This window comes from Monodelphis domestica, chromosome 2 (assembly GCF_027887165.1).
Source record: "Monodelphis domestica isolate mMonDom1 chromosome 2, mMonDom1.pri, whole genome shotgun sequence".
Lineage (NCBI taxonomy): Eukaryota > Metazoa > Chordata > Mammalia > Didelphimorphia > Didelphidae > Monodelphis > Monodelphis domestica.
The window spans coordinates 320,682,289-320,813,751 of record NC_077228.1 but is presented as its reverse complement, the minus strand read 5'-3'; the positions used below and the strand labels follow the sequence as shown (position 1 = coordinate 320,813,751).

Genomic DNA, 131,463 nt, shown 5'->3' with positions numbered 1-131,463 from the left:
CCATTCTTGAGGGCAATCTGGAACTACACCCAATTCTATAATACCTTTCAATTCTATAATAGCATTACTAGGCCTGTATCCCAAAGAGGTAAAAAATAAAAGGGCGGGGGTTGAGGGGGAAGAGAACTATTGATACAAAAATCTTTATAGCAGCTCTTTTTTGTGGTGGCAAAGAATTGGAAACTGAGGGCATATCCAACAATTGGAGAATGGTTGAACAAACTGGTGTATGATGGTGACAGAATACTATTGTGCTCTAAGGAATGATGAACAGGATGATTTCAGAAAGAGCTGAGAAGGCCTTGGGCTGATGCAGAGTGAAATAACCAGAACCAGGGAAACATTGTACACAGTAACAGTAATACTGTGGAATGATCAATGGTGATTTGGATTCTTTCAGCAATACAAAGATCCAGGGTAATTCTGAGGGACTTATGACAAAGAATGCTATCCACCTCTAGTAAAAGAACTGTTGGAGTCAGAATGCAGATAAAAGTATATTTTTTTCAATTGTTTATTTAGGTTTATGTTTTGAGGTTTTGTCTTATAAGATTACTCAAAAAGATGAATATGGAAAAATTAAATTAAAAAACACAGAATGATATACATTTTGCGGTCTTGGTCAATAAATATTTTGTTATAAAAATTTAATTTTCAAAAAAAGATACATAGTTGTCAGGAATAATGTAGAAATCCCTTTAGATAGTGATTAGATTGGATAGCTTCCTGTCTAAATAAAAATATTTCTTTAAAGTCAGTCAGAAGGCTTGGTGAACCGACATGGTGAACTGCTAAATGAGAGCAGTTCTGGTTATAATGACCCAAAGGTAACAAAAAGATAATGAAATGAAGAAGTCTTTTGGGCATCTGGAAATAGAGCCTTAGGAGACATCTGTATTGATGGCTCACAAGATGAATCAAAGCACTTAAAAATAGCAATAAAAGAGAACCAAGAGAAGAAGAACCAAGTCCAGGAGAAGGAATGGTCAGTTGTGAAAGGTAAAATAGGTTGAATACTGATTAAAAAAAAAACATTTAATGCCAAAACATATACTGGGACAAACATCATTTTATTTTAGGGTTTCTTCAGTTTAATGGGAGAGACAACATGGGAAAACGACAAATACTTGATAGATGTAGAGTAAATGGAAGTAACCTCGGAAATAAAGTACTAGCATGGGGGGGATGGGAGGGACGAGACAAGGGGAGAGCATAAAGGTCCTTTTTCAGAAGATGGAATTTGAGCAGTCTCCAGGAAAACTAAAGCATAGCAGATATGGTCTCACCTTCCTCTCCCCAAGACATAAAAGGAACAGGTAGGGGCAGTTCGGTGATGCATTGGATAGAGCATCGGGCCTGGTGTCAGCAACATTTGAAGTCAGCCTCAGACATTTACTAGCCGTATAATCCCGAGGTAAATCACTTAATCCTGTTTGCCTCAGTTCTTCATCTGTAAAATGGGAACACACCTCAAACCACTCCAGAATCTTTGCTAAGAAATTCCACCGGGTCACACAGCGTCGACCACTGCTGAATGACTGAACACCAACAGCAGAAATAAAGAGGTGCTTTTTATACATGGTTAGGAAGCTCTAAGCAGGAGGCAGGTCGGGTTAAATTCCCTCATCCATGGGGTACATACAGGTGCAGTGAGGGGACAAAAAGGCCCAGGCCCGCGTGCGCAGTCAAGCTCCAAACCCTTAACAACAGCGCGAATTAGCCGAGACACACAGAATGGAATCAACTTTAGGACGTGGTTCTAGAAACTGAAGGGGAAAAGACAGAATGAACCCGAGGCCAGAGGAAGCAAGCAAAATAGCAGAGAACCCCAAAAGCTAGGGAAGCTGGGGGACGAAAATGGAGGGGGGGAGGGGAAAGAAGTCCATGCACGCATGCGCATATGCTCCTCGAAGGGCTCAATTCCCCCAGGCGCTCTCGCACCCCAGGACCCGACAGAGGGAAGGCCCTCCACACTAGGCAGACTGTATGCCTTTCTGCAAACTTCTCCCTGTCCTCAGAGGGCCCCTGAGAATGCTCCTTACTTGTCATCGCCGGGGCCCACAAGGCGCTGGAATAGGGTCCCAGAACGAACAGTCGTACCAGCCCAGCCACGTCCGAGGCCATAACGAGGGTCGCGAGGTTACCTCCCGACCTCCGGCAGTCAATACCTCCGACCAGAGGTCGGTGGGCCGTTCCCCCTCCGCCGAGGAGGCGGCCCCACGCAGCGCGTGGGCGGAGCCGGAAAAGGCGTTCCTAAGCACTGGGAGAGCCGCCCCTCCCTCCCACGCCATTGACCACGCCTCCATTGATCCGTAACCACACAGGGTGTCTTCCCTTGACCCAAACTCCTCCTTTTCTTCCTTGTGTATCATCTCTCAGGGAAAATCATGAAAGGCTCTGGAAAGCCCCTTTTCGCTACAGGAAAGCTTTTTTCGCGCCTCCCTCCCAGCACCTTTCAACAAATTTCCAACAAATACCCCAAAACTGCCAGTGTACCTGGAGTTTGGAACTGAACTAAAATTTGTTTGATTATGCTGAGTGGAAGCATTGGGGCTCATCTAGAGGCTGCTCCTTCCCGGGGTCATTTGTAAGTCTCCCCCACTGATTTTAAGTACGCAAATATTTAAACAGATCCCTACTTCATCCATGTGTATATTCCCTGGAGGGCTGCAAATTGCAACCCGTCCTTGCCTGCTCATCCTGTTTAACTCATGTCAATACGCCAAAGGGGGACCCCGCAACATGCTAGGGGTACTGGGTACTCTTCATTGATTTTTATATGAACCAATTCAATATATTTCTTTTCTTTTTTTTTTAAACCCTTCCCTTCCGTCTTGGAATCAATACTGTGTATTGGCTCCAAGGCAGAAGAGTGGTAAGGGCTAGGCAATGGGGGTCAAGTGACTTGCCCAGGGTCACACAGCTGGGAAGTGTCTGAGGGCCAGATTCAAACCTAGCACCTCCTATCTCTAGGCCTGGCTCTCAATCCACTGAGCCATCCAGCAGCCCCTCAATCTATATTTCTTAAATTACTGTAATACACAAACTATGGTGCTATGCTTAGAAGATAAGAAGTTAAAAATTAAAACTAATTTTGAGCTTGTACAATCAAATGCCTCTAAATTTGGTGTTTAATATATACCAGGTATTGTGCTAGCTATTGGGTATAAAAATAAAAAAAAGTAAAATAGTCTTAACTCATAGGGAGGTAAAGGTTACATGTTCTTATTGTTAAATAAACACTATATATGTTTATATATGTACATATATATATAATGTATGTGGGTATATAGAAGTGTTTATCAAATGCCCACTATGTATTACATACTGTGTGAGGTACTGGAGAAAAAAAAAAAGAAGCCCTTAGCCTCAAAAAGATTACATTCTAAGCAGGGAGACAGCAGGTTCATGTCTGGATGTATACAAGCCAGATAAAAGGAAAATTTGGAGAGGAAGCTACTAGCAGCTAGAGGGAAGACACAGAGTATATCACAGAGGAACCATGGATTAGAATTGGGAGCAATCGACAACATGGAACTGATGGAGCCAGAAGAATGCTCAGGGCTGGCAGGAATTTGTTTTCTCTTTTATGGGGTTTTTGAGATTATCTTAAAATATGTAGATCATCTGAAAGTTATTACTAAAACTTTAAAGTTAGTATGCCCACAGCATCCCAAAGTTACCAGCACCTTTTGATGTTCTGCTATTCTGAAATATATCTGAAATCTGAGGTCTTGAATTTATCTAGGATTGACATATTCTTGTGGGGGTTGCTGAAGGAAGCCTAGTACCTCTGCTGTGAGGGTTTGCTGAGCTCTTTTCAAGACTGCTCATTCACCTTTGATATCCACTTTTCACCCAATTTCACCTATGGCTCCAAGAAGCTGTAGCATGGACAGCAGCCACACTCTAGTAACAACATCTAAGCAGATGATTTGAACAAGGTTGAGGATAACCAATGGATCACAAATTTGTCAGTGAGTTGAGGGGATGTCTATTCCAGTTTTATGAAGTGGAGTGGGCAGATGAAAACAATTTGTTCCAACAGCCATGAAAGTGGCTAAAGCAGTCACTATAGAGCACTTAAAACTTGGTCAGACATCAAAGATGCCAAGGTCACCCACTTCATCCTGGGCCATCACCAGTTTTCTTGACTTTAGTCTTGCCACTGGACTTCCATGACTCTAGAAGAAAAAGTAAGGTTGACATATTTGTACAACTCTGCCTCATTTAAATCCTGTTTATGCACAAGTTAAAATGATATCTATGATGTCACTGGTCCTCTAAAAATGAAGGACAAACAACAACATAACACAGGACTAAGAACCAAGCACCTAAATTGCGTCGGCTGATTCAGCATATATTACCATGATTTTAATTTTGGTTAACATATGATACAATGTGTAAATTATGCTTGATGCTTTGTATGTGATTTTGAAATCTTACTTTCTGCTATTGTCCCTTTTTACTGGCTACTTATAAACTTACTATGTTGACTAGAAGGGTGTGGAAGAGGCAGGGGCCAAGAACAAATACATTTTTAAATTTTTTCATTTAAAAAAAATATTGAGTTCCAAATTCTCTCCTTCCTTCTCTTGCTCCCACCCTCCCTGAGATGGTAAGTAATCTGATAGTTCTTTTTTTAAATAATATTTTATTTTTCCCCTATTACATGGAAAAATAATTTCTAAGTCGTTAATTTTTTTTTTCATTTCCAAATTCTCTTCCTCCTTCCTAATTCCTTCCTCCTTAACCCTACCCCCTCCCTAAGATGGTAAGCAATCTGATACAGATTTTACATGTGCAATCATGTAAAACATTTTCCCATATTAGTCATTTTGGAGGAGGAGGAAGAAGAGGAGAAGAAAGGAAGGAAAATATAGTATGTTTTAGTCTGCATTCATACACCATTAGTTCCTTCTCTGAAGGATGATGGCATTTTTTTATCTTGAGTCTCTGGGATTATGTTGGAGCACAGTATTGCTGAGAATAACCAAGTCATTCATAGCTGTTCCTTAAAAAAATACAACTTACCATGTACAATGCTTTTCTGGTGTCACACACTTCACTTTGCATCAGATCATGTAAATTTTTCCAGATTTTTCCAAAATCGTCCTTCTTAACATTTCTTATAGAATAATAGTGTTCCGTTACAATCATATGCCACAACTTTTTCAGGCATTCCCCAATTGATGGACATCCCATCAATTTCTAATTCTTTGATATGACAAAAAGAGCTACTCTAAACATTTTTGTACAAATACATCCTTTCTCCCTTTTTAAAAAAAATCTCTTTTGGATACAGATCTAATAGTGATTAAAAATACCACCACCACCTTACCTTTTATCTTCGAATCAATACTAAGTAAGGGTCCCCAGACAGAACAGTGGTAAGGGCTAGGTAATTGGGGCTATCTGACTTGCCTAGGGTGATACAGTTAGGAAGTGTATGAGGTCAGATTTGAACCCAAGACCTCCTATTCACAGGCCTGGCTCTTTGCCTACTAAACCTCCTAGCTGCCCCTCCCGTAGTGGTATTGCTGGATCAAAAGGTAAGCACAGTTTTAGAGCTCTGTTCCATTGTTCCAAATTGTTCTCCAGAATGACTGGATTAGACCACAATTCCACCAACAATGCATTTGTGTTCCAGTTTTCCCACATCCCCTCCAACATTTGTCATGTTCTTTTTCAGTCATATTAGCCAATCTGATAGGTGTTGTGGGGTTTTCCTTAATGGACTTCCCTGACCAGCAGGGTCCCACAAGGGAAGGGGCTCACCTTTGTGATGGGACCCGAGGAGAGGTAGGAACCGAGAACCAGGGTGGAAAATGAAAGACACAGACAAGTCAGTGGTTGGATAGGGCAGGCAACCCCTATGATACTCCCTTTGGTAGGAGAATATGAGAACAAAGGAACACGAGGCGGAGGAGGAGATTAAGGTAGGGAATGCAGGCCGAGATGGTTACAGCCTGGGGAAGGAGAAGGTCAAGAGGAGAGAGACAGTCATTGAGGAGCCCAGTGGAGCTCCATGGAAGGGAGAAAGGCCAAGAGGAAGTTCATGGGTTTGCCTCTGAATTTATTCCTGTCCTGCTTGGCGGTACTCCCAAGCACGTAGTAACCACAGCACAAAGTGTAGACAATTAAGATTGGGTGGCAAGGTAGACCTTTGGGCGTGTACATTGCAAACTGCGCTTTCCCGGGTAATTGAGTCCGAGCATGTTAATGAGTTTGTCTTAGCCAAGGGCCGCCTGGCCAGTTCAAGGTTACATTCACAAACCTCATTGGTATAACCTTATGCTTGGAGACACAGTCGCCATACAGTCATTTATATTTCATAGATGTGAATATGCTTGGGATGTTACAGGTGTGAGGTGGTACCTCGGAGTTGTTTTAATGTGCATTTCTCTAAGAGTGATTTAGTGTATTTTTTAATAGTCTCAATTATTTTCCCATTTTTTTCCTTCTAATACTTTTATTTGATTTTAAAAAATCCTTTTTTAATTCTTCCAGGTGCTCTTTTGGGGCTTGGCGTCAATTCACATTTTACTTTGAGGCCTCACATATGGCTCTTTTGACACTGTTTGCATTAGGTTTGCACCTTATGCCTTCCTGTTACCATAGTGACGTTTCATATTTAGTTTCTTTTTTTGATTTATGTTCACTTTTCCCGCTTTATTTTGTCATGTTTCACTGTATATATTTGAGCAATTGGAATGGTCTAAACAATAATGAATAGGCAACTGTCCAATTAGTATCTTAATGTCTTCGAAGAAATTGTGTATTAGAAATATTTCTTGTAGGTCAAGACGGTAGACTAAGGCAGAAAATTGCCCTCTCTCCCAAATTTCCCTCCAAACTCTCCCAAATTTAAAGCCTCTTACCAAATTTTGGAGTAATGAAGCAGTTTTCTTTAGGGAGGGCAAGGGAGGTAAAAAGAACCATAGCTTTAATAGGAGGCTTCAGTGCAATTAAAAAAATACTGTAATCAATTTTAGGATTGTACACTTTTGAATAGGGGCCACTCATTTTGGTTGTAGAAGCCACGTTTACTACAACAATAAGAAAAACAATTACTTTTCAGAAAATATTTTGATGGCTGCGATTAAAGGCTGCTACCAGATATATTCTTTGCATTTCTTCCTGTGGGACCTTCATTTTTTTTTTAATTCTTACCTTCTGTCATTGGTTCCAAGACAGAAGAGTGGGAAGGGCTAGGCAATGGGGTTTAAGTAACTTGTCCAGGGTCATACAGCTGGGGAGTGTCTGAGGTCACATTTGAACCCAAGACCTCCCATCTCTGGGTCTGGCTCTCAATCCACTGAGATACCTAGCTGCCCACCCCCCACACCCCTTGGGATCTTCATGATTCACCTGATTACAATGGAAACCTGGGATCCAATTCAACCCTTCCGAGATGACATTCCAGCATGCGTGATCTCATCCACTAGGAGAATATTGGTGGCAATTACAGTGCTGGAGTGAAGGCGCTGATGAAGCAGTTTTCCAGTCCAGGAAAGTCTGGAGGATCAGTGGGAAAGGCCTGTTGCACTGAAGTGGGGGGAGAGCTTGGTCTGGAGCAGGAATGATGAGTAAGAGCAGGCTTACTGCAAGGCCCTGCCCAAAGGAAAGCTCAGCAGGGAGGCTTCAACCAGCTGGGACAACAGGCCACCAGCACCGTCTCTTGCTGTGCAAGCCATCAGTGAGGCTTCTTCCCAGTGTAAGCCAGCAGCTAGGCCCCCAGACCCATGCAAACCAGTAACAAAGCCCTGGGCCCAAGAACAAGAAGCTTGGGATAGTGTCTTCTCCAACCCAGGAGCACAGCTCCTGCTCTCAAATTAAACAATTGGGTACCTACATGATATATTAATTGTAGATCAAAGTGATCTGAAGGAGGAACACATTAATAGTTGGAGTGATGGAGGAACAAAGAAAGACTTCCTAAATCAGGGAGAATTTGAAATGCCTTGAAGGTAGGCTGGATAAATAAATGTAAGGGGAAGACTATTCCAGGTATGAAGGACAGCATGTGCAAAGTCAGGGACTCTGGTTCATTGGGCTTCAAACTCTTTCTGGATAATTGGAGTATTTTTTCTTTGACCTTCAAGCTCTGGTTTCATAACATTTCTAGGACTTTTCCACCTGGGTCCCCCCCCCCCCCTCCCCAGTAATGGATTCTTTCTATTTTTAGTTGTTTGCTTTTTCTAATATATTTAAGCACATTTCTTTTATGGTTTCTTGAAATATAGCATAGGTTTTCCCCCCCCCTGTTCATTTCATTTCAGGGATCCAATGATTCTTAAATTCTCTATACTTGACCTGTCTTCCAAGTGAGTTGTTTCTTATATTCCTTAAATTTTCTTTCATAATTTGAATCTTTTGATTTTGTTCTAACATTTCTTAAAGTCACTGAGTTCTGTTTGCTCCATTCTAATTTCTAGTGCATCTAGTTGACTAAGCTTTTCACCATTTGTTCCAAGTCAGCTTGGGACTCTCTTCTTCATTGGTAAAAATCAATGCATATCCCTGCATGAAAGGTAGAATTGGCAGGGACTGGCAAGAATGATCTTGGTTCTTATGGCTTCCACTCCCATTGGAATGAGAAGAGGTTTGATTCTACTGTAATAGACATTGAACCTTGGTGAATTATGGTGTTGGGAATTTTATAGAAGTTGCACCAGGAAACAAGCCAGAGAAAAGACTTGAGTTTTGAGCCCCTCCTCTATACTACTTCCGGTTCCATTCAACTGTCTGGGAAATGGTCTTCTCACAGATGATAAGTAGTAGATTTTTCCCCTTAATGACTAAATCCCATAACCAGTCCTTTAACTAAAGAGAATTTTATTTTTTGGGGGAGAAGGGATAAGAAGAGGTTGGGGAAAGGGAAGAGGGAATTTAGGGTCTCCCAAATTTCTAGGTTATCTTGTTGATTGAAGATTTGAAATATAGTCAGTTCAAGACACAAATTTATCTTCCCTCTAAGGGTAGATATTCACAGCACTGCTGACAAGTCTCTTTTGGGCTAAACGAAATTTCTCTGCAGCTCACAGTCTATGTAGAAGGCAAAATGGCGAGAGAAAGGACGAAGAGGGTTGTCTTCCACCTTCTGGTCAAACAGTCAGAGAGGGAATCTCAGACTCTGGCAGCTGAAGCTTAAGTGCTTTCCCCCCAAGGTTCCATTGGAACTGTCTCCCTATCTCAGTTGATTGGCACTGAGTGGTATGGGAAATCTCTAAGACTGTGGAAGCTTCCTTCAAGATGGAAATCATTAGGCTCATTCAGTCCTTGTCACCCTGAGGCTCTGCCTCTACACAACTCCATAGGTCTGTTTCTTTGATCTCTCAGGTTATGTTTCTAGGGAGATGTTTCCCCCCTCCCCCCATTCATGTTTATCACCTCTACAGCCTCATAGTCTCCACATCAGAGGCTGGGGCTAAAAGGAGGTGGTGACATCTACTTGGCTGTGGTGATCTCAACTTAACTGAACCTTTGTGTCACTTTTACCTCCAAGATGTCTTAAGGCCTATAGTCCCAATATCTGAGATTAGCCCCATGATTTGAGCTATACTTTCCTGGCTTGAAAAGAGAAAGAGTAGGTGTTGGGAAAAGGAGTATCTGTTTTGATCACATTTCTTCTTTTGACTATTTATCTTTTGGGTTGTGGCTCTTTTAGACATTTGTGCCAAGGGGGCAGTCAGGTGGCTCAGTGGATTGAGAGCCAGTTTTCTGAGAAGTTTGCATAGAATAATGAATTTCTTCCATAGTATTTTATGTTCTATGGCTTATTGAACACTAGGATACCTTGTTTTTTTGGTTCTAGATCTTGCTTATCTCTTCCAATGATCTATTTTTCTTTTTTTATCCAGGACCACAGAGTTATCACTTTAACACATATTTTGAGATCTGACAGCTCAGTTCATTTTTTCATTACTTTTCTTCATTTTTGTTCTTCCACATAGGTGTGTCCCCTTAGTATTTTGATTAGTATAGCATTAATCTACAGATGAATTTGGTATGCAGCTTCACAAAATTATAAGAAGCATCTATGATGCTATATTCCAGGATGCTTTCTGAAACATCAAGAAACATTAGCTTTTAAAAAGTCTGTTTTAAAACATTATGATGAACACAAATTACTACTTTCTTACCAGTGGTACACTTTACCTTGATGTACTAGAATTGCAGTTAGGGATGAGATGCTAAATGTGTCTGTGGCACTATTCTGAAACACTTATCTATAGAACAGAATAACACGAAAATAAAGAAGCCCCAGCTGTTATCTCAAGAGTCAAGAAAATATATATTTCTTTAGCAGTTTTTTCACAATTTGTACTAATTACATGACCACTCTAGGGCTCTTTAAATATATGCCTACATATATTTTCCCCCATAACTTGAGAAGGTGTGTCTGACTAAGTACCTCTCTGCAAACTACAAACACCACTAAATGCTGTCACTAATGCAAAGATCTGAACTCCTTTCACAAAGCTCCAGAGGATTCGGATGGCCCCTGGTCAAGAATTCATATCCTTTTAGATATCATGGACCTTTTGGCAGTCTGTGAAGTCTATGCATCACTCCTCAGAATATTTTTAAATGCACAAAATAGGACCACACATGCAATGTTTAAAATTACAAGGCTGGTTATATAAGGTTAATAACTTTATTACATAAAAAGTAGTAATAGTAAAGAGAAGAAAAAGTAGTTGAGGTAGAGAGGTACTTAACCAACCTTTCTGATCTATAGCTGTATTATGGACCTCTAGCTAGATTCCACCAAAGGTCCACTCTGCTCCTCCCATGCATAACAAAGATCCCAATTTGCTCCTGGTCAGAACTTAGCTTTTTTTTTTCCTCCACCCACTAACTCTCACATGTCATATCTCAGAAATCAATAGTTTCTTAATTTGCCTGGGCCACCCAAGGGGGCAGTGACTGTGGAATCATTGTTTCTCACTTTGTGAGTTCTTTAACTTCCTTTTTCTGAGGCTCATCTATACCTGAATTTACTCAGTTGTATTTGACCTCCAGGTCATTGAGAGATGTAAAAAAACAATGGTTTCACTTCCAACACAGAGGAAACAAATTATATTGGAGCACACTTACGAAAAGGATGAAAATGTGAGTTCGCAGAACTTGGGTTAAGAACCTGTAATCCAAGATAAATGTCAGACTCTTCTTCATTTGGCATTTAAATCCCTTCTCAGTCTGGCTTCCATCTATCATTCCAGATTGATTGCACATTATTCTCCACCACAGTTTCTGTGTTCTATACCAAGTCTCCCGCTTGCTGCCCTCTTATACAACATGCTATCTCCCATTATTTTTGTCTTTGCAGTCTTCATGAGTGGAATGCTCTCCCTTCTCACCTCTGCCTTTAGAAACTGCTAGCAATGCACAGCTCAAGTGCTATTTCCTCCCATGGTTAGTGCCTCACTCCACATTACTTCCCATCTTGCATATGTTTTCTTCCAATATAATATAAAGTCCTGGAGGACAGAAACTTTTTTTTTCCTAAGCACATTTTAGATGCAAAATGCCATGCCTATTTTGTTACCTTACAGCAGAAAGTTTTAATATCAGTAGAGCCTTCAATGATGCACTTTTTTAGGAGAATCAGATCATAGGATTGTTGGCTTTGTGGGATCCCAGATTGACCCATGCTTTGAACTGGGTATGAGGCTATGACTAGCAGACAGAGTACTTCAGGGATTCAAACTATATATAAATTATATGAAGGGAGCAAAAAAGTTCTTATTCCAGAGGATAATTGTTAACTTTGCAACTGGAAAACAGAGAAACTGTTTATAGTCTGAAATAGAACAGTACCAGCTAGACATCTCCAGGCTGCCTGGACTTGATTTTGATATTGGAATATCTTTAAAGGAATGTATACATCATGTGCGAGGAATTTTCAGCAAAAGTTGTCTTAGGAAACACATCCTGATTTTTGTAGGATTTTACCAGAAATTTTTGAACTCTTTGGATTATCTTGTAGTTTCATTTTCAACCTCTGCTAAAGCAATCACAGCTCTGTACCTATTATGTGCAACCTCCAGATTGTCAGGTTACTGTTTCTGATAATGAATATGCTTTAGCTTTGTTGTTTAAAGAATTTGTGGATAAATGTTATAATGGTACAATTTCTCCTCAAGCAAGTGGGTTAGGCTGAAATGATGTGACAAACCATTAAGGATGCCTCAAAGTGGATTGATGGAAAAGAAAAAAAAAGTTATTTGCCAGGTTTTGCACACTGCTCAACAGTGGGCATTAGTTGGACTGAATCAATAATGGGGACAATGTTTGAAGCTTTGCTCAACCAACTAGATGAAATTTACCATGTCAAAAATTATTTTTTAATGACATATTACCATGACATTCATTATTTTGTATACTTCATCCCTCCCTCTCCAACTTATTCTTCTCTCTACTCAACTTCTGTTGAAGGCACCACCACACTTCCCCAAGTTTGCAGCCTTGGATTCACCTTCAACTCAAATTTTCTCATTCAATGTATGCATTAAGTTGTCCAAATCTTGGTAAGAGAAGGATTTTGTAAAACTGGGTTTGTGAAGAATAGTTTTCACTGCAAGAATAGTTATTTATATAGTGTTTTAAAGTTTGCAAAGAACTTTACATGTTATCTCATTTGACATTAACAACTCAGTGATGTAAATGCTATTATTATCCCTGTTTTAGAGATAAGGAAATTAAGGCTGAATGAGGTTAAGTGATTTGCCTAGGCTCATACAGCTTGAAGGTCTTGAGTCAGGTTTTGATTATAGGCCTTGGACTGCAAGTTCAGGGCTCTTGTTACTGTACCATAAACCTTGTCTTGTTTATAGTTTCATCTCTTTAAAAAAAGATTTTAGAAGGCTCATAGTCTAATCAAGTTAGGTTTTACTTCAGATCACACAGAATGAATCTATTAGAAAACTTTCTCCTAAAGTTTTTACTTTCTCTGGGCTCTCTACAAAACACTTCCAACTCAGGTAAGGAAGAATAGGCTGAAGTTAATTCTTTCCCTGTGTTTCAGCCACAAATCTGAAACTTGAAAGGAAACCCCAAATATACCACTTGTCACTTGCCCTTCCCTGTGTCTGCCTCTATCAAAGGAAGGAAGGAAATAAGCACTTATATTAGCAAAAAGACAGTTCTTGCCCCCAAGGAATTTACATTTTAATAGGGGAATACAACACTTAGGAGCTGAAAAGTAAGGAAGAAGGTACTCAGTGAGATAGAGAATGGTTTTGAAGTCCAGAAGCCAGGAGTAGGTCCAGGAGGGGAATGAAGGAAATGGAAGTTCACAAATAATAAAAAGGAAGATTTACAGAAGGGTGCTTCAAGTTCAGGTAGTCTGAGAGATTGTGGATGTTCAAGAGAGAGGAGGCCCCTATACCTGAGGGAAGCTCTAGGACGAAATGGCTTTGGGAGTAAGGAAACTGGGCCAGGAAGGCAAAATACACATTTCCTTACTTATATGCCTCTTTGCTTTAAATCAGTGTTTACTCTATTCAGATGTCGAATTAATCTCTATTCCTTTCTTTCCTTTGGAGGGAAGTTTGAGTGAAAAAAAGTAAAGGAAAAGATTTGAAATTACCCAAAAAGTTATGTTAGTATTTAATCAATTCCCAAAGACTTCATAGTGGAGATCATAAGATTATCAAATAATATATTTTAGCAATCAAGGAATATTTATTAAATGATTACTCAGCAAAATACTGTGACAGGTACTATGGGAATACCCCCCCCCCCCATGATCCTTACTTTCCAATAAGATCTCTCCTGCTAAGAGCATTAAGATCCTTTCTAGAGCTATAACAAGGGTGGAGAGAGAGGATCTTTTCTCCAAGATGAATTGAGAGAGCACCAACTTTTGAGCATGACAGCATCAGCATTAAAGGATGCTTCCTACATCAGCAAGAATAATTCAATAGGAAGCTAGCAGATGGTAGGGTAAGGTGAGTATCTCCCCACTCCCTTGCTCTGGGGTCATATAGTGGTCTTCAGCCCCGATCTCCTACATGATGTGGTGTTTTGCCACTGTTTCCTCAACTAAAAGTGTTAACACTTTGTCCCAGACAGGGTGGTACTTACCCAGGGTGCAAATTCCCAATTACAGCTCTGCCTATATGACTTGGCAAAATTAGAAAAATGTCAGAACCTAACTCTATAATCACTTTCTGAAACAGAAAACCACCAACCATGAAGATACTTTGTTGACCTTTAGATTTTGCCTCTAGAAGACTAATATTTTGGGGGGCAATACAGTACTGATATAATCATAGACTTAGAACTAGAATGGCTCTAAGACACCATGTAACCCTCTTGTTTTATGGATAATTTCTCTGGGCCTTAGTTTCCTTAATCATATCATCCAAGGCCACAGAGGTATTAAGAAATTGAGGCAGGATTTGAACTCAGGACCTAGGATGATAAAGTCTACAAACCATGATGTTTTATAAAAGCCTTTCTACATCATACTTCATTTATCTCTAAATGTCTCTTAAGAGAAATATGGTCACATTAAAAGTAAAATCTCTCTCTTTCCTGTTATACAAAGCCATTAAAAACACATAATATAAAACACTTTTAAAATATTTTATGGTCATAGTGAAGAGTCTCTTCATTCTAAATCTGGGGGTAGTTTCACGGATTCCTAGGCTTAACAAAGGTTAATATGTTACATTTCAGGTCCTGAAGACCAAATATATTTTAAAACAATTAAAATTACAAGGTACTAAAATGCCACTTTTAAAAAGAAAGATTATTTTATAAATAGCCCATAAATTTAAAGAAAATTGAAAAAGAATAGAAAAATGCCCAACATCTAACTGTGAACTATTTTTGGACAATATAGAAAAAATCATGAGTCCTCTCAACTGCTAAAAGGACAATTACAAGAAAAATTACACAATATTTGGAACATGTTCAAATTTAGCAGAACTCTTACCCCATATTCAGGAATGAGGCAATGTAAAAATGAAAAAGCAATTTTTGTTGTAAAAATAATCACTCTTTATCATCTTAACCATTGAGATGATTGATGAATTTTTCAAATATATCTATAAAAAAGCAAAATTCTATTTGGTAGGATCATTTAAGTAACTTTCAATGAATCTATGCACATGTAACTTTTCAAATCAAGGGGAAAAATTTTACATATTTTATCTGTTATAAAATCATGCTAAACTGGAGAACTATTTGACATTGTGTTTAAGTGGCATACAAACATATCTGCTCCCTGCATTATGAAATTAGAATGAGATTTGTTGTTTTAACTGCTCCTACTAGAGTTTTACATTAATTTTATTAATGTCAGATGCAATAACATAATGCTAAAAATAAGCATGCATTAGTTGTACAACAAATTATCTTTTAAAAATTGTTTGCCACAATTAGTGAACTTACTATCCACTTTAGTGCATTATCATTTGAATAAGTAAAAGGGGAAATGAAAAATACTGAACCTTATTATGCTACTCAGCACCAGTAAAAAGTTAAAAGACTTTTAAACATTTTCATATTATCAAAAACATTGGTATCTGTATCACCAAACGTGAAGTTAATAATTTTGTTCCATTTCAAGATGAGTCATTTTATTTACAATATTCTGTATTTCAATAAAATCTTTTTAACAATATTTAAAAATCATCTAACTTCATAAAAGTATTGCAGAAATTTTAACATGTAGTAATTATATGTACATATAAGGAAGTCCGTGAAAAAAGTAAATTTAAAGAAATGTATTCAGGGAATACGAGAAATATTACCAAAGTTAGCAAAATTCTAACTAACTCAAGGCAGCGGTCATTCAAACATTCAAAAATCCTTATATGCTGCTAGATTCTGAACATTAAAAGTTCCAGTAATAAAAGTAAATATGTAAAACAATATGCTTTTGAGATCAAATGTAGAAAATACATTTCTACAGACATGGCATATGTTTAAGAATAATGACAACAATAATTTTTTTAGAAAACCTGTAGGACACTATTGGATGTATGAGCAAACAGCATGGGATGCTCATAAACTAATGGTGAATTTCAGACTATAGACAGTTTTCAAATATATGATATTTTAGCAGCCATAATTGTATTTCCAGTTAAAACATTCTAAAACTATAAGTAAAATTCAACATAATTACCTGCATAATACCTCAATATTAGAATTAAAAACCAAAGCAATTATGGTAATAATAACTTCTAATATAACATAGGATATGCTGGAACTTTTGCAGATGAGAAGTCAATAATAAACAACCAAATATACACACTGTGCTTAAATCTTCACTATGAATAATTAAGTACCAAAAATATGAGAAAAAAGTAATAGAAAAGTAAAAAGAATAAAATTAAAAAAATATTGCACAGCCACATTACCTAAAAAGTAAAATTGGTATTTAAAAAGCTCAACGCATGGATGATATAAATTATCTTCCATATAAAAAGTATAAATATTTCTTGAAACTCAGTGGCAGCTACAGTTTAATACCACACATTATTTGATTCATTGGTGAATGAGGTAATTGCCAAGACTCTAACAATGCTTTTTGGCTACTGGAAATATTTTAGAGCAGCCACCAGAAAGAATTTTTCTAAAAATATTTCTGAATCAAGAACAGCAATATGTGCAGCTCTCCCAATAAGTGAATCGGCTGTATTGGGTAATGCATTGATGACATTGTATCGAACCAAGTTACAGTTCTTGCTTTGCAGAACTGGGAGAAGGAGGTTCTGGATCATTTCAGCATAAATTGGTCCTATAAACAAAAAGAAAAAGGAGAGTAAATTGAAATTATATAAAATTTGGAAAACATGTATAATATAAAAAATTTTTATTTTGCAAAAATAGTATTGGCTGTATTAACATTTACAGTGGCTAATTGTATTTCGTTTTAATATAAAAATTCTAGTGTTTTGTTAAGATTTTATTAAGAAAATATGTTCATTGTCTTTTCTTAGCTGTATTACATGTGCAAAGCAAAACTGTCATTTAATCTTAACAGATTATTTAGTTTTTTAACATAAAGCCTAAATCAAGTGCTATTTTTCAGTTAACATGCTTTTCTAATATAATTTGATTATATTAGTTGTATAACTTAAGCTAATTAAATTTTTTAAAATTTATTTTTATTATAAGAAAAATACAAATTAATAGGAATATTACAATATAGAAACAAAAGAGAAGGCTGTGATGGAACTGTAGACTTACATTGGGTATAAAGTACAATTTTAAAAATTTTATGTTAAATCTATCATGAGTTACAACTTTTCTGCATGTTTGCTTTTTCATCTGAACTTAGGTCACACTGAGATGATAAATCATTGTGAATAATCAGGAGATCCTTAAAAATATTTTGGTAGCTTTAATTTTCAGTTTGTTTTCAAGGAGACTAAGTGGTGTCCACTAGTAGCCAGAAGAGCAATATAAGTTTATCTTTCCCCAAATACATAACACCTTACAGAAGTCTTTGTTATAAAGGCTTATTAAGTGTTTTTCTCTCCTTTTATTCCAAAGCTGCTTATATTTAGACCTCTGCAATTTTAGTTAATGAGTGTTATTAAGCAGTAAATATAGCTACTATTTATAAATGTGAACTGCCTTACCTAGGGAGAAGACATTTGCTATTTCAACATTGGTTTATTACTTGTACTGCTAATAAAAAAGAGCTAACAGTTTTCTCCCTACTAGTAAAGCTAAACTTAACAGATAAATAGGTAAATAGGAGACAGAAACCATTTGTTTATGACCCTTATGTTAAGTAAGAAGACAGTATTAAAGTGCAGAGGTGGTAGTAGAAATGTAATGTTGGGAGCAGATGCAAAGGAAGAAAGTAGTGTGGGGGTAAGGAGGGGAGAAAGAGAATGTGTATTGATAAGGGTTTGTACTGTGTTAATGCATCATGCTAGATTCTTGAAGCAGTGCAAATTGGAAGCCAACACATCCTTTTTACGCTCTTATTTTTGTTATTTTTTTCTAGTTCTACATAATAATTTTGGGGCAATTCGACTGGTATGACACTGAATAAATTAATTTAGGTAGAATTATCATTTTTATTATATTTGCTCATTCTCCCCATAAGAAATTAATATTTTTCTAATTGTTTAGATCTGACTTTATTTGTGTGAAAAGTGTTTGGTAATTGAGTTCATTTATTTCCTGGATTTATTTTGGCAGGTAGATTCTCAAGTATTTTATATTATCTGCTATTAATTTAAATGGAATTTCTCTTTCTATCTCTTGGTGCTGGGCTTTGTTGGTACTATATAGAAATGCTGGTGATTTATGTGGTTTTATATCCTGCAACTTTGCTAATATTGTTCACTATTTCAACTATTTTTAAAGTTGATTCACTAGGATTCTCTGAGTATATTATCACAGTCCTCTCCTTGCCATAAGACCCTTATTTAACACAGTTGCTTTAGCATTGCCTTATGTATTATTGTTGGCTTATGCAAAATACCATATAGAAAAAATGCCAAATATAGTTTTTCATATGGGAAGAGTCTAATTACTTGTCTCCTGATCTCATCCCCCAGTAATACTGAAATAATGGTCTTTCATTGACAAACTGGAAAAAACACTATATTGTCAAGTCAGGAGATCAGAGTTTTAATTTTGGGTCTGTTATTAACTAATTAAGTATTCAAATTATTTAATTTTTCTGTACCTCAATTTTCTAATATGCAAAATTAAAGGACTGAATCATATCTTTTGAGGTGATCTCTTTTAGATGGTAATTTTATGACTGTATATAGTAAATTAAGGGGAAGATTCAATGAGAAAAAAAGGCATTAAAAAAAGGTTAGGAAAAAGCAATTAAGAAAAAAAGATACTTGTAAAGTTACAATTATGTAAAACATTACCCTTATTTGCTCCATAATGCAATTTCCCCAATTACCTGACTGCTTGTCCTTTAAAGCTGTTTTGCACATTTCAATACGGGCAGAATGATAAGGAACATAACGATCCTGCAGGGATCCTACCAATACTACATTTTTGAAGTAATGAAGACCTGTGAAGATGAAGAATGGAGAAAGACATCAATCATTAAAAATGTACATGATTTCATAACATACAACTTTTAGAAAATAATAAATTTTGCAGACTTTTCTAATAAAAATGTTGTTCATACACATTTATTTTTTAAAAACCTTTACCTTCCACCTTAGAATCAATACTTTATATTGGATCCAAGGCAGAAGAGTGGCAAGGGCTAGGCAATGGAGGTTAAGTGACTTGTCCAGAGTAGGACACAGGTAGGAAAAGTCTGAGGTCACATTCGAAACCAAGATCACCCATCACCAAGCCTGGTTCTCAATCCAGTGAGTCACCTAGCTGCTACCTCACATATTTATTTTTTAAACAAAAGAAATTAAAATTTGAACCTGATAACTTGAATTACAAAGATTCAGTAAAATCTTTTTGCTGTAATGAATTCAACTACTACTTCATGTTCAGTTAACCTCCTTTTATTTACCCAGTGTTTAGACTTTGGAATATGAATACTAAGTATTTAATAGATGTTAAATACTTGTTGTTTCAGTTAATTTGACTCCACTTGGGGTTTTCTTGGCAAAGATATTGGAGTGGTTCACCATTTCCTTCTTTAGCTCATTTGATAGATGAAGAGCTGAAGCAAACAGGGTTAAGTGACTTGCCTATGGTCAAACACCAGCAAATGTCTGAGGTCAGTTTTGAACTCAGGAAGGTGAGTCTTCCTTGCTCCAGGCCTAATACTCTAAGCACTCTGCCACCTCGTTGCCCATTCAATAGATAGATATTCAAAATCAATAGCCAGGTGGGTAGCAGAAACAGTGATGTCAGCTAAATCACATCATGATCATAACTACCCTTACCCATGTATTTCTGTTTGGGCTCTAAGACAGACTGTTACAAAAATATTTGGGGCATATATTTGAAATATGCATTAAATAAAACATTTATATTGTGTTAAAGGAAGGAATTAAGTGAAGTTAGTAGGGTTGTGAAGAAAAGGAAATTATAGGAATTTAGGGTCAGGATTACTATCATGACTGTTAAATTTGTTGAAGAATTAATTGCTTTGACTGTTCCATCATGGTATGGTCTTATTTCATGCTAATACCCTATAATGGAGCAAAGTATTAAACTGCATGGTGACTGAATTATATGTAATTTACTTACACTTAAGTTGGAAACTATTCCCTATCCCCTCCAATTCTCCCAGTTCATATATTCAAATTCAAATATTCAAAACCCATATGTTCAGGCAAAGTGAGATTTTCTGAGTATTTTCCACATTGTTTAAGAAGGAAATAATCTCTAAAGGGTACTAAACTATTAACTAAAGATTAAAGCATAGTTGATAAGAAATAGAGAAAAATGATAAAAAATATTACATTTTTTTGTGTTAGTTATCCTTAAATACTCAATATATTTTGCTTACAGCCAGTGCCAGATCATGTTTCAAAACATGGGAACATGGGTATAGATCTGGAATAAACTCTCACAGGCCAGAATACAAATTTCTCATTTCTGCCTCTTGCTCAATAATTATGTGATCATCATTATTATTATTGCTACTGGAAAGGGCCAGGCAATATACTGATCTATATATTTAGCTCCACCTAATCTCTGTAATTGCTTATATCAAAGATGCTTTGGTCACCACTCCCTAGTGTTATGGATCTCCCCAGTAAAATGTAAGTTCCTTAAAGACAGGCTATATGAAGTTTGCTTTATCTAGATTTATCATCTAATCCAAAAATGCCACCTTCAAGTAACTTTCTTTCCTTTGCCCAGGAGTACAATGTTTGGCTCACAGACTTCTTATTCCAACTTCTACCTTCATATGCCTTCTACATACATGTAGATATCTCTATAAACATTCTAACTTCCAAATTCCTTGGACTCTTTGATTCTCGTGATTTGTTGTGCCACTCACCTCAGCTACACCTAGAATGGTAAAACTCTTGATCTCACCATCACCTACAAGTGTTCTACTTCCACTTATTCCAACTAACTCACCATCATCAAGGGGATCTCTAGTTCCTCCATCCCTAGTATTCTTCCAGGCTATCATCCGCACTCTAATTACTGCTTTCCTACGGTTTCAATCTTAATGTTATAAACCGACCAATGAATTCTACACTGTTTTCTAATTTTAGATCCTTGCCTACTTGCTGTTAATCTCACATCATTTTTGCCAAATTTCAACTTTAGATCATTTTCATCATCATGCTCTTCCTCCAATCCTACTGAAGTGCTAATGCACTGAGCTGGATGAAATTCTGCAACCAAGCTGACTGTATTGATTTGGAGCAATCCTTTTTCTTCACCTTGACTTTTTATCTTAATGGCTATAGAAGCTATTTCATACTCATTTCTCTTTGAAATTTCCACCACACCCCTCCCCATATCTTTGCAATTGAGGACCTAGCCTCATTGTTTGCTGAGACAGAACCTTTTGTTTCAAGCTCCCTCTTTACCCTTTTTCCTTGGACATAACTCCTTAATTCTCTCCTTTATCTTAGTTTATAATGAACATATACTTTCCCCTTGTAAAATCCTTACCTTCCTTCTTAGAATCACTATTGATTCTAAGGCAGTAAGGGCCAGGCAATGAGGATTAAGTGACTTTTCCAGGGTCACACAGCTAGGAAGTGTCTTGAGACCAGATTTGAGCATACATAGGCTTTTCTGTCTCTCAATCCACTGAGACACCTCACTGGCCCTGAACATATACTTTTGATCCCATCTTCTCTAATCTCCAGTAGATTGGCCTCACTATCATCACCACCACTTTCCATCTTCGGTTTCTACCTATTAGTTCCTTCCCTTCTACCTTTATTATCTTCTCAAATTTAACCTGTTACTATCCCTAAAGCTGCTATCCTATAGTTTTCTTCTCTTTTACAGCTAAAGTCCTAGAAAAGGGGGCAGCTGGGTGGCTCAGTGGATTGAGAGCCAGGTCCAGACATGGGAGGTCCTGGGTTCAAATCTGGATTCAGACACCTGCTAGCTGTGTGACCCTGGGCAAATCATTTATCCCCTCTCCCCCATCATCTAGCCCTTATGGCTCTTCTGCCTTAGAACTTGATTCTAAGACAGAAGGCAATGATAAATTACCAATGATTTCTCTTTTTTAATTAATTAATTTAGTCAATTTAGAACATTATTCCTTGGTTACAAGAATCATATTCCTTTCCTCCCTTCCCTCTCCCCACCCTTTCCCATAGCTAACACGCAATTCCACTGGGTATTGCAAGTGTCCTTGATCAAAACCTATTTCCATGTTGTAACCAATGATCTCTTAAACTGAAAAATCTGATAACTTTTCTCAGTTTTTATCTTTCCTCATTTGTCTGCAGTACCTGGTATGTTAAATTATCTTCTCCTTTTGGATCCTCTTGCCTTCTCTAGGTTTTCGTGACCTTGCTTCATTGGTTCTCCTGTCCAAGCTCTCATTCTCTGGTTCATCACAATATCATGCTTCTAGCTGTGGGTTGTGCCCTAAGGCTATGTCTTGGGTCTTCTTCTTTCTCAATAGTCTCTTAGTTAGGGACCTCATTAGTCTCAACTGGCTTATCATCATCTCAATGTTTTGATGACACCAAGATCTATCCATTCTTAGTCTTTTCTTAACTGTTGCACATCACCAGCTGCTGTTCAGGACATTTTAAACTGCTTGCCCCATGTAGATCTCAAATTCAACATGTCAAAAGAATTCATTATCTTTCCTTCAACATTCATGCCTTTCTCCAATTTTCCTACTATTTCTTTCTAAAGTCCTATCATCCTTCCAATCAACCTGTTTGCAAATTTAGTGTTATCCTCAACTCTTCACTCTCAACCTATATATCCAAGTAGCTGCTAAATCTTTTCATTTCTATCTCCATATCTCTTGCATTCATCACATTCTTTCTTCTTGAATGAACACCACACTAATTCAGGCCCTCACTACTTCTTGACTGAACTATTGCAATACCAACCATCTTGGATTTGTATAAACTTATATAATGTAGGAATGTAAGTTAGGGATAAGACTGGTTTCTAGCATTAGGAGTAAGAAGGGAAATTTGAGATAAGTCCCAGGAAAGGATTCTAGGTAAGAAAGGAATTGTGGGAGTCAAACTGAAAAGAACTGAACTTTACTTCCATTACAGCATGTACATGCTAGTTTCTTCCTGGTTCAAGTCTCTCTCCTGTTCAATCCATCCATCACACTCATCTGATATAAGATGAACTACTTAAAGTATAGATCTTATCATGTTACTCTCTTAACTCAATAGGTTCTAGTGGTTCCTTACTGTCTTTAGTATCAAATAAAAACCCCTTTGTTTGACTTTTAAAACTATTTACTATTTTTCTGTAATTATTCCCCTTCCTTCACTTTCCTGTCTAGGCTTTTTGTTCTTGCTATTCCTCACATACAATATTCAATCTCCTGTCCCATGAATTTGAATTGGCTGTCCACCATGCTTGGATACATTCCTTCCTCACCTCTGCCTCAGGCTCTTATTCTCTTATTTCTTTAAAAATTAAGCTTGAGTACAGCCTTCTACATGACTTTCCCCCTGATCCTCTCAGTTGTTAGTATATCTCTCTACTATTGGATTTTGTGTGTGTGTGTGTGTGTGTGTGCGCGCGCGCGTGCATGCTATCTCCACTGAAATAAAAACTCCTAGAGGGCAGTGGCTTTTTCATTTTTGTTTTTGTACCTTCAGTGCCCAGTACAGTACCTGCATAAAAGTAGATATTCAATGAATATTTGTTGGTTGATTGGAAGAGTTCCTTTCCCTGCCATTCTGGAGTGAGTCTATAGATTCAAAACCTTGTGATATTCTGACCTTGGGGACCTGATCACAAAGTATTTAGTGACCCATATCCCTGGCTCCCTTCATTCTTAATTCCCCAGTGTTTAGCAGTAATAAGCCATGGAAACTGATACAGGTGCTCTACATCAATGCTATGTATGCTCTATCATCTTAGAACCGTAAAGGACAAGGGGGTGGTTTCATCTGTAGTTTTGCTCTCCTTTCTAAGACTGATAAACTTAGAACTCTAGTTATCCTAATCTCTTTAATTAAATCACTAGAGACAAAAACCCTTTACTTCTTATACCTTCACAGAAGATTCCTTCTTGGGTATATACTGAATTATATGGCTTCAAAGATCCCTTTAAAGTACCATAAGATGCTATGAAGAAACCTCAGATGATTTCTGGTCCAAATCATACCTAAACAGGAATTCTCTTTACAAAATGTGTGACAAGTAGTAACAGAATCTACTTTTGTTTAACTTTTATTATTAATAGTAAACAGGAAGACTTTCCATCTTCACCTTAATTTAACAGACTGAAAGGTGTGGAGAACATAAGATTCTCTTGTGTTTATGTTCACTAATGTTGAAAAAAAAAAGCATTTGATTATAATTCAAAATGTATCTTTACAGGCTCTTCACCAACAAGATGTCTCCCCAAATAAATGATAAGATTATATAAGAATCTCTGAGCTAAAACCATCTCTGAGCTAAAACCATAGAGATGTATGCCACTGTCATAGAAGACGTCCTATGCAGAGTCTAAAATGCAGAGATTTCCTATGAATGGCATATTCTACAGAAGAATGCTGTTTTCCAAATGACTTTATACTAATTGTATTGAGCACCAAAAGTCCAGGACAAGGTTTCCTCAATGAAAATAGCTAAAAATTATCACCTAATAGTATACACAGAAAAATAAGCACAACCCAGATGAATGATGCCTATTTGTTAGAATACAAGTAATAGTCCACTGAGTTAACATAATTGATTATATTAAAGACAGGTACTTAATAGAGTCCATAATATGTATTATGGATTGGCATTAAATAGATAATGAAATGGGCTCAGAAATGAATGGGAAGAAAAAAAGAGCTGAGTTGTATTTGAGAAATTACATAGTATTTTCAATCATCTTAAACTGTACCTTGACAGAAATTCCATGATTTTTTAATCACAATATCCTTCTCATGATACTCTGTAGATGTAAATCATGGAAGTTTGGTTATAAGCAAAAGAATCAGAACTGCAGGTGGCTTAAAAGACAATGGAAAGAAAGGCGCATGGTAGTGTATGTAGACTGCAGTTTATTACCAAATTGTGTGTAATAAATGGCATAAGAGATATTACTAAGAAAATGATTGATTGAAAAAGGAAGCTGGTCAGGTCAAGAGAAAGTTAACAAATATTTACCTTGAATTCCCAACTAATGTCTGAGGGTGTTAAAAATGCCTCAGGTAAATCTCTTATGGAGAATTAATGGCAAGATTTCTAGAAAAGGACAAAGAAGTGAATATAGAGGGAGTATCTACATTAGTGAGATTATAGGACCATTTAAGTACTTAAGGTATACATATACATATATGCCCACATACTCATATTTATCTGTACATAAAATATGTATGGATATTCTGGGATTTCATATAATATCTATGGACATATTTAAAAATTACACTTTTCAATATTTAAATACAATGCTAAAAGACAACCATAATTACCTCTTTTAAAAATGATTTTACTGATATATGGCTGAAAATAAATTTGAAACTCAGGTCTTCCTGACTTGTACAGCACTTTATTAACTGTGGAATGTAGATGCTTCACTTTACATTGCCTAAATTGCCCTTTATATTCCTTTCTGTTGCCCTTCCAGATACCAATCCTTTATAACAACAAAAAATTAATTTTTAAGACAAAAATAATCAGCAAAATCAATCAATACATTAAAAAAAATCTGACAACATATACAACATTTCATACCTGTGAATCCATTCTCCTTCTTGCCTCCCCACCTCTGCAAAAGAAGTGGGGAAGGCATCTTAGATATCCTATTTGGAGGGTATATCTATGTAATTTTGAAACATTTATTTTTAATTGTTTTGTGATTATTCTCTCCCTTTAAATTGTTGTAGTCATTGTGTTTATTGTTTTCTTGGCTCTTTGCTTCACTTTGCATTGCTTCATGTTAAGTCTTTTCATGCTGTTCTGCATTCATCATATTTTTCATTTCTTACAGCACAGTAGTAGTTCATTACATTCATATGTCAGTGCTTTTTAGCCATTTCCCCAACTGACAATTACTCTGTTGTCAGGTCCTTGTGATCATAAAAAGCGCTGCTGTATTTTGGTAGATATGAGGCCTTCCTTTTAATTAAGGGAGGATATATCTAACACTGAAATATCTAGAAGGTCGAAGGCTTTGGATAGCTTTGCCATTTTATTTGCATAATCCCAAACCATTTCCCACACAATGGTTATACTAATTCTTATCCCCTGTAAAATGAATCAGTGCTCTTATCTTTCTACAGCCTATTCAACACATATTGTTCCTATCTTTTGTCTTTGTCAATTTGCTTGTATGTACTAAAACCTTAAGTTGTTTCAATTTTAAGTTCTCTAATTAATGATTTAGAACAATCTGATAAAATAGTTAATAATTTACAGTTCTTTCCAGAACTATATAACTACATAGGATGTGGGCATTTATCTATTAGGTAATAGTCAACCTTAGTTCTTAAAAACTTTTCTTTGAATTGTTGAACCCTAATCTTTGTAGCTAGGTTCCTCAGGGGATAAAGCAGAGGCCTGCAATCAAAAAACCTAATCTGGTCTTAGAAACTTATTAGCTGTCTGACCCATGGCAAATCACTTAAACTCTGTTTGCCAATAGAGAAGGAATTGGCAACCTACTTTAGTATCTCTGCCAAGAAAACCCCACAGACAGAACTGTTGTGCTTATGGTCTGGTTGACAAAGAGTCAGACATGACTGATGGACAATAACAATCTTTGTTATGGCTATGTTAACCTTCATCTTTAATGTTTATTCTTGAACAACAACAAAATGTTTTCCTAGTCCATGGCTCTGGGTTTCTTCCTCAGTTTTAAAATAAGTTGAACATGGTGTCAACTGGAGTGCTCATACTGAAGATGGTTAAGTCATTATGCTTATGTGAATAGCATTCCAAAGAAAATAAAAGTTAACTTTTTAATATTATAAAACATTTTAGTTTCTATTAGACTGACAAAAATAACTTCAGTTCTTCTAATTTTTCTATATTCTTTCAAAACCATAAGTATATAACAATATAAGATGTTTGTAAATCAAAAGTGACATCTTTTCCTGAAAAGCTTTGTGGTATGTAACTTATGGCTACATTTGGTAATAAATAAATAAAATTATTTTGTGCTATAGCAGCACAATAGAATTCCTTAATCATTATACTTAGTCAGATCTCTGCAGCTGGAAAACAGATTCTCAGTTGTTTGTTTTAGGAATTCTTAAAATAGTGACCACCTATTTGTGAAACTCTTAACAATTAGATTCTTAGCTAGTAGTTCATTTTGCTTTAGTATTAGACTTTTACCTGAAATAATAGTTATTTCCCTTAGAGCACAACTAGCTTTCATTACAAGTCAATAGAGAACAGAATCTGTTCACTGGAAATTTACATGCTTTAAGTGTAGCCAACATAATTCTGCTCTCAGCCAGAATAATAACCATTGAGGCTTAAATATCTCAAATACTGGTAGCAATTGATTTTTAAAATTAAAAGACCAAGAAGATAGGATCTTGAAAGCACTTCAGTATCATGATGGACTATTTCAGACAGACCATCATTTCCCCATAGGACCTTAGGTGGTCTGTTTGAATCTTTCATTATTCATTATACATATATATTAAAAACCTGTAATGTGAAGGAATTGTGCTAGATGCAATGAGTGATACAAGGAAGAGAAAGATCAACTTATTATTTAATACCACACTATACATTCCTTGACAACAATCACTTACTGAATAACTATTATGTAGAAAGCATTATGGATGGTTCTGAGGGGAAATAAAAAAGTCATTATGTTATTTCTAACATCATGGAGTTAATAATATGACGAAGATAAGACACACACATATATATATCTATATTTAGTAATTTAAAATGTAGTTACTATAGAGAATACTCATAAAAAATACATTTCAAAGAAAATAATGGAAAGTGCAGTTAAGAGGCATAAAAATACTAGAAGAATTTTTGAAGACAGAAAATTTACTTCTGTTTAAGGAGCTGGTTTCTCTCATGCATCCTCTACTATTCTTGTTTTTATCTTCCTGTCCTGTTCTTTTTCCTGGTTTATGATACTGGAATTCTTAATAAGTATATTTTATGAAAGGGAGTTTCATTGAATTACAGAACTTTTATTAGAGTTGGTAAAGAAACTAGAGATCATATAGTCTAATTATCTAATTTTACAGATAAGAAGCAGGCCCCAAAACATTAAATGACTTATCCAAAGTCATAAAACTGGTTTATTTTTTCCTATCCAACTTCCTAGTCTTAAAATAAAAACAAAACACCAATTTTGTTTTTTGGTATTAACTAAAGTACCATCTTTTATAATAACAAAAATTGATCAAAATCTTCTGATATACTATGACAATCTGAATTATTTCTTATCCAATCTAGCATCTGAAAAAATTTTTTTTTACCAATTATATATAATAACAAATTTCCACATAAGTTTCCCTAAACTATACGACCGAATTTGTTTCCCTTCCTCCTTTCCCTTCCCCCCACCCAGAGCTGCCAAGCAATCGGATCTGGGTTATATATGTCATATCATTGCATTTCTTTAACAAGATGAAAGCATATCAGTCATCTGAAAACAATATTCTGCTTTGGCCTGATTTTGCCCTCAAGAGCAAGTAGGTGGATCAGTGCACTGAGAGGCCTAGAGACAGGAGGTCCTGAGTTCAAATTGGCCTCAGACACTACCTAATTGTGCAAGTCATTTACGTCCAATTGCCTAGGCCTTACCCATTCTTCTGCCTTGGAACTAATACCTAGTATCAATTTCAAGGCAGAAGGTAAGGATTTTTTAAAAGGACATATTGAGTCTATTTTCTAAACAAAACCTTTCCCAATCACTCCAGCTAATAGTACATTTCCCCTTCTAAAACTACCCTTTATTTATTTTTTTCCATATTTCCACATGTACCTGATGTCTCTATTAGAACATAAGATCTTTAGCAGCAGGGACTGCTTTTACTTTTGCCTTTGTAATTCCAATGATTAGCACAGTACTGAACACACAGTTGGTAAAAAATGCATGATTTCTGTTGTGCTCTATAATGGTCATCACTTACATCATTACAAGGCCCTGTATATATAGCTCTCCTGGTTCTACTTTCCCCACTCTGAATCAGTTCCTATAAGTCTCTGAATTTTCCTATATTCATGATGTTTTGGTTTCTTTTGAAGCAAAGCTTGAATTTTCTCTCATTTGCTTAAAACACCATCTTTTTTTCCATTGTCAATTAAAGTCTACCTTTGTGAGATGTTATTTTAGAGGTACAGATTGATCATTGTTTTTGTAGTATATGATATTCTAATTTTTTCTTTGATATTTCATTAAAAAGGAGTAGTCTTGTGTGACCTGGCCTTATTCTGGTTACCATGTTAAGGACAAACTTTTTTGCTGGTATGCTTTGTTATCTGACAAAAGGATTTTAAGTTTGACCACAATATTTCTCAGTGAGTCTAAATTGGGGGCTTTCTGCTGGTGGTTTGTAATGTCTCTCAATTTTTCCTTTACCTGTCAGTCAACATGCATATATTAAATCCTTACTGCATGCCATAAACTATCCTAAGTCTAGAAATACAAATATAGTAACAAATGACAATAATCCTTGCCCTCAAGGAGCTTTAATGAGAACTTTAATGAGAAGACAACATATAAAAGGAAGCGAAAAGAGGGCTCGGGTGGGGGGATGAGGTTGGAGTGGGGAAAGATGGGAAAAAGAAGATGCTCACATGGAGTACCTGGAATTGACCTACCAAGGTGTGGAGATGGGATAGAATGAAGTTTCAAGGTGAGAAGGCTGTTCCCTATATTGTGGAGAAAGAACTTTAGAGTCAGTAGTAAAATAGAAAGAAATGTTACTTCTAGGAAATTTTCCTGAAGTGTGGTACTGAGGAAAAATTCTAATTCTTATCTTTTTGCACTTGATCTTCAAACCCAATATCCTTGGCTTATAAGGATCTCATGTGTTTTTCTAGTTTTCTTGTTTTAATTTCTTCAAATATCTGCATTTCTGGATTTCAATTCTGCCATTCTTCTTTTTTGGAAATCTGCTAAGAGTTTATCAATTGTCTAAAATTTCTTTATTTCTTCTTTTAATTCTGTTATTGCTCTTCAGAATTTTTCTGGAAGTTTTCCTAATTGCTTCATTTTAATTTGGGGAGGGGGCATCACATAGCATTTACTTTCTTCTTCCTAAGCAATCTTCAATAAGATTTTCTTCCATCCATAGTACTTATTTATTATATTGGCTTCTTTCCCAGTAATTTTTTCTTCATCATTCCCTCTGCTTGTTTTTATATGATATATCCCTTTCCTCCTATACTAAACATTGTTGGAACCAGGACTGATTGGCATCCTCCCTCATTATTGGACTTCTGTTCTGTCTAGGTCTCTTGAATTTTACAAGTTCTGTGACCTCATCTGCTACTTGGTGGGGACATCTGGCTGTATAATTGCCCAAGGAAGACTCAGGCATCTTTAGCTGGGTATAATACCCTTCACTTGATGTCCACTGTTAGGAGCTTCTATACATGAAGTTCCCTACACCAATGAAAGTGTAGGTCTGGATCAAAAAATGAATGTAGATGTTATTACATAAATGAAATACAAATTCATTCAAAAGTAACACTAAATTTACTGAAACTTTTTTGGCCAAAATAGATATGAAAGTAAATGGAAAATACAAGGTATGGGGAAAACAAAAACAACAACAAAAAACGATTTTGTAGATAATACTGAATAAAAGGTTTGCTCTCTTTTCATAGAGCCCTTCCTTAGAGTATGATTAATTTAGTCTATATTTTTAATGTACTCAATCTGTTAATTTGTAATTCATCTCAGAAGCTCAAATAGAAATCTTTATTTAGGAGGAAAAATGATAGGGAAATTTTGCTTTTTCTAGAGGGGTATTCCAGCCTGTACCAGAGATATGAGACTGGTTGCTCTAAAGACTCAAATGTAGGGAATTCCAGACTTTATGGCTTTTAGGAGAATAATGGACAATAAAGCAAAATTAACATGCATCACAATAGGAATCTATGAATTTAAAAAATGGACGATAGAGGATAAAAATAAAAGTCAAAGAAGAAAAAGACTACATGCATACTTATTTTGAAATATTTTTCTTTTCCACTGATCTAAAATACTGTAGTACTGTATAATTTATGGCCAATAAAATGAACTGAATTTAACGTTTTGCTATTAAGTACTTTAGGGCAGTTATGCAGCATCTTCCTAAGTTTAAATCTTTCCCTAGATACTTACTAGCTGTGTAACCCAGGGCAAGTGACCTCAGTTCCTCATCTATAATATGAGCTGGAGAAGGAAATGTCAAACCACTCCATCTTTGCTAAGAAAACCCCAAATTGAAACACAAAGAGTTGGATACAAATTAAATGAATGACTTTTAAGAGCCTAGAACACAGTAGTTACTTAATAAATTCTTGCAGACATAATAATACTAGTCACTATTGGAAAATTTGGAGAAGGACTGGTGTACTAATTCACTGTTGGAACATTAGTACATTTACCACTAGTAAATCAGTACAATCACCATTCTGGAAAGCACTTTGAAATTATGTAAATGAAATAGAACAGATATCCATACCCTTTAGTCCAAAGAGTAGTAGCCATATCCCTCAAAGAGGTGGCTGATTAAAAAAAATTTTATATTATTGATGTTTGTAGCAGCTCTTTTTTATAGTGGCAAACATATGGCAACAAAGTAGTTGTCCACTGATTAGGTAAAAGACTAAAAAACAGTATATGAATGTAATGGAATATAACAACTACTGTTAGAAATGAAAATATGATGAATATAGAGAACCATGGAAAGATTTATGTGAACTGAAGCAAAGAAGTAAAGAGAGCCAAGAAAACTATACACAATGACTAAAACAATACAAAGGAAAAGAATAATAGTCACAAAACAAATGAAAATGAATATTGCAAAATACCAAGGGAGATACATGGGAAGACACTTCTCCCACTGTTTAAGATTCACTAGTGTGGAACACTGACTATATATTTTTCTATATACTGACTAGTTTTGATTTCTTTTTTCTTCTTTTTGAAAAAAAAATCTTTTGTTGTATAGGCAAAGGGAAGAGATGCAAAGGAAAATTTAAGGTTAAAAACAAAACATCAATAAATATTTATTTTAAAAAGTTTTATGTAGTGTAATGTGTGTATGATATATACCATATAAGCACATTGTGTGTAAATAGTCTATGGAAATGCTATACCAGTATATGGCTAAATATAATTGAGGTAGTTAAGAGGTGCAGGAATTAATGTGCTTGATCTGGAGCCAGGAATACATTCATTCAAATCCAGTCTTAAATGGATTTACTATATGTGTGACCCTGGGCAAGCCATTTAACCTTTGCTGCCTCAGTTTTTTCATCTATAAAATAGTACCTATCTCCCAGGGTTATCTGAGTATAAAATCAGATAATATTTATAAAGAAATTTGTAAACATGAAATTGCTATATTTGTTATTATTATTATTAGTAGCAGCAGTAGCAGAAGCAGCAGCAGCGATGGTAGTAAAAGTAAACAAACATGGTATTTCTTTGGGATTTCTAGTTGCTTAAGCCTTAAAAAAATCCCTGGTATTTGCAATATAATTCAAGAAGCAGACTCTATTTGTATCTTGACATGAAACAAGGAAAGTAGCATGATCCAGAGGAACAAGCTCCTCTGCAACTTGCTTCCAAATCTCAAACTGACAGAACTGTGGTATGAAAAGTTCCCATTACTAACTGCAATAAAAAGCATCTTATAATCATCACTTTATTTCTTGAATATTTTGGGGTGTTTATAGCTATCTGACACTAAAAATATTTGATAAAAGCTGATGATAACTAACTGCCTCTACTACTGTTTCTCAATATTTGGTTCAATATAATACAGCTTTTCCATGGTCAACAGTAGTACTGCTTTGATGATCTGGTTTCAAATAGGTTTATTAAATGAAAACTACCGTATCACAAATATCACCAGTCCCTATCAATTTAAGAGTCAATTTTTATAATTAAAACACTGTTTTGGTATAGGCGATCTTTGATTTATGGTGATTCAACTTCTAGTGCTCAGCCATAAATTACACCCATGCTATCAACTTACAGTACTTACAGCAGGCAGGTAGCACACAAATTCACTTATATCAATCTGCTTCCTGATGCATGCCACGTAAGGCTCTCCTTGGCCCCCAGTCTCTCTCCCTGCCCTGCAGAGCCTCTCTCCCTGGGGGTCTCTTGGGTCCCAGCCAGCACCAGCACAGCCCCTCCCTGGGGGTTCTTGGGCTGTTGCTCAAGTGGAGGGAGGGAGGGGGCAAAGCAGGGATAAAAGGGAAGAGGGAAGGAGACAGAAAAAGGTATCAGACCAAAGGAGAGTGTCTTGTGAGTATAAAATATATGATATGTGGAGCTGGCAAACTGTCTCTGAAGGTAATTACAAAAAGAATGTCAAAAACATGAGGCTCAGTTACACTACTTAAACAATTACAAGGCTTCCTAATAGGTAACTTGAAAGGATCCTCATCTGTAGTCATACATTTTAGTATGTTTTAGTTTCACTACTGTATATGTACACATGGTATTCAACAAACCTTTTAAATCATTGATAAAAGGGGAAAAAAAACCCTAATTCAAATTGATCATTTCCTAAATAAATTCTCATATCTAACATCAAAATTGAAGTGGCTATAAATTGGTATGTCTATTTTCCCTTCTCTGAAACTCTTTGAAACTTTAGAGTGAGATACTAGAGGAGGTATAAAGCTGGACTTTGGAATGAATCAAAGTATGACAAGTTTCTGACCTGAATATCATCTAATCCTTCAGAGTAAGATGAGTAAAGTGGTAAGCAGATGAAGGATGGTAGCAGAGGATTAAGAGAGTCTGCGTAATTGCAGAAACACAATTGAAAAGAATAATTGCAGTTTCTGGCTTGGGTGATATGACGCTTGAAAATACAACTTTATTTAAAAAATTAATCAGTTCTCTGGAGTTTATCATGCTGACATTTAAATTGATTCCACAAAAATGATGAAATAAAGTAGATTCAAATTCAAGACTAATGATGAAAAAGCAGCAACTTTTAACACTGCTTTAGAGCAGTTATGTATCCCCTCTAAAAGGATCATGACAGAAACTTAAAAAAAAAAATCTGTAGTCAATGAAATGTAGTATAAAGTGCACTGGACCAGGATTCAAGAGACCAGAGATAAGTCACTTAACCTCTCTGAAGCTCCATTTCTTATGGGGATACCACCAGTGTCCCTGACCACCTTATATACTCAAAGGGTTGTTTTACCTAAAATTAACTTTAGAAATTACCCAATATAACACATTCATTTTGCAGATATGAGAATTACATGAGATTATGCAGAGTATAGTGTTTTATGAGCTATAAAGCACTATTCAAAGGTAAAGCATTCACTGCTAAAGAAATTATACTAATCTGATGTGATTCTTTTTAAGGCCATCAGTCCACATTATAACTATAACTCACCCATAAACAACCTCTCTTGTAAGTATATTTGTAAGAAATGTACATGAGCATAGATTTCGGAAAATTACTTTATACTTGCCTGTTTTCTTACTGAGCTTGTACAAGAAAGTCTGCCTGGGGTCTGAATGGTCTCGACATGTCAGCTGTAATAAAGAACCTGACTTTTTCCACTTTTGCATAAACCAGAGACCTGGAGAGTTATGAATAACACATTAGTATAAGTCTAAACATACTACAGTTTAAAAAAAATCCTAAAAATTGCTCATCTTTCCATTAACACATAGGAAAATTTAACATTCTTACCTTTAAATAGCCACTAAAAAATAAGCCCATCAAAAAAATTGGATTAATTAGGCTAACAGGCTGATGGAAGACCAGTTCATTATGCTAGCTAGATAAATAATGTGGCAGGAAGAAAAAAGTACTGAGAAGTTGTTGTTCAGGAACTACCTGCTTATTAGCCAGAGAGAGAAATAAAGAAAAACAGATCTTAAACACACTGGAAAATGAAAGTGTGGATAATGATTTCAGTCTACAGATGATTAGAGTCAAAACATTTATTTCAGATGAGCAAGTAGTCAATTTTCAGATTACCAGATAGCTTTTAGATATTTTGTACCCTACATTTATGCTAATTTTTAGATATCATTACTTCTCCATATCTGTATAACATCTTTCTTTTAATAGATCTTCAATTACTTACTTGCTGGTTTTCAGATTGTAGAAATTTACTGCCCTTTATTCTTTTGCCAGTGTTTATTACATTAGTCATCAGAGTTTTTAAGTTCTCTGCTCGTAAATTTTAAGAAAAAGAGATAAAACTCAAAACAACTAACTTTATATCCATTAAGAATTATTGGGAAAAGGATTGAAGAAACTCAAAATATTGAGTCCTCCCATGAATTATATTTTAGATTAAGTAGATTTTACTTTTACTATTCTTCTTCACTAGAAAAACCTTGAGTTAGTTCTGTAAATATGTTGATTGCCACCAATTTTTTTAAGTGAGTGAAAGAAAATGGCATGATTTGCATATGAAAGACAAGAAAGCGAAACAATTTTATCCATAAAGATTAAATCTAAGAAACAGAATATGAAAGAAAAATCTTTTCTCTCTAAAGATTCTCTCATCCTAATTTTACCTAGAAACTATTTTAAAAGAATCCTGGATTACAATTTTCATACTAGTCTTACCTTCAAAAAATGAAGAATCTCTTATCTTAACATTTGAATGACAAAATATTTTATGGTAGAACTTTTATACCATGAAAAAGAAAAATAGAATTGTGTGATCTTAGCTAAATGCATTTATTTTTTCTATAATACACTATTTTAAAGAAAATAGTTAGGAGAGGCAGTATAATATAATAAAAAGAGTTAAATATGAATTTTTGCCAGTTACTAAATGAATGTAAAAATATCATTTTTCTCAAATAATTTTACTGGTTTATTACATATAATTTTGTGGGGTACAAAGCAGTAAAACAGAAAACAAGCTAGTTTGTCTTGTTCAGGTTACATATGAGAATAATAAATTCTCATTTATCAACATATGAACATTAAAAAGATCTAATTCTATTTATCTCTTTAATCAAAACTTTTAAAAAATTCAGAATGACAACATTTTTACCTGTATTCACAAGAGCACTGCTATTGTAGAGGGTACCAAGGTGTGGTCCAGACAGAGAAAGAAAGGTATGAAGTTTGTTGAGGTAATATTTAAATCTAGGTCTCGTAAGCACTGAACGTATTATTAAGTTGCCCAAGGAATGTCCAATAAAGCTTTAAGAAAAAAAAAATTATATTGTCTTCAAATGTATTAGTTAAAAAATAAAACAATATACTAAAATATAAAGAAAAGACAAATGAAAGTAAGAATGAAAAGATTTCTAATTTTAGTCCAATTCTGTTATTTCACAGATATAGAGACTGAGACCTTTAAGGATTAAAAGACTTGCCTGATGCTACAGAGTTCTTGCTATTTACTAATACCAGCAAGTAATGCTACTTGGAATTGATGTAGACTTCAACATCACTTTCTGAACAATTCAAAATTTAAATTATTTTGCTATATGTGTTCTAAGGAGGCTCTGTGAAGAGATGCTATTTTTAACCAAATGCTGTAATTGCTGAGAAAATGTTTTAAAAAGAAAACTAAACTGAATAATTTTTCCCAACAGATGAAAAAACCAAAACAAAATGGAGCTAAGATTACTGAGGAATTATTAGATCAGAATTTTACCTACATAATAGCCAGTATAGTAAAGAGTTACTGGTATTTGAATGTGTAATATGAAAATGCTTTCTTTCTATTCTTTACCAATAATTAAAATATGTAAAGACTGTGGAGTTGTTAAACTACCAATATGGTTTATAAAACACAAGTAAAATAAATAGTGTCTACAATAATAGAAGTTATAGCATTTTGTTTCAGTATGTTTTAAATAATAGTTTAGTGATTCACATTAAAAAATATATTATATATATAATACCTACTTAGTAAAATTTGATAAAATTCAGGAGAGCTCTTAATTGGGGCATTTACTTTCTATTGAAGAAAAAATATAATTTGGAGACCTCCCTCGAGGCAAGTAGAAGGGAATCAATGAGAACTTGTTAATATAAGTTTATTAAATTGGTCATGGTTACCTCCTAAAATGAAGAATTTTTTATTTTAAATAAATTATAAAATATTTTACGGTGGAATTAGAACTTTTGTACTATAAAAAAGAATGATAATTCTGTCATCCTACCTGAATACATTTATTTTTTTTACGGTACATTATTTTAATATTTAGAAAAGGCAGTGCAACGTAACAAAAAGGGTTACATATGAATATTGCCAAATACCAAGTGATTATAAAAATGTTGCTTTTCTCAAATAATTTTATTGGTTTACTATATATAATTTTGGGGAGCACAAAGGGGTAGAACAAGAAAACTAATATGAACACATAAGCATTAATTTTGAAGTAGTATATGAGAAGTATGATTAAAAAAAGAAACCCCCTTTTTTAGAGAATCTAACTTTCTTGAGGACAAAAGTATGGATGCATAAAATATTTATGCAGGGAAGTCTGTCACATGCTCCTGATGATGCATTTTCTATTGAAAGCATTACTTAGCATTTGAAAGATGTTACAGTGACAATGTCCCATGTCAGAAGCTCTCTTTACTAGAAGTTATTGCCATAGAAATTTTGCTTTTCTTTGAACTCTTGTTAACAGATTAACTAGCAGAACATAAAGAATTTAAGAAGCTATAACATAGTTAGCACTCAACCTAAGCCACATAGTTCCTAATTTTTTGTGGACAAGAGTTTCTTTACTTGCTTAAAGCCCTGGAATTCATAGTCCTTCAACAGAAGCTATGTACTTCTGGAGTAGCATAAAGGCAGCAGAGCCAGGAAGCAGGTTCCAGATACAATCCTCTCTAAAAATATGCCAATGCTTCAGGAAAAAGGGATAGCTATGACTCTGAGAACCAGGTTCGAGTAAGAGCAAATAAAATTGACTGTTGAATCCCTAACATGACTTGAGAGTAGATGGATATTATGGATATTAATGAAACTAAAGTACCAGTCATATTTTACTTAGAAAGTATCTTTTTGTATTCAATTAATATCTTTTTTTGTGAATTTATGAGGCTTCAAGTAAAATAAAGTAGCAAAGGTTTTCCTCAGGAGAATTACTCAGAAGAAACATGTTCTGCAGTCTTCCTTGCTCTTTATTCCATGTTAATAGCATTTAAGTGCTGATAAAAAATACCAGGATACATAAAGCAGAGCCGGCTCTTCTTGAAGGGATACCCTTACTCATCCTGTCCTATCAATTGTCAAGTCTTGCTTTTCCTACATTGACAGCATGTCCTGTATCTGTCTCTTTATCTCCATTCACAGGGGCACCATCTTAGTTCACCCTTAAATTAGCTCTTGCTTCAGACACTGCAATATTTTTCTACTTGGTCCCTCTTCTCACAATTCTCTTGAATCCATGTTTCATTGAGCTACCAAACTGAAGTTCTTAACACACTGGCCTGTTCATTTCACTCCTCCACTTTTATAATTAAGAATTTTCAGTGGCTCCTTATTACCTCCAGTACAAAACAAATACCTCCAATATTTAAAGCCTTTAGAACTGGCTCTGACCTGTCTTTTCAATCTTATTTCACATCATTCTCTCTAGTGCATTCTATATTCTAGCCAAACTGGTTTATTCATTATTCCTTGATACATGGTATTCCACATTTGTTCCTTCATATACTCTCCCCCATCGCCTTAAGTCTAGTATTTTCTCTCTCTCTTCTATATGTCTTAAAATTCTTATATCTCTTCAGGTCTCAGCTGAAGTCCTAAATGAATAAGGTCTTTCCTCAGTCATTCCACTTATTAGTGCACTCGCACAAATACTTTTGTATGTATTTATATCACCATTTGGAGAAGGCCTTTCCCAGCTTCCTCAGCAGCTAATGTCTTTCCATTTGGGGTAGTTATCTCCCCTTTCGTGAGATCTTTAGGGTTGGCAGGGGCTATTTAAAAAACAAAACTTTATACCACAGTGCACAGAACCTGGTGCCTGCCATATAGGAAGTATATAATCATATAATATTTATTGTGTGTGTGTGTATATATATATATATATATATATATATATATATATATATATATATATATATATATCTGCCATCCTGCACACTCCCTCCCAATCCCCAGCACTAAGGTATAACATAAGCTCCTTAGGATAGAGTTTTGAGTTTTGATCTTTGTATCTCTAGCACAATGTCTTGCACACAGTGAGTGAGCTTACTGAGCTGAACTGAATTAAATTAGCTGGGGCAGAAACAATTAGCTTGTCCTTTATTCATGTCTTTTCTGAGGCAGGAAGATTTATCTTTTTGCTAACACACTGAAGAATTTTAAGCCCACTGTGGCAAGTGGTAGTCATGGAAACTGGATGCTCTAATCTTTCTCTTTCCCGCCCTGGTTTCTTTTATTTGTATGTACTTGTTACTGAACTGCTTTTATGGCATTTTATCTACTCTCAAACAGTTTTGTTTCTGTTTCTAAAGAGTTTCTTTTATGTTATAGTTAAGCACAAATATACCATGAAATCAGTTCATTTTTATGTAATTTGTACAATATTAAACAAGTAGGCACAATATTAGTTACCTGATTTTTGAAATTGTTAAACTATAAATCTGAATATACTGTATTATCTCATCAAGAAGGCGATCAGTCATGCTATCGAAATCTGCAAAGGTATCATTCTAAAGAAAAGCAAAATGCACAAATTAGTTATATTGCAACTTTAAATGTACAGCAACTTCTAGTTCATTTTAAAATACGTGTTAAAATCTCTCTATAGTCCACTAATGAATTTATATTATGGTCTAATTAGTAAAAAGATTGACTTTTGGTCAAAACATACCATGCAATTAAAAGACTGAGGGCTGAAAGTGCCTTCAGAGATTATCCTGTTCAACCTTTCATTTTATAACTGAAGAAACTGAAGACCAAAAAAGTGAAGACTTCTCTAACATCACAAAGATAATAAGCAGCAAAGCCAGGATTTGAAATCTGTATTTTGTTGTTGTGGTTGTTGTTTGGTATCTTTTAAACATACTAATTCCATTTCCAGGGAGAAAAAAGCAAAAAATTTTTTTGTGGGGAAGTATAAAGATTAAAATTAATATATAATAACCAAGTTTTATATTTTTAAAGTTTAGTAATAATAACTGGAGTCAAAAGGGACCTAACTAACTTAAGCCATGGTCTCGATCAAGCAGAGGGAAAGAGGGAGGAGTCCTTGAAAGTTATACAAATGTGACCCCGCAACATGAAGAGAGGAGAGGAATTCTGGGAAATTCTGGAGGAATTCTGGGAAATACTGAAGGACTTCTGGGGGATGAAGTCCAAGTGTAGAAAATTTCCACTTAAGTTTCCCACTTGAAGTAAATTGAAAAATGTTTAGCATAAGAAGTTATAGTTGCAAGTTTAACTAACTAATAGGTTCCATCTAAACACCTAAATTCAGAAAAATTAAGCAGAATCTACTTAAGAGATTTTTTTGATATGTAAAGGGATTAATGAACTAGCAAATTAAAAGAAAATTTGCTTCATATTATTTTATGAAATTTAGGAAAAAGTTTTCAAATATCTAGAAATGAGATTATAAAAGAAACACTTTTAATATGGCTTCCTATGAAATAGCCACATCATACCTGATTTCTCTCAGACATAAGAAAATCTATTCGTCCTCCAGGCAGTCCAAGTTCAATATATGTTTTAACTAACCTAAGGTCTGCACTGTTACCTAGAAACAGAAAAATTCATATTTAAAGAAACAGTACAAGTATAAAATTACAGTATCCCTGTATTTTTCTAATTTGTGTGCAATTTTATGGCCTGTATTGATGTTAGTGAGCAGTTTTTTGAAATTTCCTTAACTTTTAATGCTTCAAAATCGACGGCAAGAGTCTAGACAATGCCTATCAATAGTAAACAAGCTAGTAGATTTGAGCTATAATATAATGGCAACATTCTCAATTTAATAGTATATTTCTTTAGCTCTTCTGGCTGTTTTTGTTAGGGCTGGCACATAATACATCAAAATTATGCTTTGTAGCTATCAACGGTTACTCTTCATAATACACACTGGAGCTAGTCTTAGCTATGCCACTCTTGAAATGAAGTAGTGATGATTGGGTGACAAATTGGGTGACAAAGTGATGACACTTTGAGTCAGGAAGATCTGAATATGAATTCTGTCTCAGACACTAGACATGTGATATCGAGCAAGTCCTTTAACCTTACAGCCTCAGTTTCTCTATATGTAAAATGAGGATAATAATTGTACCTACATCACTGAGTTGTTGTGAGGAAAAAATAAGAAGTACATGTAAAGCACTTTATCAACCTTAAAGTGTTATATAATGTAAGCTATAATTATTCTTTCCAAAAGAAATGAAAAATAAAGACCTAAAGATTCTAGGATATATTAGTTAAAAACACTCATCTGTCAAAATACATACTACACAAAAATATTTATAGCTGTGCTCTTTGTAGTGGCAAAAAAATGGAAAATGAGGGGGTAACCATCTATTGGGGAATGGTTGAACAAATCATGGTAGCTGATGGTGATGGAATACTATTGTGCTAAAGGAATTATGTGAACTAGAAAACCCCCCAGGAACTGATGCAGAACAAAAGGAGCAGAACCAGGAGAACATTGTACACAGAGACTGATCATTCAAATGTAATAGACTTCTCTACTAGCAGCAATGCAACGATCTAGGACAATCCAGAGGAACTTATGAGAAGAATGTTATCCACACTTAAAGAAAGAACTGTGAGAGTAGAAACCCAGAAGAAAAGCATATGTTTAATCACATGGTTCGATGGGCATATAATTGGGGATGTTGACTTTAAATGATCACTCTGTTGCAAACAATAATATGGAAATAGGTTTTGAACAATGATATGTGTAAAACCCAGTGAAATTGCTTGTTGGATCCAGAAGGGTGAAGGAAATAGGGGTGGAAAAAAACATGAATCATGTAACCATGGAAAAATACCCTAATTTAATTAATTAAGTAAATTAAAAAAATTTAAAAATATGTACTACACAGTATAAGAACTGTTTCACCTAGAGTCAACACTAAAGATTATTTAATTAAACCTTTTGGTTTTGTAGCCATTAGAAACACTATGAAATTTCTTAAATTTCTAGCCTTATCTGCATGAACTGCTGATCCAAGAAATCTTAAGGACCAAACCTTTGACTATTTTTCCAACTGACTGTTACAGTTCAGATAAGAGCAGAAAAAATAAAAATAAAATTAATTTAGTCAACAGTAGAAGGAAAGCAGGAAATTGGGGGAAAATTTTTAAAAACAGTTTTAGTTAGAAGTCTCATATCTAAACTACATGGAGAATTTTGTCAAACTTATAAGAATAAGAGTCATTCCGTAATTGATAAATGGTCAAAAGATAAGAACAGATAGTTTTTTGATGAAGAAATCAAAGCCTTATATAGGGATATGAAAAATGTTCTCAATCATTATTAGAGAAATGCAAATCAAAAAAATTCTGAGATATCATCTCACATCTACCAGATAAGCTAAAATGAAAAAAAGGCAAAATGACAAATACAGGAAGGGATTTTGAAGTAACACTGTTGGTCAAACTGTTAACTGATTCAACCGCTTTGGAGAGCAATTTGGAATTATGCCCAGAATTACTGTGTATACCTTTAGATCTAGCGTTACCACTGCTGAGTCTGTTTCCCAAGGAAATTGGGTGGGTGGGTGGGGAAATCTACATGTTTCAAAATATTTATAGCAGCTCTCTTTGAAATGGCAAAAAAAGAAGTGGGAATTCTGGAAATGTCCATCAATTGGGGAATGGCTGAAATAGTTTTGTGGTAGATGATTATGATGGAATACTATTGCACCATAAGAAATTATGAGGTTAATTTTTAAATAAAGTTGGAAAGGTCTATAAGAAATAACAAAGAATGCAACAAGAGATCATTATATACAGCTACAGAATTAATATTTGAGAAATAACTAATGAATGTCTACCTCCAGAGAAAGAACTGATAAGTAGAAACACAAAACACATAATTTATATATACATTTTGTTGTTGTTGTTGCATGCTTCTTCCTATGGTGCAGGGAGGAGAGGAAGGGAGTGAGATACCTGGGAATTTTAATATAGCCAACAAATTAATAAAAAAAGAATTGAAATAGTATCCATAACTTCAATCTATAAAAATTATGAATATCTATTTTTTCCAGTTTTAAAAAATCCTCAGGAAAGTATCTGCAGAAAACAGATTCCTGAAAATAGAATGACTTAAAATATATAGGAGGTAAATAAAAATTTTAGTGACAAAATTCATTTCAGTTCCAGTAGTTAAAAGGTTTTTAATACCAAATTGTGTCATTGACTTTTTTGGGAGGGAGTAGGGGGAGATTTATAGTAGAGGGATATAAAATAACTAGGTCTAGATTGAATGTTCATTATTTCTTGAGAGATCAGCCACATAGTATGCAATTTAAAATATAAAAGTGTTTCCCATTTTAAGAAACATAATGAAGTGAACCCATAAAAGAGATCAATTAGGGAATTGTTCATACTAAAAAAATTTCACTTTGTTAAAGGATACACCACAAGTCTCCTTTATTAGTATTTTTAGGTCCTACTGATGCCTTAGTCCAGTGGTTCTCAACTTTTCAATTGTAGCAATGAGAATACATAATGCATATCAGGTATTTACATTCCAAATCATAACTAGCAAAATTACAGTTTTGAAGTAGCCACCCAAATAATTTTTTGGTTTGGGGTGACTGCAACATGAGGAACTGTATTGTGGGGTCACGGCATTAGAAAGGTTGAGAACCATTGCCTTAGTCTCTTTAAAGAGAATGTCTTTAGCTTAGTTCAAGTATTTGACTACAAATTATCAGTTGAAGAAAAAGCATGTATTTATCATAGAAACTGAGTCAAACACCTTTAATTAACAGGTCTTTGAATTAGTCAAATGTTTAAAAAAACTACTTTGTAATATAGTAACATTTGACTTAGCTTGAAATCAGATTTTTAGCAATCTCTAATGTACAGACACTGAAAATTCAATTTGTTTCAGCAATTACTAAGTAGCAACAATAAGAAAGGTATTATTTTAAAAGATCTCTAAATCTATCACAAAGTGCTAGTCGTTAATGCTTTTATTTAAAGCCTGGATGGCTTCTTAAAATTCTTTTTTTTTAATGTAAATTTTATTGATATCTTTTGTTTTGCTGATGTCTTTTAAAGTCACATTTAAAAATATAGGTCCCTCTTTCTTACCATTGAATCTCACTTTAAAATAAAAAAAAAAGTGAAATGAAATCAGTGGATATAGTGATCATGTCTGACATATATGATATTTGTACTTAGTTCCCCTGCTCTCCACTGAATTCTATTTTATTCTTTATACTCTACAACCAATGTTGGTCAACATAATTAATCAACCTAGCTTTTTAAAAAAACCTTACTTTCCACCTTAGAATCAATATTGGTTCCAAGGCAGAAGAACAGTAAGGGCTAGGTAATGGAGGTTAAGTAACTTGCCCAGGATCACACAGCTAGGAAGTGTCTGAGGCCAGATTTGAACCTAGGACCTCTCATCTCTAGAACTGGGTCTCCATACATTGAGCCACCCACCTGCTCCTGACCTATCATTTTTAATCATTCTGATTATCTAGTTTCCTCTATTATAACAAATTAGAAAAGGTACATTTGAATATGGTTGGGTTGTTAGAGGAAGATTAGTGAATGCAATTACAAATAAAAGCTGATAGATGGTGAAGACGGGAAAAAACTTCAAAAAATGGAAGTGGAGATCAATTTTCTAATGTAGTTCACTCAGTACAAAGATTATATGTTAATAATGTTGATTGAGAGTCATCAAAAATAGACAAATAAGTCCTCTATTAAGAACTAAGGAAGGTGCTAAACCCAAATAACTAAAATAAAGTTTTGATAACCAGAGTGAATAATGAAAGATTGTGTGTGTGTGTGTGCGCGCGCGCGTAAATAAATAAAACTTAAAATTTACAAAGCACTTTACATATTATCACATTTGATTTAACAACCCTGTGAGGTTCATCCTATCATTATTATTATCTCCATTTTAAGATCAGGAAAACTTAAGCTTACATGACCAGCCCAGGGTCATTCACCAAGTAATTGCTAAAGCAGGCTTGAACTCAGGTTTTTTTCCTAGCTTCAGGTCTAGTACTCTATGTACCCTGCAAACTGCCTGAAAACACAACAGATTGTCTTTTAGAAGTCCCTTTCCAAAGATGCTCAATCACTGTGGTATTACTATTTATAGAAAATGGCAAACATGCTTCTATTAGATTGAATACATGATATAAAGGCACCAGTATTCTATTTGTTTAAATAATTTTGCGAATTCTTTTCTCCAGATAAGTGAGCAAATAATTTAAGAAAACTATCATTATTATTGAGACAACTGTATTTGATACATTACTTATGTATCAAATATTATGGTTGCACACACCATCTAAGCCATGGACACAAACAATGAGATGTATTCCATCTTCTGAACCATCATCCTCTTCTATGCTGAAATAAGGTATTGAGGAAGCCAGATGGAGAACATCACTGTACATAAATCCAGGTAGGTTAAGTTGTTTTAATTCTTCCTTTGCCTGAAGGAAACTGAAGCAAAACATATAAATTAATGCTAATAATAATATTTTTAGTAACAGGAAGAAAACATACTGGGTTTATGGAATTACAAAGTAAATCTAAAAGACTTTTTGAAAAATAGTTTGATAATATAACATTATCACATCTGAATATTTTTGCTCATAATATTTCCTTTTTTGGGGAAGATTCTAATTCAATCAAATACAAGGAACTCTTTCAAATGGGAAAACATTTAAGGATAATATTAGGAGTGAGAGTCTTCTAAATATCTAATTAAAATTTTAGAAAAAAGCTTTGGAGAAACAATTGTAGTATGATAATCTTGAAATGTTATTTGTTATACATATCTGCTCTTCAAATCTTGTAGCTACATTTAATAGCTCAGGCTGTATCTATTGTCTATATAATAATGAATGATAGGAACAAAGCTTATGAAGTGAGAATTGTGTTGCAATATGAGCATTTGGGAGTGATACCCAGTTGAAGATGTAATAAACTAATCTTTTAGGGGTTGTAAACACTAAACCATATCATATATTTAATATTTATTCTTGATCAACAGATTAGAAACCACAACTTTGAATGACAAAGCAGCATTACTTATTGCTTGTCCACCTGTCCTGAGTATATAAAATGAGAGCCCAAATTTTGTAGAAGACTGCTGAATGATGTAGGAGAATGATGGATCTTATGGAAGGCTAAGGCTATTTTCAATGGAACAGAAATGATTTTTGGAACTCAGAAGTTGGGAGAAGGCATGATTATAGAGCTCTCTGTTGCACTAATGCCTCCTTAATAATTTAAGTAGTGAAGAAATGTGACAATTTTTCACAAACTTGCATTTACTGCCATAAAATGCTCACAGAACAAAGTGTTCTTCATTTCTTAGTCACAATGGAACTGTACACTGGCTTCTGGTCATTTGTTCAATTCGACAAACCCATATAACTCTATTATGCAATATCAGCACAAAGGGAGGTAGGGGTCCAATAATCTCAATGAGAGCAATTTTGGTGGTGAATGTAAGGAAAACTTAATCCATTCCTGATGATCAAAACAACAAAATGTACAATTATTTATTTGTGGGACAATATTATCTTTATTTTTGAGGTAGCTAGCAGACTCAATGGATAGAAAACAGGACTTGGAATATAGAAGTTCTAATCCTACTTCAGAAGCTAGGTTGTGTGACTCTGGATAAGTCACTTGACTCTTGTCTGCTTCACTTTCCTCATCTGTAAAAAGGTATTAACAATAGCACTTACCTCTCAGGGCTGTTGAGATAAAATGAGATAAGATTTGCAAAGAGCTTTGCAAACATTAGAAGTGCAATGAAAATGTTAGTTATCATTATTACTCTCCAAGGTGTTTGTTTTGGTGAAATAAAAGCTAAGTATAAAAAAAAAATTAGCTCATCTTGGAAGACAGTGCTGACCTGATTGTCCTGATCTTTCAAATATTATCCTTATGTGTTGGGTTGGATGTTCTACTTGTCTCTCTGATCCTTCTCAGCTCTTCTCCATCAACTTTATAACTTAGAGAACTAGTATTCATACAATCATAAACTTATGGGATTCTATATATTTTGTAGCCTTGGAACTTCCTGGTCATTTCCTTGCTGCTACAATGATGGACAATTTCTTTAATCCTGAGGTTTGTTCAGAGTATTTGGTTTCTTTCTAGGGCAGAGTGGGTAGAAAAGGCTGCTAGTTTTGTATAATGAAAATATAATTACAACCCAGCGTATCAACCATAAAATTATTCCTGGAACATTTATTCTTAGGTAGAATGGCTTGCCTATATCAAGAGAGCAATCAATAAGTGGGAGCAACAGCTGTCTCTAAGACAAACACAATAGTCACCTCTCCCTTTTTCAGGTGGCTATATGAGGAAAGGCTTTTAAATTACTTTTGTATGACACAAACTAGAGTATTAGGGTACAAAATAGATCTTTATTCCTTCAGAACAATTTGCAGTATTTCCAGTGCATTTGCTAACACAATTTCTATTTCCCAGGATTTCAACTATACCACTTTCATGTGCACTGCAAATTTATTCTTGTTCTCTAAAAATACAAAATTTTAAAAATTGTATTTTTGGTTTGCTGGCCACTTCTGGAAGTAATATATAATTATGAGAAACCTTTTGTTAATATTCTAAGGTAGAAATGAGATTCCTTCATAAGTCTAATTGGAAGTAGCTAGCTAAGGCATGAGGCCTGTCAATAGTCCACACACTTATTAAATTTAATTTGGCAAGCACTTATTAAATGCACAATGACTCTCTATGACCTCTAATCTCATTCCTTGAAAAGTCCACATCTAGGTAGCTCCATAAAGGTATTTTATTAATTTAAAGAAATATAACTATTGGTCTATTACTTACGCTTGTATTTGAGGTTTGGGTGAATTTTCATACCAGGAAATCGATGAAGTAGTGCTGTATGAAGTGCTGCGTGGTTGTTTGGTGATTGCATCAAATTTGCTTTTAGAAGAACACTTAATACTACAAGGAGACTCTCTTGGTGCAGATGGGAAAGACAGACAACCAGGAGTACACACAGTAGGCATATTTATACCATCCCTCAGATATTCACTGTTTATTCTTTCGGCTTGGAGAAATTTCTCTTCTGCTAGGCCATGACTGTTATCAAAGTGAGCACTTATTGCTCCATCCAAAACAGAATCATCTGCTTCCTCATAATACCCATTTTGAACCATTTCTTGATCCTGCTCTTCCTCCTCTTCCTCTTGTTGAGGATTAATCATATCTTTTTCAGAAATATCCTTCTGAGGACTAACTGGATTGCTGTGGTCAATAGCACATGTATCAGAAGTATCTGTGCTACTTTGAGAACCAAAATAATTCTCCACAAGCCCTTGTTTTACAATATCAGTACTGCTGGCTGATGAAAGGTCATTTGTGCCTGTGTGAGTTCCTTTTTTAACTATTGATAAATCTGAAACCATTTGTTTGAGGCCTAATTTTTCTTCATAAGGTCTATCTTCACTAAACTCTTCATTACTAGAAATTGAACCTGAAACAAGATAAGTGGCTCCCAAATAGGTAAGTCCTGAATTTAGTGCAGTCACTTCCTCTGTAGAGCTAAAAGGTTCATTAGAAATTTGAGAGTCCTTACCCACCACATTAATGTTTGCTTGTGAGCTGTGGCTACTAGAGGTATTGTCAAGAGAAGTAACCACTTGCACTGGATCTTTATTATCTGAATGTAAGGAATTTATAGCTATAGGCTCACCGTCTGAAAGTTCTGAAAATACAACACTCTGCTTTTGCTGCTGCAAAATAATACTTGACTTTTTGTCATCATATTTTGGCAAATTGATCATTCCTAAATTTAATACAGTTTTACTATCACTTAGATGGCACTCAGGTACAATAGTTCTCTTGGAATTTTCATCAGGTGACAGTTCATCATCATCCGAAGGTAAAGAATTTATGGATGTCAAGGATGATTGTATTTCACTTAAAGCACTTGTACTCTCTGTACAATGGCTTTCTAATGAAAATTTCACGTTAGAATCTGGTTTGAGCAAAAGCTGAGGACATATTCTTTCATTATTAGCACCTTTTTCTTGTAGGGTTTCAAATATTATGTCAGGGTTTGGATGTGTTGCAAAAGAACTTGGTTCACTTTCAACACCTGAATCTGAAAATCTAGAGGAGGCATATGTGACATTAACATCTGGTAACTTAATTGTATCTGTACTTACTGCAACATGATATTCTTTTGCAGAAAGACTAGATGGGTTACCTTTTAATTTACTTAAAGAATCTCCACCACATCGGCACTTAGTTTCTTGTACAATTTCTTTTTCAGAAACTAATCCTTCTTCTATAGATTTAAGTTTATTACTAGCTTCTACAGACTGAAAGTTAGGTAGCTGAGAATTATCAAAAAATATTTCATCTTGCTGAAATTCTGTCCGTAGCCCTACTGTGACAGTTACTTTCTCTCCTCTGAAATGATCTTTACTACTTGGTTTTACTTCAATTGTCCTAACTCCTGTTGATTCAGTTGTTTGATGATCATGGCAAATGTCTGATAGCCCTCCAGATGACAGATTGTGATCCACTTGTGTAATTTCATTATCGTCTTGGGAGATATCAAGTTTACCTGCAATGGACAAATTTGCACAAAGATTTAGGCTGCCAGAGTTCAAAGGGGAAAACTGGTTTGGTTGTATATTTTCAATTTTTGTAGACTTTTGTTCAGTTCTCTCTGTGTTAGCTGGCAAAAAGCCAACTTCTTTATGACTTGTCTGTCTGGTGTAGGTCTTTGTCTCATAATTAAATCCCCCGATTGTGGGATCCGGACCTTCCTTTTGACTATATGAAGGCTTGCCTTCAGAGCATTTAAAGAGGTCCTCTGATGCTGTACTTTTCAAACATTTGTAGCCTACCAAAACCACAGAGTCCTTAGAGTTTTGTCTTATTACTTTTTTGGTGTTTTCAGTTCTCACAGTTCTCATCAGTTTAGTAACCTTAACCTTGGATTTATCTTCATTTTTTCCTTTTAGATACTTTATGAGATGCTTTTCACCTTCTGTATACAATATACTGGAGGCACCAGCAGGTCTGATTTTCAACTCTGGGCTAGAAAGACCAGTTACAGGGCTTTCTTCAGTCTCATATTTATCCATTCTATTGGACTCTGATCTCTGAAGATTCTGAATTCCCATCCAGGGTGCATCTAAGTCTTTTATCCAAAGAAAAAAAGATTCAGGTTTAAAACAAGAGAACTCAAATGATTAAGAATTTTTTTTCTGCATATAACTTTCAAATATCCTCAAAATAAATACAACCAAAGGGAAAAATGCTTTAAAATGAATAAATTTTTTAACAAGTATTCCTGGCTTGCACACATATTTTAATTTGATTATACTTACCTTCAATAACAGAATCTAAATACCTATCTTCAAAGATTATAGGTAATGAATTGAGATCTCCATCAAGTTCACTACATTCAATAGGAAGGGGTGGAAGAGAGCTGCAGAAGGAAGTGTTTTTTATAGCTGTGCACATCTGTAGATGACTCTGAGCACTGAAAAATATAAACCATTAGTCAGTACTCTAATATAAACCCCCCAAATTCAATTCTAGCTCCTAGACTTTCCATGAACCCAAGAACTAACCGATGAAAGTAGCCAGACCTAAAGGCACAACACCTTGGAAAGTGGGGAGTTAGGGCTTGAGTGAGGATCCCATTTTTCTCTTAGTTAAGGTAAAATGTTATTCACTTATGTGTATGTGTATTAAACAAAAAAGAGGAAACTTAAGAGCTGGTAAGGTTATGCTTGCTTACTAAAAAACTCATGTACAAAATAAATACCTCAATCCCAGGATGCAGAAGCTAGAAACAATAAACAAGTATAAAATATATTTCTTTTAATTCCTTTATCATATTCTGCTTTACTAGGTAGTTGGGTGACATGTATGGTGGACAGTGTTGTACTAGGTGTCAGAAACACTTGATGTTCAAACAAGGTCTCAGAGGCAAGTCATTTAACTGCTGTCTGCCTGTTTCATCATCTGTAAATGTGGAGAGAGGGGAGGAAACTAATAATAATACTTACCTCCTTATGAAGATAAAATGAGATATTTGTAAAGCACTGTTCAAATCTAAAAGTACTATGTAAATGCTAGCTATTAATATATTATGTTGAGTTTATTACTTTTTTTGTGTAAATCTAGGCTGTCATTATTAGTCTTAATATACAAATTTTCCAAATGTTAGTATTTTAAGGAACCAGACCTACCTAATATACTGTGAAATACACATAATAGTATGATAAAAAATAATGGCATATTTATATTGCTTGATGTTAGTATCGAGAAGTTAAAACAATGCCCAATTGCATTTACTTAAACAGAGGGAAATGATAGTAAAAAAAGGAAGTAAAAAAGGAAGAGAAAAAGCAAAAAAAAATCCCTATATTACATTTGCCCAGAGTATGAGGTTAATGTAAGGAAACAGTGAGAGTAGAAACTGAAGGGGCAGATTTGGACCAATTTTGGAGATCTCAGAATGCAAGACTAAAATGTTTTGACTTCATTTAGTTAGTCTTTTAAAAGTTTTTGAAGAGAAAACAAAATGATCTATAGTAGTGGTATCAAACTCAAATAGCAATGAATTCTTGTAGGTGATTTATCAAATTTTAAAAAACCCAAATTAACATTATGTTGTATTTCTATTTACTTTGTTAAAAAACTTTCCCTATTACATTTTAATCTAGATCTAGTGCTCTTGGGAGTTTTGTGGTCCAGGTTGGGGAGTTTCCCATCTCTGAAATATATTATCACCAAATGCCTATTTGCCATTTTGTATGAAATGCTCCATAACCTTTTAAATGCATGATAGTCAAAATAAAATTATCTTTCCTTCTGAACCTACCCCTCCAAAATTTTTTCATGTTTTATTTCTGACTAGCCTTCCAGTCTCTGGGGTTTGTAACCTTGGAATCATCTTCAACTCCTTACTCTTCCTCAGTCTATATATTTAGTCAGTTGGGAAGTCTTGTTAATTCTACCTCCATAATTTCTCTCATGTCTTTTCCTTTATTTTCTCCCAAATGGTTATTCCAGTAACTTCCAATTTGACTTACTGGAAGCCTTAAGTTCAACTATATTCCTCAATTCCCTCCACTGGAACTTTGGATTCTGTCTCTGGAATTTTGAGCTCCAATAGATGAGTTTTCACTTTGTTTTTTTTCTGGAATGAGGCCTCCACAATCACTTCTTGGAAATTTCTGAACTATGGTAATTCACATGTACCTCATAAAATTCTACTGCTAGCTTTATATTTGGATCCCTAGCACTTAGCCTGGTGCCTTGCACAAAGTTCCCAATAAGGCTTTACCATACCGTACCACTACATAGTCAACAGAAGAAATGAAACTAATTTTCTTTAGGTACTAAAGCTAGATGCAAGTTTGATAATGGAGGCTAGTGAAAACATATTTGCAGGAGATAAAGATGTAAATGAGAGGATCCAGATGTGAAAATAAGAGGTTCCTTTTTAACTCTAGCAGGATCACATGGCCATAAAAATATCAATTCAATGGGAAGCTGAAGGTTATAGTTGGTCAGGTCATTGATAGAAGACTTCTATACATTTGAATAATGACTAGAGAGATGAAATTATTTTGGAATTTGATTCTTCACAAATTCCCTTTCTTGTATATTTAGAGATAAATGGCACTGATTCAGTAAGACAGAAGTTGCATGCAAAGAAAATTAATATCACTCAAGTATTTTCTGCTTTTTGCTACTCTACTTACTGGAGTTCTTGATAGGCAAGGGCTGCTTGCCTTGGATGTTCAAAACAGAAGAATGCTTCAGAAAACCTGCGTACCTGAAAACCCCCCAAGAATTACAGAACAATTTTAGGTTGAGACAGTTGAAACTCTTAAGAATATAATTAGCCTATTATAAAACAGCTTATGATCAAAATATAGCAAATGATATTTATACTAATTTCAAATGACAAGAAGCAGTATCAATGGACATCCACTGATCAAACTGAAATAGTATAAGAATAAGAAAACAAACATATGTGAAGGGTTCTGAAAGAAGGCTATGCTTAAATTTATAGTCATAGAAGTAAGGGACACTTGCATATTGCCACAAAGTACAGAGACTACCTCAGCCATGTGCATAGCTTTTATTGTTCTGTGAATGAAGACAAGGATTACAGCAATACTGTTAAGTACATGAAAAGTATCCCTGATCTTCCCTTTCTTTCCTAATTTCCTCTGAATGCCCAGTACCAGGGCTATCTAATCTTTCTTCCTTATGAAAAACAAAACTAGGAAAGAGTCGAAGAGTCATTTATACTTTTGATATTCACTCTATACTAACACCTCTGACCAGATCTATTTTGCCAATTTTCAAGGTTGGAGCAGGTCTCAGATATCATTTAGTTGAACTTATACTCTATTGATAATCTTTTCTGCAACATTTTGTGAGGTAATCTTCCTTAATCGAGGGAGAACACACTACCTCCTGAATGAATTGATTATATTTTTAATTATCTCAAAATGTCACTAAATTCTTTCTTATATATCAAGTCTAAATTTTACCTCTTTGCAAGTTCCACATGTTGCTTTGCTTTGCTTTCTAAAGCTCAAAAGATTAAGTTTCACAGATATGACAATCCTTCAAATATTTGAAGCCAAATATCATGTCCTTTCCTTAAAACTTCTCTGAGATAAACACTAATAGTTCCTTCAACTTGTTTTCATAGGAAATTCATCATCAACCTGAGTCTTCTAATGCTATACAACTTATCAATGCCCTTTCTAAAATGTGATATCGAGGTCTGGGTTGACCACAGTAGAGAGATATATATATATCTCAAGGCTATCACCTCCATAATAATTCTACACTGTTTCTCTTAGTGTACTTTAAAATTATGTTAGATTTCTTGGTCGTCATATTCCATTACTAACTCATACGGAATTTACAACTGGCTAACTCCATCCCTGATTATTTTCAGATGAACTACCTTTGTTTCCCCCTGCCTCCCTCATATTATACTTAAGAAGATGATTTTTTGAACCTAAGGATAAAGCTTTACAATTAACCTTGCCCAACTGGCCTTAGATATGTCCCAAATAGTTTAGTCTTTCAAAATTTTCTTGAATACAGATTCATCCAGGGAATTATCCTGGTCATCTTTTGTTATCTTCAAATTTGATGAGCATTCTACTTATATATATTTTATATATTTCAACCTTTTACCTACAGAGTGAAAATGTCATCTCTGTTATAAAGATAAAGTGGTAGGTATAACAGGGATCTTTTCTCTTGCTTTTGAAACCATACTCTGCCTAATGATATTAAAGAAAGATAGCTTTGGCTAAGGATCCTACTCAGAAGAGCGGAATTGAGTCAGAAAGGCTATAGAGTTGAGTCTTCCTTCTACCACCCAGAGATAACGCTGCCTGAGGCTAATGGATGAGAAGGGGTCTGCCTTGTGGAAAAAGGAGTCAAGATCAAGCCTAAAAATTTTGGAGTTGAAACTTACAATTTTAGAATCCACGAGATTGCTAAAAATGAAATTTTGTGTTTTTGTTTTTTAGAAAAATCCTTACCCTTCACCTTAGAATTGATATTAAGTATGGATGAGGCAGAAGGGCTATAAAGGCTGGCAATTCAGGGTTAAATGACTTGCACAAAGTCACAAAGCTAGGAAGTATCTGAATTCACGTTTGAACCCAGGACCTCCCATCTCCAGGCTTAGCACTCTATCCATTGAGTCACCTAGTTTCCTCTAAAAATGCAGTTTTTAACTAATGTAATATAGATAGCCATTCTCAAAAAATTTTTGGAAGGACAAAATGGCTTTTATTTATTTTTTCAGATCCTTACCTTATGTCCCATATTCAATACTATATAGTGGTTCCAAGGCAGAAAAGTGGTAAGGGCTAGGCAATGGGGTTTAGAACCTCCTGTCTCTAAGTCTAGATCTCAATCCACTGAACTACCCAACTGCCCCTGAAAAAATAGCTTTTAAAGCATGCAGATGCCATAGAAATTATAGCTGCTATCTTCAAAAGAAGCAAGAATAAACTAGGAATCAGACACAGTCATCAACCACAATTACGGACATCTAACAATGAGCATGCTATCTACTTCCAAAAAGAAAGATGTTGGCTTAAGGAAACACCAAGAGACATTTTTTGGACATTATCGATATGTGAATTTTTCTTGACTAAGCAAAAGGTGGGAAGGTTGAAAAAGAAAATAATTTTTTTAATTAAAAAAGTTTTAAAAAGAATGCAGGGGATAAAATGAAATTCTTACACTGAAGAATTTCAAGTATCAAAGAATACACATCTTCATGTCAAAATGTTTTCATTAGAGAACTTTAATCATAACAGTAAAATGCAGCTTATTTGTAAAGGCTCTTCATCTTACATTAAAAGGATATCAAGTGAGATATCATGTGGGACTAATCAAAGCAAAACCATAAATAGGGGAAGTATAAATATATATAATAAGTATATAAAGGGAAATATATAATAAGTATAATAAGCTATGATTTGATAAGTGAAGGAAAGAAGGTAAAGGGAATTGTAGTTTTTATGTCAATAAATTCTGAAGACTTGAGAATCTTGTACTCTTATTTCTTTAAGTACAATATACACAAAAACAGACTAACAACAGAATGTTTCCTTTGCAGGGCTATCCAATGTATAACAACCTGATTTAAAATTAAATGGGTTTAAAATGAAAAGAATTGCCTATGTGCAATAATGCTTTCCTATTGAAAAATTTTAATGGCATTAAATATGACCTATTTAAGTAGTACCAGAAATTAAACTATTTTTAGAAATTACTGTTTTACAAAAGGAACACCAAGAGGATACCAAAGACACCCCAAAATATAGGATCACAAATTTAGAGCTGTAAGAAAGTGCCTCACTTGGTCCAATGTCTTCATTTTGCATTTGAGGAAACTAAGTCTCAAGAAGAATAAGTGACTTGTCAAAGGTCACACATGTTATATCAGAAGTGAGATTTCAACCCAAGATTTCAACTCCAAGATCAGTGTTTTTTTCCACTGTACGCTGTCACATACTTTGACTCAAGAAAGACAATTAGCTTTTTGAGAGTAGAGATTATTTAATGTTTATCTTTTATTTCAAGTATCTAGCACAATACTTGTGAAATAGTAGGAGTTTAATAATAGCTGCTTGGCAATTATAATATTGTCATAGATAACTGAAAGAATAAAGTTGCCTTTAAAAATGGAGCTGTTTATTATTCTCTTATTTTGGGTTTTATCAGGCTCATTCTTTTAAATCAGTATCATTAACTCCCTAGAACAAACGGTGGGAGGAAAAAATTATTTACTTTATAACACAGAAAACACTGTTAGGAAGTAGGCCACTGTTTATAAGGTCCATTTGAGGTATGTGATTTAATTATTTTAGAAAGCAAAATCTGGAAAGCAATGACACCACATGGCCAAAATGTTAAATGCAAAATAATTTGTGTAGGCCAATAACTAATTAAAAAAAAACCTATGCCTATTATTAAAAATATCTAAGAAAACGTAGATGTAATAATATTCGGTGATTAAGAAAACATAGATGTAATAATACTCAGTGATTAAGAACAGATTATGTAGAATTAAGAATTTTTAAGTATCATAATACTGATTCATAAACCTATAGGCATTGGTTAAGTATGTGCTAAGCATTGTGCTAAGCATTGTGCTAAGGAGTTGGTTATTCAGAGAGAAAAATGAACCAGTTTTTGTCCTGAGGGAGGACTAGTGCCCAAAATTTAATAGCAACAAGAGAACTGATCATACTACATTTGAAAATTACACAGTTCTTTCAACAGGCTGTTTTCCAACACAAATTTCCAAGTTGTTTTCCTATAAGAAATCTCATTTTTTCATTGAAAAAATTTCTCTTGATGATGGTATACTGGCTGTAAATTTTGGAATACCACAATCTCAAAAGAACTGAAAGTGTATGTGATAGAGAGCAATGGAGGGATGTATAGTAAGCACAAGGAGGCTGAAGCATGTATTACTTCAACAGAAGTGAAACAATGACTTTAAAAAATATCATCAAGGAAAGAAACGTGGGACAAGGAAAGGAACTGGGGCAGTCATTTAGCAAGAATGAAATAAGAAATTGAGTAGAACCTACAAAATATCAAAGAGAACACAAAATAAAAACCATGGTACATTATTGTTGATGTTATTAAGAGGATTTAAGGAAGCGTATGGAATAAGAATTATACAGGAAAAAAAACTATGTGGCTAGCTTGTAAGATCTATCAATGGATGAAATAAACACAACAATGAGACTAGATCCCTTGAGGTATTGAAATAATGAGATTCAAAAGAAGCTTTGAAAATTCCCCAGCCAGAGTGGACATATAACTACATTGGGAAGGATTATTAATTAATATTTTAAAGACTGATTAATATTTATTAAGATTGCCTTTTGCTATGGTTTAATTCCAAAAGATATTTAAAAATAAAAATAATGAATGGCCATGAAATGAGCGGAATATTCTATTTTGAATCAAGAAGTGACATTCTTTCACTATATAGATCCATATGGCTTTGGAATAGGTGATTCTCACTATAATAGGAAATGAGGTTCAAAGTTTTAATAAAAAGTTAATTTCCTCTCTGCCTGAAGAATAAAAAGTTATAAAAATCAATAAAGAGTAATGTCAGCTGCTGTCCTGTCTTTTTTTCAAATTCTTTAATAAATAAACACAAAATAAGAATTAATTTTACTAGGAAAATCTGGTAGAGAAGGGAAATAAAAACACAACCCAAAAGATTGGTAATGATAGCAAAAGACCTTCCCCAACCCTCCTCAAAGCTCTGTCCCCAAAAAATGTTTTTAAAAAGTTATAATTCAACAAATGTTGTTCAGTAGAAAATACTGCTTATTAAATAAAATACTCCTCTTCAAATAACACTGCTTAAGTAAAAGAAGAAGCAGTGTGGCACTGAGGGAGGTAGGAAGTATTACATATACAGTGGCTATTCTGGGCCAAGCATTATGCTAAACATGTCACAAAATTATTTAATTTGATCCTAAGCAGGTGCTAGTGCATAGTGAACAAAGTGACACAGACTCGGAGCCAGGAAAACCTGGTTTCAAATCATAAGGAAGTCATTTAGCTTCTCGGAACCTAAGGCAAATTCCTCTAAGATCATAAAAGTTAGAGTTGATTTGTAGTTTTTTTCTACTGGGAAAAATCTCTACAAATCTCTTAAGTATTTTAAGCCCTCAAGTTCAGTTCTCTACTTTCCTATTTCCTTATCCTATTTCCTATCTGTATAAGAAGATACAAGAGTAGATATAAAAATTCAGTTTTTGAAAATATTAAAAGGATTATTCAACAGTTCTATTGAGAATTGAAGAAAATTTAGCTTCTTAGAAAAGTAATATATAATAATCAAAACCTAAGAACATACTTGCTTGTTGATGTTACTCAGTACAGAATGAACAAATGTCTATCTATTCAAATATATATGCCACTTTGGAAGATTTAGATTCTAACGAGTTTAACATTCATATTTACCCTTTACTTTTTTTAGCTCATAATTTTAAAAACCTGATGAAAAACGACTACCAGCAGAGGTCACTATACACAATATATTTAATTTTCCTTTCTAACTATATATACTTCTACCTAAATTTCACCATGAGTACTTACTATTAAGTTACATCCCTTAATTTGTTCTAACTTTTTGATATAACAACTTGGCCTAAAACTACTGTGTGCTCTTTAACTATGAAGGGAAAGAAGTTATATCAAAGAATGATCTCAGATTTTCTCAAGTTCCCTAAAACACCACTCTATTGTGAACAGAAGAAATGAAAGGAAAAGTCAATTCTTAAAGAAATTGGTATTAAGGAATCACTGGCAATATTTCTATGGCAGCATCACCACAGTAACAAACTCACTAGTTGTGCTATCCCTTGTTTTGGTCCATATCTTTTAAAACAAGCAATTACAAAATGCCTGCCATATGCCAGACAAGTGTTAGGCTATTATGAGAGTCTATTCATTTCAATTAAAAATTTAGAAAACAAATATCAAAACAATTGATGACTTTTTCCATTATCCATTCAATCCAGCTTTTCTCATTTGATGAAAAAAAATTTAATAGTACTACAAAGGCACTGAACATAACTTTTATCATTTTAAAATGTTACAAGGTACTTTCAGGTCTTTCAATACCTCATAATCATCATTATGAAGATCAATTATCACTATTTTGACTGTTAAGAATTCTCATTGAAAAAATGTCAGAGAATTCAGCTTTTTAATAGAACACTAGATGGTTTTTTATTTCAAAGTACTAGTATGGGGGCAGCCAGACAGTTCAGTGGCCTGTAACTAGGAAGTCTGAATTCAAATCCAGTTTCAGGCACTTAGTAGCAGTGTGGCCCCTCAGCAAATCACTTAACTGTTTGCTTCAATTTTTCTCTTCTGTAAAATAAGCTAAAAGGAGCAATAGCAAACCTCTTCAGTATCTTTGCCAAGAAAATCCCAGATGGGGTCATGAAGAGTTGGATGTGATTAAAATGACTAAACAATAACAAATCAAAATTTTCCCTTAAATAGATTTTCCCAATTAGTTTGTATTGAACATTAACAATAAATTCACTATCTTTTAAGTAGTAACTGTATATTGTGAAGATATTCAAAGGAGAAATCATAAGGATATCATGTAAAATTTCCCCTTCTGAATAGAGGCATGACATTTGTTTCCTGAGGATATAATGCTATTATATACTATTGGAAAAGATTATTCAAAAGCTTTAATTACTGTCTAAAATTTGTGATTATTTGGCTAAGAATACAAGCTGCCATGCATAACCAAAGTGCTCTTAAAAAATGCTTAAAAAATAAGCTCTCTGAAAAGCCACAAATTTCTTCTATAAATACCTATTTTTCTCAAGCTCAATCTATTTTCCTTATAACATGATGTACTTTAATCACAATTTTTAAAAATGAAAGGTTAGTCAACATCATCAGATAACAAAAATCATTTCTCTAAATTAAGAACTGGGTCAAGGATAGGAAAAGTCTAAGATCTTTTTATTAAGAATCAAAGAAGCAGAGGGCAGCTAGGTTAGAGAGGGCAGATAGCCTAGAGACACTAGGCCTAGAGATGGGAGGCCCAAGGTTCAAATCTATTCTCAGATACTTTCTAGCTGTGTGACCCTGAATAAGTCACTTAATCTTCATTGCTTCTGCCTTAGAACCATTATATAGTACTCATTCAAAGATGGAAGGAAAGGGTTAAAAAAAAGAATCAAGAAGCAGTTATACAATACAAAGGTCGAAGTACTACCTAATATAAATAATAAACAAATACTTAAAAGCTTCTGGTGAGTACAAAATGCAAAGTATTTGAAAAAACATGATTTTAATTCTTGATATAATGTAGAACCAATATTATATTTATTCATTAAGTTTGCACTATTCTTGTCTTTTTGAGTTACCTATTAAATTCCTCAATCCATCTGATAGTTATCATGGAGGATGGACTGTTAGGACAAAATAATGGAAAAACAAAAACAAAAACAAAGTAAGAAGTCATTTATCCTTATCATCAAGTCCCAGGTGGGGACTTCACCACTTTAGTACTTGATTTAAGGAAGTAGAAATTGGAAGAACTTTGTTAAAGTAGTTAAGACTGTAGCAAATCCTTGAAGAAAAAAAATTCTATTCTTGAGGTGACACAATTTTAAAGACTTTCAGAATTGGAATCTCAGGACACTAGAAAGAGTAAGATTCCAAAAAAAAAAAGTTTAAGATCATAGATTGAATAACAAAAACAGGTGACTGAAAAGGCATTAGAGCAACTATACTCCCATTATCCTACTTTAAATTTCCATACAATTTTTGTGGCCACACGCTATACACACATCAAAGATATGACTAAGGAAGAGATAAAAAGAAAAGAGTCAGACTTTCTGTGTTTTCTGTTATAGACTATATTTCAGTTGAGTCAAAAAGTTGATAATGCAAGATTTCACTCTTTTTTGCTTCTTTATTAAAAGTTAAGTGATGGAACAAAGCAAAAAGTAGACTTAGGGGTTCTCAATATCTCCCACACAAATTAATGTCACACAAAATGCATAGACATATGTTGTCACAAATAATGGATGTGATGAAAAAAAGAACTTTATTTAAAGATCCTCTTATGAGTATAAACACTGAGTGAGATAAATGTCCTCAAAAGATATTTACAAGTGTCATGAAGAGTACCTTGCTCTAAATGGTAAAGTTCCCAAGATGCTCCTATTTCCAGATAGCATTGTTTACTGTACAGAGACAATGAACACTAGATATATATTCATTTAAATTAGTCTAGCAATCCACAAAGCAAAAATCAAGTGAATAAAGACTTACTGAATCAAGCAATAATAAGTGCCAACTTATCAACCAGTCACTGTGTTGGATGATAGGGACAGAAAGACAAACATGGCACAGTAGTACCTGCACTCAAAGATTTCACATTCTAGCAAGAAAATAACATATACACTAATAACCATATGCTGGGTCAACACAAAATAAAGGACAACTCTAGCAAAGAGAGCACAAAGAACTTGGAAGTTGAGAGAGGATTAGAAAAGGTATGAGGGTGATGCTTGAACTGATCCTTGAAGGAAACAAGGGGAAAACATATCCCCTAAATTATAAAATGAGGGAAGATGGACAGACTCAGCATTTAACAAGACCTGCATCTTAGATCAGTTATATAGTTGTACAAAGACCCAAGCTGAGAGAAAAATAGGAAATTAGGTTGATTATCATTTGGGAATATGGGAGTAATTTCCTTTTCTGAATGTCTACTCTAAAGATAATATTCTAGGTACTACTGCTACATGGCTCTAAAACATGGATTACTACACTCTTGAAGTATTCAAAACTGCAAGGGTTGCAAAAGACAATGGAAAGGCTGAAAGAAAGGTGAAGTATATTTGAAATAACATGAAAGATATTCAGGATTTGTGTGACTGGAAAAGAGGTGGAAAGTATAGAGAGTGAAAGGAAATGGACACTAAATGCTAATAATAAAAGAAAACTACAGAAAGACCAAACATGACCTACATTCTTTATGAAAAAAATTTATAAAAAGACATGATATAAATCATGTAAGATAAGGTGAGGATAAAAGATAACCTGTACAAATTGGGGATATATCCATATCAGAATCTGAGTCAAATTGGTTAGCACAATGAGGAAGTGTAGAAGTGTTGTATCATAGAAAGAGTATGGAGTCTGGAATCATATGGCATGGTTTTGAATTACTAGTTCTACCACTTACTATGTGAATGATCACGGGAAATCCATTTTTCTCATCTGTAAGATGAAGGGGGTATTCTTAGACACTTTCTAAAGTATCTTTTCGCTTTAAATCCAATGATGTGCCCTTTATCTGTAACTATATAATTTTTATTTTTAACTATTTTAAAATAAATTGTTTTAAATACCTTTTGTTTCTATATCATAATTGTTTCTGGAAATATGCCAGTCTTCCTAGAAATTAGCTCTCTTTTGTAACATATAAAAGAGTCAAGCAGAGACAACACCCAACAGTGACTGGGTCTGACAATACAGACAATATTTTGCCCTCATTAGCCTCCTACTTCATCATGAGGAAGAAGGAAAAATGTTTCCTTATCTGGTCTCCATAACTATTATAGGTTTTTCAATTAACATATTTGACTACCTTTTAGTCATATTTTTATTTACACTGTTGAAATTTGTGTGTGTGGTATATTGATTCTGTTTATATTTTTTTGAATGATTTAATTTAAAGAAGCAGTGGTTTGGGAGTGAAGAGTGTGGGGTTCTATTTCTGCCTCTGCTTCTAAATCTCTGTAGAGCTTTAGGGTAATTGCTTCACCCTCTGGACATGAATTTTTTCACTCATAAAAGGAGGGAGGCCAGATAGCTCCACTAATAATCCCTGGTCCTTCTAGCTTTGGAGTTCAGTGATGTGTGTGTGTGAACTTATGTAACTTCTGTTTTCATAAACTTCAGGTTTCATATCTTTATTCAAATGAGCAGATAAATGGCAACTTTCATCATGAACTTCTACTTTCATACTTACCCTTAATGTATGATGTTCTTGTGCTAATAATGCTGTTATTTCATTCTGCAATGTTATAACTTCTAAAAACTGTCCCCAGAGTGCCATGAGAAGTGAGCAAAGCTGTGCAAGATTCATATTTATGAGTTCTGCCAGTTCATCAGGATTTTCCATTTTCTGAAATTGTAAGGGAAAAAAAATCACAAACCACTATTTTCTAAGAAGTATTAAATACATAAGCACAATTCTGCATAAAAATGCTTGTAAAATAAAAGAAAAGTTGAGAACAAGGTATTAATCTTAGTTTTCATATAAGAGCATCACTGCTTTTACCTCTTATTTTTTATTACTTATTTGTTCCGTAATACTAGTAGTTTTATATATTATCTGGAGCAAAATTGGTTAAAGTCAAATTGTTTCAAATTATTACAGCTCAAATGATGTAAAAATTTACCTGAAAATCTTCTACATTATATTCTATAAAATATAGTACTCTAAGCATACAAACAACAAAACAGGGTAACTTTATACATAATACACTAATGATTAAACAAAATAAATTTGATATTAATGAGATATTATAATTACAGATTTTAAAATACATGGTTATAGCTATGTGAGATAACTTATGTTTATGATTCCATAGAAAGTACTGGTATTTTTTGTAAATTACTGTTTTGGGACTTCTTTGATTCTAGGCTTCTAAAATTTTGGTTTGCCTATAGCATTCTGGAATGGTTTGCATAAATAAGTGACAGGTCTTCTCACTCTGAAGATCAAATAAAAGACTGTAATGACTACTTTTTACAGTCATCAGGGAGGGAGTTTTCTGTTCAGACACAAGATAAGACTACAGTATTACTTCTAAAATCTCCTCTAACTCTTTCGAGATTCAAAATTTTCTAAACCCTGTAATTATCCTAAATATTCTTGCTTAACAGTGACAATAAAATTACTCTACATATTGAAATATTCATGGAAACATCACAAAAGTTAAACTACTACTAACCTACTGTGAAAAGTAGAGTCCACTAAAAGAGGCAATCACTTAGCTGGTGAACTGCTAAATAAAATAAGAATCTCTTAGAAGAATAAAATAAATTTAATTCCAAATATTCTATTTTTTCATGGAAATGATTTTATTCATAAGAGCACGTATTTAAAAATAATTAGAGCATTTTTTTCTTTCCATTTTTTCCCATTACCCTAAGAAAAGGAGCTATCAGTAGTTTCAGTCTCTTGAATATAAGCACTGCAGGAGACTAGGCACAGGCATTTAGAAATCTATGAATTCTCTAGTAAATCTAGCTTGCTAAAAACAGTCACTGGGGTAGGAAAATACTATAAACTGCTTAAATCCTAGTCTGTTGTTTGTTTTTAGTTTGGAACAGGTTTAAAAGTTTAATATGTGGCAAAATGGTACAAGCTAAACATTGCAAAAACCTAGGAAACAATGAAAAAAATTTTTTTTAACAATGTCTTGGCAACAGGGAAAAAAACTGAGTTTTATTAACTGAGCTGTTCCCTAAAAAGATATTCAAATTAATGAAATGTTCTCACTTCCACCTAATACTTAGCAAAGAGCTTGAATACAGTGCTTAATAAGTGCTTGTTTTATTGACTGGGCTCAGTGACCTTAAAATCCATCTAATTCAATTCTCTTACTTTAAAAAGAGGTTGAATGAATAAATCATACTAAGTCATACCACTTAATTTCAAATTAAATGATAAAACATTGTACTCTGATACCTAAATCAGGGGAAACCCAACTAATCATTTAGATAAAAGAAATGAAAGAAAAAGTCCTTAATCAATTAGTGTGATTGACAGGAATAATGTTGAGAATCTAAAAGAGATTAGAATAGGCTGAGAGGAGAGAGCATGCTAACTAAATCCTTTGATTAAAGGATGATTTTGTGAATTTGGAAGACTTCTGATCTACCTGTCTCTATCCCAGCAAGTGTCTGCAGAACTGGATGACAGTATCAGTAGTAGGAGCCAAGGCTAGACTAAATATTAAGATTCAAGGCTCTACAAAGAGCCCAGAAAAAAATCTGTACTATGTAAGAGGGAACAATGTGAGGACTCTAAGCAAAAGGCCTTTTAGGATTTGTAAATTATCCCTTTGCCAAATGTGTTCTCTAAGCATGAGTCTATTTCCCCCTAAACCACACTGGTGGAAGAATTTGTTAGACTCTTAGGATAAGTTTTATAATGGTATAACTAACTATACCATCACAGTAAAATATCCCCTTCAAGCTAATTAGGGGCAACTAAGGTGGTACAGTGGATAGAGTGCTAGGCTTAGTCAGGAAAACTCATCTTCCTGAGGTTAAATCCAAGTTCAGACATTTACTAATTATGTGACCCTGGGCAAGTCTGTTAATTGTTTGCCTCAGTTTTTCATCTGTGAAATTTTTTGGAGATGGAAATGACAAACTGCTCCAGTATCAATGCTAAGAAAATCTTAAATGGAATCAGGAAGAGTTGGATATGAGTGAAAAACAACAAAAGCTAATTTTTTAGCAGAAAGAGGACTTAATCCAAATGAGAAGAACCCCCAACTCCTCAGGGATATCTCTTGAGTCACAAGGAGATATGTAGCTACCTAGTCTTGCTAAATAAGGGGAACAAAACTCATCAGTATAATTAGAAGTTAAGATAATGACCCTCCGAATTAATATGTGCTGCATAAGTAAGGAACCTGAAATTTAGTCAATCAGTCAACAAGCATTTATTAAATGTTTCCTGTGTGTCAGGCATTCTGCTAAGGCCTGGAAAATATGAAGAAAAGCAAACACAAAGCCCCTGCCCTCAAAGGAACTCACAGTATAAAGAATTTATGCAACTGGTTCAAGGTAAAAAAGACCTTGTTGATGTGAGATTAAAAACCAGCTCTCTGATTTTAATCTTCATGTAACATTCTGTAATATTCATTTTCTATTCTTACTTTCTACAAGTACTATAGCATCTTTTTGTAATATAGTCTAAATGTACAGGGCTAAAAATGAACCTGAAAGTCTCACCACTTCAGAGTGGCTTTATACTGTAGAAAAGAATTTTTTAGAAACACAATTTACATTTTTACATTATGGTATATCTAAAATAGATTGTGTTATTCTATTCTTACAAGATATTTTATAATTTCTTAAGAAAATATTCCATTTTTTTTTTGGTAAATGTTATTTGTATGAGTTTGTATCAGAATGAAATTTAAGCAGAATTTAGGGATGGGAGTGGATCTGTGACTTCACTGGTGTGAAGAAACTTTGTACTCAATGTAAGGTCAGTCCCTTCTCTGCAACTTATGGTCTTAGAGAACTGCCTGGAGGCTAATTGACTTGCCAAAGCCACTAAGTTGGTATATGTCAGATTTGGATCCAGGTCTTCCTGGCTTTAAGGCCAGCTCTCTATTTATACTAGGACAACTCTTAAAAAATTCTAAGTCTCCCCCCACCCCCATATTGCATTATATTATAACAATAATTATATAAACAAAAAAATTTTAAAAATATATTTTTCCATGCATGTTACTTTATGCCATTTCTTTCCCAAGGATGTTTAAATATTATATAAATAAATAAGTGTTTAAATATTTCAATTAATTTGAGTCTCATAACAAAACTAAAGAAGTTTGATCTACAGATTAAATTTATTTAGTATTTCAAATATTGCGATCAAATGAACAGTTTCTCAGTGACAAGACAATGTGGATTTTAAAGACATTTTGGCAAAAATCATTCTTAAAAACATAAACAAAAATCCAGTCTGAAGTCTGGCAGATTTTATGCCCCTCTACCCATTTCTTTACTTTTCCTAGATGCAAACCAAAAATACAATAAAAACAGACACGGAGATGATAGTCAACTTTAGTTTATATTTCTTTCTACATAGAATGGGGGACAGAAGGTTAGGAAAATGGGCTAAGAAATTTTTAAGCATATTTCAAGTCACTAAATACTGTGTTCAAGCATTATTGTAAGAATTCACATTCAATATGACCACTTGTACTCTTAATTTACAAAAGAAAATACACACTCCAGAAATAAATATATTTGATTTCTGAACCATTTGTACCACTTCTTCCTTCTATTAATATATATGAAAATAAATATGACAATAACAACTATAAGTAGTCAAATGCTATTTTTTCAAGAAAAGTCATTTACAAAAATCAACCCAGAAAATCCAGGGAAAAAATGATCTCAAATTATCTGAATAAAAATTAAAATCTTGACCTTTCAAAATATATTTCAATTCTGCAACTACTTATTACATATTAAAGGGCAATAAAAACTTTGAGAAGATGTCATAACTTTTATTTCATACTAGGGTAAACATTTTTTAAACAATTTAAGATTTTATTTTAATAACATGTCATATCTTTTCATTTTAGAAAAGGTGACATAAACCTTCCAAATAATTCAATGATTCTTAAGAAGTCCAAAATACCTTTACTTCTTCACACAATTCGGTAAGGCGAGCTTCTACATCTATTTTTTCTGGAAAAAAAATTAAAGAACAGATAGATGAAATACTTGAATGTTTAGAATTATTCTTCAAATAACAGTTAAATTTTCTTCTTATTTAAACAAGTGTAAGAAATTCTTAGGCTAGATTTAAATAGTTAAGTAAAAACTATTGTAATTTACCATTTTTCATAGGCATATTAACTATACTAATTCAAAAGAAAACCATTTTCTAAATTACTGCTCTGAAATAACAGTAGAATAGTATCTTTTAAAGCTAATATTGCCATAAAAATGTCTGTAATACTCATGTAGTGACTTACTCAATTTCAAAGGTTACCATTCTCTATTTTGCATAACATTATATATAACATACATCTTGAAAAACTTATCAACAGAATCAAACTTAAAAATGCACTTTGAAAGCTGTACAACTTAAGAAAAACCAGATGAATTATTTTAAATGAAATATTTTCTAATTTCATGTTTAATCAATTATATATATTTTATATCAAGCATTCTTAAAGAAGGCACATGTATAGATTAATCTAGATTTGTGTAATACACATTATAAATAACTAGATACAGCATAAATTAAAAGTACTTCCAAAGTGAATTTAATGGAGCACTTTAAGTAGATAAAGAGTACTTTAGTTTGGATATTCTATAGTTGTGATTTTTCATTCTTAATTGACTTCCTACCTAGAAAACTAAAATGGTATCTTTAGCTTTTGTGAAGGTGGAAAAAAAAAAAGCCAAATTGCAAACCCAGTATTATAAATTTCAGTTACAGGAAAACTCTGTGGTGATCTAGTCTAATCTCTCTACCACTGTTGGTTTGTTTCCTCATTTTCAATCATGGGAAATTTCTTACCTTTAAAGGTAGTCTAAAATGTTTATTCTTTCATTCAAATAATTTTGAATATAGTGAATGTAGAAAATGTTATAAATTAATTGTTGTGAATGAAATGAAATGACTACATTCAAGAGATAAGGCTATTGTTGGGAGCTGTATATTATGAGGATTCGCATAATCTTTAAATTCAAAAATTACTATATAAATTTTATTACTTAAACATTACTGAAACATTCTTTTTGACAGATCTCCTGGTTAAGCAAAACTAAAATAAGGACATTTTTTATTCTAAAATTTAAATAATTTGTCAAAAAAAAAGTGAAAAAGTATTCTTAAAGTTTCTGAAGGTAGTACTGTTTCTTTACATGTAATATGCACCATTTTTATATTGAAAATGACTATAGTGAATATAAAGCAAAAAGTGTAAAGTAAAAAGACAGTTTTAATCTTAGTTTCCTGTCTTTAACAATGAATTCACTAAACTTTTAAGCAAAAGTCTTTTAAAATTCATTGAAAGGTGTTTTACATCAGTGGTATCAAACTCAACTAGAAAAAGGGGTCCCTAAACCATGCATGCAGCAGGCTGAATATTGACTTAAAAAACTTATTACTTTTTGTTGCTGTTCAGTTATTTCAATTTCAGTTCTGTCCCACTCTTCATGTGACTTGCACAGGGTGATACAGCTATTAAGTATCTTGAGGCCAAATTTGAGCTCAGTTCTTCCTGATTTCTGGGCCAGTGTTCTATCTACTGAGCCACTTAGCCGCCCCTACATATTAATATTACTTATTGTCTTACTCAATTTTTATTTAAATATTTCATAATTCCATTTTAATCTCATTTAGCCCCATCTTTGATGTTCTGACATATCTATTTTAATTATTGCTTCAATTGAAAAAAATAAACCAAGAAATGTTAATGAAGTTATGTTTTAAATTATCTTATCTTCACCCTTTTAAATTCACTAAAAATATCTTTCAATTGTTATTTTAGGTCTGTAAAAATAAAATTAACCCTTTTCTCCCCCTTACAGGTCCAAAATCAAGCCTGACTAGAAAAACTTTCTGTATAAAAGTATACATATGGGTGCATACAACAATGTGAAAAAGTACCAATTTTAAATTAATGGATCAAAGACATTTTTTAAGATTTCATCAAACTAAAGGAAACTAATTGGATGCAATGTCAATGAATATGAATCCATATTTATTTTAACAACAGAGACACCACAAAGTATCTTTATGGTCAGAAATTTTTATAATATAAAATATATTTACATATATGTAGAATAAATATACATATTAAACTATGTATATTTTAATAAAATTTACATAAAAATTAAGGTTAAAAGAAAAATATCCATAGAATTTCAGCTTTTATTCTTATTCCACCTTCCTTTATCTTGAAACCCTGTTAACTTTTAGTTGCTTTAAATATAAATAAGCAAACATGTAAAAAAAGGTCTGTCCTGATTTTAGTTATTCATTTTTAAATTTCGGATTAAAAAAAGAGTTAAATATTTTTAAAGGGGAAAAAAATTAACTGAACTTGACATGTTTTCAATTTCACATGACACCAATTACCTGTTTAATTTGATGTAAAAACCCCTTTAAATATTATTTCCAATAGAGAAATGTTAATTAAATGAGTACAGTATCTTCCCCTTATCCCTCTCAGGGGGTTATAGAGAAGATTTTGGTAATGTTTTACTACATGTTTATTGATTAAATTCTATTACATGTATGGACAAGAAAATCATGTTATTTATGGGGTCAGCAGGTGTTTGATTATTTCCACAGTTTTAGCCATTCATGGAAGGTCTTTTAATGTTTCATCTGCTTGCGAGGGTCCTACCATCTTTACCATTAGCTACTTTTTGAAATGAATTATGAACGTCTTCAAAAGACAAAATCAGGACTGTCATTTTAACTTTAAAAAAAGCAATTTTTATTTCTTGTATAACATTTATAAACTATTGAGTAAAAGTAATTCTTGAACTGGAGCAATTTTATATTAAAATAGAACCAAAACTCAAGTTATTTCAGCATGTCGTCTGATTTAATTTTGTTGTGTAGATTAGTTTCTTATCACTAAGTCAACCCAAAGTTAAAGGGGAACTATTCTGAGAAAAATTAAGTTTAGTCCAATTTTTATAGTATAGATGTTATTTAAAATGGGTTTTTAAATGCCCTTTTATCACCACATAATAGCTCTGTTCCTGAATGCAACTTTTGAGTATGATCCTGAAAGAAGAACGTAAAAGAATTCTAAAAGGGGCATTAAGGGAGGATCCTTAAGGATGTAGTTTTTATATTTACCATTTCATAGTATAAAATAATATATTTACTTAATTCTGCTCCCTGGATATCTGATTCAAATAAAGAAAGTTGCCATAATAAATATTTCTGCTTCACTAAACAATCAAAATCTGTTACTAAAGGTGGGAACATAATTCATTGTCATATGAACTTTTTATAATAATTTAAAACAAAAATTTCTATATTACTAAAGATTCTATGAGGTTACTTATCCTACATTAAAAAACATACCTAGATTTGTGTCTTTCTGGTTTCGTGGACATTTTCTTCCGAGAAGGCGCTCGTAAAGGACGTGCATGCTGGCCTTGGCTAGTTATAAGGATTGCACACATGACTAGTTACTTTACTCCTTTTTCAATATAATTTATTAGAATTTGCCTATAAGTTAGTAATAAATGTTAACACTGGTCTTACAGTGTAGTAGTTAGACTAGACAGTAAAGCAGAGTCCATTGATTGGTAAGCTTAAGCACATCAAATGTTACTTAAAATGTGTACGTTAAGGATGATGTTGAAATCTAAGGCTTGTTACTTATTTTAATTTAAATCTCTTAAAAATTTAAGTGACATCTGATAAAAATAGTTCAATTTTGTTTATATGTAAGCATATTTTCACTTACTTCTAATCAAACAATTATTTATTAATAAACACTTGTTAGTAGGCACTATATTAGGTGCTGGTAATAAGGATAAAAAAATTAAAAAAAAAAAGGTTTGTCCTTAAGGAACTTAAAAGAATTTTAAAGCTGGCAGGGGCCTTGGTTCAATTCCATTACTTCATTTGACAGAAGAGGAAACTAATGACCCAAGAAATTACATGATTTACTCAAAAAAGCAATTAATGGCATTGGGGACAAGAACCTAAGTTTTAAGAATCCCTGGTCCAATTCACTTAATCAGCACTTTTTTTTTAGGCAATAGGGGTCAAGTGACTTGCCCAGGGTCACACAGCTGGGAAGTGTCTGAGGCCAGATTTGAACCTAGGACCTCCCATCTCTAGGCCTGGCTCTCAATCCACTGAGCTACCCAGCTGCCCCCATTAATCAGCACTTTTAATGTGAGTTTTAAAAAATCATCTTTGTAGGTGAAAATAAAAATGCAAAAAAGAGAAAAGAAATCAAGAAATTATTTTAAATCCTGGGAACATTATGATTTTCTTCTCCTCAGAAGGGCTTGGAACATTTTCCAAACCTTATTTGAAATTCAGATTTTGAAATATATATGAATTTGAAAATTCATGCTAAAAGGAAAAAGGAAATTCAACAGTAAAAAAAGTAAATTCAATATTCTATAAGTAAAAAACAACTTTATGTCTATTTTAAAATTTGTAGTCTCTATAAAGTAATGGAAATATATTGTTAGATAAATTTTATTATTTTGCAAAAATAAAAAAGATGTTAATTATTTGTCTATATGTTAATTACTTTTATCTTAAATAGTGAATAAGACTTTTTAGAAATCTATTTAAAAGATGCATGCAAAGAGAGACTTAAAATTCACAAGGCAAATAAGGGGTATACTAATAAATAGGAAAAGGAAGGTTTAAGAAAAATATAGTATTACCAACAAATATTTACTCAACACAAACATTAAAATATCTTTGAAAAACAAAAAGTGAATCTCATGGTATAAGTTATGCTTCAAAACTTATGCTTATTCAAATGATTAAAAAAATTTTTTTACCAAAGATTGAATTCTATTTTTGCATTTACTTACAAATATTATGATAAACCATTTAAAATTCATAATTAGGAATAAAGAAATTTTTTATTCATCTCTGGGACTATGTCCTGAATTGAAATATCAAGTTTTAGATTGTGTTACTCCCAGTTTCACTTTTCAAATTAAAAAATAAAAGAGGGGACGGCTAAGTGGGCTCACTGGATTGAGAACCAGGCCTAGAGATGGGAGGTCCTGGGTTCAAATTTAACCTCAAGAAACTTTCTAGCAGTGTGACCCTGGGCAAGTCACATAACCCCAACTGCCTATCCCTTGTCACTCTTCTGCCCTGAAAACAATACTTAGCATTGATTTTAAGACAGAAGCGCTTAAAAAAAAAGAAAAAATCTTTAGAATATGGATTTTTTACTAAGAAGAAACAGTTACTAAGGGTAAATTTTTAAAAATCTATTTCATAAAATGAGACTTGAGGAGATTGCTATTTTTTCTATTTGGAATATGTTTTTGTCTTGGAGAGAGATGACACATTCTGTCAATTTCTTTTATAAATTTCCTGTTGTTAGTAAGTATATTTTCTCTGAGAGAAAAGGGAAATAATTTTCTCTCTTAATTATCTATTATTTTAAATGTAAAATTGTATTAGTAAGCTGAATGATTTACAATTTCATTTTAAAATCTATACCACGAATTCAACACAAAAAAGTCAAGGTGATTTTAATCTACTACCTTGAACATAAACACTCTCCATTAGTGTTTTACATGTTGGAATCATCCAAAGGACATATTCAGATATTTTAAATAGAGGGGGAAAAAGAAAGCAGTTTGTCCAATAATAAATGACCAAAAGGCTAAAACATAATTATTATTACCTTTAACATTATTTTTTTTATTCTGGGGGATAATAGACAGCCAAGAAGAAATGTTGTGTATATGTACATAAAGGTTCAACCTTTTGAATCAAATAAAAAACTAATTTGGCTCACTTACCACCCCCAAGGGAACTGGTTCCTTTATGAAGATGATTCAACTGCTTGTGATAATATAAAGGCAAACTATTTGCTATTTCCACAGTTATCTCTATGGTAATAATGAACCAAAAAGTTGAACTACAGAGAGTTCAATGGCTCAGTAATAATCTATTTAAAATATTTATGGTTTATCTATTTAAAAAAGTAACAGTAAAAATAGGCTATTTATGTTTTTTTAATTAAATTTTATTTTCATTTTTTTCTTTCATACTTTAAACATAACTTCAAGAAAAATATTTTCACATTTATGGGATATTTAGAAAAATCCCTACTAAAGCATTAAATACTGTTAAAAGATAAACCTTAGGAGAGTAGACAGAAAATGTGACATAACAAAATAATAGTAATCAAAATAGAAGCATTTGGATTTCTTCAAAAGGATATCATTTGCATAATTAAGGTCTTTGAAATGATCTAAGTTACTAATTTTTATCACATAAAAATAAAAAATCAAACAAAATAAGCACTTTAGTTTTATCAATCTCAATGACATGTACATGTATATATCATGTAGTTTCCATATTTGTTTCATAATGTTACTTTCTGCTTTTATTTTTTCAGTATTACAAAGGAAAATGTACTACTTTTTGTTTTTCATATAACAAAATATTCATTTAATATGTATCACTAAAAGGTGGCTTTTTAAAGATTATAAAATACTTCTGATTCACATATTCAGATTCATTGTTTAAGAGATATATATCATTTATGAATATTATATTTTTCATGTGAAAGGTATAGCTATGTGTCCCTAAAATAAACAATATAATCAGGTAGAAAAGATTTGGAAGCATAGAAAAAGACTGCATTACTTCTAACATACCCAGATCTATTCTGTGACAAGAAGGAAGCTCTTGGGTTACCATTAGGAAGTAGCTGTGCAATCCCTGGAATGCAAGCAGCAAACTGGCACAAAGTGTATAGTGGAAATTGTAGGCATGCTGTAAGAAGGATTCTGAAATCATAAAATTGCATCCCTAAAACAAAAATATTAAAGACAAAATATTACTACCTAAAAAAAAAAATCTACATTTTTCTTATTCTAAAATTAAAATTGTTTACACTAATCCCTATCAATTCTAAACCATAAATATGACTAATGTAAAGCTTAACACAACTGATTTTGTTAACATAAGTCATTTCAGCATATTAAATATAACTCAATATATTAAACAATTATACAGAAGCAAAGGTTTATCTAACTTAAGTACAAATTTTTATATTACCTGTAAAAACTGTTTATATTAGAATTGTTGCTTTTTAGAATCAGAGGGAACATCTGAACTACCAGACCAGCATTAAGTGGTTGACTCATTATCTCATTAACTTATAAGATTTTTATCAAATTTGATAATATCTATAAAGCATAGTACCTGGCACATAGCAAGCATTATATAAGTGTCAACTATTATTATTATTATTATTATTATTATTATTATTATTGAATAAGGTAACCAACTTTTGAAGAGAATTAGGATGTTTAATTAATTTTGTAAAGAGTAGAATCTTGAGTGGGATAAATTATTCCAAAAGCTCTTCTTAGGCTGCTAATATTTTGTTAATAGAACAAGAAATAACTGTGGAAAGAAGACAAAGCTAGGAGGTTGTAAAATATTTCTATCTATTCAATATTTATCTTAAGCTAAAGTCCTACGGTCATATTAAAGTTTTGACATCAGAATATGAAATTATCTGATGGTTTCCAAACTATACTTAAATGGTTAAGTCCGTTAACAGGTTTATTCTCCAAAGTGACTCTAATTCTCCCAAGTTTTACTGTTCATTGAAAACATTTGTGGCATTTCTTTTTTCTGAAATAAAGAGGAAAAAAATTAAATAAGCAATATTCTTACATCTGGAGTTAACTGTTTTGAGTAGTTATTACCAAAGACCACGCTTTCAAGAGTAGGAATCACAGAGTCCTTGTTTTGTGCTGGTGCATTCCTATTTAGCCAAGTGTTCTTCACAGGACGAGGAAAGCTGAGGGAATAATTATTTTAAAATTATTGTTTTTTCAATAATTACAATCCAGAAATCCCCGTGACAGGTGAAAATCCACAAAGTAGCAGCATTAAATTTATTTTATTATTTACATATATTTTAAGGTTTTGTAAACTTTTCCCACTCTCCTATAAACCTTTTCAACACTCTTATTAACCTACAGTCACTGAGTCAATCAGTGCCCAGGACACAGAACATAATGCTGTAGTTGGTCACCTTTCATTCCATCAGACAATAGTGTGCTGTGATAAGTGTAACTCTGTGATACAGAATTATATGTATATATATAAACCCATGAAACAGTGAAGCCCCAATAAGTGAACTGTGATATTACGAGGGATGGCTGTATTTAATACTGCTATTCTGATAGAGGCCAAGATCTATGGAACTAGGAGTCAAAATTTAAATATCATATGAGGAAAAGTATTTAAAGTATTTGGTATCTTAATTTCTCCAGAAATAGGGGTAATTTCATAGGATCAAAGAATCAGAGATGTAGAGCTAGAAGGGACTTATTTGATCTACACTCAGAAATGGGATGTTTTAAAGGCTTGAAAATAATGTCTACAAATTTATTTAGGCACAATCTCAATTCTAACAGATACAGTAGCACAAACTAATAAAAATCCCATTTCTATGAAGAAAATCACCATTTTGGAAATAATATTTGCATTTCTATCCCACATTACTGTGTATAATAAGACACAGTATTGATATTTGTCAAATTAATGCACTTAGACCATTTGCAAAAGTAAAAAGGGAAAAATAAATCAGTACTGTCATAAGCAAAAAGCTGATTTCATATGTAAAAACAATTTTAATTTGCTAAAACCAAAATGTCACTATCATAGCAAATAAGAGGTCTTCAGCCAATTGTGAATTCTACTTGTGCTGTAAAATATTTTCCAGAATCAAGTATTAGTAATATTGTTTCAGAAAATATTCATTAAAGTAACAAACTCAGGAACAAGAAATACACCATGTGAAAGCAAGTATGTAAGGAAAATTTGAACTTAATTTAAATAACTAAATCAACATCTACTTAGGTTCATTGGGTTAATTTTATTTATGTTAGAATAACACTAAACCAATATTAAATCCTCACACTAGTTTTACTATGCTTGGAAGAAAAATCTATAATAAATATATTTAGGGAAAATCTTGTTGAAGCTTTCAAAGTGAGGAATATTTATCTTTAACATCACCTCAGGACCAGCACCAGTACCATCAGCAAAAAGCTTTGCCACTATCTTTCCCTGCTTCCTCCTTCTAACCTTCCAATTTGATTTATAAGCAGATGAAAAGTGAGTGAAAAATTCTGCATTCATGGCAGCAAGGAAAACTCTAGCAAGAGAGGAAATATAAGGCTCCATGGAATGGCAGCAACAACAGTTATTCTGAAGGCACCTCAACTTTTCTTTCAGTCACTAAAATAGTCTTCTTTTGATAATCCAGGTCAGCTGTGCCTTTCTTCTACTAGTCTGTGGTAAAAACTGTTGTATTGCAAGAGGAAGTACATATTTAAAAGCAGTGATCTGGTTATCATCTCACTACCTAATGAAGGCCATCAAAATAAGCATTTGATGGATGGTTTGTCTATGTACTATTGTTGCATTGCTCATATAGCCTCAGTAAGTTTGGAAAACTGGGTCATCCAATTAAGAGTTTCTTCTATAAAAAGAAGTTTGAAATAACATACATTTAAAATTATTATGTTATGAACATCAAATAGTTGTAATGGAGGTTTCATAAAAATAAAGAAGATGACATTGCACATGTGAAAGCTATAGGGAATTTTCATATTTTAACTTGCATGCTGGATAATTCCTGTTCATAGATACTAAACAATATTTTATAGATTTTTTTACCTAAAGAAACTTAATTTATTCTTATTTGTTGCCTCATGATTTTTCACAGGACCATCAAGTTAGAGCTAGAAGTGCTCTTAGAAGTCACCTCATCCAACACCTTTATTTTACAGATGAGGAAACTGAAGCAATCTGAGGTAAACCAACCTGTCCAGAGCCATATAGTTAATAAGGTAAGTAGGATTTAAACTTAGGTTTAAATGACTCCAAAATCAATATTCTATCTATGATGCTATGTTGCCACTAATGGTATAAGATTTTTAAATAATTCAAGAACTGAAATAATACAACAGAAATAAAAATGAGAATTTCACAATTGAAAGTAAAAACATCATTGAAGATACACAAATCTGATCTACAAAACTGAATATTATTCAAAAGTTTATCACAGGGGGGCAGCTAGGTAGCAGAATAGAGAGTTAGAAAGACCTGGGCTTATTGTGATCCTTGCTGATCTTCAGTCTTAGAAATGATAATAAGAAAGAAGGTAGGAGTTACTGTGACAAATTTTAGTCTTTATAACTAGAAAAGAACATGAAATAGAAAATCTTAGCAATTAATTTTAAACATCAAAATTTTGTAATATCAAAATACTCTACAGAGAAAAGCTAAAGAAGTTGGAATTATTCAACCTAGAGATGGGAGGAAAGGAAGACAGGAAATTTTATTTTATTTATTCATTTTCAAAACACCCTTACCTTCTGTCTTGTAATCAGTACTATGTACTGGTTCCAAGGCAGAAGAATGGTAAGGGCTATGGCAATGGGGGTTAAGTGACTTGCCCAGGGTCACACAACTAGGAAGCGTCTGAGGCCAGATTTGAACCCACGACCTCCTGTCTGTAGGTCTGGCTCTCAATCCACTGAGCCATCTAGCTGCCCCTTAGGAAATTTTAATAGCTAAAAATATATAAGGAGCATATATACAGTAGACAGAATATATCTCTACTGTAAAGAGAACAAAGGAAAGGGACTTTTATTGCAGCATTAGTGTTTAGACATAAACTTATTTTTCTGACATTAAAAGTTTTGTTAAACATAGGACTGCACTATTAAAAGAGGTTTTAGAATATTTTTTTTCTTAAGTCTTAAAAAAATACAATATTATAGTCTAGTCTAATGGGAATTTTATTTTGGCATGATTATGCCAGGGAACAGGTATATACATGGATTACACAGAACAACCTTGGTTTTTGTCCTAAGAGCCTAGAAATTTTTACTAGAAAATGTCTGGATCAAAAAACATTATCACATGATATATCTGCACAACTAAAATTTAAAATCTCATCTTTTAAAAATCTATTACATACTTATTTTAGCATAATTTATATCACCATAATTTGAAAAATCCCTATGAAGAGTTATATACATTGTTACATTTTTCTTTCTATAGAAGGAAAAAAAAAAGCATTGTGATATAGGGGATTTACCTTATTAGTGGCTGGTGTAGTGCAACCAATGATGCATGGACTGTAACAGATACAACAGAAAGGTGGAAATAATCAAACATAACATTAACATGATGATGAAGGCCTCTATGGAGGCTAAAGTGCAGCTTCAATGTTCGGCTACTTATTAGTTGCAAGGAGTTCAAGTCATCTGCCCTATAAAAAGCAACATATTTGCTTGTAAGTACAGAAATGGTATAGAAAATGTTAAAAACAAAAGAATTAAAGAATAAATACAAAATAGTCTTAGTTAAAGGTAACTATTAATTACCTTTTAAAAATCTAAACAAATAAATACTGAGAAATAATTTTAAAAGCACTCAAATTACATGGGATAACAATATATCATCTAAGGATGAGAAAGTATACTTAAGTCCTCATTATCACTGTTATCAGTATCTACAGCATGAATTGTCTTTTTTAAAGCTGTCTCATAATAAAGTCTTTTGGGCTACAATGAAATTCTCCTAGATAGAAATTAACATCATAAGATAATACCAATCAATGTATTACAGGACAAATTCAATCCTGGAAAATTCTTAAAGCTACTTCAAATTATTCTATTGTATAAAATTTTGTAGTATTAAAATAATGGAGCCAATGATGGAGGCTTTTAATGAAGTAGGAAATTTTGATTGTAATGAGAGATTTTACATGTAAAACAATTTTGCAACAATAATTTCAAGAATTATATTCCAATATAGTTTTTAGATTACAACAAACATATGGAATATTTCTGGATGTAAAGAACAGAACAATTTCTTAACTTTGGCTACTGCTACAAGCAAGAAAATTTTCAAGGTATTCCTCTGAGTACTGAAAGTGGACCTCCGGTACAGGCAGTGGCTATAACATGGGAACCTGATTCCTTAATGCCACTGAACTTGATTGTCATGATGAAACTCTCAGGATTGGGATAAATCAGTGATACTAAAGATGGAGTAAATGCAGAAATATCATAAGACAGTGTCATCTTACATGAGATTTTAAAAAATGTTTGAGAAAAGTATTTCCAAGAGAAAACAAATAACAAGTAAAACTTTTTCACTGTATTTACAATTCTCTCTATGAGGCAGTCTGGGAAATAACTGTGCTCCCTGTTAAGACTTTTCTAAAATATAGTGCAGATCATCTAGTTAGGTAGGCAAGTCAAGACAGTCACTTCTAAATTTCTTAGAGGTTTTGAAAATGACTATCATAAAATCAGAGAGAAGTCAGGGATACTCATAAACTTAGACTAAAAATAATAAAACTTTATTTACTGTGTTTCTAAGGTGTGGCTCAGCATGCTACAAAAGAAAGAACATAGAACTTTGTGTCTAGAATCATAGGCTTAAATTCCTACTTTTGATTTTTACTGGCTATATGACCATGATAAATTCACAAAATTTAAAAGCTTAAATTTCCTCATGAGTGAAACTGGAATAAATGTAAGGTTGTTATGAGGACCAAAACCATTAAGTGCATATTAAATCAGATCTTCTGATACTGAAAATGATACTACTTACACTTTGACCCTCAAATGGTTATTGTGAGAAAAAAATGCTTTGTAAACTTAAAAGTGTCATTAAAATGAGAATTTACATCCTCAACACTCCACTAAGGTACAGTGATACAAAGAGTTCAATTTTCCCATACTTTCTCATATTGTATAATTTTACCACCTGAATCTCATGCAATCTCATGTATATTTCATGTAATATGTAAGAATGTAACATATTATTTTCATCTGGCACAGGTAGGAACCCAAATGGTATTTCTTAATTCATTTTATAAGGGAATTGTTACGATAAAGGGGATGGGGAATAAATATTTATTAAAGACCTCTTATGTGACAGGCACAATGCTAAACACTTCACAAATATTATATAATTTGATCCTCAGAACAACCCTGTGAGAAAGGTGTTTTTATAATATGCATTCTGTAGTTGAGGATACTAAGTAATTTGCTCAAAGAACAAACAGCTAGCAAGTACCTGGGGTGGGATTTGAACTTGGATTTTTCTAACTCAGGTCTAATGTTCTATGTGTCACTAACTACAGAGAAAAATGTAGGAAGAAGGAAATGGGTATAAAAAAATCTCAGTTTTTCACTTAGGGATTATAGCAAACCTAGGAATTTTAATAGTCTTATCTGAATACTTACGAATAATCTGTGTCTGTGAAGTGAAGATCTAAAGACAACAGGAAATTCATTTCATCAAGGGATTCTTCAATCTTAAGAAAAATGAATGACTCGTAAGGTCTACTTTGAATATGTATAGAAAACACAAATGATGACTGAATGTTTTAAAATATTTTTTATTTGTATGGATGCTTACCTTTTTTTCATCCAATAGCATTTTAACTTTGAAGATCATAACATCATTTATAACAATTTCTTCATTTTTGTAAAGAATTTGAAATATTTTACTACAAACTACATTGTCATGAACAGAAGCTGGAAAGGCTAGATCCAGACCTGAAAAGAATAACATATAAGACTAACATGTGAATAGCAGAACAAAATAAAAATAATTAAATGCACTGTACATTTAAATTCTATAGACTTATTGTATTAATCCAGGTTCATTGTAATTTTTTAAATATTAAGACAACTTAAAGAGTTCATTATTTTTCCTGATTAAGAATAGAACACATATGGGGGCAGTTAGGTAGCACAGTGGATTGAGAGCCAAGCCTAGAGATGGGAAGTCCTATGTTCAAATCTGACCTCGGATACTTCCTAGCTGTGTGACCCTGGGCAAGTCACTTAACCCTCACTGCCTAGCCCTTACAACTCTTCTGTCCTGGAACCAATGCATAATATTGATTCTAAGGCAGAAGGTTAAGGGTTTAAAAAAAAAGTACAGAACACATAAATGCACTCTAAGAACAAGCAGCAGTGTGAGGAAGTGAATGGAACACTGGACTTGATGTCCAAATATCAATTTGGATACTGGACCTCTCAGAACATCAATTTCCTCATCTATAAAATAGATTTTAATTATTCACACAAAGTCAATAAGTCACATGCACCTACTAAATGTCAGGCACTATATTAAATATTAGGGTTACAAAAATGGAAAAATATTTTTTACCCTCGAGAAATCTATATTCTAATGGGTGGAAGAAAATTTCAGAGGAGAAAACTAGGTCAACTAGGAGATACTGCCAACAGAAAGAGGGATTTGAAATGATCTTTGAAAGAAGCCAGGGAAACAAAGAGGCAAAGGAGAGGGGTAGAGTATTCCATGCAAAGAAATAGCATGAGAAAGGTAGATTGAGGAAAGAAGGTGCAACAGTTTAGAGGAATTGCAGGTAGGCCAGATGGCTGGATCACAGAGTATACAAGGATAATAAAGTATAAGAAGATCAGAAAGGTAGGAAGAAGCTAGGTTATGAAGAGTTTTAAATGCTGCTGCTGCTGCTACCTCTCTACTCCACATTCCTCCACGGCAGCTAGAAGATAAAGAATAAGAAAGGGAGAGAATTAAGATGAAAAAAGTTTCATCTTAACATAGGCACTATGGGTTAACTGGAGATGGGGAATAGGAAGCCTAGAGTGAAGACCCTTCTAATTTTAAGATTCCATGATGCTGGGATTTGAGGGCTAAAATGGCTGTACGTAGATGCAAGGAACTTCCTCTCCTTTCCAACTATGATATTAAGTGCCTCAAAAGGACAAAGATGAAAATCAGATGAGTAAAGTAGAGGGGCTCATCCATAGTGCTTAGTCTTGAAGGTAGGCAGGGTTTGGGCTGTTCCACACTATAAAGGAGTAAAATTACTCCTATCAAAGCATGAGCTGAATGCTCCTCCCCCATTACACCTACAGCTCCAGAGTTGGACCAAGAGCACCATAGTCAGAGTGAGCATGGGGCAATTGCTAGATTCTTAGGGGGCTGGCTGAGGACACCACAGACTTACCCCCAAGAGCAGTGAGATTTGGGACCCCAGGAGGCTGAGGAACTCAGAGATTGGGCATAGAGATAAAGTATAGAGGGGCTGTGTACAGCAGATGCAGCAGAGACTAAAAAATAGCCTCATGTAAAAACCTCTCTGTAGCTCAATACACAGAGAGCTTGCCCTCCTTAGACTTCTGTCTAAGAAGGGAAGAAAGAACTAGCACAGAAATGGTCACCAACACCCAGGAATTACAATCTGCAACAACCAAAAAAACAAACAAAAAAAAGAAAAGAACCTTGACCCTCAATGATTTCTATGGAGAAAAAAACCAAGAATACAGAGGAGACAGCAGAAAATGACAAATAAGCAAACACACCCAAAACTTAAAAAAATAAACAACGGAAATTGTTCACAAGGTCTTGAGGAGCTTATATTTGATATTATGAACCAAATTAAAAAGGTAGAAGAAACTTGGCAAGAAAAGTGGGAAATAGTTCAAAAAGAAAATAATTTAAAAGATGGAATATTTCACTTGGAAAAAGAAGCCTAGAAATCAAATGAAATGATAAGCAAACTGAAGACTAGAAATGACCCCCTGGAAGCCATGAAAAGAAGGATAGACCAAACTGAAAAGGAAAATCAAAAGATTAATGCTGAAGACCAGTCTTTAACAACTAGAATTGGGCAAGTAGAAACCAATGATCTCACAAGACAGCAAAAATTAATAAAGTAAAGTCAAAAGAATGACAAATTAGAAGGAAACACGAAATATCTCACTGAGACCAGCAGAAACAATTTGAGAATCATAGACCTACCCGAAAACCTGGAAATGAAAAGGAACCTCGAGATCATACCACAATAAATTACCCAAGAAAACTGCCCTAACATTCTTCAACAAGAGGGTAAAATAGACATTGAAAGAGTCCATAGATCACCCTCTACATTAAATCCTCAAAAGACAACCCCCAGGAATGTAATTGCCAAATTTAAGAGCTTCCAAGCTAAGGAGAAAATATTGCAAGAAGCCAGAAAGAGACAATTCAGATATCAAGGAGTACCAATCAGGATTACACAGGATCTGGCAGCCTCCACACTAAAGGACTGCAAGGCTTGGAGTATGATATTCAGAAAGGCAAGAGAAATGGGTCTACAACCAAGGATTACCAACTCAATAAAACTTGACTATGTACTTCCAGGGGAAATCATGATATCTGACAAAGCCAAATTAAAAATAGATCTGATTAAAATAGATAGGGAAAGTAATTACATCCTGATAAAAGGCAGTATAGACAATGAAGAAATAGCAGTACTCAACATATATGCACTAAATGGTATAGTATCCAACTTTTTAAAGGAGAAACTCCTAGAGCTCAAGGAGGAAATAAGATAGTAAAGCTATACTAGAGGGAGACCTGAACCTTCCTCTATCACATCTAGATAAGTCAAACCAAAACATAAATAAGAGGTAACAGATGTGAATGAAATCTTAGAAAAATGAGTTAATAGATATATGTAGAAAAATGAATAAGACAAAAGGGAATACACCTTTTCAGCAGCACATGGTACATTCACAAGGATTGAACATGTTCTAGGGCATAAAAGCATGGCAAACAAATACAAAAGAGCAGAAATAATAAATGCAATCTTTTCAGATGATAATGCAATAAAAATAATAATTAGTAAGGGTACATCGAGAGGCAAATAAAAAGTTAATTGGAAATTAGATAATATGATTCTCCAAAATTGGTTGGTTAAAGAATAAATCGTAGAAACAATAATTTCACTAAAGAGAATTGCAATGAAGACATCATATCAAAATTTATGGGATCCAGTAAAAGCAGTATTCAGGGGGAAATTTATATCCCTGAGTGCATATATTAATGAATCAGGAGGGAAGAGATCAATGAATTGGGCATGCAAATTAAAAAACTCTAAACAAAAAAAAATTTTAATCCCCAGATGAAAACTAAATTAGAGATTCTAAAAATTAAAAGAGAAATTAATAAAATTGAAATGAAATAACTATTGAATTAATAAATAATACTAGAAGCTGGTACTTTGAAAAACAAATAAAATACTGGTTCATTTAAGGAAAAAAAGGAAAGAATAAAACCAAATTAACATTATCAAAGATGAAAAAGGGAGACCTCACCTCTAATGAAGAGGAAATTAAGATAATTATTAAAAAGTATTTTGCTCAATAATATGGAAATAAATATGGCAATCTAGGTGATATGGATGACTATTTACAAAAATGTAAATTGCCTAGGTTAACAGAAGAAGAAATAGAATACTTACTTAAATAATCCTATATCAGAAAAAACACTGAATAAGCCATCAAAGAACTTCCTAAGAAAAATCCCCATGGCCTGAAGGATCCACAAGTGAATTCTATCAAACATTTAAAGAACAACTAATCCTAATACCATACGAAGTTATTTGACAAAATAAGCAAAGGAGTTCTACAAAATTTCTTTTATGAAACAAATATGGTACTGATTCCAAAGCCAGGCAGATCAAAAACAGAGAAAGAAAACTACAGATCATTCCCCTTAATGAACATCGATGCAAGTCTTAAATGGAGTACTAGCAAAAAAGACTCCAGCAAGTGATCATGAGGATTATTCACTATGATCAGGTGGGATTTATACCAGGAATGCAAGGATGGTTTAATATTAGGAAAATCATCCACATAATTGAACATATCAACAACCAAACCAACAGAAATCACATGATTATCTCAGTAGATGCAGAAAAAGCCTTTGACAAAATACAACACTCATTCCTATTGAAAACATTAGAAAGTATAAGAATAGAAGGGCCTTTCCTAAAAATAATAAATAGCATATATCTAAACCCATCAGCAAACATCATATGCAATGGGGATAAATTAGAAGCCTTTCCAATAAGATCAGGAGTGAAATTATGCCCATTTTCACCTCTATTATTTAACAATATACTAGAATCACTAACAGTAGCAGAGAAGGAAAAAGAAATTGAAGGTATTAAAATAGGCAACTAGGAGACTAAACTATCACTCTTTGCAGATGATATGATTATCTACTTAAAGAATCCTAAAGAAGCAACTAAAAAGCTAGTTGAAATAATCAACAACTTTAGCAAAGTTGCAGGATACAAAATAAACCTACATAAATCATTAGCATTTCTATATATTTCCAACATATCTCAGTAAGAAGAGTTAGAAAGAGAAATCCCATTTAAAATCATCCTACATAATATCAAATATTTAGGAATCTATTTGTCAAGACAAACACAGGAATTATGAACACAACTACAAAACACACTCCACCCAATTAAAACTAGATCTAAATAATTGGAAATACATTACTTGCTCATGGGTAGGATGAGCTAATATAATAAAAATGACAATCCTATTCAAATTCATTTACTTATTCAGTGCCATATCTATCAAACTACCAAGAAACTTCTTTACTGAATTAGAAAAATCATAACAAAGTTCATTTGGAAGAACAAAAGATCAAGAATATCAAGGGAAATAATGAAAAAAATGTGAAGGATGTGGGCCTATGTGAATCTTAAAACTGCTCAAAATGTACCTTAGAAGATTTGGTTAAGCAAATTCCCCTATTGTAACAATGTGAGAACTTTAAAAATTACTCCTCCCTGATCAGACAGTGCCTTAGGGGAAGATAAAGTTGTAAACTCTTGATGTAACAATGAAAAGTCCCTAACTCATACTTATAGTAAAGCTAGAACCTTAAGCTAGGTCTATTTTTAGATCTAATACAAAAGGGTACTAAGTACCTATAAAGGTTAAATTAATCACTAAAAGGTCAAGCAACTTACAAAGGGCAAGCTTAGCAAAGAGATGTGAAATACTCAGAAGATATAATCTAATCAGAGGTGATGACAAAAAGAAGATGTGAACTAAGAATGGTCAGTCCAGGGGAAAACGTCTACTGTGATTGGTAGATGTGAAAATTTAGGGGAGGTGACACAAGAGAAAATTTCTTTAAAAGGAAGGAGAGTTCGAAACTGAGGGAGTTGGAGTTTGGACTAGTTGGAGTTCTAGTTGGACTAGTTGGACTCAGTTTGGAGTTCTCTGTGGAGGTGGGAGATTGAGTTTGGAGTTAGTTGGAGGAGCTGGGTCTCTGAACTCAGTTCAGGAGTTGAGGATTTTGGTGAAGGACTGGAGTTTTGCTTTAGGATGATCTTGTGGTGAGTGATTAAAACTGACTAGTCTCTCTTAAGGCTCCAAATGGCCTAGGCCCTTCATGCTATTTTCTCTTACTCTCTACTCTCTCTCCCTTCCCTTACTTCCTTCATTTGTATTAATTAAAATCTCCATAAAACCGAGCTGACTTGGGTATTTTCATATTTGGGATTTTTTCCCATGGCAAACACTTATTTTTTATTTAAATCAAGACACTAAAAATTATCTTTTACAGTTTTGGCAATTCACAGTCTTGAAACCCACATTTTCGCAGTTACACCTAGCAGTACCAGATCTTAAACTGTACAATAAAGGAGTGGTCATCAGAATAATATAGTACTAGCTAAGAGACATAAGGGAGGATCAGTGCAACAGACTTGGGGTAAATGACTCAGCAATCTAGTGTTTGATAAACCCAAAGATCTCAGCTTTTGGGACAAGAATGACTTAAATATAAAGAAGGAAACTATAAGTAAATTAGGTGAACATGGACTAGTTTACTTGTCAGATCTATTGGAAAGGAAAGACTTTAAGATCAAGCAAGAGATAGAGAATATTACAAAATGTAAAATAAATAATTTTGATTACATTAAATTAGAAAAGTTTTTGTACAAACAAAACCAATACAACCAAAATTAGAAGTGAAGCAACAAATTGGGAAAATATCTTTATAACAAAAATTTCTGAGAAAAGCTCAAATTTATAAGGATCTAAATCAATTATACAAAAAATATCAAGCCATTCCCCAAATGATAAATGGACAAGGGACATGAGTAGGCGATTTTCAGATAAAGAAATCAAAACTATCAAGAAGCACATGAAAAGTGTTCTAAATCTTTTATAATCAGAGAAATGCAAATCAACATAACTCTGAGATACCACCTCACACCTAGCAGATCGGTTAATACAACAGTAAAGGAAAGCAATAAATATTGGAGGGAACATCAATCAAAAAATTAATTAATTATATATGTTATATTAATTATATTACATTTAATTAATTAATTAAAAATAAATTTAATTAAATAAATTAAAGTTGGGACATTAATGCACTGCTGGTTGAGTTGTGAATTGATCCAACCACTCTGGAAGACAATTTGGAACTATGTCCAAAGGACTTTAAAGACTGTCTGCATTTTGATCCATACTACTTCTGGGTTTATAGCCTAAAGAGATAATAAGGCAAAAGAATTGTACATAAATATTTATAGCCACACTCTTTGTGGTGGCAAAAAATTGGAAAATGAGGGGATGCCCTTCGATTTAGGAATAGTTGAACAAATTGTGGTATCTGTTGGTGATGAAATACTATTATGCTATTCCTTTTAAGGAATAATGAATTGGAGGAATTCCATGTGAACTGGAACGACCTCTAGGAATTGATGCAGAGTGAAAGGAGTAGAACCAGGAGAATATACAGAGACAGATACACCGTAGCACAATAGAATATAATAGACTTCTGTACTAGCAGCAAAGCGATGATCCTGGACAATTCTGAGGGACTTATGAGAAAGAACTGTGGGAGTAGAAATACAGAAGAAAAACAACTGCTTGATCAAATGGTTCTATGGGGATATGATTCAGAATGTAGACTCTAAACGATCACCCTGGGTATTGCAAATAATAATATGGAAATAGGTCTTGATCAATGATACATGTAAAACCAATTGGAATTCCTCCTTGGCTATGGGAGAGGGTTAGGAGGAGGGGAAGGAAAGAACATGATTAATGTAACTATGGGAAAATAGTCTAAATTTATTAATTAAACAAAAACTTAAAAAATAAAAAGTGATCATCATTCTAATTAAAAAAGAGTCAGTTGTGTCTGACTCTTCCTGACTCATTTTAGGACATTTTTTTTTAAGGATCTTAGCTTTCTTTTTTTAATTGTCATGGAAATCATACTTCCATATTGGTCACTGTTGTAAGAGCACACTCACACATAACCAAACCCCCAAATAAGACCATAAATACACTGATGTGAAATATGACTCCAACAGTTCTTTCTCTGGAGATGGATAGCATTCCCTGTCATAAGTCTTTCAGGATTGTCCCAGATCGTTGCATTGCTGAGAGTAGTCAAGTTTTCATAGATAATTATCATACAATATTGTTTTTATTGTGTACAGTGTTCTTCCAGTTCTGCTTATTTCTCTCTGCATCAGTTTCCAATGATCTTTCCAGTTTTTTCTGAAATCATCTTATCATTTCTTACAGCACAATAGTATTTCATCACTAACATGTATAACAATTTATTCAGCCATTCCTCAACAGAGGGACATCCCCTCAATTTCCAATTATTTGCCACTACAAAGAGAGCAGCTATAAATATTTTTGTACAGGAAAGTTCTTTTCCCTTCTTTTATTATATTTTGGGGTTACAGACCCAGTAGTGGCATTATTGTATCAAAGGATATACACAGTTTTATAGCCCTTTGGATATAGTTCCAAATTGCCTTCAGAATGGTTGGATCAGTTCACAACTCCACTGACAATACATTAGTGTCATTTGGGATTTTCTTGACAAAGACACAGAAATGGTTTGCCCTTCCCTTATCCAACTCATTTAGGTCAACAAGGTTAAGTGATTTGCCCAAGATCAGACAGCTAGTAAGTGTCTGAGACCGCATTTGAACTCAGTTCTTCCTGACTCTAGGCCTGGCACTCTATCTACTGTGCCATCTAGTTGCCAAGAGATTTATTAGATAGGTGCATTAGTCACCTCAGTCATAGCACTGATGCAACTATAAACAATTTACAGGCTAATTTTTGTAGCTTTTAAAAATGTGACTGTCTTTGATCAATATTAATATTTAAATTAACAAAAAGTAGATGCATTAAAATACTATATGCAACAAATAACTAGTCAAATTCAGTTCATTATGTCTAGCACCTAGGATGTCAATCAAGAATCCATCAGGAAAGGGGGAAGCTATGTGGCTCAGTGGATTGAGTCAGGTCTGGAGATGGACGGTCCCAGGTTTAAATCAGGCCTCAGACCCTTCCTCACTTTGTGACCCTGTGCAAATCACTTAACCCCTATTGCCTAAACCTTAATTCTGTTTTGGAACAATATATAGTATTGATTCTAAGATGGAAAGTAAGGTTTAAAAACAAACAAACCAAAAACAATCCAGGATGAAGCATTATTAAATGCCAACTATGGGCTTGGGAACAATGATATAAAAGGGAAAAAAAAATCTCTGCTTTCAAGGAGCTTAATGTTTATTGGGAGAGACATATACCAGTATAGGAGAGACACACAGAATAAGTTCAAAACAAATATTTGGCAATAAAATACAAAATATTTAGTGAGAGGGGATTAGATGTTAGGGAGGTATTTATTCTCTGAAAGGGGTATGAAGAAGAAATATATCCCAGGGAATAAATGAAAATTATACAGAATAATATAGAATATAGAAAAATGCTGATGTGAAAAGCATAAGATACATAGGCTATCCATCTGATAATAGGTCTGCACAATAGGCAGTGTTCATCCACTTGTTTTTTCCTTTTAGATGGTTAATCCAAACAATCTAGAGTTGTTATGGACCTCCTTTATTAGATACTGCAATGTTTTTGAGGTTAATGAAACCAGAACAATGTCACCAACAAACAGGAATACAGAGTACTTCACCAATCACAGGAAAACATTCTTCATCTTGTACTCTTCTACATGACAATGGCAAACACCTTTGCCAAATATTCATATCTTTTTTTGCCTTGTCTTATATTAATGATCAAAAAGTTATGATGATGATATCTGTTGATGTAGCTTTCAAGAACTCTCACCACAACTGTAATGCCCAGGAAAAAAACACACTGTAAGGGAGATTTTAATGTGGCATTTTGCTTTACCCAATCAAAAGCTTTAAGCAATCTACAAACAATAAGGGTAATGAAATCTTGTATTTTCTACACTTTAGTCAACTGTATGATGTTGAATACTGTGGAAAGGAAAACTGAAGTAAGTTTTTAACTTTCTGCCACTCAGGTGGAACAAATAGCAGTTGGAATGTTAGAGAGAAGATATTGACAAGAATGACAGTTGGTGGAGGGAGGGGAACTTGTAGAGGGACAGTTGGTCTCCTGGGACTCCCCTCTTTCCTGGCCCTTGGACTGGAAGGAGCACTCTCTCCCTATATCTGGATATTCCTGGATCTTTCCCAACTGTGTGCTCTACCTGGATTCTTGTGATCATGTCATCAAACAAAAGGATTTGAGCTGAGCAGTTTGAACTGTAAGGCCAATCTTTAGGGGCATCAGCCCGAAGAGACAGGCCCAACCAACTCTGAAAGTCAGAACCTTTTCTTCCTCTTGCTGTATATTGCTAAAGACTTTGAACTTAAGAAAGCTAGCATAGATATAGCATAGACAAAAATAAAAGAAACCCTCCACCAGCCTGCGAGGCTTGGCCTCAGCTCAAAAGCTGAGAGACTCAAATCCCATCTGGGGAAAAGTATAGGGAAATCTTTATTCCCTCTACCCTGATATCTCCCAATCCAAACTTGTTATTAATTCATCTTTATTTTAATAAACCACAGTCAGATAAGAGGACTATCATTTCAGGGGTACAAAGAAGAAGCAGAACTCAAGGACAGTCATTCAACCATGGATGGTCCTTATTGGACCCCTGCGGGCAACCTTGGTCTGGGGGAAGGCTTGTTTCTCAGGAGAGTCTGTGCTTACCTGCCATGGGGTATCTTCAACATCAATCAATAGAGAAGACATTCCCTCAGGCTATCATAGGTGGCCCATTTCTCAGGAACCCCAATTTTCAAAGATATCCTCTCAGCATGGGGTATCTCCTTTTACCTCACCAGCAGCCATATTCCTTCTCTCCCTTCAACTCCTCCATTCCCTGTTACAAACCCTTCCTTATTCCCTGTATTTCTTCAATCCTCTACAATGCCTTTAATTATTACAAATATGTGTGGTCTATTATATCATTGTTAAAAGCCTGATTATTTCCTATTGTAATGAGTTATTTATTATTTAGCCGAGGTAAGAATAGAATGTAGTCAGATGTAGGTTGTATCAAGTAAGTTGAGATTTCTGGAGGGTACTTTAAGATCTCTATGGAATGTTTAGGAGGTCAGAGGGGCAGAATTCCAAGAAATGCCCAAGGTAAGGCTGTTGGGATTATAACAGACACATTTTGGGGTTTGAAGCTCAAGAGTGGTTGGTTGGTATTTTCCTCTTGGATATTCTTGGAGGATTTTGGATATAGCTGGTTAGGACTAATATCTGGTGGTTGAAAATTACTGAAGAAGATTCAGAGTGGGACTGACTGCTTCTCTGACTATTCAGCAGGGAGCAGGAAAGGGCAACTCAAGTCTTTGAGTCTGCAGTGACTGTTTTCTTGTCACAGCTGGAGGTTTGGAGACTGAGACAGATAAATCTTAACTTAAACTTTGAAGACATAATATAAGGAATTTTATAATTAGTGTGGTGTATACAGATAGGAAATATATTTTAGATAGATTAAGGAGCTTAGAGTAGGCCTGGTTTCAGGCAGAAGGTGCTCCTCTCGGGGTTTTAGTTTTGGGGTTTGGGATCCATTTAGAGTTTATTAGATTTAGGGAAATATAAAAATAATTTAAGAATATATTTCATATTTTTCTTTTCATCATTTCCTTTCCCTTTATTCTTATAGTTTCAAATAAATAGGGTTTAAAAAAATATATCAGTCTCCAGTTGACTTTTTTATCAATTGCAAGTCCAGCCATTACTCCAACAGTTGACAACCAGATATCTGTAACCTGATAACCTACCAATACAACCCAATATCAACCAATACAAAATCAGTACTTAGGGTGATATTCCCTATTAAAACTGGTGAACCTAATAGGATAACAATCTTTTATTTTAAAACCAACTGCTTATTTTAAAAAGGGGAGAAAATAGTGTTTTTGATTTTTTTTCCCCTTCAACCACAGAGGGCACTGAGGATCTGTCTTCTCCCAACTGTCACAAGACAATCTAACTGTGAGAGACAGGGTCTGCATCTAGGAATAGAAATGACAACTATGTGGTTCAACATTAATTATCAGAACATGGGAAAACAGTTTTTTACTAAAACTTTTCCTAGCTATATACATGGTATATCATTTTCAGAGCCAAGATTTAGTTTGCTCTGCCCAAGTTTCCTAGATTTATTACAGTGGATCCGATTAGGTGGTTGTGGGATAGTAGTGATATTTCTAATTAGGATGTGTATTTTACATCCTAAATATGATTTCAATGCAAAAGATGAGACAATTTAAAGACAAGGAAAGGGATATGAAAATTAATTACTTAAGAAGAGATTATAATGAGCTATGGCCACATGATTGAGCAACTGAAAAATGTCACTAAGCTGGAACAGGAGACAGCAGAATTAGAAAATGCTGTGGGAGGTTTCTTTCCCCTGCATGAGGATCCAGTAATCACACAAGAACAGCAATTGATCAATGTCAGTTAGAGTTTATTAGATTTAGGGAAATATATAGATAATATAAGAATATATATTTAATGTTTTCCTTTTTATTCTTTATTTCCTTTCCCTTTATTCTTATAGTTTCAAATAAATAGTTTTTTAAAAATATATCAGTCTCTAGTTGACTTTTATCAACTGCAAGTCCAGCCATTACTCCAACAGCCAACAACCAGATATCTTTAACCTGATAACCTACCAATACAACTCAATATCAACCAATACAAAATCAATACTAGGGCGATATTACCCAATACTAATAACCCTAAACAAGGATGCCATTAATTCATTTATGGATTAAGTAGATTTATATACATCAGAAAGATTACTAGTTATTGAAGTTTTCTTACTGGAATTTTTATTCATTTTTTTGGTTTGCCATCATCTTTTTGATAATTAAGTTCACTTAGTAATATATTACATTTATTTAGTGTTATGTAGTCAAGCACACATACATACTTGAAAACCTAACTCTAAAAACTCATGTAACCAATTTCTTTTCTTAATTTCTTCTTTCTCTTAAAAAAATAAAAGTCTAAAATTTCCTTTTGTGGTTGATGGCACAGTAAGATCTACATTAAAATCTGTTAAAGAACACATGCCTGCTATAGTTTCCATCTGTGAATAATACAGCAGGGTAGAGTAAATCTAAAATTCACAATCGGTACATAGCTTCATTAATTAAGGGCAAATGCATTGACTTTACATGTTTTATTGCAATACCTTTTATTCCACTCCCATATTCCTATGCTTTCTTTAATCAATCAACAACCATTTAAGTGTCTTATAAGTGCTAGGAACTATGTAAACTGAAAATATAACAAAGAAACAATCAACAGTCACAAGGAGTTTACATTCTAGTTGGGGAAGACAAGTACATACACAAATTAAAGTATATAAAATAATAAATAAAAGGTTGTTTGGGAGATAAGTCAATAGCAGTTGAGAGGATTTGGAAAGGCTTCATGCAGAGAGATGGCTTGAAAGCCATGTCTTATAAAAAGAGGGAGACTCTTTAAGGTTGAGGTAAGGAGAGAGTGCATTCCATCCATGGCAGCTAGCAAGTGCAGAGACTCAGTAATGGGAGATAAAAAGGAATGTAGTGAATGAAGAACAAAGAGGAAACCAATTTGACTGAATGACACAATACAGAAGAGACAAAAAATGTTCAGCAAGGCTAGAAAAATAGTTTGGGGCCAGGTTGCATAAGGCTTTAAAAGACAAGTGGAGTAGTTTATATTTTATCTGAGAGGCTATACAAAACCACTGAGTTTGAATAGGAAGTAATATGTCCAGATTAGTGATTAAGAAATTTTACTTTGCTAACTGCATGCAGGATGGAGTGGAGTAGTAAGGAACTTGAGGTAAGATTTAGGAGACTGCTGATATTATATAACAAAGAGGTTATAGTGATAGTTGTAAGAATGAAGAAAAGGAATCAGATACAAAAAATTCTGTGGTATTAGGAATTAACATATATGGCAACTGACATATGATGCCACTATTTATAAGGTTCAAAGTTAAAAGTGACTTTAAAAGTCACTTAATTAAACTTTCCAACTTCATAGAAGAGTAAAGACTTGACCGAGGTCTCAAGAGTTTTACTAAGTGGCAAGCTGGAACTATAACCCTGATCTTCTGACTAGAGACAATATTCTCTCCACTGTACCCATACATACAGTAGATGATTAAGAATTTCCACTACAACTTTGTCAAACAAGTGGTTATCCAGCCTATTCACAAAAATTTACATCATGAATAGACCTGTTATAACTATTTAGGAGGCAGCTCATTTCACTACCAGGCAGTTTTGATTGTCAGGAAGATTTTTCTTATATAAAGACAAAAATCACTCCAATATTACACTAGGAAATTTACTATAGCTGCAATGCAATTTATTTCCAATGACCTCTACCTAAATAATTCCTCAAGTTTGATCTTTTACCTTGCTTAATGAAGCATCGTATCTAGCAAACACTTTCATTCAAATGAAAGTGTAATGAATAATGAATAGTGTAAAAATAAATTTGGCAAGTTGTAAAAATAAAATATTTAGATGGAAAAACTATCCAATATAGGTTCAAAACTTTTCAAAAGTGTGTAACTCGCCAATCAGGTTCAAATATTTGAATACTTTCAATAGAGGTAATCAAAAGTATCTTCAGTGGTGAAGTGAAGCTCAAATGTGAACTTCCATTCAGGGTTAGGTGCAAGGATCCTAAAGAGACTTTTATTATAAACATAAAATGTTTATTGAAATATATAAGGACAAATAAATGATTTCTAATTCAAAGGGATTCTAAATCCACCCAAATAAACTACCTGGTTCCGCAAGGAACCTCTAATCTTGTGTTTCACATGCTACACTACTTGTCCCTGATATGACTAACCCAAATTTATACTATATATATAAAATAAAAACTACCACTATTATCCTTAAAAATCTTAACTTCACCTTCAAATTATAAAATAGCAAAGGCTAGCTGGTTGAGTCTCAACAAGAATCAAGAGTACAAACCAAAGACCAGGTTTTTCTTTGATCTTCTCAGTTAAACAATCTATAAAACCACAATAGATATTCAGTTTCCCAAGTTGGGAAAGGAAAACATTGAGCTCCTTCAGGTCTTTCCCTCAGAGAGAGGCAAAGATGTTACCTCCTCCAGCCCTGAGAGAGTCTCTGAGAGTGTCTCTGCCAACTGCCAGAGAGAGTAACTGACATAGAAACTTTTTAAATCTAGTTACCACATAAATCAAAGATAGGAGACAAAGATTTTACTTGAGAAAAGGAAAATATATATACAAAAAGGAAAAAAAAACAGATTAAAGGGAGGAGGAAGGAGTATACAAGAAGAAAAGACACTAATAAAGAATAATAATAAGATAAGGAGAGAGCACAGTGAAAATTTTATTATACAAAAAGATGATGTACAGTATACCAAAGATTATTTTAGGAAGTCGCAAAAATTTTAAATGTTAAAATAGTTATTATGTAAAATATAATAACTAATTATATATAAATTAACCAAAATATAGCCCTGTTGTTACTTTTACCATTCTTCAACTTTTTGGTTGAGAGACTTCTACTACAAAACAAAACAATTTGAATTAAGGGCATGGAATTTTCTAACTGTTCCACTTTACTAAGGGAAGAAGTTATCTCCAAAATTCTTAGACTACTGTCTTTTCATCAAAAAGGTCCCTGTATAAAAAGTCTGCCTTCTTACCATTTTTATTCACAATGCTAACTTTGACAAGAGCATATCTGTTTTTATATGACAACTACTAACATTCATACAGTGCTTTAAAAACATTTTCTCCATGACAACCAGGTAACTAATACATGTATGATTTTACAGATTTATAGATAAGATACAAAGAAATCATGTGGTATAAATGGGGAAAAAACACTAAATCTGGTCATATGGTATATAATTCACTGTCACAGAGTTAGCATGGTTACTTAAAAATTTCCAAACATGTTGGGGCACTAGGTGGCTCAGTAGTTTGAGAGCCAGGCCTAGAGATGGGAGGTCCTTTAGTTCAAATCTGGCTTTAAACACTTCCTAACTATGTGACCCTGAAGAAGTCACTTAACTCCCCACTGCCTAGCCCTCACCACTATTCTACCTTGGAACCAATACATGGTATTGATTCTAAGAAGGTAAGGGTTTTTAAAAAAATTCCAAACCAGTGTTTCTTCTGCTTTCACAAATGCTTCCTGGGACTAAGGACACTGAAGAATTATATATTCTATATTTTCAGAACCAGTGTGCTAACATGATAAACTACATATTTAAGTTTAAAAGTTTAAAGAAGATGCCTTGTCATCATAGAATAAAATACAACTGGTACAGTAAATTCCTAAGTGCCACTAAGAAGGAATTCTATAAATGATATTAAAACATTTACTGTCAGGAAAATGTATTCATCTTAAAAAGTTTTATAATCTTAATGTAGAATTTTTCTTTGAGAATATTATAGATTCCTTTCCCAAAACAGCTTAGAGATTTTCAAAGGCTTGTGAAATTAGGTTTTGAAAAAAAAAAAGCCACTTTTCTATCTGTGCATATAGATGCTTAGAAATAGACAAATTTAAATACTAAAAAAAAATTTAAATACAAAAATTAAATACAAATTTAAATAGTCTCTGGAAGGCTTGTGCCCTAAATAGAGAATAGATTTTTCTTCCACACCTAGAAAATTCAGAAAACAGGCTTTTTAATGATATTTGATCTCCTCTTTTATTCCATCTTTGTTGTTTATATGAAAGTTAAATTTTCTTTTCTTTTCTTTTTTTTTTTGGTAACAGATGCTGTTTGTTTTGTCTTTTATGATCACTTCTATCCTTTGGTAAAAAAAAAAATTCTTCTCTAGGTTACAATTGTGAAAGGTATCTCTTTCCATTCTCTTCTAAATTTTTTTAAAATTCTGTAACCTTTAAAATTCAGGTCAAGTATCCATCAGGAGTTTATTATCACATACTATGTAAGATACTAGGCTAAACCTAATTTTCTGCAAAGACACTTTTAAGTTTTTTTCAGTTCTTTTTGAATCGGATTAGTGGAAAGAATGGTTAATTTGATCAGAGGACCTGCACTTGAATCTTAGCTTTGCTACTTGTTCTTTATATGACAATGGGCAAGTCATTATTCATTTCTGAGCCCCAGTTCTTCATCTGTAAAATAAAGAAGTTGGACTAGATAGCTTTTAAGGTCTCTTCTACCCTCTGATCCTAAGATACATGATTTTTTCTGTGTATTTTCTTCATTAACGCAGAACAAATAATGGTAAAAGAACATGAGCGACTCCTCCATTCTTAGTTTTCACGTACTTTTATGAGTGCTTAAGCCAAAGAAGTATCACTTCTGGTTTATCAATGTTTTGTTGATGATAAGCCTCCCTAAATTTAGTGAGGCAGACAATTGCTGGAAGTGTATTTAAAGTCCCACCAAAAGACATACCACTGGAATGACCTGTCAAAGATTATTCTGGGCTGGCAGGTTTTGTATACTTAGTGTCACTTCTATGGCCTGATGAGATATAAAAGGAGTATTATAATGGAAGTCAAAGACTTATATACCTTATTCTTCTTTTCTCCTACTCTTTGTGTTTTTTTCAAATGGAATTCAAGCTAAAAAACTTCTATTTACATGTTTTCCTATAATCCTATTCTCTGACACAAAATCTCTAAAGAAGTGCTATGGAATTTGCACTACTCTAAAAATTGATGAAAAAAATGTATAAACACAACAAATATAAACAATGTCAAATGGAACATCAAATAATTCAAGTTTTATATTTAAAGCCAACTGAAATGAAAATATAATAGCTAATTAAAAACAAGATCTGGATGTGATTAACTAGCATCATTAAACTAAGTTATGGTGATACAATTACTCCACCTTTAGAAGACTTTTAGACCTAGTACGTAGCACTATCCTGCCACTGTCAAATAAAATAAAGGAATCATGGTGGCATTAACTTGGTGAATCACTAGGAATAAGAAATAATTTTGAGATAGTTTAATTTTCTGACAGTAATGATCATGCATATATGTATCCATTGTCAGTAGACTGATTCAGAAAATGTAATACTGGTCTGAGCTGGTTTTACCACTTTTAATTAGTTCTTTAAGTTTAGTGTTAGATATCATGCTATCATTGCTTTTTTGTTGTTGTTTTTAAGAATAGATACTATTCAGGAAACATGTAAAAGTAATTATTAAGATCTACTTCATCTACTATTAAGATATCTTACAGGAGCTTTTGGGGAGGGGGAGTCAGACCATTTCAAGGATAATTGATGAACTATTGTTGCAAAACAGCCCAATTAATCCTAAAGGGGGGGAGGGAGAAAAAAAAAAAGATCTTTGAAGGAGTCTGGTAGTCAGTGGAACTATTATTCATTTCTACAAAATATAGAATAGATTTCTTTAAGTTGAAGTAACACTGAGAAAATCAGTTTGAAAAATAAAACAAAACACCTAACTCAGATTCTTAAACTGGAGGTATATAAAAGTAAAGAAAAAAGTAAAGTAGTAGTCTCAGTGATTCTATGCAGATCTGATTATCCTTATCAGACTATAAAATATCCACCCCAAACAATATTTGAAGAAATTTTTTAAATTTCCAGTGGGTCTGGAAGTCTTGTTCTCAGTGAAAAAAGGAATTAAATATACTGATATAAGATGCGGAATTATAAAAATTCCCAAATGAAGACAGAATACTGCAAAATGACCTTAGATCATGCAATATCTTGTAACGGTTGAGAAATTTATTCAAGATTTGGAGAAAAGTATCTTTTGATGGTCTACGAAACTCATTTATCTCTCACTAAAAGCCTACAGCTTATAATCAAAAACAGATTTGGAAAAATGGACTTTGGATGTAATGTGATTAAGCAGATTTATGATGAAAAATCAAAGAATATGTAAAAAAAACTTGTGAATTCAATGTAAAATCATATAAAATTAGCTATTGCATCAAGTCACCTCACCAGGACACTTGAGCCTAGTCAGTTTGGTTATATTGCCATCAGTTCAGTCCTAACATGCTCCCCTTTAAAGAAGGTAAGAAAGTGGGGAAATTGTGCTTTTTACACCTCACAGCCACTTTCAAGCCTACCCTCTAACATATTCACTTCTGAACTTCTTTTTCCTTGAAGTTCACTCCATAAAGATATTCTATCCAGATCCTAGTGGCTATTTATCACAATGTAAGGCGTTTCTCCTTACAACATACAATTTTATTTTTCATAGAAACCAGCATCATCAGGTAGTTCTATTGTATCTCTCAATAAATTATTTTAAAGGCTAAAAATATTTATATTATCATCTTGCAATTTTTAAAACCCTGCCCTTTTTAAACTTAAATATTTCTTGGCTTACCTGTTGCATGTAACAAGCTAGCTTCTAATCTGTGTGGAATTCTTGGAGGAATTTTCATTGAGGCTCGAATCTGGTAAAAACTGAAGAAGAGAAAAATCATTTTGATATGCAGATTTAACGAATAATACTGTAATTCTTTCACCCTTATCTTTCCCTCACAATGGACTAATCAATCCATATGATATTACTAGTAAAGAGAATATATTAAGAAAAATTAAAGACAAAAAGTAAAGCACCAGAATGTGTATATGTGAACATAATCTCACTGTAGTCATCTATTTTGGCAAAAAATATTTGTTAAAAAGGATTACTAGAGGTCATCTTAATGAAAAATCTTATGTATAGATTAGAAGTCACCAATGACTATGGCCCAATATGCCCTACTGATAAGTTGTATAATTTATCATTTAATTTGGTCCTTCAAATCTTGCTTCCACAGAATATCAGTTTGGAGCCAACCTATAAGTAATTTGGTCTCTTTTATCTAATTATAAATAAGGAAACTGAGGCTCACAGAAGCAACTGACTTCTCTAAAATCACAAAGTTAGTGACTGTTGGAACCAGAACTCTAAATTTTAAGGCCTATTTTTTTCCATGATTCTATACTATAGTTTTAATGCTAAATATTTATAAACAATATGAAAATTAAAATAAATGTAAAAATTATTATTATGAGGAGTCTATAGTCAAGGTTTTATGGAAGAGGTATGAGGAAAAAAGGAAAAAGAAATAACAGGGGACAACTGATAGACAGGTTATCTTCATTTATACAAAATTAAACTCCACTCTTGACTAGGAATAGGTGGAGCTGAGGTGACTATCAAGTTAAGTTGTTGGATAAACTTTGGGGTCCAAAGTCAGGAAGATCCAAAACAAGTACAGATTATTGAAGGACAGAGACTTTAAAGAGACCTTGGAGAATTCTTGAGACTAGAGATTTGAGACTAGAGACTAATAGTTCAAGTGTGTTCTGAATTATGTTTGTTCAATTGCCCAAACTGGAAACCGCATATGTGAAGCATGACTACATCTACTTACAGAAGAATGGCATAAATGCTCATTTATGTTGTCATGGCTCTACCCTCACTTCCAAATGTCACTGCTTATTAGTTATGAGACAATAAATAAATGGGCAGTGAGTAAGTCAACAAGCATTTATTAAGTGCTCTTGTTGTGTCAAATGTTGGAGACACAAGATAAAAAAGGGAATAGTCTGTATGAAAGAAGTTTAAACTCTAATGGACCAGTCACTTAAGTACTCTGATCTCATCTGTAAAAAAAAAAAAGAATAATATTTGGACTATTTCTCTCATGGGATTGTTAGGAGGTAAACTTATATGTTTAACTTAAAAAAGCTATAGAAATGTGAATTATCATTAACACCGCTTACCAAATATTTTAAAAGTAATGTATGCTATTACATACACTATATAATAATGAATCTCACCCAACTCACAACCTGGATAAGTATTTTGTATAATAAGTGGATATAATAAAGCATCTTAAGTAATATTTTCCTGATATTGTAATATTTCTGAGACTATTACAAGACATTACATTAATAGCATTTTTTAAAATATGAAAGTTTCATAAATAAGTTTGGATTATGAATTGAAATTATCCTTACGATTCTTTGCACATAGTAGGTAGGCATAGTAAAATAAAATTTTAGAACAACAGACTTTCCAAATCTATATTTTAAAATATTTTTCAACTTTAGACTTGGAAGATTTAAAATGAAATACAAACTTAACTAAAATGTGACAGGATTTTGTAACATTCTGTGTCACAGATTCCCCTTTGGCACTTTGGTGAAATCCCTGGATCTCCTCTCTGAAGTGTTTTAAAATAACTGAAGGAAATGCCAAATTTCAGTCAGAGGTTGAAAATAAAAGTGTAATTTTCTCCCTCCTATCCAAATTTAAAGACCTCCCCTAAAATGAGAAACAAACTTCACATACCCCAAACCCTGCTGAAATCAGTCTCCAGGTTAAGAATCATGACATAGGCCAAAAGCATATTCTCCTTTCTTTATGACTAAAAAGGAGCCTCCTTGAATTTAATGATTTACATAATTAGAACACTTATTCTAAATGTCTTATCTAAAAATCTGTACTTTTAGAAGAGCATTTAGCAAAGCAAGTATTACCTAATCATGAAGAAATAGAAATCTCTTATTATTACCAATAGGACTTAATAAGTTTTTCTAATTCGCTTCAGAGCTAGAAAACTTTTTAGGATTGTAAAGTGTAGAGATGGTGCCAATCTAAGTTTCTTCATTTAGGGGTTTCCTGCATCAAGGAAATAGTCTAGTCCCTATCCCTAATCTTGCACCCTTTACTATTCTTCCATTTGAAGCCAAAGACAATTACATTCTGCCGTCCATATAACAATCACTTAAAAACCTGCAGTCCTTTATTTTTAAATTTTTATTTTAATAACAACTTTCTACATAAGTTTTGCAAAGTTATACCATTCAAATTATTTCCCTTCCTTCTTCCCTCCCCTCTCCTGGAGCTGGCAATTCAATCTGGGTTATACATGTATTATAACACAAAACATTTCCACAATAATATAAGAATAAAACCCAAACCCAAAAACAAATAAATAAGTAATAAATCATATGTTTTCATCTATATTCCTACTATAACAGTTCTTTCTTTGGAGATGAATAGCATTCTTTGTCATAAGTCCCTCAGAATTGTTCTGGATCATTTTATTACTATTAGTAACCAAATCTATCACATTTGATTGTTCTATAATATTGCCATTACTGCATACAATTTTTTCCTAGTTCTGCTTATTTTGCTCTATATCAATTCATGTAGGTTTTTCCAGCTCTTTCTGAAATCATCCTGTTCATCATTCCTTACAGCACAATAGTATTCCATCACCATCATTTACTACAATTTGTTCAGCCATTCCCCACTTGAGGGACATCCCTTTAGTTTCCAATTCTTTGTCACCACAAAAAGAGCAGCTATAAATATTTTTGAATAAGCAAGTCTTTTCCCATTTTTTATCTCTTTGGGATACAGACCTAGTAGTGGTATTAATGCATCAAAGGTACCTACAACCACCCTTTAAATATCTTTCATATCCCTCCTAGTTTATACATCTCTAGGATAAAACATTTTGAATACCTTTGATCTTTCCTTAAATGGAATGATCATACAAGTCCCACAACAAAATCCTTATCGTCCTCCTCTGGATACTTTGTTACCATTGTTTTTGCTATTTCTCTAACTTTGTGTTATCATCTAAATAATGGATTAGGAGGCATACCACCTTTATCCAAGGAACTGACAAAGTGTTAACCAGAACAGGGACAAATAATAAGTTCCCAATAATAGTATTCTGAAGATCTTCTGAATGTTAAGCCACTAATGGCCAGATTCTAAAAGTAATTATTCAAGTAGTTCTGAATTCATCTAATTGTACTATTGTTTAAAACATTCTAAACTCATATTCTTCTATTATATTTTCCCATAATTACATGTAAAAACAATTTTAACAGTTATAAAAATTTTATTTTTACCTCTTCCTCCCTCCCATTCCTTCTCACTCCCTGAGATGGTAAGTAATCTGATAAAGATTTTATAAGTGCAATCATAGAAAATATTTTTCCACATAAGTCATATTGTGGAAGAACTCTCAAACAAAAAAAAGGAGCAAAGTTAAATATAGTAAATTTTAATCAGTGTTCAAACACTACTTCAGCTCTTTCTTTGGAGGTAAATGACATTTTTCATGAGAGTCTCTTGGATTGTCTTGGATCATTGTGCTACTGAGAATAACTATGTCATTCACAGGTATTTATCAAAAAATACTTCTGATATTGTGTATATTTTTCTGGTTCTGCTCATTTCACTTTGCATTAGTTCATCTAACTCTTTTCCAAGTCTTCCTAAAATCATCCTGCTTGTCATTTCTTTTAGCACAATAGTATTCCATTATAATCAGATGGACGATCCCTCAATTTCCAATTCTTTGCTACCAGGAAAAGAGTTGTAATAAATATTTTTACACAAACAGGCCCTTTTCCTTTTGTTTGGAACTCTTTGGGGGTACAGATCTATTAGTGATATGGCTGGATAAAAGGGTTTGAGCCCTTTTGAGCAAAGTTCTAAATTGTTCTCCACAACAGTTGGATCAGATCACAACTCCATTAACAGTGTCCCAATTTTCTCTCTATTCAATAAGAATAGTACAAAATTCTTTAGCAAATGCTCCCCTAAGATCTAGGTGAACTATATAATATTCCACTGACTTACCATTTAAGAAATCGCAATCTGTTGCTACAAAACCAGTATGAGTGCTTTGTGATTATCATCTTCTTTATATACTTGTTCATTGTTTCTCTAAAAAAAAATTCTAGAATTTTTCCAGGAAATGAAGTCAAACTTTCTCAATTATAGTCTGTCAATTATAGTCTGATGTCTCTATTGTACTTTCCTTGCTTTTTCCACCACTTCGTGTATATGTGTAAAAATGAGGATAACATTTGCTCTTCTTCAAAACTGTGGTTACTTTTTTAGTTCTTCAATCTTTTTCAAATGTCATTGACAATAACAATAACTTGTCAATTTTTCCATATCTAAAGATGCTATTTGTCTGGGTCTAGTGGCTTGAATTCATCAAGTAAGTAAGTTAAGGGGTTCTTTTACTATCTCTATTTAGCTTATATATCAACTCCCTATTAGTCACTTATGTAATGTCTATTTATTCTAGTCTAAATGTCATTCTTCTTTAAAAAAAAACAAACCACAACATTAAGCAACTCTGCCTTTTCTTTGTTGTCAGTTATTATTTTCCCATCTACTTTCCTATTAGTAGAATAATTGATCATTTTTTTCAGGTAGCTAACCATATGTTTCCCCTCCTTTAAAAAGCAATATATTCATGTCGTTTGGCCACTGTTCATCTGGGAAGAATATTATTAGTTTTACAAATATGTATCAATTCCTTATATGTTCTGGGAGATAGACATGTAGATCTAATAAGTTTACTAAGCTTATTTCCCCATTTCCTTTTTTTTCCCCCTTTTCTTGAGTTCAGTGCTCAATTTAGTCTTCTCCTTCATTCCAACTCCTATCTCATTCAAAAGAATTTTAAAATAAATACAATGGGGGAGGGGGAACTAGGTAGCACAGTGGAAGAGCAACAGGTCCAGAATCAGAAAGATCTGGGTTCAAATATGACTTCAGATACTTTCTAGCCATGTGACCTTGGGAAATTCATTTAACACTAATTGCCTAGCCTTTAACTGCTTTTACCTTAAAATTCTTAGTATCAATTCAAATACAGAAGGTAATATTAAAAAAAATACATAGACAAATATTCTCCCAAATATACTGACTTCTTAGTTTCTCAATTTATTCAACTATAATGAACTATTCCCTCTATGCCACTTGAGTTATATAATCCACAAATCCATAATCTACAATACTTCCATGGTCAAGAACTCAAAAAAATTTTTATTAGATCATAATCTGTTAATATTCCCAATTCTTCTTCTTAAATCTACTCTTCATCCTAATCATGACTCCCTTAACACAACTCCTGTCCTAGCTATACTTTCTCCATTCTCAATACCAATCTGGTAAACCAGTTCAACTCTACCTAATCAGCTTCTCAATTTTTTTATCCCCTTGTCTTGTTGATTACCATGGCTTGCCCAATTTCAAACCTGGATTACTCCCACCATTTGGCTCCTACCCATATATTGCTAAATAGAACTGGAGGAAATAACAAATATGTCATATAAATTATGATATTCAATTGCAACTGGGTCCTTACTGTACCAAGGTTACTATCCTCTGATTCCTTATCCCACTGATCAAAGGTGTTCCAAACCTCTTTTCTCCTCGAAATCTCCCTTTCTGACCCCCTCTTAAACTATGCAACTTACCCCACACTTCACTGGAGGCATTTGTTGCAAATTCTTTCTTCTTCTTAATAAACTCACATCAAAATGATATCATCACACATTATTTCCTCCTCTACATCTGATAAGAAACTTGTCTGTGGAGGCCAGGTTCCTCTTTATCTACCACTTACTTCAACCCATCCATTCCCTATTGTCTTCTTCTCTAGCAGGTTGCTCCTACCTTCATTCCCACTAATCTTTGATGTCTCTTTATCTAATGGTTTATTCTTTTTTGCCTACAAATACATCCAAGTCCCCTCTAACCTTAAGGAACACTCACTTGATCCTATAATGCCCAACAGTTATTGTTTCATAGCTCTCTCTCTCTCTTTTCTCAGCTAACTTCCTGGAAAAATTCAGTACTCTTGGTACCTCCTTTGCTGCTCTCATTCTCTTCTAGACCTTCTGCAATCTGGCTTCTAGCCACACCTTTCAATTGAAACTGCCTTCTCCAAAGTTATCAGTGATATCATAATGACCTTGTCCTAACCCACAAATCCATTTTAACGAACTGCAGTCAATTTATATGGAGAGGAGGCAAGTCATTCTTACCAACTTCCACATAAAGGGAAGGCAAGTTGACTCAGCTAAAGCAGCAAGTCACCTTGAGAGAAACCATGTGATTTAAATCCAAGCAAGAGACAGAGACATTACAAGTAAAATGAATGACTTATGTTATATCAAATTATAAAATTTTTGTACAAACAAAACCAATGCAACCAAAATTAGAAGGAAAGCAAGAAACTGGGAAAACATTTTTATACTAAATTTTGTGTTGTCTATAAGTGTGTGCACACAACCAATATGCAGGGTAGTGAGAACAAAGAAAAAAAGAGATAGCATGACTTAGGAATGGAAATGGTGTTAAGGACTAGAAGTGGGATTTCCTTAAGGTCTGAGTCAGTGACTTCTACTGTAGAATTGCATATTTGCTTCATAATACTTCTCTAATGAAATGAAATTTTAAAGGATGAAAGAAAAAAATGAAGATCTACAAAGACTGTAACATAATTGGAACAAGAGTTCAAGCTTTACCCTCTAAACAGAAAGACTTAGAAAGGAATGACGAAATAAGAATATAATATTGCTCATTAATTAGAAAACAGAATTCTCAATAGACTAGAGGGGAAGTAAAATAATGAGGAAAAAGAAAACCTTTCTGGCAAGAGCAAATAAAATAATTACTTAAAAATAATAAGTCAGTAAAAAAAAAAACAAGACTTTTAAGCTTTAGTTTAATTGGGATGGAAAAAGAAAGGTTAAGAGAGGAAAAATAGTTAAAAGAGAAATTTAAAATCGAAACTCAAAGAACATAGGATAAGGCAGGTAATCAGAAAGAAGGTAGGAGAAAAAAGCTTGTAGGAATAGACAAACATAACATGTCCATTTTCCTGCAATCCTTCCAACAACTGTCATTTTCCTTTTTTTCATCTTTATCAATCTGATGCTTATTTTATTGAAGTTATTGTGTCTCAATTTCCTATTGCTCTGGCAATTTTTTTAAGGAAACTACTATGCTACTTGCACTCGAGGATAATTTTATCTGTTCTTGGCCATGGTTTATGCCTTTAATTTCTTCCTCTTGTCTTGATGAAATCTGATAATGAGGCTCTTAGAATTTAAGTTGTTTCTCAGATAAGAGTTATACAGTCTATACTTGAGCACGTACTTGGAAATTTCTCCAGCAAAGTAGGGTCTACCAGAATCTGAATTCTGCTGGCATAGCGTTCAAGAACCCTATATCATTTCCATGCCATGATGAAGCATAAGGACTTTAGGCCATTAGAGACATAATTATCATTTACTATTATCTATAATATTCATTTGTATTTTAAATTCCACTAGACTATCAGCATTTTTGAGGGCCTAAATCATGTTATGTAATCTTTGCACACTTTCCAATGCCAAGAACAGTACTTTACATCCAGTAGAATCTCTTGAAAATTGTTTTATCTTGGGTTCAGTTCCCTAATAACTATTTTTGCTTAACCCTTTCCAGTCAGATGAACATTCTTCCAAGCAAAATGGAATTGAACAGTTATGCCTGTTTACTGTTTTGCATTAGCTTCCTTCAATCTGGTCTCATTCCTTCTCTGATATTTACAAGTAATATATACACACATGCCCTCCTTGCTGTCATCTATTACTAGTTTGATCTTGGTCAGAGCTTCAGGATCTTCACTTTCAATTGATGCCTTCTTGACTAGATTTGTTCAATAAGTAAATATTTTTATTGATCATTAAGATAAACATTCTATCCTTCATTAAGAGACCATCCATATATCTTAAGTCCAGAAATTCAGACTCTCTTCTCAGATACTATCTTCTTAACTAGATGCTCACTTACTAAATTTGCCTCCTTTCTTTTCTTTCTTTCCTTCCTTGGTTCCAAGGCAGAAGAGGTTTAAGGGCTAGGCAATGGGAGTTAAGTGACTTGCCTAGGGTCACACAGCTGGGAAGAGTCTAAGGCCAGATTTGACCCTAGGACTTCCTGTCTCTAGACCTGGTTCTCAATCCACTGAGCTACCAGCTGCCTCCTGCCTCTTTTCTAAAGCTCAATTAGCAGTGATGATGAAAATACTATTTGTACCCCCCTAATATCTTTAGTTTCTTGTTCAGAATATTATAATCCCCATAAATATTTCTAGGCTTCTAATGAGATCATTTATATTCATTGATTGGTTGTGGTTTTACTATAATATTTACTAAAATATTAGGTTTTACTATAAGGCAACAACAATAATTGTTATATAGCTCTTTAAGGTTTGTAAAGCGCTTTACATTTGTTCTCATTTGATCTTCATTAGCTTATTGTTGTTCAATCATTTCTGATCGTGTCCAGCTCTTCATGATCCCACCTTCAAATATATAAGGACTAATGTAACTATAGCCTTCTTAAGATAGAAATATTCTGAATAATGTCTTTGGGGAAATGCTATATTTGGAATTGCTCTAATTATGTAGCAATTACTTTGGGTACAGAATATTTGAAACAGATTCTGGCTCTTTCCTATGTTATGTTTCTACTTTCTTGTAATCAGCTCCTCCTACTATAATAACAAATTATATTCCATTTACTGAGATAATTAGTCTATTATAAATATGCCCTGTGGAATGACTCTATGTTTTCAAATCAGAATTTTACATTTTCATGGTTTAAAAATGCTTTTTGGAACCATTTCCCATGGCTGATTTCTTAACAACTATTTTACTCTTTATATAAAAAAAAATGTAAATGAATATAAGTGAGTAAGTGAATTGATACTCACTTATCAACTGTAATATATAGAAACTAGAAATAGGTAGTATTACCAAGGGAATGATGATCAAGTATTTTTCTTTTCTTAAAATAAACTATTGTTTAACATTAATGCCAGACTTGAAGACAGATGATGAAAGTTAACATTTGGTTACAGAAGCATTTCATTAAAATAATCTTGTTTCATCCTTCTTCATGTAGTTTTAGATTACCCCCCCCCCATCTAAACCAGATGCTCTATTACATTCCTTTCTATTTATAGGCCAATCTTACTTTGTACAATCACATTAAAAATTACTTTATCTTTTTCTAAAAGAGAATTGATTCTAATCTGAACTATGTCAATGCTGATAAATAACACTCTACTTTTACTGTCAACAAGACAAATATTTGTTTTTGTCTCAAGTTTTGGTATATCCCAATAGTCATGCCTTTTTTGCATGAAATAACTATTAATATTACAATATAATAAAACCTAAAATGGAATAAACACAAGGGAACAAGAAAAGTACTATCACTTAAACACACAGACAAAAAAGAATTTCTTGACTTCCATTTGTATTTGATTTTAATAAACACAGTTTGAATTCACCAAACATTTAAATACTTGTTATGTGCAAAGTTGTGGGCTAAGTAATGGCATTTCACATCCTATTTAATGATATATATATACATATATATATTTTTTTAAATTTAAGGGAACATGAGATCAGAATACTTAGTATTTTTGTATTTAGAAGTTTAGGTCTAAGAAATCTATCATTTTTTAGTAGCAGGAATTGGAAAAGAATAGCCAATTAATCTTACTTCATTATATGAATACATATGCTTTAATTTTAACTGTCAATTAAAGGGAATGGCTCCATAACAACGATGTAAACACTCAAACAAAACATTAAAACTATACCACTGAAAGATAGTGTTTTAATAGTTGTGAAGTACAAAGATCAATGTTCCAAGAAGCAAGACGTTGGATCATGAGAAAACAAAAACAAAAATAAAATTGACCCTGTCTTCTAAGGAATTTAGATTTTATTAGAGGAAAAATAACATGTACATATAAAAAAATATATATATACATATATATAAAATAAATACAAAGTAATGTAGAAGGTGATGCTTGACATGAGCTTTGAAGCAAAGAGTATTTTAGAAAACAGAAGTGACAATAAAGTGTGTTTCTAGCATGGAGATCAGCCAATGCAAAGGCTCAGATACAGGAGATAGTTTTTTGTATGAGAGGAAATCCAGTCTGCCTAGCCCCAAAAGTAAATGAAGTGAAGAACAATATTATTGAGTCAGGTTGAAAAGAACTTTAAATGATAACTAGAAAAATTTGTATTTTATCCTAAAGGCAATAGGGAATCACTGCAGTTTATTGAATTGGTGATGGTTGTGAATTTCAAAACTACTCCACCCTATTCAGACCATTCTTTAGAAGATTGGATTTAGCTATTTCCTGATCAGTAACAATAGAGATACTTGGAATAACAGAATCAGGTCTTGGAAACTACATTCTCCACCCTACTCAGTGTAACAAGATTAGGAAGGGCTACATCAAACTCAAAATTTAATTATTTGAGAATATGGCCTTAAACAGATGTGCAAAAAAAGGACAGACCTCTGAGTGGTCCTAGGTCAAGCTTGAGTCACCATTGGCACATGTGAGATGCAGGAAGCGAGGTAGAGAACAGCCTCTGGAGTTCTCAGGACTCTCCTGTGAGGAGGGCTAGAGTTCAGTTCAAGGCTGGTGCTTGAGGTTGGAGGAGCCCTGCAGACTGCTTTCCTTCAGATTGGTCACATGAGTGATAAGGGCTTATCCCTTTCGCTGCCTTGGCTCTCTAAGGCCTTAACACTTGCTTTGGCTCAGCTTGAGCCAGCGTGGTTCTGAGTTAAACTTTTTCCTTCTCTCCCTCTTTCCTTCTCTCCCTTTTTCCCTCTCTCTCTCTCCTCCTCTAATATTTTCTTCCTCCTGTTGTAATTAAAACACCATAAAAATTTGGCAGCTGACTTGGGTATTTTATTATTTGGGATTTCCCTTGGTGATCATTTAAATTTAGATTTTTTTCAGTCTCAACCATAATATTCACCCTTTACACAGTACACACACATGTTTCTAAGCAATGATAGCTTTCTCCAATTATCTACCACATTTTAGGATAAAATGAAGAAAAAAAAGTGGTATGGGAGAATATAATGAACAATAATTATAGACATTAATTCTTTCAACAAGTATTTATTATCTTTTCAAAGGATAAGGCTGGTTTCATTTTTTTCCTTCATATCCACAATGTTTGGCATAAAGCAGGAATTTAATCAATGCTTATTGATTTACTGATACAAGACAAAACTCAGTGTTACAAGATATACCAAGATAAATTTTCCAGTCTTTGCCTTCAAAGAGTTGAGAACTTAATAGTCCCCCAAATCCTCAGTGAACAAGGAAAACAGAACCCATAATTGCAGTAAAGAGAAAAAAAGTGAAAGCAGCAACTGTTTATATAATATTTAAGACTGCTGAAGGTAAAGGGAAAGACTTGGGAGAAAGGTAGAACTAGTAGTAGAGCATCCCTACTCTATCATCATCTCCAAAAAGATCATGATATTAATTAATATTATTTAGGATATTAAGCCAAATTCAATACAGTGGAATTTTATAGGGATAAATGTAAAGTTTTACATTTGACTTTACAAGCTCAATTTCACAAGTATAAGATAAGGGAGGTGTTGTAGAAAACACTTCATCTTAAAAAGACATGGGAGTATTAGAGGATCTGTAAAATTAATATAAGTCTGTAAATTTTAAGCAAGTATGAAGTAACCTGGCCTATGCACTCAGTTCTATTCAATGTATTTCAAGAAGACTGATAACATTCCAGAGAGCAACCATGATAATGAAAACTCTTAAGATTAGGCCACAAAAATATCAGCTGAAAGAACTGGGAATGTGTAGCCTAGAAATAAAAAAAAATTTAGGAAGAACAAGTTACCTTTTTAGGTATATGCTAGAGTAGGAGGTTGCTTAAATTCTTTTTAACTATTAAAAAATGTATTGCTTTTATCAATGGCTGTCTTCATGTATCTAAAAAGATGTTACGGGAGGAAGAGAAGAGTATTAAGAAGTTCCTTTCTGTTCCCAAAGGGCAGTTAGGAGAAATGAGTGGACATTAAAAAAAAAGGCAATTTAAGGCAAGATATAAAGGAAGACCAATTAACTTTTAAAATGAGTCAATAAATTATTTGAGTTTTAGATTAGATGATCAATAAAACCCTTTCCTGACATATATTTTGGGATATAGGATAAATATTATAGCATTACACAAAGACAGAATCTGGGGACAGAAGAGCTCTGTCAGTTTTCTCATCTATGAAGGGAAGGGATTGGGCTTGATGATCATTAAATCCAGCCCTGAATCCTATAATCCTAGGATTGTGACATTATTCCCTTGCTCAAGAATATGCAATGACTTTGCATTTGAGATCAAGTACACTTTAACCAAATATTTAAGGCCCTCTATAAATTGGCTACAACCTAATTTTATTTCCCAATAATTCTTAACATAGATCATATCTTTATTTCATCTAAATCAGTCCCTCATTATCCATCAAAACACTTCACTCACCTGGAGACCTTTCCTCTTCCGTACTGCATATCCACATTCTACCTACTCTAAAATACATTCTGTGGCTCACTCAGTCAACTCTTCCATTATTTATTGTTAATTGTTTCATGTGTAGGTCTTATTTCCTCAATTAAACTATAAATTTAAGGAATGTAAGGTTGACTTTTTTGTACTTATGTGCCACTCTCATGATATGGAATATATGGAACACTCTTACAAATATAAGCTGCTCAAAATACATGTTGTATGAACAATTTTCAAAACTACCCAAAAATTTAAAATTCACTAAAAATAGTTATTGTATATACATGGAATAGAAAAATCAACTATGAAATGAAATCCATGAAATTTAATTGTAAACCCAACATTTATCTCATGTAAGTAAATAATTTTAAACATTAAATTAATACATACCCTCTTTGAAACAAATCAACATTGTAGAACTTGTGTAGCTCCACAGAGAATTCTACCATTGCTTGGACTTCAGACATTTTTAATTTTAAATACAGAAGATAAAACTAGAAATGTCACTAGAATAAAGAATAAAGAAAAAGTTTTTAAAAATTAATGAGAAGGGGGAAATCAACTTAAAACCAATTTATTTTCAAACATTTGTTACATAAAAGAAATGTGACATAGAGGTACAAAATGAAAATTAAATAAAAGAATGTGAAAAAAAATTCCCCTTAATTTTAATAGATACAGCAGATTATTATTAAAAGTTCAAGGTTGAGTCTGTCTTCTAATAGCATCCTAAAGATTGTCAATTTACATTTTATTAAAACAGACTACCCATTACCCCTCTCCAACTCTATAGTACATACAGATTCTAGAATTAACAAGAAGATATTCTTTTATCCCCACAAATTTATAAAGAGCTTACTTCTCAGGGGAAGACAAATTTTTAACCAATAATTTTAGAGACAAAATTAATTTTAAAAGTAGAATGAGAAACAATATTCTGAGACACTACTCCAAATAAACTAAATTAAAGAAATAGTTCATTCCTACCTCTTCTGATCAAAATTTCATCTTAATATATGAAATAGTGAATCTCTTTCTTCCAGTTATTGATTCTTGTTAAAAGTACATTCTTTCCTATAAAAAAGGAAGAGATATTACAAACAGCGATGGTAAAAACAAAACTGATTTAAGCATAGTTGTGTCATTTGTATGTGTATATATGGTATGTATATCTTATATAGAACTGGAACCAACATTGTTATAGAATAGACATTTCCCCTGCAAAGCTTCACTGGCAGCTTCAAGGAACATCTCAACTGAGTTCTGGGAGGCTTATCATTAGATTTAAATTTTCAGCTATATCACTGCTTGAAGGTCATTTACGAATTGGCAAGCTGCATTGGTGGAAGAATTTGTTCTGAGAAATATCTCAGATCTTTGAAATATTAAAATAAGTATCTCTACTAAGGGCTCATTCTATATATTTCAAGGACTACGAGGTAAGGATTTTCTTTGTAGTGCTTTGTTTAGAAATCTCTACCTACACTAAAGCAAAAGAATGTTGGTTCATCTTTAAAAAATAAAATGGAGAATTCACCTTTTTATAAAGAACCACTCAAAGAGTGGGATAACAGGAGATGCATGATATTTGTACTTCTTTTATTTTAATACTGCTGTTAGACAATTTAAAATATTTTGGTCAAAACTGGTCTCAGAATGCCTGATAGTCAATCTTAACCCAATGTCCTTATCTAAACTAAGGGGAAAATGAGACAGAAAGAGTGTATCTTGCCCAGTATCATTCGCATGGGACTCTAATCCAATTGTTTTGACTAAATGTCCACTATTCTTTCCATGCTCCAATAGTTCTGATTCTGACTCCATGTAACCTTAAAGCATGTATGTCACTTAATTTCTTTGTACCCGAGAAATCAAAAGAATAACTAGGTAATAAGATTATGGATTTAGTCCTTAGTTACTCTAATTTAGAAGTCCAATTCTACCAATAAACTCATTTAAGGGTAGCCAGTTGGTTCAGTAGATAAGGAAGTCAGGACTGGAGATAGGATGTGCTGGGTTCAAATCTGGCCTTAAATACTTTCTAGTTAGGTGACCATGGGCAAGTCACTTAACCCGATTACTCTTCTGGTTTGGCACAATTACTCAGTATTGATTCTAAGACAGACGGTAAGGGGCTTAAAAACAAATAACTACTCACTTATGTAGTTTAAGATTTTCAAAGTAACTTATAAACGTATCTTCATTTGATTCTCACCAAAACTTTCTAAAGTAGGTACGTTATAGAAAAGGATCTGAGGCTTCTAAGTTAAATAATTTCTGCAGGTTCACAAAATAGATAAATGTCAGAGCTGGAATTTGAACTCTGGCCTCTTCTTGGCATGTAGTAGGGTGAGGAAATTCCTTGAAGGTGACATTTGATGTGAGCTTTGGAGATGATATAGTGAGGAGAAAACATTTTAGTCAAGAAGAATAGATAGCCAGCTAGAAAGCACAGAGGTGGGTTAACAGCAAGTAGGACAGTTTGGTTATAGCATAAAGTACAGGACAAGATAGGCCAATGCTAGATTATACAGGGCTTAAAAGCCAAATACAGGCATTTTCCCTTTTCATGATGCATATATGACCTAAAGGTTATTTCAATTTCAAAAATGATTTTAATACCTAGTTAGTAGTCTTGCTCTATATTCCATCCTTTGCCACCATCTTAAGGGATTTAGAAATAAGGTCTACAATCTGGCTGCCTGACCATAACAATTCTGATTTTCCTCATCTCTAACAAACTTATTATCTATTCCATTTCAGTCCTAAATTAAAGTGTTCACATTCTTTTAAACCTTACTATTTCTTGGCTAGAACTTTGGAGCTTTACCTTCTGAATACAAACTTCAAACCTTCTAACTCTCCCATTCTCTCATTTATATTAAACCTATTCTTTGTTGTTGAGAAGAGAGTCTTGACAACAGACTGACAAATACAATGTCCTTATTAAGGAACCTAAAAAAAGAAAGAGACACATTTATTAAAAAATAACTATTATTATTCTCTTCAAATCTGTTTTATCTTCACACCTTCCATCTGGTCTCCCAACTCTGTAACCTTGGGTTACCTCCAAATCTTCCTTTTCTCATGTCTTTTATATAGTTAGCAAGTCCTATAGATTTAATCCCCACAAACTCTCTAATGGCTTGTCCATCTCCCCCATTACACACCTTCAATGGCACTCATCAGGACAATTGCAAAAATCTCTTAAGAATTCTCTACAGTCTCCAAAGCCAGTATGAAGATTCTCTTGACAGAATAATCTAAACATAAATCTGATTTATTTGAGAAATGCTTCTCAAAAACCATTAATAACTTATCACTTCCACAGAAAAGCTCAAATTCTTTTCTTTGATCTGTTACTCGAGGCCCTCTATTTTCTGGGACCGATCAGTTTTCTCATATTCCCCTAATTCTATACTTTCTACACTTTAGTCAAACTGGACAATTTCAAGGTCAACAAAATACACTACATTCTCATATAACTATGCCTTTTGTCAGGTTATATCTTATATCTTAATATTTCCCTGGAGGCCACTCAAATTCCTTCTCCCTAGGAAGACTTCTCTGAATTCCTTCAAATTGGCTAATAGATTTCATTTTCAAAGCTTGGTTAGCATTTTGTTTTAGAATTCTATTAATATGTATATCATGCAATATTATTATAACTATGTATGTTAATATCATATTCCTCTCTATTGTAAGCCTAAACAAATAATAGACTATGTCTTAAGTATACTTTATATTTCTTCTGTTACCCAGAAGAAGGTTATATTATAGCTATCTATCTAGTATTTAACTAAATGTTTACTGTATTTTTTGTTTCTATTTCCTCATCTATAAAAAAGGTATCTTATCATCTACCCCACAGAACTATTGTAATGACAAAATGAAATATCTGTCAAAGTTTTGTAGAGTTAAGAATATTAAAATGTAAAATTAAAATTAAGATATTAAAATGTAAATGGAATAGTGTTATCAGTAAAGGTACATCTTTAAGCAATGTATGTATTCTTAAAGAGTTCTATATAAACTATATAAACTGAAAGTCAATATTTTAAATGTTTCATTATTCCTGATACATTTGAAGGAATATTATGGTGATCTTTCTGTAAAGTGAAATTTTCTAGAAAGCAAATAAGATATTGACAATACTTTTGGGAAGGGGGGTAGAAAAGTAAATTTGAATTTCTATATATTGTGCACTTGTTTGCTGAAAGAAATATACCTGCAATGCATGTTTATATCTACAAGGATGTTCCTATTACCAACTAATCGTTTTTTTGGTTGTGCTTTCTATACAGGAATTAAAACAACCAACTTTAATTCATGGCTCCCTTTATAGCATTTTCAAAAGATTTCAAGCTTCTTACACTATTTTAAAATATAAATTTGTTTTTCATCATTAACATCTTACATGACAAAGTGAAAACTTGACCTTCCTGTTGGCATGAACACTGACCCTAACTATGGCATTGTCTTTTCTGGTCTCAGAGTTAATTGAATAGATACAGTTTTGCCTACCCCTAGACTTTGTAATAATAAGCTATTTAATCAGTCCCTGAACTTTCCATTTACAATATGTAAGAGGAAGGAAATAAGTTTGGTCTTATGTTATTTACAATTTTACTTCTATATATTCAATTCTAAGAAAGAACAAATCAATTTGTAATGTCCTTTTCTTCCCTATCCAATCACCAATTTTTCTATTTCTCCTCCTTCCTCCCTAAAGTGAAGAGTACTTTTAGTTAAGAGAAGCAGAATCAGCAAAAGTGAGTGGTAGTGGGGTTGGTATTTGAGTTCTTTTTTTAAAAAAGGCTCCAGTATAATTCTTGTCTTCCAAAAAGTCCTACTCTAATGCTTCATAATATTGCACAACTGTTATCTACCAATCCAGCAGGAGGTCTACAAGATTCTGTGTGCCAGAAAGGTATTAGATGTGATCCTAGTGGCACACAGAAGTTGAAGACCAACATAGAAAGTATAGAGAGGTTCATCATCAATACATTGCCCAACATGTCATGAAGACTGAAGTTATGACAAATCATCAAACAAAGAAAAATTCAAAATTCCCTTCTGAATTAATTCAGTCCTCTTCCATTTTCACAATGATGGTGGCAGAGTAGCACAAAAAGTGGGTATGGATATAAGAATTAATTTTTGGAACATTTATAAGCATTACCTTAACTGGTAGGTATTATAAACTACGTATTTGACAAATGACTAAAAATTTGTAATTTTAAAAATTGGAATAATTCAAAAAAATTAGTGAGTGTCATAAATTAAAAAATCTGAAGATAAATGGAGGTTTCAAGTAAATGAAAAGGTATCTCACAAATTCTACTTAGCAAAATAATGTTATTAATAATGTTATTAAGATCTGTGATCTTATTCAAGATAAAGTTGGTAAAAGAGGCTAACTTGTACCAAGTACATACTGAGAAATAATGCAGAGGTATCATAATGCTCAAACTATTGTGATTTTCTAAAATATTTTAGTAAAGATATCTTACTTACTAAGTATATTTCCAAACATTTTACTTAGTTAAAAAACATGGATGATAATAATACTATCCCCCAAAACAACTGAAAAGATATCAATAGCTACATACCTACATATGTACTTTCAAATCTGTATAAAATATAAGAATTATATCTACATGTGTTCTAAATCTTTAATAGAAATGTGAGATAGACAATCTTTTAAGGCCAACCTTTACAATTACACGGGCTGACTATAAGGTATAGAGAAAACAAGGTTCCAATGTGCATATTATCTATTAATTACAAAAAGCATTTAATTCTAAAGTGAAATATAACCTTAAAGACCTTCTTTCAATAAGGAAACTAATGCATACATTAAAATCATATAAGATTCCATGAGAAAGGTAACCACAGAGATAGCCTTATTAAACAACTTTGATTATTAACATCAAGTGAAGTACAGAACAGGAGGACATATGCTCAACAAGTATTTAACACTTTCATGAAGATTATCATGAAACTCCTCCAAGACTATGAGAGATTTACCTAAACAGATAATGTCTTTTGTCCAAACTATGGCATGCATTTGGGTAGCCAGCCCATAGATTTTCAGAGTTCCTTTTTCTGTAACAAAAACTACTGATGAATAGTGAGCTGGGCCTTAGAATTGGGTAGGTGTTATAGTTTTGGAGTGTCTCTGGGAATTGGTACTGTACCTTTAATTATCTTAGGGTATTTACTAGAGCAAAGACCCATTTAAAAAAAACAACATACAAATATTCTCCTGGCAATGCCATATAGTTACAGATCAGAGAATGCCATAATCTCCGAAGAATCATTATGACAAGAGACACAAAGGTAATAGAGAAGCATGTTAGTTGTAAGCAGACTGTAGCATATTTCCAGATATTAATTACAAAAGGGAAGTCATAAGGAAAAATATGATTTGAATAAGATACAGGCTGTTCATGTGGTGAGAGAAATGGAAAACAAACAGATGGTCTAAGTATGTTCCTATTTACCACAAAATATAGAAAGATCTACAAAGTGGCTTCCAATAGACTGTGGAGGTTATAAGGAAAAACAAGGATAAAAATCACACAAGATGAAAGATTTGCTTTGGTTGGGTAAATATCTACTGAAAATATAACTGAATTCACAGGTTTACTAAAGTAATTACTGATAAATGGTTAAAATGCTTTAAAACTGGGGGCAGCTGGGTAGCTCAGTGGATTGAGAGCCAGGCTTAGAGACGGGAGGTCCTAGGTTCAAATCCGGCCTCAGCCACTTCCTAGCTGTGTGACCCTGGGCAAGTCATTTGACCCCCATTGCCTACCCTTACCACTCTTCTGCCTTGGAGCCAATGCACAGTATTGACTCCAAGACGGAAGGTAAGGGTTTAAAAAAAAATGCTTTAAAACTAAAATAATAAACTATATATACCAAAAATTTGGAAATAAAAGTGCTTTATAAATATATATATACAATCATATGTATAATTTTATATGTACAAATATTTATACACATCTTCTCAAATACTTTTTCCCACTTACCTCTACTAATGTAAAAATACAAACATGTGCACACACAGATATGGGAGACTAGAATTTTTAAAAGAAATACAACGAATGATGCAGGTATGTGTGTGACTAAGGAAGATACAATGGAATAGAAAAGGAAATGGCAAAATAAGTAGGGATAATAAATTCATTGACAAGTATTTATTATGTAGAAGACACTGTATTGGGCACTAGGAATACAACCCCCCCACCCCCAAATTAAATAGTCCTTTTTCTCAGGGAGTTTACACTGTTTGGAAGAGATATGGACACATTTAAGTAAAATGAAATCAGTACGTACAAATTAGAAAAAAGGTCATTTTGTGGGGTAAGAGTAAAATTGTGGAAATCAAACAAGGTCTCATGGGAAGGTTAAATTGTAATCTCCTGATTGTAACAATGACGATACTTAGCTCTTCCTTTATTGTGAAGATTGAATTGTAATCCCCAGTCTATTTTTAGATTTTAATCCCCAAAAGTGTTAACTCAGTAGTTGAAGTAGATCTTACCCATTTTAATCTACAAAAAAGTAACTAACCACTAAAGGTGAGAACTACAAAAGGTGTGATCTAACCAAAAAAAGGTGTGAATACCCATTTCATACACTGGGTGGGAGGTCTGTGACCCACGTGTGGAAGAATGGGTAGTCCTGGAGAGGAGTGTCTGCTGTGATCCGTAGATGTGAAATTTAGGGGAGGTGACACAAGAGAAAAAGATCTTTAAACAGAGGACTACAGAGGCCAGAGGAGATATATCAAAGATCCTCTGACTTGAAGTTGGATGAAGAGTGAAGAAGAGTCACTTGGAGGAGAGACTTCAATCAGTTGCTCGGAGTCAGACTGGAAAACAGACACTCAGACTTGGAGTGAAGATACTTGGCTGTGGAACTGGACCCCTGGAGGAACTCATGCAGGAGACCTCAGACTGTTTTCCTTTTAGAGGGTCACCTTGGTAAGTGAAAGGCTGACTTAGTTTCCCTGCCTTTCTGGAGGTGTGAACCTCCAAGAAAGGCCCAGCATCCTGAGACTCCTTTCCCTGATTAGGGCCTTAGAATTTCTACCTGGCTCAGGTCCAATCAGCAGATTCTTCACCAGTCTCCAACTCAGAACTCCAGAAGAAGATAAAATCCAAGTTGAACTCTCTGAAGATCTCAGACGATTCTCCCACAAATCTCAGATGATTCTCCTCCACGGGAAGTTTCTCTCTTCCCGAAATCTTCCTCTATTTTAAAATAAACTACCATACTTTCTTTTGCATGCATGACTGCAATTCTGGCTCAGTGAGTATACCTTAGTAACATCATACAATCTTCATATAATAGGTATACGTCCATGTTTCTTGCTGGTTTGAACCTTGTGACCATGTATGTCCCCCAGAGTTCTATCCTGAGGACTGTGGGAAGGTAAGTCCCCCATTGTGTCGCTTTGTTTTGATGTAATCAATCAGCATTTACCACTGAGATAGGCCCTAAGAGAAAGGAAGTTGAAACCAAGGTGACTAGAAACTGATCCCACAAGCACTGCCCTCCTGGGTGGTGCCAGGCAAATTAAGGAACTATGATTGGTTCCTGAGATATGACATGGGAGAGCTAGTGGGTGGAGAAAACTGCTTATATAGGCTAGACAAAGGCTCTGGACAAACATTTGTGCTCTTCTGGCTGGAGATTGGAACTTGAAGGAGCACATGCTGGTGGTGAGCTTCATTCCATCAAACAGCAACTAGGGTATTTAGCTAAGTAACTTTTTACCTCTTTCCTACATTTCCTTCTCTTTACTATCACTACTTTGATAAACTAAAGCTACTAGCAGTCTCATAATTTAATTTTAATTATTACAGGTCTCTCTTCTGCTTTTCTATACTACCTTCACTTGGCAATTTCATCAGCTCCCTTGGATTTAATTATTATCTCTATGCTCATGATTCTCAAACCTACCAATCCTAACTTCTCTGTTGACCTCCAATTTCACATCTCCAAATGTCTGTCAGACATGTCAAACTGGCTGTCCAGTAGACATATTAAATCCAACATGTCTAAAATCAACTCATTTTCTTCCCCCCTAAGCTCTCCCTCTACCCTCCCAACTTCTGTAACACTGTGTTGGGCAATACTGTCCTCATACTGCGGACTAATAACCTAATTGTCGTGCCATTCACCTCATAATCTTTCACCTTTTGTACCCAGTCTACTGCCAAAGTCTGTCAATTTCACCTCTGCCACATGTCTCAAATACAAACCCTTCTCTCACACTCCCACTACCCCAGCACTTCATTTGATCAAGCCTGCACTACTTGCAGCAGCTTGCTTCTGGCCTGCCTGAGTTCCTACACATTCCAATCCATCCTCCATTCAGTGACCAAAGTGATCTTCCTAAACTGCTAGTTCAACTTGTCATGCCCAACTCTAGTGGTTTCCTATCCTTCCAAGATCAAATATGAAATTGTTAGGTATTCAAAGCCCTTCATAACCTCGCCTCTCTAATCTTTCCATGTTCTTATACCTTACATTCTGCCATGAACTCTTCAATCCTAGGGATACTGTTCTCACTATCCCACAAACAAGACATTTTCTCAGCCCCAAATGTGTTTTCCATGTCTGGAATGTTCTCCCTCCTCATCTCCACTTACTGGCTTCCTTTAAGTCCCAACTAAAATCCCATATTCTATAGGAAACCTTCCTAAACCTCTTAATTCTAGTGCCTTCCCTCTATTAATTATTTCCTATCTATCCTATATATAGCTTGTTTGCCTATATTTGTTTGCTTGTTGTATTCCCCATTAGGTCTCTTGAAGGTGAGAACTGCTTTTTGGTTCTTTTTGGTTCCCCAGTTTTTAACACAATACCTAGGAGATAGTAGACACAATAAATGTTCACTGACTAACTCAGGGAACCCACTCCAATATCAGAATTATCAGGATATGCTTAGCAGTTAAAGCAGACAAGTTGTCTCCACTTAGGTTGCTTAATTGTACTATACTAATATGTAAGTCCAACAACCCCAATTTCAGTCAACCAAATTTCCTCCACTACCAGTGATGATAATTCTTAGAAAAAAGAATGAAAAGGAAAAAAAGGAGGGAGATTCATCACATCACTATTCCTTCTTTAGAAGAGTCCTAGTGCTACTTGTTTAAACAGAATGGGGTGGAAGAAGAATTATAAAATTCTGCCACAACTATAATTTACTACCATTTCTCAAATTACTATTTTACTCTAAGCCTTCTCTTTCATGCCACCATATTTTGTTACCTTCTTCTGCTCCTCCCTATGTCCAGTTCTGAGCTTTCTTTTGCACTGTTTTCCATTAGAGTATAAGCTCCTAAGGATTGGTCTTTTTTTCATAGTTGTATCCCCTGTACTTTAGCACATTGCTTGGAACATAGTAGGTACCTAATAAAATTGTACTCTACGCATGCACATTTTGGCAGGTTTGGGAGGGGCCTTAACAAATACCTTTGAGAATTGAAGGTGAATCTATTTATTACTTTTAGAATCAGAAACCTAAATAAGTTAAATTGAGATAGGCCTTTTGGGTGGAATTATAACTAATTTTGCATCTATGGTGAAAAGTTGCCTGATGTAGTAGATAGTGTCCTGCAACAGGAGTCAGAAAGACTTGGGTTCACGTCATGACTACAAAATACTATCTACCTATATAAACAAGAGTAAATCATGAACTCTCTTAAGTCTTAATTTCCTTCTCTGAAAAATATGGATGCATCATAGACACATATTTATCTTAAAGAGCTTTTGTGAGGCTTAAATGAAATATAATATAAAAAGGACTTTGAAAACCTTAAAGCTCTATATAAATGTAAGGTGCATCCATACTACATCCCCAGTCTTTATTGTAACTGATTCACATCAATGTCAAAAGACATCTTTTAAGCCCTTAATCACTAGTGGTATAAAACAGGAAGCTGTATAAAATGGATATGTTACCAAATTGATACACACCTTCCATTAATATCATCCCACCCAACCACAACCTGAAGAAAGATTCTAGGGAGGAAGAATGATGAGGCCAATGGCATTACTGAGCCAAAAGCAGGGAAGAGAGACATGACCAGAACCATAACAGCATATTAGTGTATGTAAATAGGAGTGATGGAGGAAAGGTGAGTAAAACTATAGGTCATAAACAGAAGTTTTTGAAGAAACTACTAGTTCTCTTCGTCTGATATTGATCTCCTAACCTGAATTTCTATTTTAGTCATTCATTTTCTTACTCTCTTCCATATATCAAAAAAAACACTGGTAATAGTTTGGCTATGTTAGGTACACAATTTATACGTCACCCTGCTTTACAAGGTATTTATAATTATAGAAACACTTCTGAAGAGAACAAAGTAAATTTAAAAAATAGCTATCTTTTTAAGAGGAAAAAACGTATATAAAGATGAGAATGATGATAATGACTGACAAACTATATTTTAAAGGATTGCAAAAAATTTTCCTTTTAAAGCAGAGATTTCCTTGAGCATAATAGAAATCTCCCAAAGAATTAGTGAACTGATGAGATATATTTAAAGATAATAAAGAGCTGAGAGTCTCTATCAGAGGTATGGGAGAAGAGAGGATACAATCCAAAATCCTAGGTTCTGGTAAGAATAGGAGGAAAAATGGCCACTAATAAAAAAAATTTTAATGGTCATTGCATTTGTTAAATGACTTATATTCTTCATATAATTAGCATTACGCTTTAACTTAAAAAGAACAAAAGAATTTAAAAATTATTTCTAATTAACTTCATTTTTCTTAAATATGGTTTTAGAAGGTTTTATGGTCCCTCAATTTATTAACACTTATGAAATCAGAGATAACATATGAATATTTATATAATTTCTCTCAAAATAATTAAAATCTATATTTCACCTTAATAGCATGTTTTGCTGAAATCAATTAAGGACATTTTAGGTGGGACATATCTGTTTGCTCTTTCCTAAGATGAGAATAATGATACTTTTGGCTATCTATTTGTAGTAATGTGAATAAATGAAATCCATAATTCAAACCAATTCTTCCCAGGCAAGGACTGAATAAATCTTATTGCTTTCAAAAGTCTTACTGTAATGGCTCATCTTGGCATGGAGATAATCCTGAGTTCTTAAAGGTTATGTCAGCAAATCATAAGAAGTAGAAGACCCCACCAGTCTAGAATGAAAAGTTTTAAGACTGGTAAGGGAATATGTGTCTATATCTGAGGACCATTCAAACTGGGTTTAGAGAAGATCATCATATTTCAGAAAGTGGGTTACCAGGTAATGGATCTTTTGTACACAGTAACTAAAGAAGACTGTCTACTAAGACAAGGACAAACCATGATTTTTTTTGGTGGAGGGAGTAGCCATACCAAAAAAACTACACATAGTTGGTTGTGCTAAAAAAAAATCTTAGGAAGTGCTTTAAATAGCCATTCCTGTGTACATTAAATGCTTGAATGTGAAGTCTTAGTAATAGCTAGAGAAACAATTTTTAATGATCTTTTTATTTGACAGTTAAGAAAAACCATCTTTGAAATGAAAAAGGCAAGGGGAAAAATGGATCAGATTTACAAAAATTAATGTAAATACAATTTTTCAGTAACATGTGGTGCATAAAGCGAGGTATCATATTAGAATTCAGAACATTTTTGTATCTATGTAGTATTATCTTGCAGGTAGTAAGTACTGCCTCCCCTTTTTTCTAAACTGATCAAGTCAAGATAAGCTGCTTCAAACATCTTAGATAGACTTTAAAGAAATACTAAAATCTAACAATCTACCCCAAGATCTTACAGTATTATTAAAAAAAAAAAAAACTCTTCCAAATGGTCACAATATTATCAATTGAAAAACAATGCTCTAGTAATTTTTTTAGTCCAAACATGTGACTTCACTAGTGTAGGGAACTAATTCCTGGTAAGGAAACTCCCTCTACCAATGCAAATGAACAAATGTTCTGCAATGTGTAACCTTAAGAGAGATGTAGAGGACTCTGAGAAGTTAAATGCCTAGCCCAGAGTCATAATAAGCTGCCTCACATCTGGAACATTATAATACATATTTTGAAAATTCCAACACAGAAAAATGCTTCCCTATTTAAGTGAACATGATTCCTAAGTAGTATTTACATTGAGGGCATTTTCATTCAAAATACTGTAAGCTCAGCTTTCTATATACAGACCATATTAAAAAAATATAACTTCAATTTATAAACACAAATGGTCAACAGGATGCAGGACCTTAAGGAGAAAATATCCTAGTGGACAGGAAGGTCTCAGCCAAAAGATCATTTTGAAAACTTGAAAGAACAAAGAAAGGCACAAATATAATGGAGATACTAACTCTTCAGTTGGAAGTCAGTATAGAGAATACCAGATTTTTAAAAAGGTGGTGAAAAAAAAAAACCAAAAAACATTCCTAATTCAAAAAAGTCAAATTTCTACTAGCTTCACTGCCTGAACTGACCCTACAATTAAAGGTTTGTACTGTCTCTATCCTTTCTTTTTTCCTACCCACAATGGACAGCGGAGGCTTCTACAATGTAAAGGATCATATGCTATCTTTATTATATTTTTAAAAGCTTATGATTAAATCATGCTTTTGTACCAAATATACTACTGGTTCAAAAGAGTGAAAATTCTGCTCTTAATTTAATGAAAAGATACCTCTGACAATCTTGGAAAAAGAGAACAGTAATGCCTATGTTTCTTATTCCTCTTAAGTGTGCTAATTTGACTCTTGGGTTCAATGATGGTTAAGGGGCAGGGTGGTTTCAAAAATCTCTTATTCCCTTCTCTCAGGACAACAGTGATGGCAGAGCAAAGTATAGTCTTGCCAGATTTAAAGTTGTCTTTGCCAATATAGAATTGGCAAGCTTGGATATAAAGCTTTGACCTTGGGGCATAGATTACTTAGAAATGTTTACAGTCAGCAGTACTTCTAATTGAAGTCTATGACTTACTAGCAACTTGTGAAGATTACAGAGGGCAGGTGTCACAGATACCACAGCATAAAAACAATCACAAAAGGGACAGGTGAATTCTAAAAAAAAAAACAACTTAAAAGAGATTTCAAAGAAAGAAATAAACTAGCTGTACAACTGACTATGTAAGTAAGCTATTTTTCAGGTTGCTGATAAAGGCATTCCAGAATACTTGTCAGGTTTAAACTTCCATATTGACACATAATTCAGAAGAGAATTCAGAATATAAGTAGCTCATAATGGGTGACCTGAGTCTTTGAAGATGAGAGATAACTTACAAGTTATTCAAAATGTCTCCTTCCTTAATTATAGGACATCAACCAAAATAAACTAATAATTATAAAAATGGGAGCATAAAATAAAACTCCATTATCTATTTGTGATATTAATATTTTTGACACATATATCAACACTGAAAGAAAAAAGACAAAAATTAGATTTTTAAAAAAACTTGCTATTTGTTAAGAAACAAGTATAGTATAGGTTCAAAGTTTAGAACCTGTAATACCTCTAGTGCCACTTTGTTTTTATGAATTGAAAATATTGTCGAACAGTCCCACCTTCTAACATTCCAAAAGAAATCCCATTCTGCCTAACAATTTATATTTTATACTATATCAAAAATCATTGGAATCATAAAAAATTCCTCCCTCCTTGTTTTCTTTTTTTCTTTCCATGTTTTGCTCTGAATTGTCGCTAGCAAAACAAAACATCTACTACTTCAGCTCTATCCATATGTTGCCATGCCCTTAAAAATAAACTAAAAAATCCATCTCAAAACTTAATTTTCAAGTAGGCAAGGACTTACTTTCCATTTTTACTTATCCCACATTTCTAATCTCCTATTTCCTTGTTGCTCAAACAGTCAACCTTCAGCAAAAACAACAACAAAAAGAAAAGCAAAAGCTAAAATATAAAGTGTAAAAAATATGTCAGCTGTATGTCAACACCCAGAGAGCCAGAGTGCTTGGCTATTAATCATATCTGTGTTAGCTAGTATAATCCTGTCAGCAGAAAGAACACTATCTGAAAATATACAACTGCCATCAGAACTATGTAAAATATTTTTGATACCTCAATTAAAAATTAATATCTAAAGCCTACTTTATCTACAGGGCACTTAAGTGGCCTAAGTAGTAGCCTAGGAAGTCTAAATTATTATTATAAAAAACTCATGAAGCACTTTTTGACTATAAATACATTAAATACATTTAACTGGTTATCCTTCACAAACTACTGTGAGATGAATGAGTGGCAGCCATTATTATTTGCATTTTATGAGTAGTGACATAGAGGCACAGAGAGGTTAAGTTGGCTTCTACAAAGTTATGTAATGAGTCATAATTACAATTCAAATCTCTTAACTAGTTTTGTGCCTGCTCCACCATGCCATTCCACTATAATCTTTACAGATTAATGGGGTTGCTTACTAAAATGTCAGCAAAAGAAATCTAAGCATATGACTTTATGCATATTTAAATGTAAAGATAGCTGGTGCCTTTTGAAGACAGGAACTGGCTTCCTTCAGGAGCAGCAGTTTCAATATGTGAATTCCAAAAAACCCAACATTTAATAAAATCTAGAAAATTCAGGAGTTCCCTACCTTCTACTACACACAAGAGCAGCTGGTTCTTCTAAGATGTTTCGTTTAATGGCAATGGGCTCTGGAAGTCCTGTGTTTTCAACTTATTTCCAGTTATGCTTCTGATTCATTTTGTCTCTCTGTATAAGGAACCAAATTTTCTCTCTTTGTTTTTCTCTCTATAAAATAGGAACAAAAAAGGTAATTCCTACTTTACACAGGTATTTTGAAGAAGAAAATACTGCTTGTAGAATACATAAAACTATCACATGAAATGTGCAGTGTGATACAGCTAGTCTTCAGGTCTAATACATACTTGACCAAAAGCAGCAACTGACACTAAATCATTAAAAGACAAACTTGAATCTATCAAACGATAGAGAATGAAAGACAAGCTATATAGATGGATTGCTTCAAAAAGCAGGTGTTATATTTTTTGTTAGTGGAGAATGTCTTTTAATAAAAAGTTTATAGACTTCACAACCATATTACAAATCTACATAAAACAAAAGAAGCTCAAAGTTTTTACTGCCTCTAATTTAATGACTTCAGGAAAATTTACATGTATTTCCTTACTACCCAAACTTCAAGGAGCAAAGGCTATTTACACTTAATGGGAACAATACAGTTTTGCAGATCCTTAGGAAACACAGAGAATAGTTTTAAGATTAATTGACAAATAGATGTTCAAATTGTACAATATTTCAAGTTAAAGTCAACAAAGGGTTTTACAAAATGAATTATGTATCATTTAATAGCTAAATTACTGAACATTTCCTTTTCATTAAGAACAATAAGTTATTTCACAATACTTCTGGAATGTATTTTTGGAGGTAGGGGTGGGTCAGTCTTTACCCAACCACAACTTGTTAGTTTACAATCTCAGCAACCTATGTAAGCCTCTCTGTTATGAGTATGCCAAATAAGTATGCTCCTTAAATATTACTTATAAATTCAATACAGTAGATTCATTACTTCTTATGCTACTTTTAAGAGACTATTCCAATTAGTAGAGAAAAATAGTTGGGGGAGATGCAGCCTGAAACAAAACTAGGAAAAGTTAGTAAAGTAGAAAGCCCAGGGGGTACATAGTCAAGTTAAAAATAATTTATTAAATGACTATGTGCCAGGCATTGTGTAAGCACTGGGGATGCAGAGAAAGAAAAAAACGCTTATGAAGGGCATGATGGAGAGGTAGAAAACAAAAACAACAGAAACATCTTTGAGGGAAATGAGAAACGAGTAAAAAAAGGATATTGAAGAGTCATCTAAATAGAAAAAGCTAAGGTGTAAGAAATGAGTAAGAACTTAGAATTGCAGGAGTTGGGGAGAAGGACCGGGAGAGAGGAATCCAACACAGGCAAGTCAAGTACTAAGATTTTGATGAAGGGCTGTTAAAGGGATGCAGACGCTCGAGTAAAGGGGGAGGGAGGCACCCCAAAACCAAAACCTGTAGTGTAAAGTGATGCTCAAGGGAAAAAAATGACCAAAGACAATGAATAGACAGCAAAAAGCCCAAGTTGGAGAAGGAAGGGGAAGGGGTAAGGAATCTTGTTGGATAGAGAAGTGTGAGAAAATGCGAGGAGAGATGGAATCCCAGTAAAAGGAAGGGAACAAAGTAAAGGAAACCCAAGGAGAAGGGGTAACGAGGCTGACTGAATTAAAAAAGGCTCCAGGAAGAAAAAAAAAGAACGAGGCATGCTACGGAAAAGCAGACAGAACGGAGGAAAAGAAGGGGAAATAGGACCGAGAAAAGGGGATGGAGTTGGTGAGGGGGGTGGGGCACCGAGCAAGGGTACAACGGCTCGGGGAGGTCCAGGTGAGAACAGCCCGGGACCAACGGGCAATGCCCAAGCCGAGATCGGCCCTCTGGAGGTCTGTTGCACGACAGTCCGCACCGACCTTTATCCAGGACGCCGGGGTGCGGGGCTCGGCCATGAGCTGGTGGTTCTAGCCCGGTCCCGGGAAAGAGAGAGAAAAGGAAGGCCGGGAAAGAAGGGTATTAATGGGGGTGGGGGAGGTTACTCTCAGATATGGAGGGAGATGATGGGGTAGGGGGAAGGCGGCAGATGCGGACAGCAGAAACAATTAGGGAGCATTTACCTCTCACCCGGGTCGCCGGTTCCCACCACCAGTCGTGTGGAGGATCTCGTAGTCCCAGTCGAAGAATACGGCCCTTCCCCGGGTCAGCACCATCCCGCCCCCGGGGTCCCTCACATCGCCGCCGCTCGCCCCGCCGCCGCGGATGCTGAGGAGGAGCCGGTGGGTCACCGCCACCCCGCGTCTATCCCAGTAGAACAGTCAGCGAGCATGCGCAGCTACCCCAGCACCCAAGGGAGCCCCTGGGCCAGTCCGGCTTTACCTGTGATCAACAGGTCCAGCAGCCACCGTAACCCCCCTCCCCACACAGAGCTTCGGTCCCACCCCACTCCGGCCCAACGCCCCGCCCCCTTCTCCAACCCCTTGCTCG

At 33.7% G+C, this 131,463-nt stretch overlaps 2 protein-coding genes across 16 annotated transcripts in view; both read right to left on the bottom strand.

Annotated features, from left to right (window-relative positions):
* Window positions 1-2,292, bottom strand: part of SDHAF4 (succinate dehydrogenase complex assembly factor 4) — a 22,814-nt gene extending 20,522 nt beyond the window's left edge. The window contains exons 1-2 of one of the 3 annotated variants that reach the window (XM_056818455.1): window positions 2,101-2,244; window positions 1,287-1,450 (exon numbers count right to left, since the gene is read on the bottom strand). In XM_056818455.1, coding sequence (XP_056674433.1) covers window positions 1,287-1,305 — 19 coding nt within the window. In that variant the 5' untranslated portion in view covers window positions 1,306-1,450; window positions 2,101-2,244. Of the gene's footprint in view, window positions 1-1,286; window positions 1,451-2,042 lie in introns of all 3 variants that reach the window. The other 2 variants (XM_056818454.1, XM_007484176.3) reach the window with 2 other exon arrangements.
* A 12,996-nt stretch (window positions 2,293-15,288) lies between these two features.
* FAM135A (family with sequence similarity 135 member A) lies at window positions 15,289-131,234 on the bottom strand. 13 transcript variants are annotated; one of them, XM_056818446.1, is made up of 24 exons: window positions 131,097-131,233; window positions 129,015-129,172; window positions 127,391-127,470; window positions 114,392-114,478; window positions 113,795-113,910; window positions 100,569-100,648; window positions 81,446-81,585; window positions 81,271-81,341; window positions 79,107-79,280; window positions 75,662-75,788; window positions 74,632-74,785; window positions 71,333-71,410; window positions 67,910-67,959; window positions 63,479-63,634; window positions 53,136-53,209; window positions 50,745-50,899; window positions 48,223-50,554; window positions 45,686-45,846; window positions 40,836-40,927; window positions 39,784-39,881; window positions 36,247-36,398; window positions 34,696-34,806; window positions 18,902-19,015; window positions 15,289-16,759 (listed from the first exon to the last, which is right to left on the bottom strand). In XM_056818446.1, exons 5-24 carry the CDS (start codon window positions 113,869-113,871, stop codon window positions 16,554-16,556), a joined length of 4,602 nt encoding a protein of 1,533 aa, XP_056674424.1. In that variant the 5' UTR covers window positions 113,872-113,910; window positions 114,392-114,478; window positions 127,391-127,470; window positions 129,015-129,172; window positions 131,097-131,233; the 3' UTR covers window positions 15,289-16,553. The 13 variants fall into 13 exon arrangements, with proteins under 13 accessions (XP_056674424.1, XP_056674426.1, XP_007484232.2 ...); XM_056818448.1 differs by lacking the exon at window positions 127,391-127,470 and having other exon boundaries at window positions 48,223-49,972; window positions 50,399-50,554; XM_007484170.3 differs by lacking the exon at window positions 127,391-127,470.
* Window positions 131,235-131,463: the final 229 nt, after the last annotated feature.

Coding starts and splice junctions, on each gene's coding strand:
- FAM135A (XM_007484171.3), bottom strand. CDS start 113,871: ATGTCTGAAGTCCAAGCAATGGTAGAATTCTCTGTGGAGCTACACAAG. Junction 53,210..63,478: donor AAGAACATCATACATTAAGG/GTAAGTATGAAA, acceptor GGGGGTTTTCAG/GTACGCAGGTTTTCTGAAGC. Junction 19,016..34,695: donor CAAGCTCAGTAAGAAAACAG/GCAAGTATAAAG, acceptor TCATCTTCACAG/GTCTTCATTACTTCAAAAAT.